Source organism: Sceloporus occidentalis, unplaced genomic scaffold (genome assembly GCF_023333645.1).
Source record: "Sceloporus occidentalis isolate IW3139 unplaced genomic scaffold, rSceOcc1.0.p SCAF_1, whole genome shotgun sequence".
Classification (NCBI taxonomy): Eukaryota; Metazoa; Chordata; class Lepidosauria; order Squamata; family Phrynosomatidae; genus Sceloporus; species Sceloporus occidentalis.
In genome coordinates this window covers 86012003-86156181 of record NW_028316981.1, presented here as the reverse complement: position 1 = coordinate 86156181, position 144179 = coordinate 86012003, and the positions used below count along the sequence as shown (strand labels likewise).

The 144179-nt window shown below is 41.0% G+C and overlaps 2 protein-coding genes and 1 long non-coding RNA gene across 6 annotated transcripts; 2 read left to right on the top strand and 1 right to left on the bottom strand.

The window, feature by feature from the left end:
* Window positions 1–29526: 29526 nt before the first annotated feature.
* Window positions 29527–93632, top strand: LOC149321754 (polypeptide N-acetylgalactosaminyltransferase 10). The gene is made up of 12 exons (XM_089528034.1): window positions 29527–29746; window positions 50377–50479; window positions 52526–52664; window positions 53600–53766; window positions 60421–60606; window positions 63812–63995; window positions 65560–65677; window positions 80829–80936; window positions 82265–82486; window positions 84626–84742; window positions 87821–87970; window positions 90527–93632. Exons 1-12 carry the CDS (start codon window positions 29552–29554, stop codon window positions 90692–90694), a joined length of 1857 nt encoding a protein of 618 aa, XP_089384160.1. The 5' UTR covers window positions 29527–29551; the 3' UTR covers window positions 90695–93632.
* Window positions 68033–93204, bottom strand: LOC149321755 (uncharacterized). 2 transcript variants are annotated; one of them, XR_016281512.1, is made up of 3 exons: window positions 93015–93204; window positions 90476–90567; window positions 68033–68146 (listed from the first exon to the last, which is right to left on the bottom strand). It is a non-coding gene; the product is annotated as an uncharacterized LOC149321755 (long non-coding RNA). The 2 variants fall into 2 exon arrangements; XR_016281510.1 differs by lacking the exon at window positions 93015–93204 and adding an exon at window positions 91827–91916.
* Window positions 93633–105061: 11429 nt separating the features above from the next.
* On the top strand, window positions 105062–133791 carry LOC149321753 (histone deacetylase complex subunit SAP30L-like). Of its 3 annotated transcripts, XM_089528004.1 has the most exons (5): window positions 105080–105451; window positions 110126–110248; window positions 112328–112426; window positions 117824–117991; window positions 130092–130179. In XM_089528004.1, exons 1-4 carry the CDS (start codon window positions 105233–105235, stop codon window positions 117947–117949), a joined length of 567 nt encoding a protein of 188 aa, XP_089384130.1. In that variant the 5' UTR covers window positions 105080–105232; the 3' UTR covers window positions 117950–117991; window positions 130092–130179. The 3 variants fall into 3 exon arrangements, with proteins under 3 accessions (XP_089384149.1, XP_089384130.1, XP_089384140.1); XM_089528023.1 differs by lacking the exon at window positions 117824–117991 and having other exon boundaries at window positions 105062–105451; window positions 130092–133791; XM_089528014.1 differs by lacking the exon at window positions 130092–130179 and having other exon boundaries at window positions 117824–118686.
* The last annotated feature ends 10388 nt before the right edge of the window (window positions 133792–144179 follow it).

The following is a 144179-nucleotide window of genomic DNA, read 5'->3' as shown; positions in this document are numbered from 1 at the left end:
TTATTCTTATTGCATACACAAGTGGACTTAACTGACCGTACCAAGTGGGTTTGGTTTATCTCTCTCACACAGTAATTTAATTAGTTTATTGTCATTTATTGAAATATTTATAACACCCCCCCCCCCGTATCACAAGTTCTCAGAGCAGGGGTTGTTGTTGTTGTTGTTGTTGTTGTTGTTGTTGTTGTTGTGTGCTTTCAAATCATTTCTGATTTATGGCAATCCTAATCTCTGAACAAATCTTGCTGAGAAAAGCCTATGATAGGCCCCCCTTAGAGTCACTATAAGTTGGAAATGTCTTGAAGGCACCTAGCAACAACAATTATATGCACACACTATATCAAAGCTTTACAACATGGCCAGGCCACAATATTCTGGCCATTAATATTCTGATGAAAAGCTAAGTTTTAATAATGCCAAAATGAGGGCAAGGTTGATTACATTTTTTTAAAAAAGCCTCCAATGAGAAGGCCATTCCGGAAGCTGAATGTCATGGCAGAGAAGGCCCTTGGCCAAGTCTACACATAATCTTTACTCTGTGACATTTCATATATTTTAAATTGTTTTCTTATATTATATTGTGATGTTAGAGGTTACACACATTTAGAAGAATATATAAAGACTGAATTACAGGTATAGAACCTTGATTGGAATGTATTTGAAAATGGATGGTGATTGGTAAGAAGAGGAAGAGGAAGATAGCTGGGCCCTTTCACACCACACAGTTAAAGTGCTAGGATGCTATTTAAACAACTATGTCCACTTCCTGTAGAATCCTGGGAATAGCAGTTTTGGTTGGAGTACTTAGAATTCTCTGCTAGAGAGATGTAATGCTTCATAAAATCACAAAGCCTAAGATTCCATAGAATGTTGTCATGGCATTTAAGTGTACTCCTGGACTCATCTCTACAGTTATCATCTCAAGTAGATGCGATGGCCAGGTGTGCTTGGTACCAGCTTCAGCTGATACGCCAACTGCGTCCCTGTCTGGACCGAAAGGACCTTGAAACTGTAGTACATGCACTGGTAACTTCTTGCTTGGATTTCTGTAATGCCCTCTACATGGGGCTACCTTTGTATGAGGTTCGGAAGCTTCAGCTAGTCCAGAACGCTGCAGCCAGATTGGTCACGGGTATTTCAAGATCGGACCATATAACACCTGTATTAAGATCTCTTCACTGGCTGCCTATTAGCTTCTGGGCGCAATACAAATGTTGGTCGTTACCTATAAAGCCTTACATGGCTTGGGCCCGAGTTACTTGAGGGAGCGCCTCTCCCTACATAATCCGCCCCGCACCCTCAGAACAACAGGGAAATACCTACTTGAATACCCCAGGGTAAAATTAGCAGCAACTCATCAGAGAGCCTATACGGCGACAGCCCCTGCTCATTGGAATGCACTTCCAGAAAAGATCCGACTTTGTTCCACATCGGAAGCCTTTAAGAAGGCATTGAAAACCTATCTTTTTCAGATAGCATACCCTCCTGACTCTCTTTAAAGATTGTAACCCTAATTAAGATCAGGATGTCCTACCACATCTGATAGTTTTTAATTGTTCTGTAGATGGTTTTAGACTTTTACTGAATTGTACGAATTGTCGATGTAATTGCTGATATAATTGTTGTATTGCTTTGTATTGTGACATGTGTCACTTAGCTTGCACAGTGTGAACCGCTTTGATCAGGAGGAAAAACAGTATACAAATAAAAGTTTTATTTTATTATTTATTATTTTTATTTAAGGTGGACTCATAGCACTATAATTGTGTAGTATGACAGGGCTTAAGTTTTGAAGTGGTCATAGCTGCCTTGGCTCAGTACTATGGAATTTTGGGATATGTAGTTTTATGAGATATTTTGCCTTCTCTGTCCGAGGGCTACAATGATCTACAAAACCCAGGATTCCACAGTATTGAGCTATGTCAGTTGAAGCGATGTCAAACTGCATTATTTCTGCAGTACAGATGCAGTCAAAGATGATAACATTGACTTGGCCAGTAGTAAAACAAAGGAAAACTACCATTATAATTGTTTATGTCCTGTAGATGAAAGAGTGAAACAATATCCACAAGTGAATCCATACTGCAAAAATAAAGCAGTTTGACACCACTTTAACTACCATGCTACCATCTTATGGAATCCTGGGATTTGTAGTTTGGTGAGGCATCACTGTTTTCTGACAGGCTGAGCTGAGTACCACAACATACCAATCCTGGCTTCAGGGCTCTCTGGCGGCACAGTGTTTCCATGCCACATGTCACAGGAGTAACTAAAGCCACAGCTGGACAGGAAAAGCTGGCTTTTTACTCACTCAAAAAGGAGTGGCATTGTGCCACTTCGTTTTGGGCCAGCAAAAGGCAGATTGGGGCATCAACATGCAGTTGCCACAGCCCCAACCCAGCTCTCTCAGCAGCCACTTCAAGATACCCCTTTGGGGCAGTCTATTTCACCCCTTTATTGAATGAATCTGTCATCCTTTCATCCCTTTAAATAGTTCTTCATTGTATTGTCTCCATCATCTTTTTGTTTCTACTTGGTCATGTAATGTGTTCCTCTGATGGGCATATAGCATCCTCACTCTTGCTTTAAATTTCCTTTTGATTTCTCAGATCTTGTGGAAGAGGTCTCTTGTTCTTCCTTTTTTGTTGTTATTTTCTGTTTCACTACATTGATTATTACAGTAGTTCTTGTCCCTCCACAGAAATTGCCAAACAATTGTATTCGGGGTTCTGACTCTTTTACTTTTGCTTCTTGTGTGTCCTTAACTGCTTGAAGAGGTTTGCCTATCATCCATTGAGGCTTCTCTCATTTTGGCTGCAGGTAGTGTCTCTTTACATTTCTCCATGACAATATCCCTGGCGTCAATACAGAATTCTTCTGGCTTGCAATCAATTAACCTTAACAGTGCAAATCTATTTTTTACATTACATGCTCTCTGACTATTTTCCTCCAAAAGGATGCCAGAAAAGGCAGGAGTCATCACTTTCAGCTTTCTTCCACCAGCTTTTATGGAAGAAAAAACTTTCTGGCTCATAAATACTGGGTTGTGGGCCAGGGTGGTCTAGGAAGTGAACTCTCCAACTATGTGGCATTGGATTAAAATATGCATTGTTGTGCCTCCAAGGAGGACTGGCTGGAGTTCAATGAAAATTAAAGGATTAGAGAAACTGATGCCAGCACTCTACTTTTTGATGGCTGAAGAGCCAAGTTAAAAGTCTATCCTTGCTTCATGTTTTATAAGCACACCCTTCTCCTCCATACCTTTGTTCAGGTTTAAAGGATTGATTCCTTTAATTTTTTTTAATTAGTAATTTTGTAATCCTTACTTTATATCCAATGAACTAAGCAGAAGGAATTGGCAGATTGTTAACTGAATACCCTCCAGCAAGAGGAGACTGAAACTTAAACTGGAGAAAATAAATAACTTTGGAGTTGGCAAAATAATGCTCACAATTTGAACTCCCTGATGCGTATTTGATTTCTGTTCAACCTTCTAGAAAATATCTCAGTTCACAGTATCTTAGTTGCCTTGGTCTAGATTTAGGCAAAAGTGAGACACATAATACCATGAAAAATTGTTACTTTGAAATGATTTGCATTATTTGTTTTAGGACCTTCATCCAATAGGTTTTCCCCTTCTGCTTGTTCAACGGGACATGTATCTTTCACTAACTTGGTGAGGTTTTCTGAGAGGACGCCTGTGAGAATTTAAGACATAATCAAATCTGGTGGCAACAAACAAAAAACAACAGGCATCTCTTGAACAGAAATCCTTTAAAGTCATATTAGAGACAAGAACAAAATTAGCAAGATATAGGCGGGATACAAACGGGCAGGGGAAGACGTCTTGGAGGTGTATTCTGCTGAATACGGAGCCTCCAGACCGCCCGCCCCGGGGGCGTGGCTCAGAAGATGGGGCTTCCACATGGGGGGCAGTGAAGACGCCTCACCTGGAGCCGTTTCAGACCCGGAGTTTCCAAACCACCGCCTCGGAGGACGCTGCAAAGAGAGAGGCAGCTTCCTCACGGGCGGCCAAAAATGGGGCTTTTTTTTTCCTTTGCCGGCTGGCGGATGCGCAGCTGCGCAGCTGCAGCGCTAAGCAGCGGCGGCAGAAAGCCTATGGGCACATTTAAAGTGCCCAAGCCCCTTTAAAACTTTTTCCCCCGCTCTGCCCAAGAACAATGGTGGTCTCCTGCCAGCTGGTGATCAGCTGGTGTTGGCATCCTTGTTCTCTTGCACTTTGCCAGTGTCACCAGCATCATGGATGCCTCCTCTCCTTTGGTCCCCGCGCTCTTGCTGAATCTGCAATGCACAGCCACAGCTGTCGCCGCTGCCACCGCTGTCCCCCTGCCATCCCCCATCACCTCCCTTGTATATATGTAAATATTTACAGTTTTAGCTGTTTTTATTGTTAGGTGAAAATGGCACAGGAATGTGTGTAGGGGCTCACTTTAAAGTCCAAACTTTCCCCAATTCTAGCAGCGCATGCGTACATGTTGCTCTAGGGTTAGGGTTAGGGTTAGGGTTAGGGTTAGGGTTAGGGTTAGGGTTAGGGTTACGAGTCTTAAAATGCGCTGCAGCTGTGCTGCAGCTTCCACACCTGCATGGCAGCTGATGCTGCAATTAAAGCCTGACTGCAAACTGCGCATGTTCCAGGACCCCAACTCATTATGCGACGCAGCTGACTCGGAGCTTTTAAATGGGCAACTTAAATTAGCGGCGTAGCAATTCTGGCGTACCGGTGCAGCAGCTTACAGACAGAGCTGCGCAGCTGCGCATCAAACAGAAAAGAAGCGGAGAAAAGCAGCACCTTTTTAATGCCGCCTCTTCCCGCTTGGGGCGTGCGGGCGGCGTGTTCATGGCGGCATTCAGGTAAGGCCCGTCTGAAGGCTCTACCTTCATGATGTCATGAATACACCCCTTTTTGCCCGTCTGTATCCCGCCATAGGCTGATATCTTGCATTGGGAGATGTACTTTGGATACACAACTACATCTCTGCCACAACATCTTTTGACCAATCCCCTCTTGAGGCTGGCCCTGCATTTCCAAACCCTTGGGCTCCTGTCACTCCCCTCAAGATCCCTCCCTAGATCAGATACTTGAGCCTCAAGATGATCTCTATGTGGACTAGTGGATGTGTTGTTCAATAGGTTCACTGTGGTACAGTAAGTATGACCACACTCTCTATTGAAACCTAATAGGAACAGCCCAATACAGTTATAAAAATAATAAACAAGTATACATTTATTAATACACAATTAAATAATACATTAGCTGCTGAACTATTTAATCATTCACTGCTCCCCAAAATCCTATTCAGTTCTTCTCCATAGCTGATTGTCCTAACTCTATTACAGCTTTTCTCTAGGCCATACTTTCCCTTATCTAACTTCTATAAGAGACAAACCTTAGTTTTGTATCCTTTCTCTCACTGTAAGCCCCGCTTCACAGCAATCCCTGCCTCACCCAGCTCCTTCTTTCACACATCGGCTAGGACCTTGCCAAAATCCCACCTTTTTAGCAACACAGTCCCCTTCCCCTGGAAACAGGGCCATTTCTGTGACCTTTAAGAGTTGGGGGGGGGGGTCAGCAGCAACATATCCAGCTGTTTTCCTGTAGCTCAATGCACTGCAACAGGTATCCATGGGGACCTCCAGGGGTCCTTGGGCAGTCCTTCCAGATGATGTGCTTGTAGCATGTCAAGCCACAGAAAAATAGCTGGATGAATCTCTGCTGATCCTCCTCCAACCATTCTCCAATAACATGGAAATGGCCATGTTGGGGTGGCTGTCAGTTGAAAAACAGATTTAGGGACAGATACTGTAGTTTTCCCATTTTGTGCCTGGTGGAAAGTGGGGAGCAAGGGTTGGAGAAGTGTTTAGTTTTGTCCTCATAGCTGCATATAAAATGGCTACATCATCCAATAAGGCATCCAGAGGACCACAGTGGATCTCAGCTGGATACATAATCATTTTGTTTCAGGTTACTAGTTCATAGCTAGACACTTCTCCAATTCCACTCTGCTCTTAACAGTTTGCATTTGTGGAAGGGGGCTCTCTAGTGCCACACCAAACTACAGACCCCAAGATTCCATAGGATACAATCATGATAGTTAAAAGGGAATCATAGTGCTATAACTGTGTAGTGAAAAAGACAGGGCAATTGCAGAATAAAAACCCAAACAGAAGCACCTTCACTGGTATGTACAATGGGTCCTTATCTTGTGCGGAGAATCTGTTTCGGACCCACCCCCACCCCCCATGTAAGGCAAAAAGTGTGTAGGCTCAAGCCCCAATGAATATAATGGGGCTTGTGCTTATGGCACAAAAGCCATTCATTCTTTCGCCATGCAGCTTCAGCATAATCTGAAAGCCATGTATAGTGCACCCGCGTATGGTGCAGGTGCACTGTATAACTGGGCCAGATTGTCAAGAGCTGTCAGAGATCAATATGAGAGCCTCTGAATTTTTAGGTGAAAGAAAACAAGGAGATCTTCAGAGATACAAGGTTGGGAATGGGGGCATTATTGAGAATAAAATTCAGCTTGATATAAAGTGTGTCCCTGACAAAGGACTCTGTTTGTTATGTATTGGTCTCAAATAAATAAAACAATATTTGGGTTCAAATAAAGTGCTCTCATCTGGAATGGATCCATGGAACCAACATAGCTTGGTGAATCAATATTTACATGTTCCATTCATTAAATGGATTTAGTTGGAACTAACAATGGCATTGGGACCATTGTATATATAAAGGTTTCCTTTGTTTCTTTTTCCTATAGCTGGGCTCTCTCTCAGATTTTGGTTCATTTGTGTCACACTTGGGGGTCTCTGTGTCTGCCCACGGAAGTGAAACAGGTGATGAGGCATACAAACAGGCAGCTGGAATGGATGTAGTTGCAGAAAGGTCCTAAACACAGTGAACTGGCCAATTGTGCCATTTCTCCAGGCTTGAAAGGCACTGTGGGCCATTGGGGGTGACAAAAATATCCCCTACTTTTTTGGGGTGTGTGGAGGCACAGAAGGGTGCAAATAAGAATGGAGCCTCACAGGGTCCTTTAAGGAGAAGATGTGGCTCCAGTCCCTTGCGTCCAGTTTTAATATGTGTTGATGAATGGATCAGATTGTCTTGACATGTCAGACAATGTAAACTGGATATCACCATAGAGGTAATGATTTTTCCAAAAGCTCCACGTTGTCTGACTCTTTGCTCTTGCCAACTAATGTCCAAATGCATGAAAACTGTACAGCAGCTTTGAAAATGTTCTGCCCCCGCCATCCTCTTGCTACTTGCATATGCTGCACATCAGTATTTGCCAAAAATGAATCATTGCCAGAGGAACAGCTGTGCCCAGGGAGCCCTGCTTCCCACAGCTACATTTGTTTGTGTTCTCTGCCAGCAAAGGAGATTCTGCCATCCAGCCTCCCCTCTGAAATGCTCAGAGAAGGTCAGTGCATAGCACATGAAAGAAATAAACAATGCTGAAATGACTGGGCTTAACCATGATTGCTTCTTCTCTCTCTTATTCACAAATGCAAGGGCTTTTATTTGAACTTTCCAAACACCTCAAGTAGATTAAGGAGCCAGACCGTGAGGCTACACCAAACTAAATTGTGTCTTGCTCCAAAGCCACTAAAGCTAATTTGCACTTAATGCATCACAAGCAAGGCTAGCATTTTGTTTCATGTTTTAAAATGTTAAATTATTAGTGATCTAGTGTGTTACTTTTGGAAAGCAAGACAAAATGAACTGTAAGCACCTTTTTGACAGCATTGTTGCTGTGGGCCTCCAAGTTGTTTCTGACTTGCGAAGATCCTAAGATGAATCTATCACTGGACTTTCATGGAAAGAATTGCTCAGTGGGGGGGGTTGCCATTGCCTTCCTCTGGGAGAGTGACTTGTCCATGGCTGACTGGGAATTCAAACTCTGGTCTCCTGGACTCCAGCACTCAAACCACCATAGCAAATAATGAGCTATAGGTACGGTGGTCTTTTTTCATTTCCCCCTGTACCTCCATCCTAAAATATAAAAAAGCCTTATTTGTTGCCATTTATTTCCTGAGATCATCAGAGGAGATCTTACATAATCATCTCCACAAAGATGATTACAGTAGAGGCAAAAAGACAAAAGAGAGAGCTTTTACAGGGGCAGTCTCCAGTTTATCCTGCTGCATATGGCACCCACCAAGCAGATCTGCAATAGCCTAAGGCTCCATCATTTTGAGAAAAGTTGTAAAAACCTTTAGGGAAGGCTTCTGGAAGGCTAGCTCAAGGACTTTGATTCTTGGTTAGCTTATATCAGGCATTATCACCATCAGCATAATTTATACTCTGCCTTTTACCTCAAAACTAGGGCTTAGGGCATAAGCATATTCACACACACATATCCCCATGCAAACAAATACAAGCATAAGCATGAACATGCACACACACACACACACACACACATACACTTATTATATTTATTAAACACCTCATAAAATTCTAATTGTGTTTCCCTGCAATTGTTTTGATCTTAATTTTATCAGAGCTTTGAAAACTGGAAAACAACTTCCAGAGCTATATTAGATGCAATAGTAGTGTTGGCTGGGGAATTCTAGAAGCAGAAGTCCCAAAAAGTAACTTTCCAAAATTCTGAGATGAGACCATTATATAAATTACTAGTAAATGTGTTCACCACATATAGAAAGTTCAAAAACCACTGTGATGTTGTATTGTGCCTCAGCTTTCAGTACTGCCAAATATTAACTTCATGTTGATAGGCACATAGAAACGGTTGAAATCAATAATACTGAAATCAATATCAAAGGTAGATTAAAAAATATTAAATGAATATTACAGCATGTGGAGAGCAACTGGCAAATCCCTGACTGATGGGAATCTTCATAGTTTGGGACTTATCCTACACATAATTCATGCTATGGGATAATTTTTTGTTGGTGGAACAGAGGTTGCACAGAAAACAGCATTTTCTGTGCAGAAAATTCTTACAGAAATATGATTTTCAGTGCAGAAAATGCTTTTGTCACAAAACTGCTGTAATGGTTCATTGCTTTCTGTAAGAATGACATTAGTAAAAAAAATTACATCCCTAGATGTCACCAAGACATTTTTTCATTGAAGCAGCTTTGTCATGTTTAAAGAGTTCTTTTCTGCTGGTGCTCATGCTGCTGTTGTTATTACTAAAGTGATATATGCACGACATTCATGGAGGCTTTATTTGTTTGTTTGTTTTTTAAAAAAACACTGGCATATCAGGAGCAGAGGTGATTCCAGAGAGATGGGTCACTCATGGGGACCCAGCTGAGGACCAATTGGTGGCAGAAAGGTGAAACATACATTTAATAAATAAAATGACTAAACCTCCTTTTTTGTACAAGGTGGTCCCAGTCTAGATTGGCTCTGCACACTTACTTTGTTAATAAGGCAGCTGTGCAACACTGATCAATGTAAAATGCTATGCTTAGCTTTTAAGGAGCTGTCCAGGGTGTTGGATCTATTTGAGATGTGGATTTCAGCACCTTGGATAGCTCTTGAAATGTATGGGATGAAACCTGAGGATTCACTATCCAAAGGCATCAGAATGTCCAGCCACAACTGGTGTAGTTTAACACTTTGTCTCCCCATGGTTGAGGAGTCAGGATATTTACATGGTCATTCTTCTCTTTCTAGAACCAGCTTTCAACGCTGAAAAACTAATATCAGGGTTGAAACCCGAATCCAATAATTATTTCTATGTATCTTAGGTTAATCATTCCCCCTATTTGGTCATATGCATCCACATGTTTAACTGTAAAAGCAAAGAGGCAAAGATCATGAAGTATGCCTTCAGCCAGAAAGTTAAGAGAGAATAAAGAGTCTAAAAGGAGGAAAAATAAAATGGCGATCCTCCCCTCATACTGTTTTCCAGCACTTTTAAACATTACTTGTATTTCCTGATACCTGTATGTACAATCTTGTTTGGGGAATCATAAAATCAGAAATGTCAATAAACCAAGCCATAGCTGGCAAAGTAGGCAACAAAGTATATGTGTAAGCAAAAAAGCTGACTATAAAGAGACAAGACTCATCATCTAGATGTAAAAGGCTGATTTATTCTCTGCGATAACTCCCATGGCTATTTTGCCTTCATGCCTTTCCATACATTACAGCCAACATGAGTTAGGGACTTCTGTCAGCCCCAGGTGTACTTGCCAGCTACCGTCACTAATGTCAGGGGTCAAAAAGGCTCAGAAGAAAAATAAAGAGCCTGTGTGAAATTAGCAGCTGAACATTTACTGCAAAGGTTGACTATATGGGGCAGGTGTGCATGAGAAAGCAAAGGGGAATACTTTCAGATAAGATTTTTGTTGCACAACCTTCTCTCAGACATTAATTCTCAGAATCACCCAGTCAAGCAAAGCTCTGCTTTTCTTGAAGTTGCACTGGCAGAAAGACCAGATGTCATCTTCCTGTTTCTTCCTTATTTCAGTTCTGGAGAGGAAAACAGAATAGCTGCACAATGTCTCCTGACTAGTATCATGAGAAGCTGTCTGTACGAAAGCACCCCGCGGGACTCAGGACAAGGGAAAGAGCATTCACTTGGGGGTGGCCCAGCCTTTCCCATTTATTTTCAAAGCTCAGATTTGGCTCTGTCAGGAAATAACTGTGAGCAAGAAAATGCTTCTAGTCATTGACATGCAAACAAGCTCACCAAGCAACCCTGTGCAGTTTCTTTCAGAATTCTCCTAAAGCAGAATCAGCACAGCTGGTAGCTGCTGAAATGAAGCAAAGATCTATGTATTTTACTTTCTGAATGGATGGATATATTTATTTACTCTATTTATCCTTTGCAAGTTAGAGAGTGTAAAATATTTCTTGCTTTCTATTTCTGTTTCTTTAATTTAAGGTTGAAGCTATAAGCAATGCATTAGTATATAGAAAAGCTGGCTGAAACACATACAGATGAAAATACTGTAGATGGACAGAAATAAAACACCCAGCCTTATTATGTAGTTAAAGGATTTAATTCCATTTAGTTCTGATTAAATGTTTTTAAAAGATTGTTTGCCTGAATAAAATAAATAGCACCACTATACTGAAGATGAAAATTTATCTTGACTAAACAAGAACAAACAAGTTATATCTAAAGAGGGTTGATAACAAGAATTGCTAGCCCTTTTTTGAATTTGTAAGCTTCAGTCTCCTCTCTTTCCCAGTTCTTACTGAGAACCATGTTGTTCTTCTGTTCTTTCAAGGCATTTCTGACTTACGGCAACCCTAAAGTGAACGTATCACAGGATTTTCTTGCCAAGATTTGTTCAGAGAAAGTTTGTCTTTGCCTTCCTCAGAGGCTGAGAGAGTGTGACTCACCTAAGGTCACTTAGTAGGTTTCCATGTTTGAGTGAGGATTCAAACCCTGGTCTCCAGAGTCATAGTCCAATGCTCAAGCCACTCGGTACTTGTCTCTACATCAAACTCATTGCAATAAGATATTAAACTCAGAAACAGCTATGTTTGAAATTGTACTTCTCATACCTTTGGATTTCCAGTTGATTCAACTCATACTTTTCCATAAGAATGACTAACTTGACCCCCAGGTGTTTTTGTCCTACAATTTTCACTCACTTTAGCCACTCCTAGCCAATTATTAAGGATTATGAGAACTGCAATTCAATTATATCTGGATGGCAATAGTGGCTCATTCCTGCTCTACGGGGGGGGTGCTTGAATTTTTGTGTCTTGTATAGTAGTGCCTTCTCCTTTGCAGACACAGATTCCAAACATATTAAAAGTCCACAGTTGAAATTGGCAGGGAATTAATTGTCTGTAACAGAGCAATTAATTAAAACAACTTAGTGCCACAGACAAAATGGTTTGTGAGCACATTTCATTTCTTTCTGAAAGATTAACAATCACATCTATGAGGAAACAGTGATTCCAAATGATCAGTGCAGGGATATTGGAACAGATTTGAAAGTGGTCACCGTGGAAACATGTTGTATTAAAATCATGCTGTGACAGTGTTTTCAAGTATGTGGTAACCCTCTTTCTGGTCAGATGATATGTTTGAGGAAACACAGATGAGAAACTAGAACAGTAGTTAGAAACCTGCTAGTGTTGTTTTTTTTTGGGGGGGGGGATTACAGGGGCTCAACAGACCGCCCCAAAAAGGTGGGCTGGAGCTACCCGTTTTTGCTGCTGAGGGATGCCACAGCAGCCAAACCATGCGATGTCACTTCATAGCAGGTTCTTTTTATGGTGTGGTCCAGATGCCCTGAGTGTGCCATTCACACATTGTTGCGCATCCATGACGTAAGCATGGCACAGCAACAGCTGGATGCTGTGCCATGCTTGCCTCATCATGGCAGCTCCTGTGTGGACAGGAGGCCGCCATGATGGTGCCATCCTTACGGACTAGGGTTTGGGAGCATGCAGTTGCTGCTTGCTCCCGAACCCTAATTTTGGCCCAAGGACGGCACTTCCTGCCCGTTTGTACCAGGCCACAGTTCCCTCCATTACTGCCCCTTAACCTTGTTGGTTTAAATTGGCTTGTTGCAATAACACCTAGAGGGCCATGGGTTACCTTTGGGACAAAAGACGAAACTACAGCAAGGAGGAGGGAAAGGTACCCCATTCCACCTTCCAAAGAAAGAAGACAGACCAGCACACAGTTTCAGAGCTCTCAGCATTAGGGTTCCAAGGACATAATCCAACAGGGTGTTTTTGCTAGTGAAATCCAGGGAGCAGAGTGACTCCAACTTCCATCATGCAGCCACCTGTGTGACTTTAAACTTGCCTCAGAAGGCTAGTAAATCCTCTTGAGCAGTTTTTTCGGCATTTCAGAAAAGGTGCAGCATTGGTTTTAGCTAAATTCCAGCCTACAATTCTATCTAAGTTTTGCTAAGAAAAATATCATATAAGATTCACAGAGCAACAATTTTAAAGGAATTGGACTAGCTGTCAATATGTTTCTGATTGGAATTCAAGCTGCATGTGATGATATTTAAAGCCCTAAACAGCTTGGAACCAAAATGCTTGTAGAAGACCATCATCCTATATACTCCTGCCCAAGGGCTGGTATCTGCTAGAAGTGTCCTTATCTGTAACCCAGCAGTAAGAGGATATGGAAGATAGTCTTCTCTGCTGTGGCACCCCAATTGTGGAATACCTTTCACTTAGATGCCCAACTGTCACAAACAATGGCTTCATTCCAATGCCAAGGGAAATCATTGCTTTTTATTAAAGCCTTTGAAGTTTAATGATTTCATCCAAATGTGCATTTACATAATATTACACTAACATTCTTCATTTTTCTTGTTTACTTGATTAAACTGCCTTTCCTTAATCAATTGGCATTCTTCATTTTACAAGTACTACCATTCTTGATGTTATTTGTAGCTTCTGGAATATGGCATCAAAAACCTGATGAAGAATATTGAAATTGTTCTTAAATGTGATAGGAGTGGTTCCCTACCTCTATGCATTTAAACCAGAATTCCACAGATTGGTTTTTTGTTTGTTTGTTTGTTTTGTGGGTTACAGCCAACAACCTGCTCCTACTTGAAGGATACAGAGAAAAGCCCTTCAGCAGGTTTCAGTCCTTGGTCAGGTATATATAAGGAGAGATGCTCTTACAAGACTGTGCTTGAATGTGTTGTTGTTACAGTTACCTTAACACTGAGTTTAGTTTTTCAGCGCAGATTCTATGTACTGCATTCTTATGACCTGAAATTTACAAATTTGTTATAACAGTAATAATTTGTAAACAATTTGTTTACAAATGGTACAGACTGTTCAATTGTGTTATTGTTACAGTTATCTTGGAGTTTCATGCCCTTTTGTTTAGTTGAAGTATATTTTGATTTACTTTCTTTTGGGTTATTTTCCAGAGGGCTTTGCTCACTAACAGCATCAATTGCTTTGTCTGAAGCTTTATAGGTTTTGTCACTGGTAATTAGTATAACTTTTTCACCAAAGCAACTTTATATATCTACAGAAATGCCAAGAAAATTCTATGATAGGCTCGCCTTAGGCTCACCATCAGTCAAAAATGACTTGGAGGCACACAGCAACAACAAATAAAAATGGTATTGTGTTGAATTCATTGTATTGTCTGTTTGCTTCTATTGGTTGTCAGTTAGCTTGGCACAGTTATGCTTACTGGTCTGAATTTTAAGAATTTTGCTTTTGTCCCCATTTTCCTCTGCCCAATGTATGGTATTCCACTCACCAATTAACAATGTTGCTAATTCAGTTCTCTTTTCTATTTTTAATATATTACTATTACATAAAATTATTATGTAATGTACAACTGTTATATCGGGTACTTTTTGCATATTTCTGCTATTGGGTATTGACATGGTTTAGTAATCATATTTTGATATTTTTGATTATATACATGCTTACTTTCTGAACATGATTCATTTTGTTGAGATATAGTGCCTGGACAGACCGGCACTTTGTGCCTTTCGGGTTGCGTGGGAGCTGAGTGTTTACATGCTCAGAAACCCTACCGCGTGCCCCAGGTGACATCTTGGTGCATGACTGGACAGACAGTGCACACCATCATGATGTCTGTTGTACACAGTGCCTAAACATTGCTGCTCACGAGGCATGTCATAAGGCCACACTGTGGGCTCTTATGGTGCCCCTGTAGCGCCAGAAATAGGAGCCGTGTTTCACTGCACCTTTTTCCAGCGGGTTGTGGGCATGGCATCTGGTTGCCACATCCCCAACCCAGACCTTCCAGGGAAGGCTCAGAGCCGCCCCTGTTGGGCTGTCTGTCAAGCCCATAGTCAATTCAGGGAATTTCTTTTACTTCTGTTATTTTTTGCTGTGGTTTCCAGTGTCTGAGATCCTGAGATCCTTCCCTTCTATTTTTTATGCTGAGGCCTTCCTTTCTACTAGCAGGGTACTATTTCCACCTCATCCAATGATTTCTCTGTTGCCCTGCCAGGGAGAACAGGATAGTTTCCTGAATCTTTTTTAATACAGTATTTAGGAAAGAAAATAATCCTGATAGCCTAAATTCTTTAGGAGGAATGGGAGTAAGAGTCTTGTCTAAATAATAGTTTTTTATACCTGGCACCATTGTGAAAGCCACAGCTATCAAAATCTTTGACACTGAAATTAAATGTTAACATGTATTTTTAGCTTCATTATTATATTTTAAATGTCTTTAAAGCTATTTTAAATTAGTTTTTGATAGCACTGCTTGTTTGTTGTTTTTAACTTCTGTATAATAAAGCCTTTTAGTTTTATATTGTTTCAGTCTATACTATAAGTAGTATTGAGTCCCATAGGGAGAAGAGCATAATAAAAATTAAATAATAAATGAGTAAATTAAATGATGCAACATAGGCTATGCCATGTAGGCTTCCTAAAGAACAATGGGGCCTACTTAAAAAAAAGCTTTATGCAATATCATGAAGACCAGCTCCAGCTCATTCACTTATTTGTTGCATGCCCTTTGGCAGACCATTGTCCTTATCCACTTTTTGCCTGTGCCAGCAAGATACTGGACAACAACCCGTATATCTCTGAAGGGGAGCATACATGTTTCTCCAGACCTCAAGCTAGCACTTGTAACATCTCTCTAGTGAGTGTGGATTGGAAAGACTTCTATTTGGAGGTCACAGACCCACTGATTTCAATTGAAATCAATGTTTTATGACAATAGTGTTAGTATCTCCAATGCATATAACTATCACTGTTAAGCACTGGAAAGCGTTTCTCATTCTGCCCTTTTTTACAGCTATGCATGTACATGTAGAGCAGGTGGAAGGGATGGCACAAATCAAAGGGCCTGTCCAAACTATTGCGCAAAAAAAGTGAGATCTTCATTTATTACCAGTTGGGACTTTTTAGAAAGTATTTTCAATCCACACTGACTGCTCCAGCCAGTAGGGAGGAGAGGGAGGATGAAGGAAGGTGATTAGGTTTCAAAATGTATAGACAATTGGATAGTCACAGATCTCCCCTGCGTCTTTGCTCACTATTGTCTCTGGAGATCTGGATGGCCATGTCTTCTTTGTTAAAGATACAGTGTTCCCCCAAAAAAGCTTTTCTCGCATAAATACCCTGTGCTCCCACTCCCATCCAGAGGAATGCCCTTTAATTAAAACTATCATCACAGGTTTGAAAGTGGGGAGGGCTGCTGCTGGGATAAAAAGATCCCAGCCTCCAGATAGGAATAAAATATTTCTGTTTGTCCTGGGAGTATGTTCCATGGTTGTTTAGTTTGCAAAAACCCCGAGAACATTAGTAACATATACAGCAACCAACAGCAACATTTCTTCCATGCTCCCCCACCCCTCAAGTAATACAAAAGCTATTATTCAAAGGGAGGTTAATGAGAGGTTTGTCAGAGAGAACAAATTATTTCCTTCTTGTATTAGTATCTGTTGTAGCCCACTACAGAATATATCCTGTGTGTCCTGGCTGAACTTTCTAGTGAGTTATCCTTCCTTCACATCCACCTACCTCTTCAACCACTGTTTCTAAGCCTACACAGCTACAACTTCTGTCTGCCACAAGAAACTGCCCAATAAAGCATATAGGCAGTATAAACGACAGAATGGGGTTAAAACATTATGCACCAGGAAAGTTCTTCTATGAGATGTGTTGTTTTTAAGCCTGCTACATCTGTAGAAACAATGTTCCCATTTTGTCTCTCTTCCCAATAGACCACAAAAATTATAACCACATGATGCCTGAATACCTGGGGTTTTGGCAAACAGGGTATTAATTTCCCCGAGTCTAAGCCTAGGTTTGTTAAAAGTAAACCAAGGCAGCTGCTAACATTGACTTTTGGAATATGTCGTACGACTGTAAACAACTTTAATCCAGTAGGATCAGAAAGAAAATCCTGCAATAATATGCATCCTATGTCAGGTCTGGTTTTGTCACGGTCTATGTCTAGAATGTCATATCGAACAATCAATACTGTCCTCATCAATTTTACTTTGACTAAAGTCCTCCCAAGGAGATTTCATTATTGAGGCCTTGAGATTTGAGCATGTGGCTGACAAGGGAGGTGAGCAATTATTTGTTCCACAGGAAGAGTTAACATCCCCTTCTGAATTCTCATTTACAGTAGTGGCCAGAGGTGGCAGTATCCTCTCATTACTGCCAGGTACTAGTAGTGCCAGATAATAATAATAATAATAATAATAATAATAATAATAATAATAATAGTAGGATTTATTTATATGCCGCCCAATCACTGGGAATCCGGGCGGCTTACAACAGAGGGGATTATAGACGGTTCCCTGCCCTCAGGCTTACAATCTAAAAGACACGAGACAAAAGGAGAAGGGAATGGTGGAGGGGAGGGGATCAGGTCCAGCAGTTCTTCTCTCCTTCTGAGGCCTGGACCAAGGCAGATGGACTGGAGGGAGGGCTCTTCTTCTTAATCGAGGCTGGGCCCAATAATAGATACTAGAAAGCAAGAGTGGTATAGTTGTTTGAGTATTGGACTATGACTCTGGAAACCAGGGTTTGATTCCCAGCTTGGCCATGAAACCCACTGGGTGACCTTGAGCAAGTCACATGCTCTAATGCAACAACAAACTAGTACAAGGGCACATAATATGGAACACTTTCACATTACACAATTATAGCTCTACGATTCCACTTTAACTGACAGTCCCATTCTACTCAGTCCTGAGATTTGCAGTTTAAAGAGGAGCCTTTAGAATTACCAGCCAGAGACTTTCTCTGGTAGCTCTGACAAAAGTACAAAACCCAGGATCCCATGGGATGCTAACATGGCACTTAAAATGGAATCGTACTATAAACCATGGGATTTCTGCTGTTATTCTTAATCATAGATCAGAAATATTTAAAGGTATTTCATCTTCTGAACCCTGCATAAAACTAAGCTGGACTTTGCAAGCATGAAAACACTGTGGTTTACTCCAGAGCAGTTGAAGAGAATGCAGCTATGCTTTGCATGATTGGTGGAAAAAAGAAATATCAGGATTGAGAAGAACTGCATCAAGCCAACACACACCGCTTTGGCCTCATCTCCTCCAGTCTTGGTCATGACCTGCCTCCTTAGCCCACCCACAGGAGGAATGCAATCACTGAGCTGAAAATGTTCCCTTTTGGCATGGCACTTACAGTCAAAGGGACTTCCTGGTATTGCCCCATGTTCACCTGATTATCAATGAAATCATATATCCTATTGTTGCTAGCTGAAGTGAAGGCTATCTAATGTTTTGGTTCCACACAGAGAACCTGCATGGTGTGGTAGTTTGGATGCTGGGCTACAATTCTGGTAGACCAGCAGAATGCTTGATGTCACAGTTATTTAAAAAAAAGGCCTTCACCTTCCCTGGGACTAAAATGGCCTGAGGGTCACAGAAAGCCACTTTGGAGAAGGGAGTAAGAATTTATTTTGCAATAGAAAAAAATGGAGCACTAGAGGCCACAGTTTTGCCCACCACTGAGATAGAGATTAGTTTACAAATGACAATGAACCTCAGTCCGAAGAGACAAGGGTAGGGGACCATGCCTGTTACACTAGAACTCAGGGTCATTCAATGAAGATGAACAGTGGGTGATCCTGTATTAAACAAGTGCTTCTTCACTCAGTTAAACTGTAGAATTCACTGCTACAAAATGTGGAGTTGGCTGCAAAATGTAGATGGCTTGACATGGCAATTGAACAACTACATGGAGGACACACTATCAGTGGCTCCTAGTCATTGTTGTTGTGTGCCTTCAGGTTCTTTACAACTTATGGAGACCCTAAGGCAGAGCTATCATGGGTTTTTCTTGGCAAGATTTGTTCAGAGGAGGTTTGCCCTTACCTTCCTCTGGGGATGAGAGAGTGTGACTTGCCCAAGGTCACCCAGTGGGTTTCCATTGCTCAGCTGGGAATTGAACCCGGGTCTCCAGAGGCCTATTCCAACACTCAAACCACAACCTCATGCTAGCGCAACTTCTAGTCATGATGGATAGACCAAAGACCTATCTAGTACAATAGGCAGGCAATCTAAGGGACCTGAGGGTCACTCCAACCGTGCCACAAACCCTGTCGCTGCTCCTGTGCAACGCCAGATCGATCAACAACAAGACCCACATCCTCCACGATCTGTTGGAGGACCGAAGTTGCGATCTGGCTTGCATTACCGAGACCTGGCTTGGGCCTGAAGGGGATGCTGTGTGGGCTCAGGCCCTGCCTGCCGGGTTCTCGGTGAAGGACCAGCCCAGGTTAGGTGGGCGGGGGTGTGTGTGGCCTTGATACACAGGAACACCGTGCCCCTCACCAGGAACCACATCCGACAGACGTCCTATATCGAGTGTATTTACCTGACCCTAAAGGCGAGGGACAGCCTAGGGATTCTGTTGGTGTACCGGCCACCCCGTGCGCTAACGGACTCCCTTAACGAGCTGACACAGCTGGTCGCTGAACTGATGCTGGAGATGCCCAGGCTACTTGTCCTGGGCGACTTCAACATCTCCCTCATGGCCAGCTATGTTCCACCTGGTGCGGCTCGTGAATTCATGGATACCATGGCGGCCATGGGCCTGTCCCAGCTGATATTGGGTCCTACGCATTGTGCGGGTAATACTCTCGATTTGGTCTTTTGTTCTGATGCGGAAAATCCGTGGGCGGAAATAACTAATATTTCCCCCCTGCCATGGATGGATCATTTCCTGGTTGAGGCGGATATCAAGGTCTCTTCCCAGATCCCTCCCGGGGGTGGTGGACCTATTAGGATGGTCCACCCTCGAAGGCTGATGGAACCCAAAAGGTTCCAGGAAGCCCTAGAGGGACACATGGTTGGAAGTGACGGCAACTCTGTTGATGCCCTGACTGGTATCTGGAATACCAGTCTCTCAAGGGCTATACACAGTATCGCTCCCAAGCGCCCTCTCAGACCCGCTTCCAAATGTAAGCCCTGGTACACGGAAGATCTCCGGGCAAGGAAGCGGGAGCTGCGACGGCTAGAGTACCGTTGGCGGAAACACCTTCGCTTAGACGACAAGACTCTCCTAGCCCAACGGTTAGAGGACTACGGAGAGGCGATACGAGCAGCAAAGAACTCGTTCTATGGTGCTCGTATCGCGTCCGCGGAGTCGCGGCCAGCAGAGTTGTTCAGGGTAGTCAGAGAGCTAACTCAGCTCCCTCCTGCCCTGAACCAGATCCTTGAACCTTCTAAGGCCTGCTGCGACCAATTTAATAACTTCTTCGCGGATAAAACTTCTCGGATAAGCGAAGGTCTTAACGCTGACATTCAGGCAGAACCTAGGGTAGAGGCATCCAGAGCCTCCGTGGACTTTGTTAAACTGGATCAGTTTGAGTTGGTAAGTACCGATGATGTGGACAAGATCCTCGGAAGCGTTCGGAAGACGACCTGCTCTCTTGATCCCTGCCCCTCGTGGCTAGCAGCCCAGGGGGGACCGGCAGTAACTCTGTTGCTGCAACGGATTATTAATACATCTTTGAGGGAAGGGCAATTTCCATCTCTCCTTAAATTGGCCATTGTAAAACCTCTATTGAAAAAGCCCTCACTCAACCCCCTGGTGTATAATAATTATCGGCCAGTTTCACTGCTGCCATTCTTGGGGAAGGTGATCGAGAGGGCGGTTGCAATCCAGCTTCAGGCGGTCTTGGATGAAACGGATTATCTGGACCCATTTCAAACTGGCTTTCGGGCGGGTTACGGGGTTGAGACGGCCATGGTCGCCTTGGTCGATGATCTCCGTCTGGGCATCGACAGGGGAAGCGTGTCCCTGCTGGTGCTCTTGGACATCTCAGCGGCTTTCGATACCATAGACCATGGTATCCTTCTGGGGCGCCTGGCAGAGGTGGGAATCGGGGGCACTGCGCTCCAGTGGTTCCGGTCCTACCTCTCTGGGAGGTCCCAGATGGTGCAGCTGGGAGACGTGTGCTCCGACGAGAGGGCCCTTAAAACTGGGGTCCCTCAAGGAGCCATTCTGTCTCCCATGCTATTTAACATTTACATGAAACCGCTGGGAGAGATCATCCGGAGACATGGGGCGCAGGGTTATCAGTACGCTGATGACACCCAAATAATCTTCTCTATGTCTCCGACTGATGCAGTGACTGAGGATGGCGTCTCTCCTCTCGTGGCCTGTCTGGAGTCAGTAATGGGCTGGATGAGGGAAAACCGACTCAAGCTGAATCCAGAGAAAACGGAGGTACTCGTGATAGGTTCCCCTGGTCCAGGAATGGCGGTGGTTCCACCTGTCCTGAACGGGGTCACGCTCCCTGTGAAGGACTCCGTGCGCAGTCTGGGGGTGCTTCTTGACTCGTCCCTTCACCTGACAGCTCAGGTGAATGCGACGGTCAAGAGCACCTGTCATCAGCTTCGGCTTATTCGCCAGCTGCGCCCATACCTGGCCCAGAGGGACCTTGAAACTGTGGTACATGCTCTGGTAACCTCGAGACTGGATTTCTGCAATGTACTCTACATGGGGCAACCCTTATACCAAACCTGGAAGCTACAAATGGTACAAAATATGGCAGCCAGGCTGGTCACTGGCACCTCCAGGGCCAGCCACATTACACCGGTGCTAAAAGATCTGCACTGGCTGCCCATCCGCTTCCGGGCGCAATATAAGGTGTTGGTAATGACCTATAAAGCCCTAAATGGCTTGGGCCCAGGATACCTGAAGGACCGCCTCTCCCCATATATTCCGTCCCGCACCCTCAGAACATCTGGGCAGCAACTACTTAGGGTTCCCGGGGCTAGGCTTGTCTCCACGACTAGGAAGACTTTTTCCATCACCGCCCCGGCCCTTTGGAACATGCTGCCCATAGAGCTCCGCTCGGCCACCTCCCTGGCCCAATTCAAAAAGGATTTGAAGACCTTCCTTTTCGGCAACGCATTCCCCGATTAAGTTATCCTATGGACCTCCTTCCGCTGCACCGGCAAGAGGACTGGCTAACTCGGGGCTTTTGTTTTTATTGTATTGTTTTTAATGTTGTATGTATAATGTTTTTAAATGATGTAAACCGCCCTGATCTGAGGAAGGGCGGTATAGAAATAAAATTTTTATTTTATTATTTATTATGAGTGTAAGTCTGTGCACATATTCAATGAGAAGAATTCTGGATTTCAATGTTATTTTACAATATAAGATCTCTGATTTGTAACAAAACCCACTCCAGGTTGTAGGTGCATTTGATTTCTATCCCCAGATTGTAAATAGGGTTAAAAGGTACATTCAAAATTTTAAAGGCAAAACCAAAACAAAAGTAAATATAATTTTGAAAATTAGGCTGTTAAATGGTCTAAGACGCTAGCAGCACATTTTCATCCAAATTGACTCATGTATTGATTCAAGAAAATATATTCAGGAGTTTACTGCCTTGTGTAAGAAAGCCTTGGAAAGGGAGGGTGAAACTAGCAAAAAAATAAATCACGTAAGAAAGACAAATTACATTGAAAGCTGAAATGAAAACCATTAAATTTACTGTGTAGTATGTGCCCCATCATGTTACTGAAGTATCTGACACTTATTTTACAGTGTCATAAAACTGGCTATAAAACGTGATGTAGAAAAAACATGAGCTCTTTTTGTTTGTGTGTTGTGTAGCTTCAAGTTGTTTCCGACTTATGGCAATCCTAAGGCAACCGTATCACAGGGTTTTCTTGGCATGTTTCTTCAGATAGCATTTGCCACTGCCATCCTCTGATACTGAGTATGTGTGACTGCCCAAGGTCACCCAGTGGGTTTTCGTGGCTGAGCGGGGATTCGAATCCTGTTCCCCAAAGTCAAACTCCAACTCTCAAATCACTACACCATGCTAGCTCTCCAGCACTTTTTACCAAAACAAAAAGATGGCATTGCCCATTAGTACCAACAGTTTCCTAGATCAGAAGGCCAGGAGTCTGTGACCCTCCAGATGTTGTTCAACCCCCGTCAACAGCAACTCCTCTCAAGCCCCAGCCAGCAACTCCTGTGGTCAGAAATGGTGGGAATCACAGCTCAACATCATCTGGAGAAGCAAATGGTCCCACCTCTACATCCCAGTAATACTGGACAAGACCACTGTCCTTGGTGTTGAGTAATACTCCATTTTGTGATGACAAACACTGATTTGTATATTCTTCATGAAGATAGGTTATAAATCCATTCAACTGTCCAAAGAAAAATTTGGTTTTGAATTGGGGACCTATCTTAAGGAAAAGCTCTGGTTGTGGCTTCATAAAGAGTAGCAGATTCACCCCATCCAAAGACAGCAGCTGTGTCAGAACTTGGAAAAGCTGCTTTTTGGACTTTTCCTCTGTGAAATCTTCAGCCAGTACAGCCAGTGAAAGGGGGGAAAAAACCTGATCATATTGGGCAATGTTTTACTTTTATCATGTGTCATCCCGATTGTCACCAAGATGCCTGGAATGTTGAATCAAGCTGAAGATTGTCTGAAGTTTACTGTTTCTTCTAAAACACAACCACTTCATGAATTCCCCACACAGCTCCATAGCATGATTTATTTCTAGTTTTGACTTGACCAAAAAACAAACAAACCCAATTCTTAATATGCCCTGCTTTCTAGGGGGGGCTAAATAGGGTCAGCCCTGGTTAGTACCTGTATGGGAGACTACCAATGAATACCAGGTGCTGTAGGCTACCAATATATTTCAGAGGAAGGAACTGGCAAAATCACCTCTCAGGATTGCATGCCCAAGAAAGCTCTATGAAGTTCATTGGGTTGACTGGTGGCTTGTAAACAGACATTTAGGTCCAAAACACACTGCAGAACTAATGCAGTTTGAGACTGCTTTAAATGCCTGGCTCAGTGCTAGGAAATCCTGGGGATTGTCGTTTATTATGGCACCAGAGATCTCTGACAGAGGCGGCTAAATGTATCACAAAACTACAGTTCCCAGAATTCCCTAGCATTGAGCCAGGGCAGTTAAAGCAGTCTCAAACTAGATTGTTTCTATAGTGTGTTTTGGACCTTACTTTCCAAGAAAGCTACTACGAGAAAGGGGCCACCTGTGTTTTTTGCTCCATGGTTATAAAAAATGTAATGAAACTCTTATTTTGGGACTCAGTCAACATATTCTAAAATTAAGTCCAAATCTAATTGGTCAGGCTCTCTCAATTGCAAATTCATTTAAGGGGTCTTGGTGAAAATGAATAACATTTCTTGACAGTGGAAAAATTTGATTGGATAGAGTACATCTTGAATTTAATTTAATGTCTGTTATAGTCCAAGGTATTTGGTGATTTTTCCCTGTGAATATAAAAATGTAAATGCTAGTGAGCCAGATATATTTGTAGTCAATGTGATCTAAGATTTAGGTAGCCATGAATAAACCCAGGCATTCTGAAGAAATTTAATACATACTCAAATACATATTCAGAGAAAACAATCCATGTCCTTGGAGGTTTTCAATGGAGGAACATACATGATTGACACCAACATTTGTGCTGTTAGGTACCTACAAATCATGTATGAATCACATGGGATAAATTCTGATCTGTATGATGGATAATGTTCACATTTATTTTTATGAAATTCCAGGGAAATCAATTAACTAATTGAAGACATAATATTTCCTAAATCTTAAACATGCATCAAAGTAGCTACCATTTCTGCACTAACTAGCTCTGAAATGCTATCACTTGCAACATCATGAGGATGTTCTACTACAGGGAGAATATGCCCCTTTTTGCATACACTTGAGACTATATGCTTTGTCACATTCTTTTCACTGAAGTGCTCTCCAAATCCAAGGTGTATATAACGTAATGAGGAAGCCTACAGATGTATAAATGAACCATAGTACTGTGTCCTTAAATGAACAATGCCTTTGTTGTGGCAAATCTCTAACCTAGTTTCTCCTATAGCAAGGGTGGACAGATTGTTGTTCTCAGTGGACTATAGGTCCCATCAGCACAGCCAATAGTGAGGAATTATGGGAAAGGCAGTCCAACTCCTGGAGGACTGATGTTTTTATTCCTGTCCTAGAGCACACCCTGGGGTTTTTTAATTATTATTTCTAGGGAATTCCAAATTGTTCACATACACATACAAACACTTTGTAAGACCCTCTCTTTACAATGTGCAAAGGGATCTTCTAGCATCTTTGAGACTAATTGGAAAAAAAGGTAGCATGAGTATGAAGGCGGTTGTAGACAGACATGACTTCAAGGCAACCAACCACAGTTTGGAGAGATTGTGAAGAGGGGATCAGAAAGTATAAAAATCAGGGATGTATGTCTGAGAGGAAAGAAAGAGAAGGGTTGACAGTTGGAAGAGTTATTGGGGAGTGCATGTGCCCTGGTTGTCTGAATTGATTGAGGGACAAGATCTGACATAACACGGGTTGAATATTTGGAACTAAGATGGGAAATTGTTAAAGTATGCTATTCTACAGTATATAATAAATCACTTTAATTCTACAGGAGATAATAAACCACATTGTTATTTTGTTAACTGGGACTCGTTTCATTCACCCTGAATCAAGGGGTGGTCACGCTTACCATAAAGAACACAAATCTAATACACACACACCCTAGTCCACAACAGGATCACCTGAAACCCAGTCACCTGAAATCCAAGGAGGGATTCTGAAGGGGGGCCTTGGTCTAGGGTGGGAATGGAAGGCATCCAAGGGTAGGAACCATGGGGTCAGTCATGGGAAGGCCAACATCACAAGGAAATGAATCTATGAAAGCTCATGCTACCAGTGTCATTCTTTTAGTTAGTTCCTAACTAAAGCTGTTTCGGGTCACTTTGGAGGTATGCTGTTTAAATGATGCATGCGTCCTAAGTGGCTGGAAGCCGCGCCAAAGCCATGCTTCAGTCCTAAGGGTATTTAGACCCTGACAAAGCCACCAGTTGGCAAATATGAAACTGGATATTCCTGTGATCCAAGCTGTATACTTCTCAAAACAACATCTCACTTGCATTATACACCTTTGCTTCCTATTGAAAACTTTAAGTGGCTACATGTTCATCCAATAGGGAAAATACTATTCCCTGCACCACTAAGAGGGCACAATCGAGGACAGCCCCACCACCATCACAGGCTTGCTTGATGAGGACAGGACAAAGAGACTTCTCAGTGGCTGCTGCCACCCTTTGGGTCTCCCTCCCACAGGAGGATAGGCTGGTCCCCTTTCCTGTTCTCCTTTTTCCAGCTGGCAAAAACTTTTCTCTTCAAGCAAGCTTTTAATATGTAACTGCACACAGGAAGGCTTCTTATTGTGGTGTTGGCTTTTCTATGTTTTTTAATGATATTATATTTTAACTTGTTACATTAATATGATGTTTTTCATTGTATCTTTAAAATTTTACTTTTTAAAAAACATCTTTTCTGGACTTGTTTTGAGTGCACTTTAGGAAAAATGCAGCATATAAAATAAATACATTAATAAATAAAATACAACAATGACAAAGTGTGCAGGGAGCCCAGACTGTGAGGAACCATGTGGAATGAATCTGTGGAGATCTGTCTCTCATTTATATACCAGGATAAAATGAAAATACTTGCATTCTAGCAGGGAAATAACGCAACTATGACTAACTCTAAACCTCAGAGACTTTAAAGGTCTACAACATAAACTGAAGTTACAGGTGACATAGGTACACCGCTAACCAGCATTTGTTACTTAAATGTTGTTTTGGGATAATTAGTTGGCTGGCATGTGATGAATTTTAAATTTGCTGGAAGGTTGCCACCTAGTGGATTAGGCCCTGAATTTATATTTTTTAAGTGGGGGCAGATATGGGGCAGGTTAAGAGAAAAACCATACTGCAATCCTGAAATGTCTACTCAGATGTAAGTCCACTGTGTAGCACCATCACATACAGTACTTCCTTACTGTATTGTCAAGTTTTATAGTCCTGGAAAGGCAAACAGATAATACTGTATTGCGTATTACCTGTCTGGCTGGTTTTATGTATTTGCTTTTCTCTTCACAAGACATGTACTCTTTTTGGCCATGTCATGGAACAGTATTTGTCAGTGCGTAGCATTTGTTACTAAATATGCTTACTGGTATTTGTTCTCACACCTCTGTAAAACCAGAGATTTCAAGACTATCCTCTTGTCCAAAGGGGAAATTATTCTTGGCTTTCAACTCACGATATTCCACCTGCTAGATACACACTATTCAAATTTACTATGAATCATTACAAGGCTCATTCCTGAGAAGCTGTTAAGAAAAAAAAGGCACCCTAGCATTTTCATATGTCTTTGGCACTGAAATTTAGATGCAGGTACTCTGCACTATGTACAGACTTGTTCAATGACCTTTAGAAACATTTATCTGAAATCTGACATTACCTGCAGTGCTATATGTTAATACGGCTGCAAACATATGATCACTGGAGTGTCAGGCAATGTGTATGGCATGGCATCGCTGCTCCTGATCCAGTAGTAAGAGCAAAGGAACAACACAGATCTGCAAATACAAGTCTCTATGCATTAGCTAAAATTCTTAGTTATTCTCAGTTACCTGCACAGCAAATTTTAACACTTTACCACGAAGAAATCCTGATGCATTATTGCAGATGAAGTCATACATATTGACAAGTCACTGTCATTTCTGGGGCATTTTAAAAAAACAATATAGCCTGGAAGTCAGACCAACAAAGAGATACTGGTCCAAAACACACTGCAGAAATAATCCAGTTTGAGACTGCTTTAACTGCCCTGGTTTGATGCTAGGGAATCCTGGGAACTGTAGTTCTGTGAGACATTTAGCCTTCTCTGTCAGAGAGTTCTGGTGCTGCAATAAACTACAATTCCCAGGATTCCCTAGCACTGAGCCAGAGTAGTTAAAGCAGTCCCAAAGTGGATTATTTCTGTAGTGTGCTTTGGACCTCAGTTTGTGTCACTGCTTTGTGTAAGATGCAGTAATGAATCTGGGCCACGGACGGGAGAGTGTTTCATCTTTGGTGCTGTGTATTTAGTTCTGTGATCCAGATGCAAGGATGCATGCACTTTTACATGAACCTCTGCAGGTACTAAGCCATGTTCATATTAGGAAGCTATTCTGACTCTCTTTCAATAGGTTTTTAAAAAAACTTCTAAGCCATCAGCTCACTTTAGATTACAATTTTAGGATAATTTGTTATTTACATTTCTGAGCAGTAGTGGCAAAAAGAAGCCTTTTAAATTTCTGTTATGACTGTAATTACTGACAAGTCTATAAAGACAAGACAAAATATTCAGCTACTGAATAGACAGAAGTGCATCATGCGTCAGAAAGAGGGGAAAACAAATGCAGCAATTGGCAAACAAAGGGAATGCTTAGAACAAAATGGCTCATGCAGAGTAGAACTGGGCACTAAGACTGAGAGAGAGGCTGCAGCAAGGCTCTGTGCCTTGGCTGCTCTGCCTACTGGTTTTCCAGACTTTGAATACGTAAATGCAATCTTTCAGCTTTAGATGTTAACATGTACACCTTACAACTACCAAAAGTTAAGTTCAGATGAAGGCGTCACAGGAGCTGATGGTTGATGGTTGTTTTTTGAGGTGCAAGAAGTCTTAATGGGATTCAACTATTACCTTTTGTAACTCTTTTAGCTCACACCTCAAACACTGTCGATTCCTCCATCCATCCCCACCTTTCGTTGTCACCTTTAATCATCTTCTGTAGGGTTCCCCAGAAGTGAGTGCTTTGGGACTTACTTCCAGGAAAGCCTGCGGAGGCTGGAGCTTGACTCAGGTGGTCTTTATGGCACAAAGGGATCTTGAGGCTAAGAGAAAGAAGTTGGTGGCATCAGTTTTCGTAGACCTGAGTCTATTTACTCAGATACATGTGCCATTCCTCATGCATCTGAGGAAGTAGCCTGCAGCCTATGGAAGCTGATGCTGCCAGTGTCTCCCAGTCAGTCTCCCAGAGTGCTGCCATGGCCCTGGCTTCCTGGTGCCAGCAGGGCTGGTCCTTGGCTGCCTCTTAAGGCCACGGGAGCTGCCAGGGCCCCCTTCTTCTTTCCCTCTTGTTCCCCCTCTGACTGGAAGGCCCTTCTTTCCACAGCCTCCCCTTCCTCGAGGCAGCCTGGCCTCGTGGCTCAGAGACTCCGCTCCGGCCTTGGGCGAGTCACACTCTCTCGGCCTCCTCAGAGGCGGCCCTGGCAAGAAGAGAAGCCCTTCCGAAGAAGGGCGCCGGGAGTCTGGCTGGAGAAGGAAGGAGAGGCACGAAGAAGGGAGTCAATTATGGGACCAATCCAGATCTCTAGCTCTGACTCCGGAGGCCAGGGTTCAGTCAGGGAAAGGGCGGGTCACACTCTCTCAGCCTCAGGCGCCGGGCTCTCCCCACCCTGGGATTACTCTGGGGGCCTAGGCTGCAGAGCCTCCTGGCTCTCCTCCTTCCTTCCTTCCTTGCCGAAGGGGGAGGCCGAGAGGGCAGTACCATTCCGTGCCGGAGGGGAGGGGCTGTGGCTGGGGGTGGGCGTGGCAATCCCCTCTCCCTCCCTCCCCTCTGCTGGCGGAGGGGGTGGGCGTGGCCTCCGGGGCGGAAGTGGCTGACGGCGGGGCGCCTGCTCCTGGCCCGGCGCTCTCTGCCTCTGCCTCAGCCGTGCCACTGTCTGCCAGGGAAGACGCCTGTCCCTCTCCGGCGCCTCGGATGCGGCGGAAGCAGAAGCGGCGGCTGCTGCAGGCGGTGGGGCTGGCGCTGGCCGTCCTCGTCTTCCTCCCCAACGTCGGGCTCTGGTCCCTCTACAGGGAGAGGGCGCCCGGGGACCCAGCAGCAGCAGCGGCGGCGGCGGCGGCAAAAGGAGGCAGCAAGGATGGACGAGGAGGAGGAGGAGAAGAGGAGCAGGTCAGGCAGGGCGCCTCCCTCCCTTCCATTGATCTTAATGTGTAATATTGGATATTAAAATAATAAGCCATGCTTGATATTTAACATTGACACTAATATTTAATCTAACATATTGACATTAACATTAATGTAAACATTAAACTTCAAAGATTGCCTATTGGTTTAATACTTAACATTACAGACTGACATTAAACATCGGTGTCAATATCTCATATCAAACATTATTTGCTATCATTTTAATATTTAATATTAGATATTAAATGTAATATTAAAGTAAACGTTAAATGTCAAATATTACTTATTATTTTAGTAATATTTAATTAGACATTTAATTATTCAATTACATGTTTGAGATTTAATATTTACATTAATGTTTAATGCTAATGCGTAACGTCAAATATTACAATAATAATAATAATAAATAATATTTCATATTTGGTGCTTAATTTAAGTATGATTTAGCATCCCCTTCCCAGCCCCTTTCCTTACAGCTTTTCCTGAGCCTGGAAGGCTGCTGAGTGTCCTCCTTTTCCCGGACCTGTCCTCCTTCCTGTCCAGGAGGAATCCCCCTATGTCCTCCATTTTTTAGCTTCTTCTTCTTCTCCTGTTCGCTCCTCCCCATTGTTTCTTGAAGTCTTCCTTTTTTCCAGGACCTGTCCTACATTTCTGTCTTTCTATGCTCTCCCTCTTGAGCATGGCTAAGAAGCATGCATTTATGTTTATACCAAGTGTTTTGCGTCTTTTTATTATTATTGTTATTTTTATTATTTTTTGTAGCTGTTATTTTGGTCACGTCCTCCATTTTTCTTGAGCAGGTCCTCCTTTTCCAAGGCATGTCCTCCATTCAAGTCTCCTGTGCAGGAAGAATCCCCAAAATGTCCTCCTCCCTTTTGAGTATGACTAAGAAGCATGGATGTATACTTGTATTTACGGCGAGTGTTTTTATATTTATACTGAGGGTTTTTATATTTATACTGACTCAGTCTTTTGGTCTGTCGTCCTCCTTCGCGGTGCTTTGCTTGCCTCTGGTAAGGAGCAGCCTTGCCTTCCAGGAAGATAAAGGGAGGGATGCCATTCACAGAGAAGGTGTCTGTCTGACTGGGATGAAAACTGAGGGCTGCCGCCTTCAAATCGCCTGTGGACCACTTTGTCCTCAGAATGCCTTTTATATTGCTTTTTAGTTCATTGCGTGCGTGCCTCCAAGTCACCTCATGCGTCTTACAGGGTTTTCTTAGGCATCGAACACACAGAGGTGGAGTCGAAGGCTTTCATGGCCGGCATCCATAGCTTTCTGTGGGCTTTCTTGGCAATGTAGACATGTTCTAGAAGAGTTTTCTCCTTACATCTCGCCAGCAGCTGTGGCAGGCATTCTCTGAAGATGCCAGCCATAGATGCTGGTGAAACGTCAGGAGTAAACTTCTAAAACATGGCCACATAGCCAGAAAAACCCACAAAAAACTACACAGAGGTGCATTTGCCAGCTCCTTATGGTGTTAATTTAACAGCATCCCTATGAATTCCTATCAATTTCACAAGGTTTTCTTAGAAGTGGAAAGACTCCTCAGACAGATAGTGACCCCTTGTATTTGTTGAGAAGCTGGAGCGTGAAATGCACAGATATAGGATGGGGGACACCTGGCTGAATGAGACTACGTTGAAAGGGATATAGGAGTCTAAGTAGACCACAAGTTGAACATGAGTCAACAGTGCGATGTGGCAGCTAAAAAGGCCAATGCGATTTTAGGCTGCATCAATAAAAGTATAGTGTCTAGATCAAGGGAAGTAATAGTGCCACTGTATTCTGCTTTGGTCAGGCCCCACCTGGAATATTGTGTCCAGTTCTGGGCACCACAATTTCATAGAATCATACGGTTGGAAGAGACCACAAGGGCCATCCAGTCCAATCCCCTGCCATGCAGGAACTCTCAGTCAAAGCATCCCCGACAGATGGCCATCCAGCCTCTGCTTAAAGACCTCCAAAGAAGGAGACTCCACTACACTCCGAGGAAGTTTGTTCCACTGTCAAACAGCTCTTACTGTCAGGAAGTTCCTCCTAATGTTCAGGTGGAATCTCTTTTCCTGTAGCTTGCATCCATTGTTCCGGGTCCTGTTCTCTGGAGCAGCAGAGAACAAGCTTGCTCCCTCCTCACTATGGCATCCCTTTAAGTATTTAAACAGGGCTATCATATCACCTCTTAATCGTCTCTTCTCCAGGCTAAACATACCCAGGTCCCTAAGCCTTTCCTCATGAGGCATGGTTTCCAGACCCTTCACCATTTTGGTCACCCTCCTGTGGACATGCTCCAATTTGTCAACATCCTTTTTGAATTGTGGTGCCCTGACCAAAGCAGAATAGAATGGCACTATTGTTTCCTTTAATCAAGACACTATACTTCTATTCGCGAAGTAAAGCCAGAGAGAGAGAGATACTTCTATTGATGCAGCATAAAATTGCATTGGCCTTGTTAGCTGCCACATCGCACTGTTGACTTATGTTCAACTTGTGGTCTACTTGGACTCCTAGATCCCTTTCACATGTAGTTTCATTCAGCCAGGTGTCCCCCATCCTATATCTGTGCATTTCATTTTTCCACCCTAAGTGCAGTACCTTACATTTCTCCATGTTGAATTCCATTTTGTTAGCTTTTGCCCAGCTTTTTAGTCTATTCAGATCATTTTGATCCTGTCCTCTGGGGTATTAGCTACTCCCCCTAATTTGGTGTCATCTGCAAATTTGATAAATATGCCACCAATTTTGTCCTCCAAGTCATTGATAAAGATGTTGAATAGCACTGGCCCCAGGACAGAGCCCTGTGGGACCCCCCTGGTCACTTCTCCCCAGGATTTAAGAAGGATGTTAAGAAACTGGAGCGTCTCCAAAGGAGAGCGACTAAAATGGTGAAGGGCCTGAAAACCATGCCCTATGAGGAATGATTTAGGGAGCTGGGGATGTTTAGCCTGGAGAATAATAATAGAGAAAGTTAAGAGGTGATATGATAGCCCTCTTAAAATACTTGAATGGATGTCATATTGAGGAGTGAGCAAGCGTGTTTTCTGCTCTAGAGACTAGATAGTGGTCCCCAAACTGTGCTCTTTAAAGGATTTTGGACTTCAGCTACCAGAGTCCCAGACTGTTGGCCAACATAGCTGAGGCATCTGGGAACTGAAGTCCAAAAAATCTTAAAGGGCACAGCTTGGGGACCACTAGACTAAAACATGGAGCAACGAATGTAAGCTACAGGAAAAGAGATTCCATTAAGGAGGAACTTCCTGACAGTAAGATCTGTTTTAATAGTGGAACACACTCCCTTGGAGAGTGGTTGAGTCTCCCTCCTTGGAAGTTTTTAAATAGAGGCTGGATGGCCATCTGTCGGGTATGCTTTGATTGAGAGTTCCTGCATGGCAGGAAGTTGGACTGGATGACCCTTGGGGTCTCATCCAACTCTATGATTCTATGAATTTCATAGGGTTTTCTTAGTCAAGGAATACTCAGAGGTGGTTTTGCCAGTTCCTTCCGCTGAAATACAGCCTACAGCAGCTGGTAATCATTTCTCCCACCCAAGTACTAACCAGAACCAACCCTGCTTACCTTCCAAAATCAGATAGGTACCTTTTGGGTATATAGGCCCATGGTGCTATATCAGCCACGTACCAAACACCCATGGAGTGAGAGGTGGCTTTTGCCACCTGTTGCTTTAAGCGTGTGGGACCTTTGCTTATCCTTCTGATCACCCCCATCCTAATCTCTGGGTTGGCTGACTCTGTGCCAAAGGTATTCCCTCCCAGCCACCCATCTGGGCCGTGCTTTGAGGGGTCAATGTCACGTTCCATTAGGTAGGATTTGTTACCTTAGTGGTCTGCTGATTGTGTGTACTTTATTCCTAGAAGTAAAACGTTCGGAGCTGGAGATAGTAAAGCATAGCTGTATGTGCAATACTTGTTCTTTTTTCTGCAGTTTCATTTTCTAATCAAATGGACTCATAGGATAATCTTGCATATGGACAAGATATCTAGATTACCTCTGGTGTCTCTATTAAGAGTTTCTAGATTTGTCTTTTCCATTAACAAAAAGTTGGCATCTTTGCCATTTTTGTACTCTTATCATTAAGAGTAACTAGAATCAAAAGAGGTAGAATTCAGAGGAAGAGCCGTGTTAGTTTGTAGAACCAGAGATGTAGAGGGATCTTGTAGCACCTTTGAGACTGACTGAAAGAAATTGGCAGCATGATCTTTTGTAGACTAAAGTCTACTTCCTTTTGACCAAACACATCTGAGGAAGTAGACTTTAGTCTACGAAAGCTCATGTTGCCAACTTATTAAGATCTCTGCATCTTGGAATCAGTCACACACTCTCAGCCCCAGAAAATCCCTTGTTAGGTTTGCTTTAGGGTTTCCACAAGTCAGAAATGACTTGAACACACAACAACAACAACAACAACAACAACAACAAAGAATCAGAAGAGCATGATCTGTCACTAGTAGCTAAGCTTCTTAGCTGTTACACTGTTATTGTTCAGGTCACCTGAGAGCTAAAAATATAAGGTTGCAATGCTACACATATCTAACATGGAAGCATTTTAAAAAATTATGTTGTAATTTTTTAGTCAGATGCCACAAAATTTGGTTATAAATTCAGGGAAAATTTCATTAATATGAATGGAGCTTATCTCTGAATAAGGTTATATTACTTTTGGGAGGGGGGAGGGTTGTTTACACTTTTATCTCCTGCGAGTCTTCTGGCTATAGGAGCATGAAAATATTACTGGGGTATACTCATCTCGGAGTTCTTAAACCACATAAGTCTCTTAATTTATGGGAAGTTTTATCCCCCTCCAAAAGGAAATAGCTCGGTAAATACCTTGATTATGCATGATGCAGCTGTGGTAATTGTATCATACTTCTTTCCTAAAGATAATGAGGGGGCCAAGCCTTTTTATTGAAGATAAAATGTCAGGAAACACAAATCTGCAGGGAATACTGAAAATAATTAATGTTAGTAGTATACATGAGTACTGAGCTTCTTGTGCCTTAATTTCAGTGTCTTAACTATCACCTCATGCGTAGGCTTTTCCCCTTTTCTATTTTCATGTTTTGTTTCACTTGCAGCTTCTCACACATCCACAAATAATAATCTGAAAAGTGCATAATTGGGAACTACGTAATCTAAAGCCCACAGACTTAACAGGCTGAGTTCTCATTCTGGGCAAAGGATAACCTGTCAGAGAGTATGCAAAGGGACCTTGTAGCACCTTTGAGAGTACTCTGAATGACTGTCTTCAGGCACTGAATTCTGCCGTGAATATGGAGGGCCGACTGTACATGCAATATATGCAATACTATAGTAATATACATGCAATAGTACCTTCTTTTAGTGGTGACATATAAACAAAGAGTGATGGTATTTAATTACTAAAGAATGACAAAATTTAGTGCTTCTGTGTTGCAGCATTACTTTATTACTAGCACAGCTGAGCGCAGTCAGAACATACTTAGAATGAATAATGTATCTTCAGCTTTTTTTCTCATTAAGAAAGCATTTGTTAAATTACTGTTGCAAAGCTGTGACTAACCTAGTATGTCTCTCTTTTAAAAGAAAAAAAGCCCAATTCCACAGATCTACAGTTTCCAAAAAATAAAGATTTGTGGCTCATTCTAATAAAAGTACATGTGAACTAAACAGTGTGAAGAATTAATATTGGTATCTTTTTCATTGTTATAGTCTAGCCTAAGGAAGTTCATAGAAGGACAGGAAACCATGCCCTATGAGGAACAACAATGACTATTTTGGGATTTTATCTGTTACAAATATTCTTTTAAAAATGAAATAAACTAGGACATGGTTGTTCCTCATGTCCCAACAGTGTCTGTCTGCATGGCAGGATCTCCCTCAGATATAATGGACTATTTTTCTCAGATAGGAAAAAAAAGGTAGTATAGGGATCACAGGCTGTCTCCATCCAACTTCCTTATTTGCTCAGGAAAAAATTGTGATTATTAAAGTCACCTGAGGAAGGAGTTGTGCACCTGGATGTTTAAGTCAATGCTTTTTATCCACTCTACAACTTCACCTCCTTAAACAAGATTTATTTCTTTGAGAAGAAGTAGGTAATACTGGATACAATTGATAAAGGACCTTATTGAAACTGACATCCCAGTTTCTTGAGAGTATGAAATGCTTCTGAAAGTAGCATCCTACTTTGACTCCAAGTTGTTATTAAATGCCTTGTTTAGGCTGCAGAACAATTGTTCACAACTTATATGATGAAGTAGTCTCTTGCCACAATCATCAAGTTAGTTCCTTGGTTTGTTTTTTTACTACTGATATTCTTCTGGAAGATAATTAATACTCATGAACATAATTTTGAAAAATGTAATGAGTCAGTGTGGTGTAGTGGTTTGAGTGCTGGACTCTGGAGAACAGGGTTTGAATCCCTTCTCAGCTATGGAAACCCACTGAGTGATCTTGGACAAGTCACCCTCTTGCAGCCTGAGAGGAACACAAAGGCAAACCCCCACTAAACAAATCTTGCCAAGAAAATCCTTGGCAAGGATCACCATAAGTTGGAAATGACTTGAAGGCACAAAACAATACTGTATATACAATGTGTCACCTGTTTGCCTAAATAGAAAATATTTTTAATTAATGTAGTGACCCATGCTTTTCCATGTGCCAAGTTTTCTCAAGAATTAACAATTTTTAGGATAAAAAATAGCAAGAATCAATCCTAGAGAGAATGGAATACAGTGCTACTAGTAGAATGCATAGGTCCCAAATATACGAGTGAATATGAACGATTATATGGGAAAAGAATGATCAAACCACTTAGCTATTTTATCTGTCAACACAAACTTGCAAGAGAAATCGACTGTGTGTTTTAGACATGTAGAAAATGTAACTTCAACATTAAAATCAAAGCTTACTTTTCATGAACAGTCTAGATGTTCTGCATGAAACTGAATTATGCTTTTTGAGGGAAAGGATAGATGTTTAAACTTGGTTCTTCAAGAGTGTTCTTACTGAACAGCACAATCCAGGAATGCCAAAAAGGGCAGGAAGGATAAGGGAGGTGGAAGGAAAACTCTGGGGTGGAACAGACAGGCAAAATAAAACAATTTCCAACCACTTTGAAAGCAGAGTGTTTAGATGATGCACACCTCCAAAGAGGGCAGATAGTTCACCTTAGTTCGGAAGATGCGCATCTTCACCCCTGTATATAAACGCTGTGTCGTAAGTGCAGGGCTGCAGCAAAGCAAAGAAATGAAAAGGCTCCAACTCCAATGGCAATTACAATATACACAGACCAGACAATCTAACGGGTGCATGGGGTGAAGGGGCCTCCACAGTTGTGTTTTGCCAATATATTACTTGTACACGGATGCACCGATGCCCTGTACAGGTAGAACATCGCACATGTGACACTGTGGCCGATCAGAGGGGCAGCCATGCAATAGGATGGCATCTGGACGGGCATAGGAGGTACTTGGGGGTTGCCAGTGGTGTATTTGTGCAATGATGGGGAGGCAACAAAAAGATTACTCAGCAGCGTGGCTTGACACCACACCGTGTGGTCTGGCCATGCAAACTCAGCCCGCCTTGGGAGTGGGCCGCATGGGCAGCGGGGTTTCAACCTGTTTTGAGAAAAAGCAGGATCAAGCAACTTTTTCTGCCCTGTCTGCTCTGGCCCTCTGTAAGAAGAAAAAGTCTTGTGAAACAGCAAAGGTTACCTTGTGCAACACTATGGCCATATTTGAAGGTAATTGACTGATCATTGCTTATCCATTCAGCAACTAAAGGGAGATGGTACTTCAGATATAGCAGACATTGGGCACAGAAAATGTAGCCTGAGAAAAATAGAGCATTTGTACACCAGAATTTCACTAAATACAGTACTCTGAAATTTCTGAAACTGTCCAGAATAGTAATGTGCATGTAGAAATAATATTGACAATGTGTACTTTACTCTGAAATCCAAGTTTAAGAATTCCTTCATTTAATACAAAGTAAGGTAGCAAGTATTCTTGCTATATAGACAAAGGAGATTATTAAATGTGCTAAAACTGCGTAATGAGCCTCTCAAATTTCTAATGGAATTTATTGAGTAGATTATTTAAATTTAAATCTTAAATAGAGCATAACTAGAATAAAAGCCATCCTACAATAAGCTATTATAAGCTTTGACAGAGTATTTTATCGTGCTCAGAAGTAGTGCAATAAGTATACTTTGAATAAATAGACTCTTGGCTTTTACAGTTGATTGCCATATGGAACAACTCACAGGTACATTTGAACCCCCACTAGATCTCATGGCATGTAGTAATGTGTTTCTAAATGACACACCAGATGATTCTTAGAGTTCAAAGTCTTCTGCTCATTTTTGATTACACATCATGATGGGTGCTGGCAATTTCCTGTTGTCTGTTTAATACTAAAAAAAAATGTTTTCTGCCAGCTTTTCAAAATGTTAATTTCTAAAAAGTTGACAAGAGAATAAAGCTAATGGCTTTTGATAGTTGACTACCATTTAACAGACTAACTTGAAGTATTATTGAGTATACGCAGTGCATGTGTTAACATTAGCTATGATTCAAAACTATGGGATTTACATGAGACTCTTGATTAGATTTTGATTGGACTTTAGAAGGAACCTCTTGATAGTAGGAGTGTTTCAGCAATGGAGGCAATTGCCTAAAGAGGTGATGGGATCTTTATCCCTGGACATCTTCAAAATGAGGCTGGACAACCAACTGATAGGTATGCTTTAGTAGAGATCCCACATTGAGCAAGGTGTTGGACTTGGTGGCCCACGAGGCTCCTTTCAACTCTGTAATGCTATGCTTCTATCCACGTCATACTATTTATCTGATTTTTTTCCTCTGAATAACATTTTACAGTAATAGGCCTTCATCATTATGGCTATGATAATAACATGTACGGCTGGCTGCCATTGTTTGTGTGTGCAGTATTTATTACAAGGTAGGGCTGGAGTTTTACTGCTTGTGAACTATGCATAATCATACTGAAGTCAATTCCTCAGTAAGATTATCTGTGTGGCTGAAATGAGCTTATCCTTCAGTTACTGGAGGCTTTCATTGCAGTGCTTGTATAACGAAAACTGAAGCAGCTAGCACTTAGGTGGTGTCGTCATTCTGCTCAGTGTGTTGACAGTACACTATTAATATATTACTTTTACCATGGTTTGTTTTGTTTACAAAAATACATTTTTAAAAACCCAAGAAAATTGTGTGCTGCCTCTTCTTCTGGAGTGCTGGCTCTGTGCCACAATTGGTCAGGGCTGGCAGAGTTTCCAAGCCAACAGGAGCCCTATCTCTTTCTGGCCTAAGGTGGGTGGCTCTGGGCATCCCTCCATCCCACCCTGGCTGTGTCCCCCTGATGTGACCAAGGCCAGAGTCTGAGATGCAGTGATCCCAGTGCACCATCCACTTGTGCCAGAACTGGAAAGTGAAGCCAGGATGGCCAATTAAATTCTACCAACCCTTGGGAAAGGTAGTGTGTGAAAGATATACATTCCACCTCTTCTCAAGAACATTTTTCTCTTGATATTACCATAGTGCAAGAGGTAGGTGCAGTATGAGCAGCAACATGGGGCTTTATCATTTGGAGTACAATTTTTAATTCATATTTACTCAGAACATTGTTATTAGAGTTCTGTGGCTTAAAACTAGTGGTGTGGCTGATGTTTATCTAGATGGAACAAACGTTTGGTTTTTGAATTTGTTCATAAATACTATGAATATATGCTTTTGGCCATTTCAAATTCATTCCTTTGTTTTCTTCACAGCAGTGTCTGTGTCTGTCTGCCTCTCTGTCTTAATTAGAAGGCAGAATACCAAACAAAATTCTACATTGTACTGGTGGAACAGAAAAATCACAGACCTTTTGGATACTAAAATTTAATTTTTCTAGTTGATGATACTTGCTTTCAAGCCATTTCTAATTTATGCTGACTCTAAGCAGGACCTATCATGAGGTTTTCTCAGCAAGATTTGTTGAAAGAGAGTATGCCATTTCTTCCTCAGAGGCTAAGTGAGTGCATCTTGCCCAAAGAAACACTTTTGGTTTCCATGGTTCAGTGGGGATTTTGAACCTTGGTCTTTCAGAGTCCTGGTTCAGTACTCAAACCACTATATCATACTGTCTCTATAAACTTATTATTTAATCTTTTTTATCCTATTATGCTGATTCTCACATTTTGTCTGAAATTACCGTTGTATGGAAGCTTTCCTATCTTTTTGACTTTTTACTCAAAACAATCGGAATTCTGCAGTGTGTGTACATATGTACACTTTCCTCTTTATCTCTTTTGGTTTATGAAGTAGCAATCCATTATTGAAAGGGGATCTTTTAAACCTGTGTCGGAAAATGCCTAAACTCCTTTTGCTGAAACTGCAACACAGACCTTTACTGAAATGCAGACTATTTCAAACATATGATTTTGATTATTGTTTTATTCTTTTCAAAAACAGATACAACATATTGCTTTACTTTCTTGGTTTATTATAATCAACTGCAGATGTTTTAAACATCAGTATTTAATGGACTTTGACAATATCTAAAAACCAGCTGTTTGGCAGCTTCTGAAAGGGTTATAAATATATTCTCAGATATGAGTTGAAATAAGGTCTTATGAATAAAACTCAGGAATCATACATTCATATACTCCTTTCTTGTTAATTAGGTACTGAAAAACATTTTTATATTATGCAGAACAGTTATCCTGATGATTTTGAATCAAATGCCTGCCCTTTTTTCTGACAGAGAAGATAAGCTGCTGATTTTCTGTGTTTTTAAGATGTGTTCATAATCTACAGTATTTTCAGTCCCTATCATTTCCTAAAACTCTACAGTCCCAGTAAGGACTGGGATTCTTATTACAGTCTGCCCACCCCAATCACAGACTTGCCATCCACGGATTTGAGCTTCCGCAGATGGCAAACCCTGGCTTTTTAAATGGGCACATGTTCATGTTGACGTGCATGCATGTGTGCACGCGCCCATTGAAAACAATGGGATTTGAGCATCCGTGTTTTTTGCTGTCTGCGAAGGGGGGAGGGTGGAACGGATCCTTCACAGATAGCAAGGAACTAATGTATTTTACTTTCAATAAATTATACCTGTGCTGGATGGAAGAAGTGGTTCTTCTTGCATTGCTACAACATTATCAAAGTAAAGGTCATTCTGCATTTTTTGCTTTGATCAAAAATCTTCTATCATCAGATGTTTAATGTTTGCAGCCCTCCAGATATTATTGGACTACATCGGTCCACCAGCCTCAGTCTGCAGAACCTGTAAGAAAGGAATTGTGAGAACTGCAGTCCAACAACATCTAGAGAGCCACAAATTGCCCATCTCTAATCCAAAGAATCCACGTTATTCTATATAACAGATTTTTTGTATAAATATTGTGATTAAATAAAATGAATTAGTAGGTAAGATTTCGAATGTTAGTGTTGGCTTGACTGCTGCTTGTAAATTTAACACAGAGCTTATAAAGTTCTTGTGGGACCAGGTCCCGTGGTATCTAAGCAAGTGCTAATGAAAATGAGAGAATGCTCCTACCCCACATCTATTCTGGGAGCAATATTACAGGGGCCAGTAATATCACCCACAACATCAGAGGTGCATTAACTTGCTCTTCTTCCAGTGTCATTCTATGGCAGCAGTGCTAACATAACTACCCTAAAAGCACTAGATACCATCTGGTCTTGGAAGCTAAGCAGGGTTGTCCCTGCTTAGTACCTAGATAGGAGTCTGCCAGTGAATGCCAGGTTTGTGGTGATTAACTGCCCTCATATCAGCCACAACTCATGGCGACCCTGTGAAGGAGACATCTCCAATACCCCCCCTGTCCTCCACTGCTCTACTGTTCCTGCACATCTATACCTGTGACCTCTCTGATTGAGTCTATCCATCTTGCTTGTGGTCTTCCCCTCTTTCTGCTGCTCTGTACTTCTAGCATTATTGACTTTTCTGATGAGTCATATTTTTACCAGGTGCTGTAGTCTGTATTTCAAAGGTGGGAACTGACAAAACCAGCTCTGAGGAGCCATTGCTTAAGAAAAGTTGAAACTTGAAAGCATATTTACACACACACCAGCAATGCCCCTCTACACTGCATTGGAGAAAAAGGTCAGTCTCTACGCAGGAGGATTAATGGACACAAATGTAACATTTGCAATGGCAGTACCCATAAACCAATTGCAGAACACTTCAACTCTGCTGGACATACAATAAGGGATTTATATGTTGCGGTCCTTGAACAAAAAAACTACAAAGAGGACTAGAAAGAGAAACAGCTGAATACAAGAGTCCTTGCTATTGCATATAGTGTATAACCAAAGGAAACTTTTCTTTTGAACCCTGGGAAACTAACTTTTAGTTAACAGGTATATTCTTTTCACACATCTACTGATCACTGTAAAGATCTGAAAAGACCTGTCTCACTTTGCCCAAGCTTTTGCAAATTTAGGATAAGAGACATGATTTGCATCTTTCTTGATCCTATTACTTTACATTCTGTCTCACTCCCACAACGGTATAAATATGATTTGTATCTGAGACCTTAATATCACTCTGTACTGTATCTGAATAAGTAAGTAATTTTAGTATTAAAGGTGCTGTCACATTACTTTTTTTTTCTCCTCCTCCCTTCCTCCTTTCCTCCTACTTAGTTACTTTTTTGGCAGAGTGCTATGGAAAAACTATTCTGAAAATTAGATTGCTGTGCCTCTCTGTAGTATTATATTTACCTTGGTGCATTTACAAATGGGATCAATATGAAAAATAGATGTCCCTATTCAACTTGTATCTAGCAGCAATTCTCATATTTATAGCTTTTATTATTACTTTATTATGGCTGGAATCCAAGCCAACATGTATCGTTGATCCACATGTGCACATAGATTTTAAAAATTCTTTCCATCAAGCTTAAGCCTTCTCTCAAGGTTAGGACCCTCTAAAATAACCCACAAGGCAGAGGTGGGCAACTTGGGTGGCTCTAGAGGTGGCAAACTGGCAAAAATGCCCAAAAAATTAACATCAGAAGTGGAAGTCTATTTCTGGTTTTGAAAAATTGGCATTTTATAATGTTAAACAGTTTAAGAAATCCCTGTGACATATTGGAAAGATAGCTGCTGCTGCTGCTGCTGCTGCTGCTGCTGCTGCTGCTGCTGCTGCTGCTGCTGGAGGTTTCTGCAAGAGGCCATTCACCTCTTTTTCTTTTTTTTTTGGGGGGGGGGGGCAGAAAAACAGGATGTCAAGCAGAGTTGAGGGGATTGAGTCAATGGCTGTGAAAACAGTTTGGTAGACCCATGCTGCCTCAGCACTGCACTTTGCCCACCCCTGTCATAAAGCTTAAAGGTCCACCATTAGTAGGGTTACCCGCTCCCCCTGTAGAGGGGCAGAGTGGAAACACTTTTCACCCATGTGTAAGATACGGGTTTAATCTCATCCTCTAGGTAGGATATAAACTATCCATGGCATACATTTGGATCCAACTAGATTTTTTCTTAGTTTTCAACACAACATTTACTCACAAAGCATATCACAGAAATTAAATACAATACAAAATAAAATACAGAACACAGAGTTGCCTAAAGGTCAGGGAAAGCTCAGCTAGGGCTGTGTTCAGGAATTGTGGAAAGATGCCTGGAAGTAGCCGCCTTCCTTTGTTGCCATAATCTCAACAATGGTAGTTAAAAGTATTGGCAACTATGCTGAGAAATATCACCAAGACCTCAGGAGACAGTTGTGTGCCTTCTGATGTTTTGTGCTCATTTCAGGGAGACATGACACCTGTTTATGTTTATAGCTCAATTTAGCCCAGTGATGTAACTTTTCCAGAAAAAGTAACACTATGACATGTCTCGGTGGTCTAAGTAATGTAGTTTGATCTAGCTAACACATTTGGTTTAAGTGTTGTATTCAAACATGTCCACAGCATCATGTAGAAATTATTTTATTGGAGTGTTTGCAATTGCATAAAGGGAATTAGCATATACCTGTACTTCCCTTTTATTTAACAAAAAACGACTATACCTGAAAGAACCATTTGAAACACATACAGTACTCAGAGGTCATTTAGCCAGTTCCAAGGGTTGGTAGAACATGATTTATCTTGGCTCAGCTCTTGTTTTTCATATAAGTTCTTTTAGTAGCAGTTATGTTTTGGTGAAGCAGTAGGCAGGGTTTATATTATTTTCTTAATTATTTCTCATTTTATTATGACTGGATCTCCCTCCAAAGATGCAAAGTATATCTATTTTTGTTGAGTAAACACATGTTTACAGTTGTGTAGGGGATATTTTCTGTTTCCTTAGTTGCCTCCATAGCAGCTGCTTTCTGTTGGTGTTGTTTATCAGAAAGTTAGAACTTCAGCAAGACATGAATAAATACTGATTAAGCACAAAATATACTGCTTTAATATATATGTATTTACGTACCAGAATTAACTTTTCATCGGATATAGAGGCATTCAGAAATAAACTATCCATGTTTCAATCATATTGTTGTTTTTTAAATAATATCTATACTGAGGATTTAGAAAGGAGCTTTGGGAAGATGTCATGAGAGGAGTTAAAAAAAATAAAGCCAGTGAATACCAGATACCTTTTCCAAAATTTCTTCATTAAAAATTGTTCATGACAAATAGTGTTGTTATTTAATTAGGAGAGATTAAAGAGCACTTTGAAAGTTCCATTAGGGCAACTTCAGAGAAGAAAACATTTGAACACATGTACATCCTTCAGGACCCTTCTGTTGTTGTTTGCTGCCTTCAAGTCTACTTTGACCCATGTCAACCTCATGAATGAGAGACCTCCAAGTTACCTTATCTTCAGCAGCCCTTCTCAGGTCCTGCAGACCCATGGCCCCTGAATCTATCTATCTAGAGTGCAGTATTCCTAATACCCTCCACCTTATCAAGCATTATGTTTTCTAGCAAGTTGTGTCTGCTTATTATATGACCAAAGTATGACTCACTTTAGTCATATCCTGGCTTGTAGAGAGAGTTCAGGCTTGATTTGCTGGAGGACCCATTTATTTGCCTTTTTTAGTTGCCTACAGTATCCACAGGACTCTTCTCCAAAACCATATCTCAAATGAGGTGATTTTCTTAGACTGTATCACATGTATCAAATAGTGTACAGTGTATCATATAGTGCACTTTTTTCCAAAATGTTGGATGGTTAATTTTTTTTAGCATATTTAGTATGTTCACAGAATATTACATGCACTAATTTTTCTGAAGTCCATAAAACAATCACCTAAAGTAGATCACTGGTAGCCTCTTATTACAGATTGGGCTACTGCATTGATAGAGCCAGGGCTGGAGAGTAGTGGTGATTTTGGGGTACTCCTTGTCCTACTCCACAGTAAGATTTTGTTTCTTAATTTTACTCCTACTCCTGTAAAAACCTCTCACTCATTTACTGCTTACTCCTGCTCCCCAGCCCTGGGGAAAAGCCTCAGTTGCTTTGCAAGGCTGGCGTGTGTAAGTGTCTCTCTTTGCCTCCTTTCCCCAGTACAATATAATAAAAAAATGTGTTTGCAAACACAATATAATAACAGGAATAAAATTGCAAATCCAAGTCAAAACATCAGTGTATAGTCCTTGTTAGCAGGCAGGAAAAAAATTGGCTGAGATAATGTATTATCAGATGTTGCTACAACAGAGCTGTGTCATAGCTACTTCTGCTGATGCCATTCCCCAAAATCTACTTGTTAGGCCAACTGGCATGTGAACTGTCTCTGAGACACTGCAGATCAGAGTGATAGGAGATGATGACTGCAGTACCCCCTCAAGTCATGTGGTGCATTCAGAGGCAGCTGGGGAGATTCTTAGGTTCCTACTGCAGCGGCTCATCTTAGCATGCCCCATGAGTGGGAGGCCACTCCAGTTCTCATTTCCCAATGCCCAGACCTCAGGCACCTTAGAAGCACTTGAGTTGGGGAGCTACCTGTCTTAAGAGGTTGGTTTGGAGGTCATGCTCAGTCATTAATGACCACAAACATGAATCCCAAATGGTACTAGTTTATAAATCCATTTTACAATCTTGCAAATATTGAACAAGATGCCAGCCAGAGTCCTAGTCCAACACGTAAACCACTACTTCAGATTGGTTCTTCTTTTCTTTTCTGCAATATGGGGCCCTTTTGCTCCCTCCAATATTAAAAAAAGCAACAAAACAAAAGGGAGGGAGGACCATGGACAGAAATCATGTTTGATCACTGCATTGCATGTACAGTTATTTTAAAGAATAGTTAAAGGTTGGATCAGCCCTTCCTGGTGAGCTACTTTGTTTATGCAGTAATTGTACAATTTTGATAATATGTTATGCTTTTTAAAACCAAGCTGCTTTTAGTGATGTATGAGGTGTTCAAAGTGGCACTTGCTTGGGAGAAAATGTTCTCTTAATGCTTGCTTAAAACCTGCTAATTATTAATTAACTGTCTTGGTAGCACGTCACCTCCCCCACCTAGTTTTTGTATCTTAAGCAGGGGAGGTGGGAGTATAAGCTACAGTCTCTTTCATCCTCTCCTTGTTTTGGCATTTGCACATACTCACTTTTGTTTTGTTGTTTTTTTCTCAACGTCTGTAGGAAGAAAAGGGGTCCATTATGCTGAAAAGAAAAGGAAAGAAACTGACTCTTTTAGTCAGAGAAGGAATCTCTAGAAACAGTGGCAGTCTTGGGCAATGCACATGTGATTAGCCATGATTAGTACCAATGTTTGCCTGGAATATAGGGGCCTAAATACCATAAAGGCACCAGATCCCATATGGGACTTGGAGTACTTTGTACTTGGAGGGGAGACCACCAGTGAATCCCAGATTTGTTGTTCTTAACTGCCCTCAAGTTGACTTTGACTTCTGGTGACCCTGTGAATGAGACACTCTATCTTCAACAGCCCTGCTAAGTTCCTGCAGACTTAGGGCCTGTACAGACCAGCACTTTGTGCTGGCCAGGGCCCAAACCAGGGTTACATGAGGGCTGAGCATTTACACACTCCAAAAACCTACCATGTGCCCCAGGCACCATCTTGGTGCACGCCTGTACAGATGGCGCACACCATGATGATGTCTGTCGTGCACAGCGCCTAAATGGTACTGCACACAAGGGGCATTATAAGGTGCCCCTGTAGCACCAGAAAGCAATCCATAGCTTTTTGTGATCTATACAGTCACAGGCTTTGATATATCCTATAAAGCCCATGCTGATTTTCTTTATCCAGGTGCTGTAGGCTATATTTCAGAGGAAGGAACTGGAAAAACCACCTCTGAGTATTCCTTGCCAAAGAGAACTCTATGAAATTCATGGGGTCACCATAAGTCAACAGGTGAAATTGAAGGCATACACACACACATGCCTGGAGTTTACCTAGCTGGCTGTTAGTGGAGTGGGAGTGAATTTTGGATATAACTGAAAGAAAAACATTATCATCATCATCAAGTTTATTTCTATACCGCTTTCCCGCGTTGATCAAAGCGGTGTACAGAACAAAAGAATACAACAATACAGCAGTACAGAATAAAAATACAATATATACATAACGATAAAACTGTATAAAAATTACAAATACAATTTAAAAACTATTAAACCAAATCAAAGCCAGCTGAGCTGATGAGCCATGATGCAAAATACATATAGGGGGGGAACCACATGATATCAGAGCACATGGGGGAAAGCTTGATGGAAAAAAAAGTCTTAAGTTTCTTTTTAAAGAAATCCAGGGGGGTGATGGAGCGGAGCTCATCGGGAAGGGTGTTCCAAATTTTTGGGGCCAAGATAGAAAAGGCCCTTTGCATCATCATCAATGTTTTTAAAGAGAGTGCTGCTGAATGATTGTAAAAATCTGTCAACTTTGTTTTCATTGCATTTCTTAAAATCCCATGGGCATTCTTTTCCTGTCCAAATTCTGTACTGGGTTATGAGACTTCTTTTCTTCTTCCTACATAGAAATCCATATTTATTTTGGTACATTCTTTTCCTGATGTATGCATTCTTTAACATGTACATTTTTACACATTTTCCCCATTGCATAATGGATTTGTGTCCATTTTTCAAATATACTCAGTTTTAGTTTCACATATGTATATAATTTGAAAACAATTTTTTTAAAAAATCTGGTGCTTGTGATTTCCCTCAAATTGTTTTAGCATTTGTGGGTTTACTGATGAAACATGGAGGCTTCATTTAATTGAAGCGCAAGAGCTTTCTCCCTCTGTATAGCAATACTTGTTCTATGTCATTCAACTAATGATTAGATGTACAGTCAAGTTTTTTCTTGATAATAAATGTAATCTAGTGTTTGCTATCTGTATACCTGTCCTCTATCTTCCACAGTGTAACTACCTCCTGGCCTTATTGAATGGATTTTTATTTCAATATGTAATAGAAACAAAATATTATGTGGTCAGCCTAAAGATGAAGGTTTATAGAACATTGACTGACTGTTACTGCTACCTGAATGTTTCTCTAAAGCTCTTCCACAATAACTCCAGCTCCAGTAGTTTCAGAATAATTATTTCAAATCTTTTTTGATACAGAAAACAGTTGAATTATGTCAGTATTCACTCTTCTACTCTAGCTGGAACCAGTCATACTAAATAGTGATTAGACAAAAGATTAAAATTCCATTTTGTGTGTGTTTAGGTGTTGAATGCTTCTAGATTCCTTTGGCAATATGTTGAGCAAAACATGGTAGGTAATAGAACAGGGGATTTATAGAAATCTGAATCCTTTTTTGTTACATTAGTATGCCTTGAATCTTTTTAATTAAAACAAGATAAGAAAACCATGGAGGAAAATTAGATCTAAATTAAGCCAGTATTTTAGAGGAAAATGTACTTTAGTTAGATGCATTAATTTGCTACAGTAAACAGGTATATGAAGTCCAATGAATTGTCAGGCACAAAAATAAAAGCACAAAAATAAAAATAAATGTAGTTTATAGCTATCATCTTCTGAATCATACAGTTCCTCTTGGTAGTCCAGAACAAACCAGTGTCAAAAACATTGTGGAAAGTGAATTCTTGCCCTAAATTTTAGTTGCAGTTTAGTTAATAACTTTATTTAGGCATTCTACTGTCCAGTTGAAAGTAACAGAAGAATGTGATTGCACACTGGCCTTTTGCCTTTTCAGTTATCTGGTGACTTCAGGCTTGATGAAGGGTTTTGACAATTTGGTTGGTTTAAAAAGGCATTGGCTAGAATCTATTTGTTGTCTTACACATGTAAAAGTTCCCTTATGGAAGTGATGGGGTGTTTTTGTCCACATTCAGTTCAAGGTGGCAGAAGGAGAATTGTGTATGCACTGCTGTTTTGCATGGAGATGTGCTTGGATGCACAAAGTGTACACATGTACATTGGGTTGTAAATTATATGTGCATTTAGTTGCACAATTCTTCAATTCAGTATAGTTGGCCCTTGATATCTGCTAGGGTATGGTTCCAGGACCATCTGTGGATACCAAAATCTGTGGATACTCAGGTCCCATTGAATACAATGGAACAGTAATATGGTGTCCCTTGTATAAAGAATTCCCATGGCTTGGGGCCAAAACAGCTGTCCAGTATCTGTTATGCAGGATGCCCCAAATAACATATTTGAGCCTTATTTAAACCAAATCATAGTGTGATCAGGAATAATGTAAGCCAACCACAGGTCTTCAGCATGTGGTATGCAGTCTTTTTTAAAAAAAATAATTTTTATTACTCACAAAATTCACATAAAACAAACATCACAAACACCATCAACAGTTTTCTTATATTTGGCCTTTCAAAGTAAATGACTTAGAATTACACTCATCCATCCATATTTGCGGCTTTGATATTTGCGGATTTGATTATTTATGGATTTTATTAATATGTTCTCTCTAGGAATCTCTAGGTCCGCCAGTGCAACTTTATGGTCAACTTTAACTAAAAGTTGCACTGAAAGACCTAGAGATTCCTAGAGAGTATACTAGGCCTTTGTAGCTCCTGCAGCACAGTTCTATGGTCTGTCAGACATTGACCACAGAGTTGCATTGGAGGACCTAGAGATTCCTAGAGAGGTATTCAACTTTCACATTTATGCACAGAAATCAGAAGTGCTGTGGCATAGATGATTCTTACTTTGGTATACAATACAGGGTTTGTTTAGAGAACTTCATATCTAAGTAATCACTACAATAGGCCTATAAAAGTTTGTTCACACTGCAGATGTAGAAGCTAATGTGAATAGATAGCAAAAGCCAGATTTGAACCAGAGGTGCCCTATCTCATTACTTTCAGGGGGAACATTTTCCACCATTGTGCCAGGGACCAGCACTACATTAGTGTCCATTGAATACCATTTTCCCTTCTTTCCTGGAAACTCTCCAGGCCCTGGCAACCAATGGCTCAGCAACCATCACTTCGAGTAGCCCTGTCCTATCTCATAAATTGTATTTCATAACTCAGTCACTTACTCATTGGGAAGCTGAAAGGGAATGGATTGAAACAGGCAAGTAATTTTGAAATAAAATTCCAAGGAAACCAATAAAGTATTTTTGTAAGTATGGCATGCCAGTGATTCCACTTAACCTTTGGGTGCTTTTACAGAAGTATAATGTGTATCATGTTTGTTTAAAGGGTTTCCATACAAGGCAAAAGAAAGAAGCTTACTTTGGCAATGGAGAAAGAAAAAAAGACTGGCATGATAGAGATTCCATAAGGAAAGACTTGCAACGGACAGGTAAAGATATTAACTCATTCAGTCTTTGTCAAATACTGCATTTCCATGGCCCTAAATGCACAAACCAAAAAAAGTGGCTTCCAGCTGCTTTGGGGGCATGGCATTCAAATGATGCATGCCCCAAAGCAGCATGAAGCCACTCCAGCACTGCGATCCGGTCCTTTAGACTGGATCAAAAAAGTGCCAATTAAATCTGGCTCCTGGTGGCTTGGGACCACAGTGGCGGCCCACTTTGGAAGCAGGCCGTGCAGTTGACACGGTCCCAACATGATCACAGCCAGAACAGCCTCCAGCTGCTCCTGGCAAGCCATCTACTTCACCCCCATATTCAGCAACCTGAAGGGAAAATAGTTGCCAGCACAAAATATTACATTTGTTGTTGTAGTTGTTGCATTTATATTGTGTCAGTTCTGTGACTCAAGGCTACTTACAAATATTAAAACCAGTACCAATTAAAATATACACAAAACATCAGCAAAATATATACAGGTTATTTTAAAATACAATTAAACCATTTAAAAATTGATTAAAAGGCAAAAGATTAAAATATGAACAAGACAGCACAGCTTTGAAATCCATTGCAGTCAATTCCTAAAAGTCTGTTGGAATAGAAAAGTTATTGCTAATCAGCAGAAGGAGAGCAAGGAGGCAGTCATCCTAGCCTCCCTGCCGAGGGAGTTTCAAAGTCTGGGAGCAGCCATCAAGAAGTCCCTTGAGCAAGGTTCTCTCCTGCTCCTAATGAGTTTTGTTTTTATGGCCAGAGATAGCCAAAGGCTTGCAGGTGTGTCTTGTTCTGAGGAAAAGCAATCCTATCCTCCAAGACTTAGAAATAGTATGGGACAGCATAAGGAGATTACCTGAGCAGCCATGTTTGTATTCTGTGTTCCCTGAAACCTGATGGGTACCAGTATGTGTCAGGGAGTGGTTTTTGGAAGGCTTAAATGCAGAAGCCCTGGATGAACTAAAAATAAAAGGAGAGAAAGAAAATGGTAATTTATGTTAAGCAGAGTTTTGAGTGCTGTATCCTGCTGTTTTGAAGCAAAATGAAATAAACAGGCATGTGCATATAGAGCTCATACATTGTCTTCTTGCACTAGTTGGCTCAGCATGAACTATAAATATTGTAGCTAGCTGGAAAGTGGCAGGGCTGTGCTGGTGGCAGGCAGTAGTACATTTCTTCTTGGTCTGAGCCTTAGAAAAGGAGAATGAACTATTTGGCAAAACCTCCAAACGCCATGGCAAGAGTGCTCTGGGCCGTAATTTTGGCAGTCTTTTGCTTGACACAGTAACACCAATTAGGAAGACATCTTAGTGGGGGAAAGGTTTTATAAGTAGTGGCAGCAGCAGCATGTTCAGTCCTTCTCTGCGTAGAGCAGCATTATCAAATTGGGTTATATTGACCTTTGTACCAGAAGTGCAAGTGGCAAGAGCTGACAGATAATCAGATGTATGTAGTCAGTGATGAGGATGTTGAATATTTGCCACAGTTCAATTGTGTCCTCCAATGGCAAATAGTGGCGTCATTAGAAGATAAACAGGAAAAAACTTCCACAGGTTTTTAAAGACACCATTTGACCCAGTCCATATGAGGCAAACTTATCCTGAGGGGGGAGTTAATGTTAAGTGAATAACCTGTTTCTGTAGTTGGTGTCACAATTAAAAATGCATGGAATAGGAGATCTCAAAATGGGGGCAGGGGGATGGAATGAACAATGCAATACATATGTCATTTATAAACCAGGATAATTTTAGTGAGTCTACATTAGCATACCTTTTCAAAATATTAAAATTTTATCATTCACAATTCTTAAACCAGCATTCTTAAAACTGTCATTTACCCTTACAGCTGCTTGGCTACTTAACAGTTTTGGACTGTTATGAAATCATACTGTACTAATGATGGAATGTGGCATGATCATTATTGCCTAGAGCTGAAGAAAGAAGGGATCTGGTTTCTTGAGATTTGAATGTGGGTGGGTAGGTGAGTGAGTAATTTTTCTACAGTTAGAATGTGATAATAATGATTTCATTTGTTTGTGTTTGAAGGAAATGGAGAACAGGGAAAACCCTATCCTATGACTGATGCTGAGCGAGTTGATCAGGCATACAGGGAAAATGGTTTTAATATTTTTGTGAGTGACAAAATTTCTTTCAATCGCTCTCTACCAGATATACGACATCCAAAGTAAGTGCAAAAGTCCTTATTTCTAGAATTGACGTTTTTTAAATATTTCTTGCAGTATCATATCAGTTGGCATTGACCTTGATGATCCCACACATTCTCAGTGCATGCAGTTATCTAATACTACTTCTAGAACTCTTCTGAAATTGTAACTAAGGCTGCATTTGCACTGCAGAAATAATGCAGTTTGACACCGCTTTAACTGCCAAGGCTCAATATCATGGAATTCTGGGATTTGTAGTTTGTTGGAGCACCAGGGTTCTCTGACAGGGAAAGCTAAATCTCTAACAAAACTACAAATCCCAGAAATCCACTGCATTGGTCCTTGATAGTTAAAGCAGTGTCAAACTGCATTAATTCTGCAGAGTTGATGCAGCCAAAGAATCAAGAAGTTGTAGCGTGTGTGTGTACAGTGAGCCCTTCCTATATACAGGGGATCCGTTCCAGACCCCCCCTCCTCCGCCCATAAGAAAAAATGCGTAAGGTGAAAGCCCATTTATTCTTATGTTGGCGCCATTTTGTCCTATGGGGCTTGCTATATGCATAAGCTCAAAGCCGCATACAGCAAGCCCATGTATGGTGCGAGCCGTGTGTGTGTGTGTGTGTGTGTGTTCTGTGTGTGTGTTCTGTGTGTATAATTTCCAATAAGTTGTGTTTTTACTGATACTTTTCTTTGTACATATTTTTGGAGCTTTTTAAAGCTGAAAGCTGCTGGTGTTTTTCCATAGGCTCTGAGAGATTTATGTTTCTTGCCAGATATGAGCCATTGGGAACAATCCTGTCCTTCATTAATTGGTCTAATACATGCTGTTTATCAATTTAGTGTCTAACATTTAGCTACCTAAAGAAATCAAATGAATGAATACTTTAACAGTTATAGTAGTAGTACCATTTTATGGTTCATGATCAAGCAGTAACTATGTTCATCCATCTTCTAGCTGCAATAGCAAGCTGTACCTGGAAAAACTCCCCAACACCAGCGTAATAATTCCATTCCACAATGAAGGATGGTCATCACTTCTCAGAACAGTGCACAGTGTTCTTAACCGCTCTCCACCTGAACTGATAGCTGAAATTGTGCTAGTGGATGATTTCAGTGACAGAGGTATGTCTGTTGTAGTATTTGTTCATACAGACATATATGACTGAACAAAACACATGTTATATATCAAATTAGTCTGCACATATGCCGAAGAATTTCTAAAAATAGATTCTTAAATAACTTCAGTGGAGCTTGCTGGTAATTTCCTGGCAACTCAGAAGGGATGGAGCCAGACTGACCTCCCTTTGGAGGGAGCTGCATAATCAAGGTGATGCTACAGAGAAAGCCCTGTCACATGTAACCTAGGTTTTTTTTTCTGCAGAATATGGCATATAGAAAAATAACGTGTGTTCAGATTCATTGGTTGAAATCCTAAAGTCAATTGAATAATCTGTAAACACTGAAATATGATAAATTGTTTTACTTACCTACCTTTCTTTATCTGAACTCCTTTTCTAGTTAAAGGTGAAAATAAATGGCTATCAGCCTGTACAGACCATGATAAATGGCAGCCTCAGGGCAGAGTGGGGGCATGGCGTCCACACAATGCATTCCCCACCGCTACCGTCATGCCACCTGCATGGCAGGTGGCATCACAGTGCTCCAGCACTGCATCCAGATGACGCAGTGCCAAAGAAGAGCCAAAAAGCCATGGGGCTAGCAGCTATGGTGCCCTTTCCACAGTGCAAAAACGAACTGTTTTTTGTGGGTCCTTTTGGTGCCACGGAAAGTCCACATTAGGGCTGTGGTGTAGTTGCCACGGCCCCGATTCAGTGAAGAGGCAGCTGCAGACTGTCTCTTGGGGTGGTCTGTTCAGCCCCTTAGGGGCAGTCTGTTCAGCCCCTAAGTCATCACAATAGTTTCCAATACTTTCAGCCATATGGTTTAATAAACATAAAATGGGATATTATGGAGGATGTTAACTTTTTGATTTCATGTACCTATGGGGGGAGAGACACCTCCTATTTTAACTTTTACATCTGTTAAACCCATCTGATCAAAGGTTTCCTTGGTTGTTTATGCTATCAACTTGGCCCAACTAGCCAAGTATTTTCTACTCTTCCCAAGTTCTCTATCTGGGAACTTTGACATCATCATCTGCTAGTAAATCGTTTTAACTGAAGGTGACAGGGAGTGAACTTGGGGACTTCTTTGTGCAAAACATGAAGCTGTGCAATTGACCTACATTCCCTCCTAATTTTCACTTGTTTGAATCAAACTGTGCAATTAATTTACATGAGCTAATTAGAAGACATTTTCTTCCCACTTTTTGAATCTGTCAGACTCTACCCTTTCCATAACATTGTGGCTAATCTTTTCCCCAGCTATTTTTTTTAACATTAAGCAACAACTCTGAAATATGTGATCAGAAGTAGAGGAAATCTTTCATGCTATGAGTCAGGTCCAGGTTATTTGAAGGACCATATTCTCCCTTATGAACCTGCCCCATATTTTGAGCTCTGCTAGGGAGGTCCTTCTTTCTGTCCCACAACTCTCACAAGTACATCTGGTGGGAACAGCGAGGTGGCCTCTTCAATGGCTGCCCCCAGGCTCTGGAAAGCCTTTCCCAGAAAGGTTAGTCTGGCACCCTCCCTACTCTCTTTTAGTAAACATGTGAAGACTTTTCTGTTTCAACAGAACAAAACTGATTGTTTAGGCAGGTTGGGTTTTGTTCATTATGCTGGATTTTCTATTTGTCGATTTTGTTGTGCTGTTGTGTTATGGTTTATGTTTTGAATGGGTTTTAATTTATTTTGATAGTTTAATCACTTCTTAACTTTTGTATTTTGTGAATTTTTAGCTATGCTGTTTTAATCTGTTGTAAAATGCCTTAAAACCTGGGAAGAAAGCAGGATATTTATTATTATCATTACAATCAATGAGCCTGCTGTGTTCTCATTTTTATTTATTTTTTATTTTCACCATTCTATCCATTGCATGATAGTACAATTTTAAAATATACTTTGTAAATAACATATTTCTATCAAGTTTTTTAAAAATTAAGAATGTATGTGCTGTGGCGAATTATCCTTTTCCAACCTGCTTGCTTTGTCATGTCTGCCTATGTATACCAAAGGCTTGCAGTTGTTAGAAAAATGGTTTTGGTTAATTGTGCTTAAATCAGTTTAGCAGCAGCAGCACCAACAGCAACAAGTGTGTACTCTGCAGGTATTTAGTAAAAACAACTAGATGTGAGCTTCTGCCAAATAAACAGGATACATTGGTAGGTAAAAAGAAACTTACTTTTTGCTACATCTAAGTTCTACAAAAATAACTAATCAGTACAGAAAACTATACTTGGTAGAAGAGTCCCTAGAGCTGACTCTCGTGTGCAAGTAAGAAAAAAATACATCTTTAGCAGCACAGCCTGGTTTCTGCTTCCATGCTTCGTGAGAGCAGAGAGAGAAAAAGGACAGAGAACAAAAGGTAATAAACTTTATTGACCCCTCTCCCCAAAAAGGGAGGGCTATGGGAAGTGACCTCTTCACAAGCAACACTGACCAAATGACCATAGAGATATACAGAGTGTTCCTGCATAGAAGACAACCCCCTTTCTCAAGCAAAAAAACCTAGATCTACAAAACAAGCCTTGATGCTAATACTCCAACAGCAGTCAGAGTATTTTCCAAAAGCAGGAAATAAAGGCACTCGTTCTTACCTGCTGTTATTCCCCCAAAACTGGCATTCAGAGGCTTCCTGCCTCTTGTCCTTGATATAGCATATAGCTGACATGACAAGTAATCATTGGTAGTCTTATACTCAGTGAATTTGTCCATGCCCCTTTTAAAGCTCTGTGTGCTGCTAGAAATCACCATAATCTTTAAGAGAAAATTCCATAGTTTATGTGCTGTATAAAATGCTGTTGCATGGTTCTGGGTTCTAGTAACTCTGTTCTCTACATCATGCATAACTTTATGCACAACTATCCTTTCCCTGTCCTTACCTTTTTCTTTTTTCCGATGTTTAGAAATGTACATTACAAGAATGTGGCTCCAGCCCACTAATAAGTTCAGTTGCTGTTTCTGCAGTTTTTAAACCAAAACTGAGCATAGTCTCCCAAATGTAATCATGCATATGTTCACCACAATGTGCTATACTTTCAACAGCGTGAGGAAAGTCAAAATTATTTTTTAAAGTGGAAGAACAATGTACCAGCCTGGGTGTATTCCTGACTTACTAAAAACAAAGCAGGATCAGAACAAAAACAGCAATCAGAATGCCTTCACTGGAACCTTGATTCAGAATCCCTGTAGTTTGGATATATAGCTTTGTGTTTTAATTTCAACCATTATTCATTAATTTAGCCTAAATTAAACTCTTTTAGGTCTTGACTTAAAGGATGCTAATTATACTCGTGTGAGCTAGTTGGAATGACTCAACCACCCAATACTTTCTCAAGCATGGGAATTTGCAGCTATTAGGAGAACTTAGTTATATCTTTGCTGGATTTTAGAATTGTTAAACAATGAGTGAACTTGTCAGGTGTACTTCTTGATGTTTGGCTAAGACAATGTATTTCGATACTGCTAACTACTTCTGATAGTTCTTTTTAACATCAGAATATAACTATATGAAAGTGGAATAATCTACTGCTTAGTAGTGTAATAACTTGTTGGCAGTTATATAATCATTTGCATGTTTGTTTATTTAAACTGTCATAGCAAATTGTGTCTTTTAATAGTTGTTCTTTTGAAGGAAAGTGTTACCTTTCATCATTTGTTCCTTTGATTGTTTTTAAAATACAAAGTAGTTATCAGTGAAATATAAACAAGCTTTTACTTGTTGTAGTATACTTGGAATTTATTTTTTTAATTTTTTTATTGTGTTAGACTATCTAATAGCTGAAATTACCTTGGTGGTGTAAAGATAAATTACAAACATGAAACACAAAGTTAATAAATCATTGATAATAAAACAGCATATAAACAACTTAGATGAAACAAATAGTAAGAGATGAGAACAGTACACTACATAATAAAATCAAAATATAACAGAAAAAAGAACAATGCAAAGATCTAAAAACAATAAAACAGTTCTTAAAATTCCTAAGAGGATAAGGATCTTCACCAGATACCAAACAGATCATAATGTCAGCACTAGGCAAGTCTCTCTGTGTTAGCTATACCCTGATTGAGTGAAGCTGCTCAAAAGGCAATTTCTTTAGCAGCCAACTGTGTTCTCATTTGACAGAGGCGCATAGAAGAGAGGCTTGGGCTTACTGTAGGGTCTGAATAGTAAATATGGGATGAAATCCTCATTTAGATAACCTGGCCCTTACAGGTAAAGGCAGTACCACAAATTGAACCTAAAAATGGCTGAGTAACCATTGTGGATGGGGCAAAATACTGCCACAATATGACTGTATCAGCCAGTCCAATTAATTTGTAGAGAGATCTTGTAGCACCTTTGAGACTAACTGAAAGAAATTGGCAGCATGAGCTTTCGTATACTTCAGTCCACTTCCTCAGATATATTTGGTGGAGTGAAAACCAGGGACAGACAGATATATGCCATTGGTATGTGAGAATATCCAATTAATTGTCTAACTGCCCTGTTTTGGACTATAACTGATGTTTTCATGTTATTTCCAAAGGCATATCCTTTGAATAATCCTAACAAGAATATCTTAGTATGAATAGCTGTTGCTGAGACTAATTCTGTCCAGGTAGGCTTGCATTTGATAAGCTGATAGAAGGAGCTTTGAGCTACCAAAGCAGCCTATACCTCTACTGCTAAATGATGGATTCAAGAATATCCAGAAACTCTTAACCTGATTTCCTGGGATTCAAGAATACCCAGGGACTGTGACTCTGATTCGTTCCCTCTAGAAAGCAATGAAATGGACAGATGAAGTACCAATAACCAGATCATCAATTTATCTGGATTGGGTCTGGTTTTTTGGTCTTCCACCCTGTCCATTATCCTGTCCAGTCACTTGTTCAGAATATCAGCTTGCCTAGTATTAGATGAAAAAGAGAAGTAGAGATGAGCACCCCACATATTCGCAACACTTTTGCTTACATCTCCAGTTAAACGATCCCAGCAATTTTATATAAGTATTGAAAAACATGGGAAAGACCTTTGGAATTTAGGGCCTGAACAGACAGGCCAAAATAAAGCTACTTTGGGTCACTTTGGAGGTATCCTGTTTACATGATGGACACATCCTAAAAGGCCAGAAGCTGCGCCACACTCCAGTCCTAAGGACTGGAGTGCAGCTTTGGTGCAGCTTCTGGCCTCTTAAGATGCATGTGTCATTTAAACAGCATACCTCCAAAGTGACCCGAAGCAGCTTTACTTTGGACTGTCTGTTCGGGCCCTAAATAACTTGAGTAGCAGCCTGAGCATACCTAGTTCTTGGAACAGACAGATACAGTGATAAAAATGTAGAGGAGTTTTATGACAAACATCATCTTGCTTTAAATAGTGGTTTAAAAGTTGCTTGCATTATTAACATATATTTATGGGTTAACTATGTGCTTGTTAACATGTATATCAGAATTGGATCATTGTATTTAATTACTCACGTGTTTTTTTTAATGGACAAACGTGTGCTCTTTGACTGTGTAGTACAGTAGGACGATTACATCGGCAGGCTAGTGGTCCATGGATTCGACCACCTGCAGATCGCCACCTTTCAGATTATTCAGTGGCAGTGCATGCATGCAGACATGCTGATGGCAACATGCTTATGTCATCACCCATTGAATAATATGGAGTGCCACCATCAGTGTTTTTTCCCATCAAGAGAGGGATCATGAACTGAACCCTGACAGATGGGAAGAATCCACTGTAATTTAATAATTTATTAGTAGATTTGTCTAGCTACAGATATTTTCTTAGTCTAAGGTTTATAGCTAGAAAAAAGGAGCAGTGATCATCTTTTTGAAATGTGACTACCCCGTATATATCCAACTATAAGTCGACCTCATGTATAAGTTGAGGGCAAGTTTGGGGGCCAAAATTATGGATTTTGATATGACCCATGGATAAGTCGAGGGCAAAATTTAGGGGCATATAGCAAACGATCTAAAGGATGAAGCAAAGGAAAACAATGTCAAAGTATGTCAAAAAATTCCAGCAGCTATAACTCTTGCCGCTCACTCTTAAAGTTGGGTAGATAAGAGAGAAAAGGGGGTTGGTGCTTCCAGGACAGATTATACTCTTGTCTTTCACAAGGCTATGGTTCCTTCTTTTAAATAAGAGTTAAGATACAATACTTACATTGACCCGTGGATAAGTCAACTTAGGTTTTGGGGGTCAATTTTTTGACTTAAATTTCTAGACTTATACATGAGTATATACAGTACTTGAAGCTACATACCCTATCTAACATTTTAATGGAAGATCAAAAAAGAAATTATGTATTTTTATTGTTCAGACATGCTGCTGAAGCACAGTTTTCTCAAAGCTTTCAAAAGCATTCATAAGAGGCTTTCTGACATTTCTAAGCCTTTATGGTTTCAAGTATTTTTGTTCTTTCCCACTTGCTTCTCCAGTTGTTTTGCATTTAGTTCTGTTTGCAGTTTAAAGGTATTAATTATGATTGTCTAGATAGATGTTAATATTAAATGTTTAAACCAAAAATTCTGGAAAATATAAAACTATTTGAACTTAACTGAAAAATTATTCCATGTTCTGGAAACACAGTTCTAAGGCTGCAAAAAAAAAAAAAAAAATCAAAGAGATTAATAGATACTTTATCTTTGCATGCAGAACATCTTAAAAAGCACTTGGAAGACTATATGGCCCAGTTTCCTAAAGTGAGGATTCTCCGAACCAAGAAGAGAGAAGGGCTGATAAGGACCCGAATGCTGGGGGCTACAGCAGCAGTTGGAGATGTTATCACTTTCTTAGACTCCCACTGTGAGGCCAATGTGAACTGGTTGCCACCCCTTTTAGGTAAGGAAGCTATTTAACATACATTCAAATCTGATAAATAGAGGTAGCAGTGCTCTTTTTTACTACCTTTCTAGCTATATATACTGTGCATTCAGAAATACAAAAGGCTAAAATCTAACATACAGTTTCATTCAAAATGTTTTGTTTTTAATGACACTTTGGGGCTGTGCAGAATGGTAGGAAAGGCCAGCTTGGGGGCAGAGTCGGGGTGCTATGTCCACATGATGAATGCCCCACTGTGTGCCGCACCACATGGTGCGTGGTGTCACGGCATTCCTCTGACACTGCGTTTAGATGACACAGTGCCAAAGGAGCGCCATAAAGCCGTGATGCCGGCAGCTATGGTGCCCATTCCAGGGCACAAAAGGAGCTGCTTTTTATATGGCTCTTTTTTGCACTGTGTAAAGACCAGATCGGGGCTGCAGCATGCAGTTGCCATGACCCCAATCTGGCGAAAACCAAGCCAGCTGCATGCCGCCCCTTCAGGGGCAGTCTGCACAGCCCCTTTGTTATGGGGCTTTCCCTAATACTTGACAGTGTCTGGTTTGCATTCTTCAGTGACAACAGTATGGCATTTTAAGGGGAAGGGGATTTTGTTGCTATTTTTTTAAATGCCAAGCAGATAGGTGGTTAAAAAAATGGAAAATAATGTTGGATGTGACTTCTTTCAAGACACTTGAATACCAGAAGCCTGAATCTAGACTGATGTAGATTTGAGATGTAGTATGTGAAAGTCAGTCTCCCCTTGCTGCTTACATATTGTCTTCTTACAATTAGCCAGTTACAATGCTGCTTCCTCAAAAGGCAGGATTCTCTTTCTGTTTAATTGTGAAAGCACTGCTGCCATTTCAAGGTTTATTCCTGTTAGGAAGCCTATGCTTACTGTCTCACAAATATTTCAAATCTTCCTGTTCTGTCCACTTCCTTTCTCTCATTCCTGCCTCTAGGACTTATATGAAATTTTGCCCTAGTCCTAATTTTTTTCCTGATCACTTGAGTTCCATGACACCTTTGTTTAATTTTCTTTACAGCCCATTTTCTATTTTTTTCCATTTTGTCTCTCTAGCATTGTCATAACTCGCCCAAGGATTCAGATAGTGAAGAGGAGGCAGATAGCCTGGAATCTGTAGCTCCTGATAGCAACGCTCTATCTGAGCAATTGGGGGTTGAGGCAGAGGGAGGCCCTGCTCCCCAGTAGAGGCTGCAGAGGCTGAGGATCAATTGCCATAATTTATCAAGCAACAACAAGACTGTGCTGCTCCCAGAGATTATTAAGTAGGAGACCCTGACATAGTTAGGCACCTGAGGTCTTGAAACAGCTGCCTGTAAATCTCCCAGCCACTCCTTTGCAACTTGTTTCTTTAAACCCTCCTTTCTTGGTGACTTGCAGTACTTTTACAGTGTTCCAGTTTTTGACCTTGGCCTGGCTACCATTTAAGACCCTGTTTCACTTATTGTTGGCTTTGTTTATCTGGACTGTCAACTTGATGAACAACCTCTCGACCAGCTGAGCAACTCTCTCTTGCTTCTTTCTTAATCTTGCTGGATATCCCATGACTGAAATGGTCTGAATTAATAGCTCTTGTATTCTAACCACGTGATTTCTGGCACATTTGCTGACGGGAGTATAGGACAAGTTGAAATTAATGCAAACACTGGCAGCATGGAGGCACTGCTTCAACAGAACCAGGCTCTATCTGAGCAAGTACATCAGCCAACTATAGCTGTGGCCAGTCTGCAGGCACAGTTTAACCAGCAGGAGCTACTGCCTGTTTTGCAGCCACTTCAGCACAAGTGCCCTGTGTCTACACCAGAGATGTTGAGTGGCTCTTCAGACCAGTTTCTTTTTGGCTCATTGTCAGCTGTACATGCAGCTCCATCCTGAAGACTTCCTCACTGGACAGGTAAAGGTGGCATTCATAATCAGCCTGCTTGCTGGTCCAGTTACAAAATGGCCCATCCCCTTTCTTGTTCAGTCATGCCAACCTGGATGACTTTTTGAAGGGAATGGGAGAGCTATGAGAGACCCTACGCAAGCTGAAACTGCCGACTGTTGCATCTGATGCATGCACCAAGGGAAGGGGCCTGTTGCCATGTGCACTGCTGCCTTCCAGCTCTTGACCCAGGACCTGGACTGGAATGATGCGGTCTTGCAGGACCAATATAAAGATAGTTTGGCTGATGAGCTGGCCCCCTTGCTTCCCTGCAGAATTGGTTGAACAATGCTTGCTTCTCTCTTCATCCTGCTGGATACCCTGTGGCTGACCTGAACTGAATTACACTTGTATTCTAACCTCGATTCCTGGGACACTTGCTGAATGGAGTATAAGACAAGCATTACTGTCTCGCCTCTTCTGTCATCTACAGAATGTTTTATTTTGCCATGATTTCCTGCAAGCTGTCTTTCCAATTAGTCTATCTTATGCCTTTTCTCTGTTTGCTTTGTCCAGCTTCTTGTTTATTTCTTGTTCTACATCCATCCTACAGTCAGCTTGACTTTATAGTTTCCTGACTGCATGGGACCTGTTCCCAGCCCATCCAAGAATGCCTGTTATTTCCTTTAGGGCCTATGTCAGGTTTTAATACCAGCCAAACTGAGGTAGGTACAGGAGGTAGGCTGAAAACACTAAGAGTGCTAATTTTTGAGCTTAAAATAATAGAATATTTATGAGTTTTGGAATATTTATTACCTTGTAAGCAGTTCAACCAGTTGTGACATAGACAAAACGTAAGGTCTGATATTTAGGTGGAATCTCTTGTAATTTAAGCCAGTTGGGTTCATGAGCAGCAGGAAAAAGGCTCCAACTTCTATGTGACATCCCTTCAGATTTAAAGATAGCTATCATATCATCTCTCAGCACTCCTCCATGTAACAGTTGGTTTCCATATGTTATAAACTTAAATTTGATTGAATTGAGTTGTAATAAATTCAACTCAAAGGATAGATAAGGTAACAAGGGTTTTTTTTCATTAGTCAGATGGACACTTGATAGGAACCTGTTTTTTTGTGACAGAAAAATGAAAATAAAGCACCTTGAACCTATTTATATAGCATACTATACTGAATCTTGAATTTAGGGCCCTGCTGTATCTTGAGCTTGGTGTCATGCTCTGAGGTTCTTTATTTCCACGGTAGATGTCTTCTTTTGTTACAGATGAAAGAAGCAGCAAGTACAAACTTAACACTTTTCTCTTTACTCATCAGACCGCATTGCTCGAAACCGCAAGACTATTGTTTGTCCAATGATTGATGTAATAGACCATGACCACTTTGGCTATGAAACACAAGCTGGAGATGCAATGCGAGGAGCATTTGACTGGGAGATGTATTACAAGCGAATTCCAATTCCTCCTGAATTACAGAAACCAGATCCCAGTGACCCTTTTGAGTAAGTTTGTGAAACAAAGTGTGAATAGGTGTTTAACAAGCTGGGCTGTTACTGAGATAGTAGGCTCTTGGCCTAGGTGCTTTCAGACAGATAGAAACTATTTTGGAACATTTTAGGCCAGAATTCATTTCGGAGGGACATTTGTAGTGCTTCTGTCTATAGCATTTTATGAGAGCCAGCATGGTGTGGTGGTTCAAATTCCCACTTGGCCATGGAAACCCACTGGCTGACCATGTACAAGTCACAGTCTCTCAGCCTCAATGGAAGGCAATGGCAAACCCCCTCTGAACAAACCTTGCCAAGAAAATCCCATGATAAAGTTGCATTAGGGTCACCATATATTGGAAATGACTTTAAGATACACAACAACAAGAACAACAACATAGCATTTCTGTCCACAAAAACTAACAAAAAAAAAGAAACTCAGGAGGCCAATTACAAATGTATGAAAGTAATTTATGATTGAAATAAATAGGTTTCAAATGATAAAAATTAATAGCACATACAGTATGTGCTGTTTAAATTGATGCAAACATGAACAACATTTTCATCAAGTTGAATCTAATGTAGTGCTAGCAAATCACTAAGGGTGACATCCCTACCCTCTCTCCCCCAGCAGCCTCCAGAGCCTCCCAAACCCCTTCCTTTGGGAAATCGGGAGAATTCTGCCTGAACAAGGTGTTACTACTTCATTTTCATACAGAGAGGTTTGATGGATAACTAGCAAAAATGTTTCAGTTGGGTCTTCTTCACAGATCATCCAGGTACTGTGAAATCAGAGAACATCCAGATTCATTTGACAAGAAAAATCACTGAGTAACTGTGCTCGTTCACATGTATATCAGTGAAATAATTGATTAAACTTTTAAACATCTTAAGTACATGAAGAAAAATCAAACAGATGAATAATCCCTTCAAAATTGAAAAGTTTGTATAGTGTGAGTCAAGCTTTTAAAAGAATTTTAGTTTAGTTTAAAGAATTTTATTCTGAAATGTAAAAGTATATTTCTGGCATCCAACTAGCTCTGTTACCACATGTGGCTCAAAATGCTGCATCATAAAACTGAAGGCCCAGCTATTAAATTGATATATTTCTAGATGAACTAGGTTATATGAATTTAATAGCTGGGCCTTCAGTTTTATGATGCAGCATTTTGAGCCACATGTGGTAAGGTTAGGTTTCTAGATGGTTAGGTTCCATCCAGGGTCTCTTGCCGGGTAGACAAGCCAGGGAGGGGGGCATATTTAGCTGTAAATCATTGGAGAGTTCTGTACTGATTTTATTGGTTTACCCTGCCTATCCATCTTTTATACTAGAGGACTGGGAGCTCTCTGATTTCTGAAAGAAGCTCTGCCACGTTCTCCTGTTTTGTTTTTTAGGGTATAAAGAAAATTGTTTAAATAGCAACACTGAAGAGCTTGCTAGCAGCTCAAAGATGGAATGGTAGAAAAATATTAAAATTGAAATAAAAAGCTGGTAATGTAATTTATATAGATCTGTAGATGTAACAGTTAAAGAAGCGTATCCATATGTTTGTAACATGGAGTCTGATTTTACCCTAAGGTCTCCTGTAATGGCTGGAGGACTGTTTGCAGTTGATAGAAAGTGGTTCTGGGAGCTGGGAGGATATGATGCAGGCCTGGAGATATGGGGAGGAGAACAGTATGAAATATCATTTAAGGTGAGCTATGTTGTCTGAAATCTTTACTTTGAAAATATATTGGATGATTAGTATTTAGAGCTAAAGCAAAAGTTTCCAGTTTCTTGATTTGTCTTGTGTATATATTTACAGAATAAAATTAATGAATATGTTGCCATAATGAATCAGAAAGCTGGTTAAGAGCCCAGACATCTATCAAGTTACAGGATTACCACTAGTTGTCCTTGAATGCTATCTGTTATGTTTGTATGCAAAGGGATCTTGTATGCAAAGGGATCTTTGAGACTAACTGAAAGAAAGAAGTTGGTAGCATGAGCTTTCGTGGACATGAGCCTACTTTCTCAGATGCAAAGTTGGAAACATAAATTCAATCCAGATGACAAATTGAAATTGTTAATGATTTCTTTTACCTTGGATCAACCATTAACCAGAACGGAGGTTGTAGTGAGGAAATCAGAAGATTAGGATTGGGGAGGTCAGTTATGAATGAATAGACTAGATCCTAAAGTGCAAAGACATAAAACTGAATGCTAAGGTCAGGATCGTCCAAACCATTGTATTCCCCATCACCAAGTATGGATGTGAGAGCTGGACAGTGAAGGAGGCTGATAGAAAATCAACTTATTTGATATGTGTTGCTGGAGAAGAATACTAAAGATACTGTAGGCAGCCAAAACAGTAAACATTTGGGTACTTGAACAGATAATGTCTAAACTCCCCCTGGAAGCCAAGATGACTAAAAGGAGGCTGTTGTACTTCACCCAGATCACGAGAAGACTAGGTCTCACTAGAAAAGACAATAATGCTTGGGAAGGTGGAGAGTGGTAGAGAGGAAAACTTCATATTAGATGGATAGACTTGGTCAAGGAGGCCATAGCCCTGAGCATAAAGGACTTGATCAGAGCAGTTGAGGACTGGGGTTTGGAGATGTCTCATACACAGGGTTCCATAAGTCAAAGTCAACTCAAAGGCAGCTAACAACAGCAAAATATCTAGATAAAAAGGTATATTGCCATATTTTGGAGAATAAGTTGTGACACAGGGCCTGAGGCAACTAAGCCTCAGATGGGTGTTGTGGAGAGGAACCCTTTGGTTTTTCCCTTTTGTTGAAAGACAAAACTGTATGTTGCATGACACTAGCTTTCCTCTTCTTGCCCATAAGTTATCTTGATGTAATGGTGGGTGCTGAAGATTCATTTACCAGTCTGGTTAACTGTTATAGGTGAAAAGGGTGAGGGAGGTTTGTTGTTCTGGCCTTTGCATCAGGCAGTAAAATGTCTTGGTCCAGCTCTGGTGTGACAGTGGTTGAGTATATAATAAAAGTACTCTGAACGCAAAGGTAAATGTTAAGTTGATAAAAACTTTGCTTGCATTCTTTAAAAGTATTTGTAGTGTCCCCTTTTTGCAGTGCCTTGTGCTTTCTTTAGATTTGCCTACTCTAGTAGTCCAATGTCCAGCAAGAATAAACCACACTGTTTCTGTAGGAATCCAGCAGAGGCTAGCAAAGAACAAAGTGGATAGTTTAGCCTTGCCAGCAGCAACTGACCTCTCCCATAATAATTACAATCATTCCTTGTTTTCAATTTCCTCAGTAGTTTTCCAAATCTGAACTACTGAATGATGTTGTAAAGACCCATCAAACTATATTCATTTGGCAATTAACATGCAGCGAATGACACTTTCTTCTCATTGTTTATCTACAAAAAATGGGTAATAAAGACTTATTGGAGGTTTCTTGTTTCCCCTTTGAGATTACAGTTGGTTCCATTTATCCTTTTAACTATTGTGTGCAAAGAAAGGACATAATAATGTAATTCTCTGCAGGAGAGGGTAGAAGCAGCATTCATCTTTTCCAACTTGAATCTTTTTTTAAAAAACATAGTCTCCAAGAGTGATGACAGTGTCTCTACAAGCTCTTTGTCTTTGAAATGCTAGAGTAGACTTTTGCTGCTTGATCTAGAAGAAATAAGACTACTTCATTCATTTGCCCACTTACACACTGTTTCAGAGTTTTATTTCAGGTCAGAGATGATAATTTATGGTGGGTTAAATTGACTCTAATTAATTCCACGAAAAGTACTTTTTTCCTTGTATTGTGTGACAAAAAATGACATTTAACTGAAAGAGTGTATTTTCAGAGGTTAAGATAAATAGATGCATTCATGTGTGGCTGATGGATTTCATTACTCTGATGAAATTATAAGAATAAAAGATTTGTTCATAGCAACAAGAAGAAATCACCAGAATTTTTAAAGCTAGGACATTTCAGTCAGTATTATAGCTCCATCTGTTTATTTAAAAGATTCTGAGAATCCTGTCTCTGAAAAAACACAAAGAATTGACCTAGGGCATCTTCCAAATAAATGTTCTCCATACTTTACACACCAGATTTTCAACCCATTTTTAATCAGATTTTCTCCTTTATTAATTTGTCCCAGATAACATTACTGTTGGGAATTGGTTTGGCAGCAGCATCAGTTTGGTGTAGTTCTAGGAGAGAACAAAAAGCAGTGTTTTAATGGGTGACATTCATTTCCACATTATATATTACATGTGTGCTTGACCATTGCCCTTTCTGGCTGTACATGGTGGGATTGGTGTAAGTGGATGAAGGGAGCAATACATATATATTAGTGACAGGGTAGGGTTTCAGTATGCCTGAAAAGTGCAGTGCTGAAAAAGCCCAAACAAGACGAGTTGATAAAGGTGCTGCTAAGGAAAACTCTGTCTTACATACTCACCAACCTAGTATTTTGGGGTTTGCAACAGGGCCTGCACTAAAGATCTTAAAATTTGGGCAGGCCTGCACACGGAGAGGTGGTCTTTCAGATGTCCTACACCCAAGCCATTTAGGGCTTTTTAAGTCAAAAGGCACCAGATCATATCTGATCTTGAAAGCTAACCCAGGTCAGCCCTTCTTAGTACTTGAATGGGAGACTGCCAATGAATACAAGGTGCTATAGAGAAAGGAACTGGCAAAACAACCTCTGAGTATTCCTTGCCTAAGAAAACCCTATGACATTATTGAGTTTCCCTAAGTTGACAGGCAATTTGAAGGCATACACACAGACACACACAAGCGTCAAAAGCAGAATGTTTAATTGAGTTTGAAAATAAACTGGAGCCAGTGCAGTTGGTTTAGAACAAAAGATATATGGTACTTAAAACACATAGCAGATAAAAAGGCTGGATACTAGAGTTATAGAATGATAGAGCTGGAAGAATCATAGAGCTGGAAGAAACCACAAGGACCATCCAGTCCCCCCTGCCATGCAAGACCTCACAATCAAAGCGTCCCTGACAGATAGCCATGAGCTGTATCTTCAAAACACTTTTCAAGGGCAGCCCATGCAGACCTGTTCTTATTTGTCATGAGCTGGCTTTGACTTATGACAAGTTGAGGTCTATAAGTCTACAAGACAAATCTATAAATTAGAAATGTCCAAGAGCCCTTGTCATAAAGAGCTCTGCTCAGATCTTTCAGATTTGTGGTAGTGGCTTCTATCCATAATGTCAGGGGTCGGCAACCCCCGGCCCGCGGGCCACATCCGGCCCGGCGAGGCGGCAGGACCGGCCCCAGCACGGTCCTGCCGCCGCCGCCGCAGCACCAATTCCCTGGTTGGGGCCCAGATTTGCCTTGGCTGCATGCTGGGCGGCGCTCCTCCTCCGCGCGCTCCCGCAGCAGCCACCCACCTCCTCCTCCCCCACCTCCTTTTTTTGGGGCGCTGCGCAGCTGCGCAGTCCGCCCTCTTCCCCCTCCTCCGCGGCCCACCTACCTCCTCCTCCTCCTCTGCGCTGGGCCACGGGTACTTCCACTGGCCCTGAGCGCGCCCTTACAGGGCCACGCGCAGGGCTAATGAGGAGGACTTCCTCCTCCTGAGTCTGGGGCTGAACAGCCTGCCCCTTCTCCATGCCGGAGCCTGTGAGAGCTGGCAGGGGGCGGGGCTGTTCCAGCCCCAGTCTGCCCCCATTGGCCAGCCAGGCTCCGGAGGAGGAGCTCCTCCTCTGTTGAGCCGGGCTGCAGCCAGAGGGCAAAGGAAAGGGCCATTTCCTTTGCCCTTTTTTGGCGCCAGGGAGGAGGAGGATGAAGAGCAGGAGGAGGAGGAGGATGAAGAGGAGGAGGTGGGTGCCCATTTACAGTATTTATTTTGGTTAAGTGTGCTGATTTTAAAGTCCATTTTTCCAGTATTTATTTTAATTAAGTGTGTTTTTAAACTGCATTTTTTACAGTATTTATTTTAATTAAGTGTGTTTTAAACTGCATTTTTACAGTATTTATTTTAATTAAGTGTGTTTTTAAAGTCTATTTTTTCCAGTATTTATTTTAATTAAGTGTGTTTTTAAGTCCATTTTTTCCAGTATTTATTTTAATTTATTTATTTATTTATTTATTTATTTATTTATTTTAATTAAGTGTGTTTTTAAACTGCATTTTTACAGTATTCTGCTTTAACAATGATAGAGGTGATGATGATGATGATGATGATGATGATGATGATGATGATGATATCAGTCAGTTTCTGAGACATGCACTCTTTCTGAACGTGAGACAGTGTGACTTTCCAAAGTGCATTTCTGTGTATTTTCGGTGCGTTTAATGCTAAAAGGTCTGCTTTAACAATAATAGTGGTGATGATGATGATGATAATGATGATATCAGTCAGTTTCTGAGACATGCACTCTTTTTGAAGGTGAGACAGTGTGACTTTCCATAGTGCATTTCTGTGTATTTTCGGTGCTTTTAATGCTAAAAGGTCTGCTTTAACAATGATAGTGGTTTCGGCTGTCCCCTTTGGCTGAAAGGGCCCCTTGGAGCCCGTTCGGCCGAAGGAAGGGGCCGAGGAGGAGAGGGCAGGCACACGCCTCCTCCTCCCCACGGGGCTTTGGCAGCCCTGAGGTGTCCTTCAGAGGACACCTCAGGCCTGGCAAAGCCCCGAGGAAAGGAGCAGGGGCCGTGCGCCTGTTGCTCCTGCCCCTCATGGGCCCTTAGTGGTTCTCAGCTGTCTGTGAGAGGCAGCTGGGGGCCAAGGAAGGGCAGGAGGAGCAGGTGTGCACCTGTCATCCCCTCTCCCAATTCCCCCCCCCCCCCCCACTTCTAGCTGTCTCTCAGACAGCTGGAGGTCGGGAAAGGGAGCAGAGAAAGCCCCACCCCCGGAGGGTGGCAGCTCCACCTCCAGCACATAGCCCCGCCCCTGGAGGGTGGAAGCTCTCTCCCCCCCCCTGGCTTGGCCCCCCAGTTGTCTGAGGGACAGCAACCCGGCCCCCGGCTCAAAAAGGTTGCCTACCCCTGCATAATGTGGTCTTCCTTTTAAAAAAAAAATGGCTCCAAGAAGACATTTTGTTTTTGTTATGTGCCTTCAAGTCTTTTCCAATTTATAGTGATCCTAAGCTGAATCTATTATGTGGTTTTCCTGGCAAGATTGTTCACAAAGGTTTGCCTTTGGTTTCCTCTGAAGCTGATGCTGCGGCTGCATCCACACTGCAGAAAAATGCAGTTTGGCACCACTTTAACTGTCATGGCTCAGTGCCATGGAATTCTGGGGTTTGTAGTTTGGTGGGGCTCCAGAGCTCTCTGACAGGGAAGGCTAAATATCTCACAGAATTACAAATCCAAGAATTCCATAGAAATGAGCATTGGCAGTTAAAGTGGTGTCAAACTGCATTATTTCTGCAGTGCAGGTGCAGCCTGAGAGAGTATGACTTACTCAAAGTTACCCAGTGGGTTTCCTTGGCCAAGTGAGGATTCAAACTCTGATCTCCAATCATAGTACAGTGCTCAAGCCATTACACCACACTGACTCTCAAAGCCATTACTATAAACTGAGAGGTAATAAAGGCATTGCCTTTTTTCCATGACTGCCTCTTTTGCTCTTGAGTCTTTAATGAGGGACTTCATTTATTTGGGCTTCTAAAAGATATTTGTCAATATCTGTTGGCTCACCCCCTCTGTTCACACAATTAATACACTAAACTACACTACACCAGAATTCCTTTTACATGAGCTTATTTTTTAATAAGGCCTCCCTTCTATATGCTTGATAACTTTGTCTTCCATAATTGTATTACTTTATCCAGAACAGATGGTAAACTTACCAGATGGCACTTTCCAAGATACCACCTTGGATCCTTTTTTAAACCTTGTAATTACATTGGCCATTTTCCAGTATGCTGCACAGAGGCTGGCCCAGGAAACTGTGTTAGTTTGATCTTAACGTTTAGGAAATGTTAGATCAAAATATATAATAGACAAATATCAGAAAGTCTTATTTTAGTAGGTCTTTTTCATCTTAGTCAGACATAGAGTATTTGAGAATTTGATATAGCTCTTTGTAACTGATCCTCTCTGATCTTGGAAGCTAAGCAGGATCAGCCCTGGTTAGTTATGGATAGGAAGCCACCAACAAATACAGGTGCTGTAGGTTATATTTTAGATGAAGGAACTAGCAAAACCAATTCTGAGTATTCCTTCCCTAAGAAAACCTTATGAAGTTCATTGTCGCCATAAGTCAACTGGTGACTTGACAGCATGTACACACAGACATGTGCATTCACTTGAAATGTTTTAGAAGCAATACTGTGTTTGCAGTCCTGTTTGAATCTTTTGGGAATGGGGAGCTTTGTTTCCTGAATGGAGAGAATGTGTAGAAGATCTCATATCTGTTTCTCCATCCCAGTCATTCCTCTAAGCAGTGGTTTCATCAATTTAAAAAACAGGAAATTTGCAGCATCCCAACTTGATTTACTGTAACTCAGGGGTGTCATTAGGAGTGTGCAAAGGATTCAGACTGCATTGGGTGACACCTCAGAGGGTGGTGAACACCTGAGGTGTTTGTCCCAAGACACACACACAAGCTGTCCACCTACCAGGGTGCCTCTGCCTGCTGCCAGGCCAGGAAAGGGACGTGCCAGGAGCAGTGGTGGCCATGGACTCCTCTCTGTCATCATCTCACCTGGCCAACAGCCCTGGAAGGGGCTGCCCAGAAGCAGCAGCAGCAGCTTTCCCAGATATCTGGCACACCACTGCCAGCCCTGCCCTTCCTTCCCTTTTAGTGCCCTGCCTTATGATTTCTTCCAGGGCAGGGAGCGTAGGGCAGGGCAGTGAGTAGGAATAGAGAGCAAGATGTTCCATTGGTGTGGTGGGGGTGGGGTGCAGTGATGGCCACTGACTCCTCCCCTTTCCCTGCCACTGTTGCCTCTCTTTTCTACCAAGCCAACCTTCCTGCCAGATGGGACAGCCAGGAGGGGGAGGGTAAACACCTATCCTTGCCTGCTGCTGCTGCTTCCATCATGCTCTCCATTCCTTTATCCTCCCATGCTCTCCCATTGTTGTCTCCCCTGGTGTGCCTGCCTGCCTGCCTGCCTGCCTGCCTGCCTGCCTGCCTGCCTGCCTGCCTGCCTGCCTGGGGATCATAGAATCACAGAGATGGAAAAGACCACAAAGGATGACAACATGAGTCTCCCCTGGGGTAGTTGCCTGCCTGTATGGAGGTGACAACATGAGTTACAGCACTGGGACATCATTAACCCTAGTGACCAGGTGTCACTAGGGGAGTGTGCAAGGGATGGACCACACCAAGTGACACCCTATGTGGCAGCTGATATTTGTTGGCAGTCTCCCATCCAAGTACTAACCAAGGCTGACCCTGCTAAGGGGGAGTGGCATCACTGCTCCCCAAACAATTGCTTTTAAGCAGAAATGAGCTGTGGCATTCGCAATTTAAAATGCTGAAAAGATACTGTGAGTGGGACGAAGCTCAGTGGAAGGAGAAAGAATAAATGTAAAATAAATAAATAAATTTTTGAAAACTTTAAAAATCTTTTTAAAAACCACATCTTAACAAATTTTCATGTTTACCACATGAAACTATGCACATGTACATGTGCATTCAGGCTGGGCGTATGTTACTGTAATTTAAAGGTATAATTTTAATTTTGCTAGTTGTGTGTCACAACTATTACCATTGCATTCAGTGATATACGCGAATTACAATTTATGAGTACCTTTAGTACAGAAAACATTAGTAAGGATTCTGTATGTTGTGAAACAGGAGGAGGTCAATGTGGGTGCAGGTGACACCATGAGCTGTCACACCAGGTGACACCAATGCCTCATGATGCCACTGCTATAACTCACTGGACTTCATTTCAAATAATACTTTAAAAGATAATCGCAGCTAAAATTGGCAGTGATCAAACCGCTTTTTTAAAAGCCCTCCCTAGATCCCCTGGAGAGAAACAACTATAGACCGGTCTCCCTACTACCATTCTTGGGCAAGGTGATTGAGAGAGCAGTCGCCTTCCAACTCCAGGCTGTCTTGGATGAAACCGATTATCTGGACCCATTTCAAACTGACTTCAGGGCGGGATATGGAGTGGAGACAGCCATGGTTGCCTTAATACAGGCATCGGCAACCTACGGCCCGCGGAGACCGTCAGAGCGGCCCCAGGCCGTCCCTGCCGCCGATTGCCGCCGCCGGCGCCCTCCTTCCCCCGCCCTGTGAGAAGGCTTCGGCTTTCCGAGGGGGCGGGGGAACCTCTGGGGCCGCCGGCAAACCCACCAATCAGCGGCGTTTGCCGCCGGCGCCCTCCTTCCCCCCCCACCCTGTGAGAAGGCTTCGGGCTTCCCAGGGGGCAGGGAGAGGCTGTGGGGCCGCGGGCTTCGCAAGAGGGAGGCGGGGGTCCCCCTCGTCCTTTTCCCCAAGCCTGCGGTTGCTGCAGAGCCGCGGGCCTGGCAAGAAGGAGGCGGGGTTCCCCTTGTCCTTTCCCCCAAGCCCGCAGTTGCTCCACAGCCACGGGCCTGGGGAGAAGGAGGTGGGGGTCCCCCTCGTCCTTTTCCCCAAAGCAAGAGGCAAAGCAAGGTGGGAAATCACCCTCCTCAGGGACTTGGGTGCAAAAGGCACGCTTCTTCTTTTTTGCTGCTGCTGCTGCAGGCACCTTTTTCCCCTCTCAGAAGCTCCCGCGGGGGCGGGAGGAAGAGGAGGAAGGCAGAGAAAAAACGGGGGAGAAAGAAGGAAGGGAAACCCCTGCCTTTCCCTTCCTTCCTTGTCCTCTTTCTCCTCTGTTTTTTTCTGCTTTCCTCTTCCTCCAGCCTCCTTTACCCTTCTCTCCCCAGAGTTTGCTTCCAACTCTCTCCTTCTCTCTCTCTCTGTCTCACACAGACAAAATCTCTGGCCCCACTTTTCTTCCCCCCCCCCCTGCTTCCCCTGTTTTGAGTAAGAGTAGGAGAGAGGAGGCAGCCACGTGGTTGTTGTTGTTGTTGTTGTTGTTGTTGTTGTTGTGCGCCTCCATTTGCAAATTATGGAGACCTTGAGGCAAAACTATCATGGGGCTTTTAGGTCCAAACACGTTTTGCAGAAATAACCCACTTTGAGGCCGCTTTAACTGCCTTAGCTCAGTGCTAAGGAATCCTGGAAATTGTAGTTTATTGTGGCACCAGAGCTCTCTGCCAGAGGCTAAATGTCTCATGAAACTACAGTTCCCAGAATTCCCTAGCATTGATCCAGGGCAGTTAAAGCAAGCTCAAACTGGATTATTTCTGCTTTATGTTTTGGGCCTCAGAGGGGATTTTTTTTGCCTTTGCCACTGTCTTCTCCTGAGGCCGAGAGAGTGTGATTTTCCCAAGAGGGAACCCAGTGGAGATTCAAACTTTCGAGGGCAGAGAGGGTTGTTGTTGTCATGTGCCTTCAAGTCGTTTCAGACAATGGCATCTCTAAGGTGAACCTATCATGGAGGTTCCTTGGCAAAGTTTTTCAGAGTAGGTTTATCATGATCCCTCCTGAGGCTGAGAGAGTGTGGCTAGCCCAAGAGCACCAAGTGGGTTTCCATGGATGAGCAGGGCTTCAAACTCTGGTCTCCAGGCACACAACTCAAACCACTGAACCATGCTGCCTCTCTGTATCTTCTGTGCTTTTAAAATGCTTGTTGTTGTATGCCTGCAAGTCGTTTCCAGTTTATATGTATATATCTGTGTGTGAGTGTGTATTATATATAAATAGATGTGTTGGTGTATATATGTGTATGTGTGGGATATATATATATATGGGTGTGGATGTATGCATGTGTGTTTCTGTGTATATATGTGTGGGTGGGCATGAATGTGTGAGTGTATATATCAGTGAGTAGGTGTGGATGTGTGTATGTATGTATATATGAGACAGACTCTGCATGCTAAGTCTAAGGGGGAGCTGTAAAGGGTTGTTGTTGTTATGTAGTTGTGTGCCTCCACTCTCCTCCCCCTCCAGCTCTCTGTTGGTGGTGAGGGGGTTGTTGTTATTGTTGCTGCTGCTGCTGCTGCTGTACACCTTCAGTCTATTTCCAACCCTGGCACCAAGTTTTTGGTGAGTTTCTCCAAAGGAGGTTTGCCAGTGTCTCTCTGAGGCTGAGAGAGTGTGATTTTCCCAAGGTCTCCCAGTGGGTTTCATGGGGTTTCCTTGGAGAGAGTTATATATAAAGAGATGTGTGGGTGTATAAGTGTGTGTGTGTGGGTGGGTGGGTATAAATGTGTGTGTGTAAATAGTGGCTGGGTATATATATGTCTATGTGTGTGTATGTATGTATTTGTGTGTGTGTGTATATATATATATATTGGGGCAGACTGTGCCCCACTACGTCCAAGGGGGAGTTATAGGGTTGTTGTTGTTATATAGTTGTGTGCCTTCAAGTCCTTTCCGACCTATGTGGCAACCCTATAGTGGGGTTTTCTTGGCCATTAACTTTAGAGGAGGTTTGCCCTTGCCATCCCTTGAGGCTGAGAGAGTGTGAGCCAGTGGGTTTCCATGACCAAGCTGGGATGAGAACCCCAGTCTACAAAGTTGGTTCCTTTTTATCATCCTCTATTCTACATTGTAGAACTAATCCAGTGTGACACCAATTTTTAAGTGCTGTAGTTCCATCCTATGGAGTCCTGGGATTTGTAGTTTTACTTTGGTCTTCTCTGCAAAAGAGTGCTGGTGCCTCATAGAACTACTAATCCCAGGATTCTGTAGGATGGAGCCATGGCAGTTAAGGTGGTCTCAAACAACGTTACTTCTGCAGTGTAGTTGCAGCCTACATTAGAGCCACTGAATTGATGGAATCCTACTTGTTCATTCACTGTTCATTTAGCAATTGATTGAATGTTTTTTTTCCTTAGTTGGGAATAACCAACAGGAATTTATTTATTTGTTTGTATTTTATTTATTTTATTTGGTTTATATGTGGCTTTTCTGTCCAGGAAGCTGTCCAAAAGATGCCCGATTTTGAGCAGGATTGTGGTTGTTTCTGACTTACTGTGACCTAAGGGTTTTCTTGACAAGGCTTTATAAGTATTTTTCCTTTTTGTTATGGCATCCTCTGAGGCTGAGAGAGTGTGACTTGCCTCTATTTTTGTGTGCTTTCAAGTCTTTCCCAACTTAGGGCAACCCTGATTTTCTTCACATGAGGTTTGGGTTTGCTGAAGGCTGAGAGAGTGTGACTTGTGTGTATGGTGCCTACAAGTTGCTTCCAACTTATGGTGACCCTAAGCAGAAAATATTATGTGGTTTTCCTGGCAAATTTCATCAGGGGGATTTATTATTGCTAGTCTGAGGCTGAGAGAGTGTGCCTTGGATTTTTACCTGGAAGTCCCACCCCAGAAGGCAGAGGTCCTGCTCCCCAGAGGGCAGATGCCCCTCCCCAGAAGCCTTGCCCCCAGAGGGAGGAAGTCCCAGAGGGAGGAGGTCCCGCCCCCAGAGGGAGGAAGTCCCACCCCCAGAGGGAGGAAGTCCCGCCCCTGGCACTCAGTGCCACCCAGTGAAGAGATACCTTTGAGTTTGGGCACTCAGCTTCAAAAAGGTTCGCTATCACTGGGCTAGAATAACTCTCTATTTTCTATTTATTTATTTATTTATTTATTTGAAATTATTAAATTATTTATTTTTTTGCTTCGGCCCCCCAGTTGTCCGAGGGACAGGAACCCGGCCCCCGGCTCAAAAAGGTTGCCTACCCCTGCCTTAATAGATGACCTCCGTCTGGGCACGGACAGGGGAAGTGTGACCCTATTAGTGCTCTTGGACATCTCAGCGGCTTTCAATACCATCAACCATGGTTTCCTTCTGGAACGCCCTATGCTGGCGAAACTTCAGGAATAAACTCTTCTAGAACATGACCACATCGCCCAAAAAACACACAAAAAAACTATAATCAGTTGAAAATTTTGGGAGGCGGACGGTTTTAAATACTAGTTAAGTGTAAGGTAAGGATATTTATAGCATAAATTACATAATTTGTCCATTTAGTAGTTGGCACGCAACTGTAGTCAAAGGTTTTTATACTTTATGTTAAAGGAATGAGTTAACCTTAAACCTAGTTCCACTTTTTGTGATGTTTAGGCAGCCTGTATATTAGAAATTAGTCTTGCCATCTTTGTAAGGAAGCTTTCCTGTAGCTGTGAGGCTAATAGGAAAAACACATCCACTCCATAAAATTCAAGAGGAAAATCCTTCATACAATTGTTAGTTTGGAAGGATGAGATCAGCCTTAATTTGCCCCGAAAGCAGAGGTTTAGACTTAATCTTAGTATGTCTGATCCTTACTACGTTTTCTGTGTGTGTATTCAACCAGCACAAAAATGCCATAGTTCAATATGCTGTTTGCCCTCTTGTTGCCAGGGCTATTCCCTTATGACACACAGTCCAAATGTTCAAGCCTTCTTACCTAAAGCCATTTCTTGGAGGTTGGAAACAAAAAGAGGTACCCACAAAAATTCAATATTTCCCTATATTCTTCTGGGACTACCCTCTTTTTCCTCTTGTATTTGTATAATTAGGCATATCTGCATACCTGGCACTTTTTTGTAATGGGGAGGTCATTGCCCTGGCCTCAGAGAGGGAGAAGAGGCAGGCCCAGCTCCACCTTTGCTTTTGGATTCACAGTTGTTCAAGTCAGCCATTCAAATAGCACCATTACAGTAACCTGGATACCAATGTGAAATATCTTTGGTTGCACGTGGCCCTTGTAAAGATGTAGTACAGTTCTTACATAGCTAAGCTTCTTAAAACAACGTGGAAGACCCTCCCTCGATTCCAACTGCGATCACCGCGGCCCTGGAGGGAGGGAAGGCATGCCCAGCTCCACCATGCACCTGAGGCAGAAGAAAGGTCCTCCCTCCATTCCCATTCCATTCCCTCCTAGCCTCAGAGGAAGAGAATAAAAGCCAGTTTCTGCTGGATGTAACCCCCTACTTCACTGCCATCCCCTTTCCTTGTGTGTCATATCTTTAGATTGTAAGCCTGAGGGCAGAGAACTGTTTTTTATTGTTCTTTTTCTTGTAAAATGCCATGTACAGTGATGGTGCTTTATAAAATGAGGATGAGGCAATGGAAAGGGAGGAAGACCACATGCCAGATGGTTAAACTTGATCAGGGAGGACACAGGCTTGAGCCTGCAGGATGTGAGCAGGGAGGTTGGGGACAGGGGGTCTTGGAGATATCCCAGCCACAGGGTACCATGAGTCGAAGTCGACTTGAGAGCAGTTAATAACAACGAAGTAATAGGTGTATGATTGTATTGTGGTACAGTGAAACTGGGATGCTGCCTTCTGTACAGTAAATGAAATGGCCCTTTCCCACTTTTCCCCCCTTTTTGATTAAAGATTGCTGTCTTTCTGAAATCTGAATTCTTATCCCACTTCTTTTCATCCTCTTCATCCCTTAATTAAATCTTTGCATAGTGGTAGTTGTATGGTTTGATACTTATTGCCACAGTAATGCTGTAAGTTATTTACATACAAAGCACCACAACTAGATTACACATACACATTATAAACATATTTTCAGGGTTTGTGTGATTATGAACATATTTATTCATTAGTATTGGACAACTTATTTTGCTCCAATCAAGTATTGGCTAAAATGGTGTATAGTTAGCAGATTTCCAGAAAGAACATGGATAGTGTGTGTGTGTGTGTGTGTGTTGGCAGGGTGGGGGATACAAAATTCTCAGTTTACCCAATTGGAGAGGTGGAAACATTATCCAAAACTGTTCTCCTAGTATTGTATCCATTAATGAAAAACTGCCCACTTTACACTCAAGAGCTGATTAAAATGTTGAAGAAAAATATTGTCACCCATCAATGCCATTACACCACAGGTCATTTTTGGGTCTCTTAACAGTGATTGCAATATTTAATTTTCTGTTTGGATGGCAAGTCAAGTACAACTCAATATTGAGTTGTGTATGCTGAATAAAAACTGGTGGAGCAGAGGACCATTGGGAGTTCTGGTAGGAATCCACCAAGTATAGTCTTAATGAAGCCTTTGTTGAATGATTAGAATATTTGCTGTAAGAAAACATATCCAGACAGTCTTTTGAAGGAATTTTAGAACCAGCCTTTTTATAAATGAGCATGGTACTTTAAAACAGATTAAGTACATTATTATTGGTCAAAGCATTTAAATTCATTTTTAAGCCTACTGGAATGCATGTACTCAACAGTAGCTTTCCTTCATTTACTTAGACTGGCAGAACCTATACCCATATTTAATCTAGGTATGAAAGAAGGTTCTTATAGAATATTGGCACAGCATCAGTGTCGCTCACAGAGAGAATAAATTTCTTGGTCTCACTTGGACATTAATTAGGCTGTAATTCTGGAAAAGGCATTCAGTTAACAGATGCTAATTTTTAACGCAAAATAAATATTTTAACCTGATATGGACTGTTGCGAATAGCAAATCTACAGCACCATAATATACATCTATGCTTACTCAGCACTGGAAAGCTACATTAGTACCAGGTTTGCAAAATATTCAGTAGGGACATGGCAGTCTTAAAGTGTCTGTTTCTCAGATAGATAGCACTTTAAGAATTTATGTAGAAAATGTATTCATTTTCTAGTACACTCAGCACATTTTGTATTCTTAGAGCCACCTAAAGCAGAACTGTACGTTGCTTTTGAATCTCATGTTCCAGACTTTTTGCTGTGTGTATTCTTTCTTAATATTCAGCCTGACAATGTTTTTATGACACATGCTGACTTGGACTCTTTCGGATAGGTGCAGTCCTGAAAGCCAAGTGCAGAGGTACTGATAAAGTAAAAATGCATTTATGGTTAAAATAATCACCAAGTGTTGAAGAGTAGCTGTCTCCTTGCTTGATAAACTCTGGTTTCCATCACATTCAGAAAATTCTTGCTTGTGCTCTTTGCCACCCATAGGTATGGATGTGTGGGGGTCGCATGGAAGACATCCCTTGTTCCCGTGTAGGCCATATTTACAGAAAATATGTTCCATATAAGGTTCCAACAGGAGTCAGCTTGGCAAGGGTAAGAGCTATACTTCCTTTTATGTTCACTGAGTGCAAGGAGTGCAAAAAAGAACCCATCTTCAGCTTGTGTTAACGGCAATTACCTGTTAGCATAGCAGGCTTGATCCTGTGCTGTTCACTTTCATACCCACAATATGGATCAGTTACTGAAGTAAAGGAATCTTCCTTTGACTGCCCAGGCTTTTGAAAATGGAATGAGCCTCATTAGTAAGTCAATAAAACCTGAAAATCCCAATAAACTTATGTATAACTTAGGGCATTCACAGTAAATCTGCATTTGCACAGCCAGAGGAAAAAACTGCCAGTTTTCAGGATGATGGAAGTTCTTCCTCTTTAATAACAGTTAGTTAATATCATACATCACGTGTTTTGTGCTTCATAGTAAATTTTATATTAAGAGTTGAGTGCTTTTATTTGATGTCCAAGGTACATATTTTAAAAATGGATAGATGCTCCCTCTGGTGGAAAGAGGCAGTAACAGAAGAAAAACATATGACTAAACAGTTAATTTTCTTTCCCTCTTACTCACAGCTGAGTACCTGAATATATATCCAGCTTTAAAATTAATTTGCTATAGATGAATGCATTTTTTAATATGTCATCATATATCAACATATGCCAACCCTGAGAATGAAAGACTTCCATTTAAGTGCTAAGCTTGTTTAATCTTCGTAGGATTTGCTTGTTGTTAATTTGTATGTTGTTATTGTATTTGCATATTGTTATTCTTTGTAAAGAACAATATGCTATAAATTGGGATGCACAGACCCATATACTATCGTAGGATGAATACTTTTTCCGTTGTTCAGTTTTTGGCCCTTCATTCTGGCCACCACATCAAGCAGCTAATCATCTTTGCATATGTGGTTGGAGTTGTGTTGGGGGTTGTAGTCCCCAGCGTATGAAGAGTCACATGATTCACAACTCCTTTTGTATACATGTTACTTTTTCAACTGGTACATCTGAACTTTTTGACTGGAAATCTTGTTTTGAACTCAGCAAAATTACTTCTCTCACTCTCGTGCCTCAAGAGTAGAGTACAATAGTCCTCCATCTGCTAGGGATATTTTCCAAGACCCCCAGATAGTACTGAAGCCTGAACCACAGTTGTCCATGGGCAGCTAAAGCTGTGAAGAGCAAAACTGCAGATAAGGGTAAACTACTGTAATTTATAATAATATGGTGATTTACTTGTTACAACAAAGATGGGATTCATTAATAAGAATCTTTTTGAGGTCTCTTCTTGTATACCTAATACAGACTTTTCAGCTGATGAATATGGTTGTTTCTCCTTTGTTTCTTAAAAAAATAATGGAACCCATGTAGAACTTGAAACGTGTAGCTGAAGTATGGATGGACGAATATGCAGAGTATATTTACCAGAGGAGACCTGAATATCGACATCTGTCTGCAGGAGATGTGGCTGCTCAGAAGGAACTTCGCAGTAATCTCAACTGCAAAAGCTTCAAGTGGTTTATGAATGAAGTTGCCTGGGACTTGAGAAAATTCTACCCACCAGTAGAGCCTCCAGCAGCTGCTTGGGGAGAGGTTGGTTTATTCAAGAAATTATGCATATTAAATGAGATCAAGAAATCACATTCATCCATACTATGGCACAAACTGCAGGTTGCAGCTCTAACCACAGGATTTTTAATTGATGTGTCTGTTCCCAGAGGTAGGCAACACATTGCTATACATGTGATCTCATTTACATTGGATTTTTGAGAACTGCATGCAGGAACTGGGTTGATCTCTGTATATATGGCAGGAGATGTCACCTTGCAATATGGCATTGGCATTTTCCTTTTTCAATTTTCAGTTTTTCAGTTCCATTTTCCTTACTAACAGTCATAATGATTATTCAGCTCATAGGAAACAGATTATTTGAGTACAGGATGAAGTCCCTCTGCCTCTATACTAATAGGGGTGTCTTAGTACAAACATACATGTGTAAAAAACCACAGTGGCAAAATGCCAGTGCAGCAGGTCAGCTGAGGGGCCATTCAGACTACCTTTTGTACCAAACTGTAACCCGGATTAAAAGTGGAAAGTTCCCGTTGGCACCGGTTTAAACACATCAGGGTCTTGCACCCTAGACCCAGGGCAAATCCCCCTTAGAGCGGATTTTCTGAAAGTGGATTATTTCCTGTTTCTTTTTGGAAAACCCGTTTCTTCCCTGTTGCCGGCAAATGTCAAATTCAGGGAAGGGATTGAGGTCAGAGAGTGGTCAGTGGGTGGAACATGCCTCCCCTCTTGTTGCAAGCAGCTCTCTCTTTCTCTTTCTCTCTCTCTCTCTCTCTAATTTTTATTTTTGACATATTATGTGAATGTTTGTGCTACAGGTTGATACATATTGATAGAATGTGTATGCTTGTGCTACATTTCCCTTTCATTTGCTTGCTGCTGGCATGGCACGTCACTTTCCAAGTGGCATTTTTTAAAAATTATTTTTTGTATATGTGACAATATGTGAATGCTTGTGCTACATATATGTAGGAAACGAAGGGAAAGCAAGAGGATGCAAAAGAGGAGAGAAGGAGAGATTGCATTCTGGGATGGGAAATGAAGGGAAAGCAAGAGGATGCCAAGGGGAGGGAATCTGAAACGACCTGAAGGCACACAACCCATGCATATACACACATAAGTTGACAGAATATGTGAATGCTGCCGCCAGTTTTTATTTAAAAAGGTGGGGGGAAAGTACCCATTCTGTTGCCCAGTGGTTGTAGGATACGTCACCTTTGACAAAAGCGAAAGTGAATTTGATTGACAACAAAGGAGGCTCCATTTTAAAGCGGTACTGCAAATGTGAACTTCAGAGGGGCAAATTGCATTGATCAAGGTAAAGGGTAGTGGGAACTTCTTTCCGGGGAGATTCGGTACTGGCTCAGTGAGTCTGGACCAGATCTACCCAGAGCAAATGAGCTAGTGGGAATGGGGCCTGAGTTATACCAGGGATGTCATTTGCCACTTTCAAGGTTCTTCCAACCAACCCAAAGGGGGATGATACCCCAGACGTGTGTCTCACTGAAGTGATGACCCAAAGGGGCTGATTCCTTCTGGTGTCGGTCCTGGAATTACCTGCTGCAGGTGACATACTACCATTGGCTATCTCTACTTTATCTGCCCTTGCCACACAAAAAGGTGAAGAGTCTGGCACGGTAGAAACAGCTGCTCTTGACTGGGAATGTTTTGGTCTTGTTACCCTGAAACCTCCAAAGAAATAGAATAGAATAATAGAGTTGGAAGAGACCACAAGGGCCACCCAATCCAACCCCGTGCCATGCAGGAACTCACAGTCAAAGCATCCCTGACAGATAGCCATCCAGCCTCTGTTTAAAAACCTCCAAAGAAGGAGACTCCATCACACTCTGAGGAGTGTGTTCCACTGTCAAACAGCTCTTACTGTCAGGCTAGATGACAAAGTTTCCTCTCTCCTTTCAGTAAATAGCATTAAGCATACTGCTGGGATTTTTGTTTCTTTTCCAAGTTACCAAGAGTAGATTATTCTGGATCCCTTTTCTTGGCATTCATTTCTTCAGTATTCCTTTGTTTTAAAAACTCCACCTTGCCTCGTGTCTATATATTAACTGCCATCTACCTCTGTGGGATAGTGTTTCTGCTTCATTGGCTGTCAATTTGCCCAAAAACATGATTATAGAACTGACTGGTGTCTTAATCTTTCAGATCCATAATGTAGGAACTGGTCTTTGTGCAGATACCAAACATGGAGCTCTAGGATCACCACTTAGGGTTGAAACCTGTGTGAAAAGCAAAGGAGAAGCAGCATGGAATAATGTCCAGGTAAGGGTGTGTGTGTGTTTGGAATGAGCTAATTCTTAGGAGTCCCCAGAGGTTTTACAGAAATAAATGTTTTATCAGTATTAACAATACAAAAATCCTACGGTGGTTTCACTGCTGTAATCCTAATAAAAGGGATTTTATTAGGGTACTAGAACATCGTTTGTGTGCTTGCTTAGATGCCAAACAAATACATACTTCCATTAATGGAGCTAAATGTCTACTGTGAATGTAAGAGAGATGTATTTTATATTCTACATGGCCTTGTCAGAAAGACTGTATGTAAATAAGTATATTCTGGAATCAAATGTTACATTAATACACAGGGGACAAACAGAAATAAAGCTAATAGTAACACAATCATAACATATACGCACATGTTTGTTTCAAAGCATCTTCTGAAACTAGTGATGAAAGATCATAGCAACAGATCTGCCAGCAAATTTGGTAACCATTTGCACAAGATGGACATTTCCAATAGATGTCTGAAAGAGATGGTGTTGGTAATGACCTTTAAAGCCATACATGGCTAGGCTCCAATCTATCCACAGGATCACCTCCTTCCATACAATCCATTCCACACACTCAGGTCCTCTTGGAAGAATCTACTGCAGCCTATAAAGACCAGGTTGGTGGCGGTTACCCAGAGGACCTTTTCTCTATGGCTCCCAAATTATGGAATGGCCTGTCAGAAGAGATCCGTCATATTACCCGCTTGGACAGCTTCAAAAAAGCTGTCAATACAGATCTCTTCCAGCAGGCCTTTCCTGAATAGCAAACTTGGCCACCCATTGTATTAACCATCACACTGAATACCCTGTAACCCCGTTTCCCATCTCTGTTTATTTTAATGTATTATTTTAATGATTAAACATGTTTAATTGATGTTTTAGGGGAGGGAGGAAATAATTGGGATTATTGTTGAATTATATGGATTCTTATTTTAAGCCGCCTCGATCCTGAATGGAGAGGTGGGGTAAAAACTGAGGATGAGGATGGTGATGATGATGAAGAAACTGGCCAAACAGTTATTTCATTCTCTGATGTGTGGGATCCCCAAAATGAGAGCTTTATTTTAGCATATTGGTTGCAAGTGTTACATTTAATATAGCACTCAGAAAAACAAGTAAACATACTGTTTTTCAGAAATTGCTATATAATTATCTTCATGAGTTTAAAAAAAATGAGTTCATATCTGCAGAGTCAGATGAACTGCATTCCAGAGTATTGAAGGAACGTGCTGACATACTCATAGAACCACCTGCCATCATTTTTGAGAAATCTTGGAGAATGGGTGAGGTGTCAGAGGACTGAAGATGAGCCTGATGAGGCCTGAATAGCACATAATATAGTGGGACTATTACTTTCATTAGCCTGATGGTACACAGCTTCCGCATCAACGAAAGTAATAGTCCCACTATATTCTGTGCTGCTCAGGCCTCATCTGCAGTACTGCATTAAATTCTGGGTGCCTCATTTTAAGTAGGATATAGACAAATTGGAGTAAATTCAGAAAGGGGCAATGAGGATGATAAGAGGTATGCAACCTAAACATATGAGGAAAGGTTGAAGGAGCTGGCCATGTCCATCTTGTTGAAGAGAAGACTGAGGAGTAACATGATCACACTCATTAAATACCTCAAAGATTGCCACAAAGGGGGGGGGGTTGCAAGCTTGTTCTCTGATGCTCCAGAGGGGTAGGACCAAGGCTTGATGTTATAAGAGAGTAGAGTTTGATTGACAATTAGAAGGAACTTCTTGATCATAAGAACAGTTCAGAAATGGAACCATCTGCCTAGAGAGGTGGTTGGGTCTCATTTACTGGATGTCTTCAAAAAGAGGCTGAAGAGCTACCTGCTGGGGTTGCTCTAGCTGGAGATCCTGCATTGAATAGGGGATTCAATCTGATGGCCATCGGCCCCCTTCAAACTCTTACGATTCTATGAACAACACCTGGATAACTTTTTGTATGCTTGGATACTGGAAATGAAGGCAGTGCTGTTTTAAATCCAGTCCCTCACCCCACTCTTGCAAAGAGGTTTGTGCAATTATTACATGTTAGCTTATTTAAATTAAACATTTTATTAGTGTTAATAGAGATACCATGTAGCAATTACTTCCATCCTTAACATCCCAGATTGTTATAGCTTCTCATTAGTGAATCAGTGTGATACTAGTTTAATTTAAGAGATCTGCTTTCTGTCCTCCAAGTGAATGCATGTAATTGGTCTTATTACTGTGAAACTCTTGCTTTTTGCTTTATCTAATGCTTTTTCTTCTCTGTGTTAACTCTTTTGTCACATACAGGGATTACACCTTTTTTTCTGATGTAGGTCCTGTCTTTTCTTTCCTTCCTTAAATTATTCAGAGGGTTTATATTCCTCTCTTTTTTCTTTTACTACAGTCTTTAAGCAGCTCATGTTTGTAAACCTAGACCAGTTGAATCAAGAGTCAAATTCTTAAAACATACACCAAACTAAACAGCCAGCTTGACTCAACCAAACCTAGCATCAGAATTCTTTTCTCAGAGGGCTATTGCCATTTCTGCCTTTTTCACTGTTTCTTTGGCCACCACCTAATTAGTCATTTTTCTTCATGTCCATCTACTGCTGAACTCTGTTGGTTTCTTAATTCCATATGTGGATTAAACAGCACCTAGTGGTGTGCTGTTTGTGTATGCTTTCCAAAGACTATATACTTCTCCTGTGATGCTCTAAGGCAGTATATGAATTTGGATTCCACACATAAATCCTATGTTATTCTTTGTGGTTCTGTACATCACAATGTGGCCTGTGAACAGCTTCTTTCTGAACCGTTCTAGGAGTGAGAACTTTTGGCAGAAGGTTTTGGCCTCATCATCAGCCTCACCATGCAACGCAGTCATAGTACTGAGTTTGGGTTGAAGCTGTAATCTGTATATAACTAGTGGCAGCTTTTGAATAATGGCTTGGTTTCTTGTCTGCCTTTAGGAGTCAATAGATGTTCACACTGAGTAACTATTTGATTGGCACAAGTTGCAAACAGAAGATAGAGTTTTTTATCCTCACTACTTTTTTGAGGGTTTGATGTTTGTCCTGGCAGGTATTCACATTCAGCTGGCGAGAAGACATTCGTCCAGGTGACCCCCAGCACACAAAAAAATTCTGCTTTGATGCCATTTCCCACAACAGTCCAGTAACCCTTTATGATTGTCATGGAATGAAGGGAAATCAGTTGTGGAAGTATAGGAAGGTGAGTGTGTATGATTATTGTGGCTTCTAGAATAACATGGTAGTTACTGTAATTTTTGATCATGTGACTGCAGCAGGAAGACACTGCTTTGTTAAAGTTGTTGAGTTTTTGTATTATTTTTAATCATTAATAAACATGAATAAAGCACAAGCACATTTTTGCCAAAGATAGCAAAAGTAACTTGTTTGCCTTAAGGGTGCCATGAGAAGCTGTTCCACAGTGGACAATAAGACCTATCTTGTTAATTTTATACCACTGTTCTCCACCACAAAGGTATGGGATGATGTTTACATGTAAGGCAAAAAACCTAAAATGAGATTATGTTTCCTTGATCCAAAGGTATGAGATTTGTTTAGATGTCAAAAATATTAAAAACTAAGACATTTTAAGGCAGAGATAGGTAGATTATGTTGACAGTTAATGCAAGATACCTTTCTGTGGCATCTCAAGATCTAAGTCTGATCACCAAGTTCTGTTTTACAATGTCAGTGAATTTAAGAAATTCTTACAAACACCAGAAGATGTTGAGATGTGATTAATTTAATTAAAATTATTTACAATTTATTCAGAGCATAGTCAATACTATCAACCAAGGTATTCTTTTGGAAGGCCTAGGGGATTTGGGAATCAGAGGCACCGTTCTTCAGTGGTTACAGTCCCGTCTCTTGGTCAGATTCCAGATGGTGGTGCTTGGAGACAGCTGCTTCCAAAAAAAGGAGCTATTGTATGGCATACCACAAGGTGCCATCCTATCCCCAATGCTATTCAACATTTACATAAAACTTCTGGGAAAGATCATCTGGAGGCATGGGGCAGGGTGCTATGAGTATGCTGATGAGGACCAAATATATTTATCCATGCCTTCAAATATAGCCTCAGCTAAGGATAGTATGTCTCCTCTGAATGTATGCCTGGAGGAAGTAGTGGGCTGGATGAGGGAAAGCAAATTGAAGCTCAATCCAGATAAAACAGAGGTGTCAAGGCCCCTAACCTGGGTTTGGAGGTGTATCAACCAGTTCTAGATGGATTACACTGCCCCTGAAAAACTATGTTTGCAGCTTAAGAGGTGTTTCTGGAGCCTCTGCTCCAAATGACAGCTCAGATAAATATGATGGTCAGGAGTGCTTACTGACAGCTTTGGCTGTTACACCAGCTGCACCCCTTCTAGAGCTGTAGAACTTAAAGATGGTACTGCACACACTGGTAATCTCAAGGCTGGACTTTTGCAAGGCTGGACTTTTGAATTAGTTCAAAATGAGGTAGCCAGATTGGTTACTGGTACATCCTGGAGTGATCATATTACACCAATATTAAAATCACTCCACTGGTTGCCAGTTAGTTTTTGGGCAAGGTACAAAGTATTGGTTATTATCTTTAAAGTCCTGGTTTTAAATTGTAATTTTAAATGAAAGATTTTAAATGTGGATTGTTTTAATACATACATTTCTTCTTCATGGTCTCTGTGACTCACACAACTGGGGTATTCCTGTACCTGTGCAGAGCACCTTCAGAACCTTGTGGAATAGCTAGGCAAGATTTTTGACAGTAGCTCTGCCCATCTCCAACCCAATCCCTCAGAGTTCCCACTCATTGACCTGAGTTTCTTTTTGTCCACTGTTTTAGCAGAATCTAGGAACCTCTCTGTCTTCATTTACCTTCAGTTTTGATTCAGCTTGCTTCTCCTTTCTAAATTCTCTGCCTTGATTTACTTCTATTTTAGCACATGACTTCAGCTTTTCTTTGTGCATCCCTCTGGTTCTGTTTGATCGGTTTCTGGTAAAGACCTTGGGCTGTCTTCCATGCTTCTACTTGGCTGTCTTCCTCGTCCTTTCTAGTCTCCCAGTTGTGTAAGTCACAGAGAGCATAAAAAAGGACAGGTCGCTTACCTTTAACTGTAGTTCTTAAACTGGCCATCTATGAAGTCACACAAACCCACCCATCTTCCCCTCAGTTGTGTCCTGCATTTTGGGATTTGGGGATGCTGCTATGTGGCTTCCTTGGGAACTGAGGTAAAGGACTAGGAACACTGAGGGGTAGGGTTAGGGATGGGCAGTGCTGCCACCAAAAATCTTGCTTAACTATTCCAGAAGGTTCCAAAGGTGCTCTATACAGGCACAGGAATACTCCAGTTGTGTGACTTTACAGATTACCACTCAAAGAAGTACAATTTAAGATATGCAACCTGTCCATCTTGTTTGTTCTTTTAAATTGTTGTGTGTTTTTAACTGATGTTGTGTCCTTTAAAATTAATGTATGTTTTAACTGGTGCTGTATTTATTGATCTGTTGTTGTTCCCCACCTCGATCCATGGGGAGAGGTGGGTAAGAAATATCATCATCATCATCATCATCAAAAGCAATAAACAATGCATGTAGTCAGCATTTATTGTATAAAGAATTTACTGTATAAAATACTTTATATGAGAAATATTGCTTCCTCTATCAAAACTGCTGTTAGGGAGTAAATAATTAAATATCGTTCACCTCTAAGGTATTTTACAATTACCTTGGTGCATTCTCTGATGTTGTAAATTGATTTCTTAATTCTCATTCTCAGGACAAGACCCTTTACCATCCAGTAAGTGGCAGCTGCATGGACTGTAGTGAAAATGATAGAAAAATCTTCATGAACATGTGCAACCCTTCATCTCCTACACAGCAGTGGATATTTGAACACACAAATTCAACTGTCTTAGAAAACTTTAACAAAAACCTTGATCTTTAAAGACTGTCTGTACATATATTTATATATATATGTATTACAGCTATAGTTTTTACAGGAGAGATGACAAATTTTGTAAAAGAATAATTTTTTAAAAAAAAAATAAAGTAAAAGGGAGAATCTCAGGAGAGGGTGTGACTATCAGGCCAGTCTTTACTTTGATGATGCTGCATTGTTATCTTTTGGGTAAACAAATCTCATCTAGAAATTCTATAATCATGCTATAAATTTTGAAGCCTTATTCCACTAAGGGAGGTTAGAATTGTTTCAGAATTTTAAGTTATTTGGCTATTAAGGTTACTTTTCAAGCTAGCACTTTCCTTTCATGAGGGGATGTGTAACTATCATGAATTCTGCAACACATATTATCTAAGCCAAGCCTGTGGATTTACAATGCAGGGAAAAGTGAGAGATGTTGTGACACAACCTCAGTTTAGATGGCTAAGGACAATGCTGTCACTGCCCTTCATTTTGGTAGTACAATGCGCCCTTGGCTTACGCGGGGGATCTGTTCCAGAACCCCACCCCCACCCCGCGTAAGCCAAATATCATGTATGCTCAAGCCCCATTCAAGTGAGTGGGGCTCATGCATGTGGTGGCACGGCGGCACGCCCCACTCTATGCAGCTTTGTGCATAAGCTCAAAGCCGCGTATAATGCGGGTGCACTGTATTAAGTTGTTTGATTTGCCTTTGCAAGGCACAAAGCAGGTGATAAGTATATGTAAGTACGCTGCCTTAAATTTACTATCTGTAACTACCAGAGAAGATCCGAGGTGTGGATCTTTTCTCTCTAGATCTCCCTGTCTCTTGTTGTAGGCAACTTTCCCCATTAACATTTTATTTTTTCTTCCAGCATTACCTAAAAATGTCTGATTACTCCTTTAAAATTCCCTTTTTTCAGTCTGAATATAATTAAAGAGCAACATTTGGAATGGGGGATTTCTCCAGCTGGATCTAGACCTCCTGGGTTCCTCGCCCAACCCTCTTAGGGTCCCCAGAAGGTCACATACCCTTCCCCATTTGATAGTTTCCCATTCATTGTACAGGCTCTTTCCCATTCTAAAAGGCTCAGCTGCTGGCAGTAAGAATTTTAAAAATAAAATGTGCTGGTATTTTCGGTCTCCATCCTATTACCTTTGACCACCAGAATGTGGCGCACGAGCTTCTGTGAAACTGAATTTGAGTTGTTCAAAGGGGGAATCCCTTCCTTGTCCTAAATACTGGTGGGGGGGGGGGGGGAAGAGACTGCAAAGACAAAGAAGAAGTTTCTACTGGCAGCTGCAAGTAATCCAGCATTTCAAATGTATGCAAATTTATATAATTTTAAAATGCCTATTCTGGACTTATACTCTCATATTCTAGTGTTTTTTAGAACAGGCAGTGCCTGCCCAGAAAATTGAAAAGAACATTCTCAATGTGTTCATCAATTTGAATAAATGAAATATAGTTCCTAAATTCTGCAGTAAGTGAGGTTGTTTATTAACTAAATTAAAATATCAACATTTGCAACTTCTGTCACTAGGTATCACCTCTGTATTCATCTGTCAGAACCTCATGTTTGAGCCCCAGCCCCACCCCAAACAATACTGACTATTTAACAAATAATGACTTCTAGGTAAATAAAACATTTGAGGGATTGATAGAGGGTGAAATCATATAGACTAATCCTGTACACAAATATTCCCAATTTAGGTCCCTTTCAAAGTAGATATTTGGAGGACAAACAACACAAATTTCTTCTGTTGTGAGAAACTGGTTTCAGTTTCATACACTATTCTGTCAGCTTACTGTATAAGAAACTAAAGGAGAGGTTTTTTTACTGCTGTGACAGCCTACTGCTAGAATAATTAAACAGCTTTCAGTAAGACTGCAGTATTGAAATACAGGGCCATTTTATAGTATAACATTCCAAGGCATTTCTCAGTACAGTTATTGTTCTGTCAAATCATCAATTTGATAATGGAGATTGATCGGGACCTGATGTTCACCTATTGTAAACAGCAGCAACTTGGGGCCTTTTCACACAACATAGTTTGAGCACTATGATTCCACTTCAGTTGTGACGGCAACATCCTGTGGAATCATGGAAGGGGCATTTAGAATTCTCAGCCAGAGAGCTCCTCTGGTGTCACACCAGACTACAAATCCCAGAATTTCATAGGGATGCAGCCATAGCAGTTAAAGTGCTATAACTGTGTTGGGTGAAAGGGTCTCTATATCTGTAAATGACTGACTGTCTATTGCGTTCAGTTACATCTGAAACAAAATTTGTTCAGTTTATTTGTTCTAATACCAGTTAGGCAAATCAGTCTTCTAAATTACCTGTTTAGTTCACTGGCATCAAACACTTTGGCTCTCATATACCAACAGAACTAAGGCTAAAGTCCTGAGATTGCTCCAAGAAATTCTCAGTGATATTGGGCCAATGTTGATGAGATGCTTATGGGAAGCCTACCAGAGACAATTTCAGTATAGTATTCTTCCACTTGTGTCCCCCAGCAACATGCTGCCTCTGACCTGGAAGAAATACATAGCCTACATGACTAATGATACTTATCCTCCACGATTTTGTCTAACCCCTTTTAAAACCATACAAGCTGATGTTCATTGCCACTTCACATGTTAGCGGATTCTATAGTTTATGTGAAGCACCGCTCCCTTTTGCCTGTCCGGAATCAATGTAATTCTGTTCCATGTAGAACCAATTTGCAATGACACCCAGACATGCTTAGGGCTATGTATATAATGTTGCAGAATTCTGCAGGCTATACTACTTTGACTGAGGTGCTGTACAGATAGTGAAAAAAAATTCAAGAATGAATATAGTTCCACATGTTTCAGAACTTAGGCCTTCTTACGTTTTTTCCCATTTCAGATAACCAATTGGATAATTTAAAAAATAATTAGTGTCAAAACTTTGTAATTTTTTTCCACTTATCTATGTTACCAGTGATTGTGTGAGTTTGCTTTATTTTGCTTTATTTAGCTATTTGGATTAATTGATCAATTGCAAAAAAAAAGAGTTCAATATTTCTTATTTATGGGGATAGCTACTTAATACATTACCATTGATTGTGGTTCTCCCCCCCTCCCCCATAATTTTGGATATCTAATACTAAAAGGTATGCCCAATTAACTGGGTGAAAATCCCATTGGATAGTTGTGAGTCAATGCATATAGGATTGTTCTGTGAGAAATCATCCATCATTCCTGGCAGCTTCAGTAAAGTTGTGTCATTACATTTGCTTGATAACTAACTTTGCATTTTTCTTCAACTCAAGATGAGATTTGTTTTTAAATATATAACTAGTAGTGGACATCTTCCTGTGGCATTTAAAAAGTGGATTATTTTAAGAACTTTCCAAGTGATAAAACAGGCTGGTCAGTTATCCAGTTCTATTTCTTTTCCTTGTAACAGGTGCTCATTTGCTTCTTCCAGTTCTACCTCACTAGTCTTTCAGTGGTTATTAAATATTTTTTCTTGGTGCACTCAGAAGCTCAGTTCATGCTCAGGTTTATTTTTAAGTCCAATAAAGAGAAATGCTCCAGGCTCATGTAGAGATTTTTCACTGAATATAACAAGGAACAAGATGTGAAAGCTTCCATGTGCATGTTAAGATTGCTGACCAGGGTCTCTGCCCTTTACAGGTCCTTTCTTGATATTTATAAGCAGCTTCTTTTTACAAAAATCTTAGGTAGACTTTTTCCCTTTTACATAAATATATTAATAATCTGATAGCCCTACTCTTGATTTTTAAAAAGGGTGAAATAGGTGTGAAGTTGAAGGCTTTCACAGCCAGCATCCATAATTTTTGTGGGTTTTTCAGACTATGAGTTTATTCCTGACGTTTCACCAACAGCTATGGCTGACATCTTCAGAGATGCCAGCCACAGCTGCTGGCGAAATGTCAGGAATAGAACACAGTCTCATAGCCCAAAAAACTATGATGAAATAGGTATTGAAGAATTAGCTATCTACATGTCTTCTATTAATGCATCGAAGAAATACCTCTGCTTGCAGCTAATGGGCTGCTAACCAAATGGAAGTCAATGTATCAAAATGGTGGTTAATTCATATTTTTCTGTTCCTCCATGGCAAAGCAATTACAGATCTCTCTAGTTATTTAACATAATTTCTTATTGTTTTCAAGAGCTCATTCCAATATTTTCTTCCATGGAACATCATGGAGAAGTACCCAGTGAAAAATCATATAACAATATGGAATCTGTGTGCATCTTGCAAGAAATGTCTACAAGTGCCCCTCCTAATTATTTATAGTAGTAGGTCATGTTTGTTACAGCTTCTTTCCTAACCCTTTTAGAGAGCATATTGCATAGTACCCACACCCCACCTTATCCTTGCTATTAGGTCATAAATCTACTGATGTTCACTGCCTAAAATTTATACTGAAGATTAGGGGAAATCTTTAATGAAGCAGCTTGTTTGGTGTTTTTTGGTTTTTGAGAAAGAGAAGTACCAATAGAGAGAGGCTATGACCTTCTTTGTAGAATAGAAATGTCAGCACTTGTATAGCTTAGTATTTCAAATGGGTTTGCCCATTTGGATCCATTAAGTAACTGAAAGGATTTTGTCAAACCATGTTCAAATTTCAATTACTCAGTTTCTCCCACAAGTTCCTACTGTCAAGCATTACTCTTTACTTTTTAACCCTCAGTTAAGGAAGTGAAAATATCTTATGTGGCAGAAAATTCAATATCATTGTGACCTATGTATGGAATCTACACTCTGAGAAATTCATAATGTTACACAGATTAAGGCAAACATGTCAAACTGTTGGGAGTCAAGAATTTCTGTAGTGACATGATTGTTGCCTAAGATCAAATATTACAAAAATAATTTCAGTTAATTGACTAACCCAGTCATTTTGGCTTATATTTTGAAGACACAACTAAGCCATAATATTTGTTATATAATGTTCTAGCATTGTGCATTCATGTCATACATTTTTAGTTTTTACAACTGTTTTGCAAGGGAGGTCAGTATTAGTTCCATGTTGAGACTGTGGTGACAGATAGTGGCTTTTTGAATAACTAGCATGTTCCTGCATGAGATTCTAAGTTGGAACTTCTCAGAGTGCATTGTTAGCTAGTTCACTATATTGGCTTCTGCTAAACCTCTGCAGTCTGGCAATATAGGCTGAAATGTAACTGTTAATCCCAAATAGAGTAAACCCATTGACCTTACTGGAACATGTTAACTACTGGTAAATATTTTTATATAAATTAAATGGGTCTATTGTAGTTGGGAACACCTGAATTTAGAGCATTACCTGCAGTCCACTGGAACTAAACACAATGTTAAAAGCCAAATATTAAAAGGACTATTGAAAAAAAAATCTGATCTTTAAGTGCTTCCTCACTGCAGCAATATATTGTAAAACAATTACCTTTCTTATCAATCTGTCTGAATGGCGTACCTTGAGCTTCCTGCATTAATGATCCATAGTTAGAGAGGGCCACCTGCTGGTTGAAAAGCAAAGAGCCATCTTATCTCATCTGTCCATCACTATATACTGAATTGCTGTTTTATCTGTGATCTTAATAGCCAAAACCTGAATCTCTAAACAAATGATATGCAGACATGTCAGTGTTCCCCCTGAGAAGACCATCAGTTAACCAGCCTGAAAATAAGCATTTGGTCTTCCAAGGTTTTAGGATTTATAACAAAATTTGTGTTAGACTAGGCAGCTTTGTTGTGCTGAACCTGGGTGTTCTGAGAGCAGGCATGTGTACTGTGTTTAATTGTGCATCAATTGTTTTTGTCTTTCCAGTCAGGCCCATTTCATGCATTTGATCTTCAGTATAATTGCTGCCTGCAGAGGGTTCCTTAAAGCAAGATATTTGTGTGAAATGACTGCCCACATCAGCACAACTGTTCAAACATGACATTTCAGTACATAATTTTGAATGTTTGCAGAGGTATGGTTGAAAGTCTGAATTGGAATATTTCTGTTGATAGCAGTTATGTAGTGTAGACCCTTGGAAACTGTCTAAATACCTTAGCTGCAGGAAATTTTTCTTGCATGCCATCATACCACTCTGTTGTATAATGGAAAATAATCTGTTTCTTTAATCTCAAACTTCACAGCATCATTAAAATAAGGAAGTGCCTTTTAAAATGCAAATGTACAGCAGATGCCTAAACTTGAAAAATTCCTAGTGCCTTGCTGGACAAGAATGGAGTGGGGTGTGGGATGTACAAGATGTCATTGCAGTGTATAATTAGTATTACGAGGGAAATTTGTTGTGTTTAAATATCCAATTTCAGCATACATTGTAAAATGGAAAGATGTTGGTATTGATTCAGTTAACAAGAACATTTGGAAGTTACTATCTTTTATTTCATTAATTTAAAAAAATAGTAGGAGAAAGGAGTGGGCCACTGTCCAAATGCACACAGTGAAGATTAATCCTGTCAAAACTTCCTGAGTCACTACTGATCTTAGTTGTTGGCACACAGGCATAAAAGGACCAAAATCCTATAGCTGGTCTTTAGCAGAGTAGACACACTGAATCTGTTAGAGTTACCTATATGCTGACTCACTATTCAGCAGCTGAGTCAATGGGTTTACTCTGTTTCGATTTAACCAGTAGGATGCCAGCTCAGATTCAGCACATAGTGTTCTACACTGATAATTTTTCATAGTATATCAAAGCAGGGTAATTTACACAAAGCATATGGGCCATTAAATATATTTGCTAATATATAATCAGAAATAAGATTAAAGAAGTCTGAAATGTGTTTTCACTATCAAATATGTTTGAGTATCTTTTCACAGGGATATTAGTTCCGTTCAACTGAACAAAAAGTTAGAGGCTTTGGGACCTGAATACCAAAATAGCAGTAGGAGTGACACATGATCTGTTAAGTAACTGCTTACTAGTGGTATCAGGACATCCTTTTATTCTTAAAAGGTATACACCTGCCTTATCTGTGATATGGTGAAAAGATACAGCTATGTCATGTTGAGTTTGGCTGGGGGGGGGGGGGGATTGAAAATTGTAGGTGTGACTAACCAATTCTTTGTCACTTACAATCTTAAAGATTACCAGATTTATATGAAACAAGACAACCGTTATGTAAAACATTGCATAATTTGTGACCCATAACTAGTGGCTGTTCAAACTATATTTTGTTCTAAACTCTCCTAATGCCAGAGATTTTAATAGATGAGTGGGCTATAATTCAGTTCAGCTAGAACTGTGTGAATACATTTGGTTGTCAGTAATAAATAGGAGTTGTTGTTATCCCAAGTTTAAAAAAATTATGTGAATTAATCTCATGACATTGCATTGAATGTAATCAAGCTAAAATGTTAGCTTCTTTGACAGTAGTATCAAGTGGCCAAATATAATTTAAGGGGCAGGGGAGAAAAATATATAAAGAGGCAGTCTTCAGGGACTCTTTTTTTCACACCTTGTAATGCATGCTTAACAATTTCTTTGAAATTGGATGTTGCCGCATAAATTGGTGTATTTATTTTGTGCATCTTGGGACAATGTCCTATTGTGATGGGGGAGGTAAAAGACGTCTAGCACTTTAATGTAGTATCGTTGATGAACTGGAAATCATTTGGATGTAAGGTGTAGTGTTTCTAGGAACTGGATGGACTTTCTTTTATAATATATTTAAAATAAATTTTTATTGTGTCCTTTTCTGACAGTTTATAGAAATGCTGTGTTTTGTAAAAGATGGGACATTTTTTGTGAATGAGAAAATGGAGCATGCTTTCATCATTATGCTTTCCAAACTCCTAGTGCAGTCAAAAACCTCCATCTGCTCCAGACATTGACCTGTTGCTTTCTCAATTTTTTTGTACAAAGTTTTTCAGGAATTTATTGCCCTTATGAAAACTGAAAATGGTAAAACAGTGGAAACTGTCATTTAGACATCACAAATCATTACTTATTATATCCGAAAATCACATGACATATGGGAGCTTTGTGCAAGATATTCAGCCTATCAAAAGCTCTTTTGCTTATCCTAAACCAGGGTGGGAAAAGTATAGCGTATGAACTGCATGTTATGTCCATGAGTGGACTTCACATACACACACATACACGGGGTGCATGTTTGGGGAACAATTTTGCCACTTTCTTGGGCTGTATCCGCACTGCAAAAATAATTTAGTTTGACCCCACTTTAACTGCCATGGTGCAATGCTATGGAATTCTGGAAATTGCAATTTTGTGAGACACTCTGTCAGAGAGCTTTGGTGCCACAACAAATTACAGATCCTGGGATGCCATAGGATGGAGCCATGACAGTTAAAGTGGTTTCACAGTGGACTATTTTTGCAGTGTGGATGCAGCCTTGCAGTAGTAAATTAACTTCTATTTGCCTTTGAGACTAAAAAGTTTGTTTAAATGTTGGAAGGCGGCGCCCAGAGGTGAAGTCTCGTGCGACCTCAAACAAGGTCACGTGAGACTTCAGCCTCCAGGAGGCCCGATGAGGCTGAGGGAGCCCTCGAATAGGGCTCCGACGGCCGCATCGGGCCTCCTGGAGGCCCGATGCCGTCGCTGGCACCCTCGAAGAGGGCTCAGACGGCCGCATCGGGCCTCTGGAAGGCCCGCTGAAGCCGTTGGAGCCCTGTTCGAGGGCCCCGGCGACGGCATCGGGCCTCCTGGAGGCCCGATGCCGTCGCTGGCACCCTCAAAGAGGGCTCCGATGGCCGCATCGGGCCTCTGGAAGGCCCGCTGAAGCCGTCGGAGCCCTGTTCAAAGGCCCCGGTGATGGCATCGGGCCTCCTGGAGGCCCGATGCCGTTGCTGGCCCCCTCCAACAGGGCTCCGGCGGCGGCAGCGGGCCCCTGAAAGGTCTAATGCCGCCGTCGCAGCCCTGTTCGAGGACTGCGGCAGCGGGCCTCCTGGAGGCCCGATGCCGTCGGTGGCGCCCTTCAACAGGGCTCCAGCGGCGGCAGCGGGCCTCCAGGAGGCCCGGTGCCGTCACTGAGGTCCTCCAAGAGGCTTTTTTGCCGGCCTCTGACATGGCCTGGGGCCCCGTCAGGGGCCTGCAAAGATGGGGAGGCCTGGTCCCTGGAGGGTGAAACTCCACCCCCGGCACGTGGCCCCGCCCCGGAGGGTGGAAGCTCCACCACCGGCATGTGGCCCCGCCCCCGGAGGGTGGAAGCTCCACCTCCGGCATGCGGCCCCGCCCCGGAGGGTGGAAGCTCCACCCCCGGCATGCGGCCCCGCCCCCGGATGGTGGAAGCTCCACCCCCGGCTTCGGCCCCCCAGTCGCCTGAGGGAGAGCAACCTGGGCCCCGGCCCAAAAAGGCTGCCTACCCCTGGCGTAATACACTCGTCCCCCGGGATACGAACGCGCCGCGTTACGAATTTTTCGGGTTACGAAAAAAAATCATTAATTAATTATTTCCGGGTTACGAAGGTTTCCCCGGCTTGCGAAAAAAGTTTTGGTGCTTTTCGGCGCTATTTCGCACCAAAACGCGGCTTTTCCCCATTAGCGCCTATGGGGATTCGGCTAACGAAAGACTTCCGGGTTACGAAAATGGCGCCGGAACGAATTAATTTCGTAACCCGGGGGACGAGTGTATAAGCCATATTCCAAAAATAAGACATTGTGATGGACCCAGCGCGGAATGGAAAGGGGCAGGAAGGAAGTGGAAAGATTGGGGCCAATTGTTCTAAAGGAAATGCAGTCACAAGAAATTCAGGATCGAATTCCGGGTTTGGAGAGTTATGACAATGTTCCAGAAGAAGACGACTCATCTATATTTGAATAAATGTAGATAGTTGTACCATACTTAATAAAAATAAGACATCCCTTCAAAATAAGCCATAGTGTGTCATCTTGAGGAAAAATAAATATGGCAATGTCTTATTTTCGGGGAAATACGGTATGCATGCCCTCAATAGGGTGTCAGCCTTTATGTGTTTGCTGTAAAAACTTTATAAATTTCCGTACAAATGAAAGAAGGTAGCTGCAAAAGTAACAAGGGATAAATGCAATAAATCAGATCATACACCCCTGAATTTTGTTTTGATTGGGAGATGGGGGCTAAGACTGTGATGAGAAATTACACTGAAGTCACAGATACACTTTGAATTTAAACCAGGATTAAACTGTTTCTGGCTCGTACTCACCTATGAATACAGGGGGGGATGCTGGTGCATTTGCTGTTCCTTCATCAACCAGCAATGGGATTTCACCAACCCTGAGAAATCACTTGCTGTTCAGGAGACCAGCAGAACAGTAGCAGAGATCTTTAATGGACTCAAAACATCAAGCTCAATCAAAACTCAATAGGGATTTGATATTGAAAAGAACATTATTTTCAAATGGGCCTGTACTTCAGTAGTGAATATAAATCACTTTCATGGGCACATACATAGCTGACATGCTGCAGAGGCAATCAAAATAATAATGTTCAAGCGCTTTTGAGTCTAACAATCCATAGGAAGGACTCTGACAAACAAATGCATGTTACATTGCTAGAGAGAGGGAAAGTGAGCAGTTGAGCAGACACAGACAAGGAGCATTATAGCAGGGGTGTGAGGAGAATGAGATCTATCAACCAGCAAAACAGTGGTTTGAGCAAACATTGGCCTGTTACAGACTGCCAAAATAAAGCTGCTTCGGGTCTCTTTGGAGGTATGCTGTTTAAATGATGCATGAATCCTAAGAATCCGGAAGCTGCACCAAAGCTGCACTCCAGTGCTTAGGAATGGAGTGTGGCTTTGGTGCAACCTCTGGACTCTTAGGACCCATGCATCATTTAAATAGCATACCTCCAAAGAGACCCAAAGCAGCTTTATTTTGGCAGTCTGTAACAGGCCATAAGATATAATGCATGACAATCAGGTACCCACTGAGGATAGTCGAGGAGTGCCAGGTTGTTACCATAGTCAGAATCACATCTAGTTTGTACACTCAACCTTCTCCCTAACAGTCTGGCATCCTGTTAATGGCATTTACCAGTATAAAATTATTTCATATAACTTTACTCTTTATCTCTCGTGACCAGGGTTCTAAGGACATTTAAATAGTACATAAAAATGGAGGTATAGTATGTTGCCTTAATTACAGAGAACTGGGTCCTGACATACATAGCTCTGTGCTGGGGGAAGGAATGTGCCCACCACCTGAATCTCCAACCAGGTATCCTACTTGCTGAACAAGGAATTTCCCCTGTGCAAAATAACCTTGAGAAATGTGCTGGAGAAACCAGAAAAAGAGGAGAAAAAAAATGTATGCAGCAGGACATTTGGTTGCAGGGACGTAGCCGGGGGGGGGGGGATCTTGGGGTCTGGACCCCCCCTTCCATTAGAAAAATGAATTGTGTGTGCTGCTGCGCTGCCGCACCCAAGCCCATTATAATGGTGGCACTTAGTCTGGACCCCCCCCCCTTCCTAAAATCCTGGCTATGTCCCTGTTGGTTGTGTGCAGAGAGAAAAAAAATGTGAGATCTCCATTCCTTCCACCATCACCTTTAGAGCCTTCCCAGTCCTCCGGTTAAGCAGACTGCTCCCTAATCAAGGAGGCTGGTCTCTGTTTTCATCTATAGAAAAAATGTAGGGATGGGGAGAAAGAAAAGTGCACAGATTAAAATCCATTGTCATGCAACGCTGCAATCCTAAACACATTCACATGAGCACTGAACAAAACTGGACTTAATATTTTGAGGTGAAATATACAAGCGGGTGTGGGGGATGCTAGGAGTGAATCCCCAAATCAACCTAACAAATCGGGGTATTCAACAGGTTTGGAATGCTGTGGTGGTTGGTTTTTTGAGACAGGGAAACAGGCTGGAATTGGGACAGGGAAGCAAGGAGGTAAGTGTTATCCTGGACAAGAGCATAGCTGTGCTGCTGAACAGAAGTAATGTATCCAGTATTAAAAATGAGGCTCAAGGTGAAATAAAAGCAACTTGCAAACAAAAAAGTCAAGACTGTGATGCAGGGAGTTTGAATCATGCCTCAAGAGTAAAAGACCTTTGGAGTCACATTTGCCTAGAGACAGCAACATGTCTCTAGAAAAAGACAACAGCAACGCTTCACACAGGGGGAATGAGACCCATTCATTGGAAAATTGTGCCTGCAAACAACTTGAGTTGGCAAGTTCTGAACATTTCAAGTCCAGTTTTTATATAAGAATCATCACCACAGTTATCCCGGTCCATGCCCACTCAGAGTGAGAAAGAGGGCCATATAAAAATCCAGCTATATATTAACATACAAGTGCTAAAGTCTCAGCCAAATGCACAGGCTGTACATTCTGTTGTTCCAGCTAGTTTTACAAACAGAAGCAATTTTTCATCTTACACCCATGCTCAAATCCATCTATCCAAACAGGCGCGTAGATACACACACACACTATACCCAGCCATCCTCAAAAGCAGACATGCCCTTGCCCTCCCATATCTACCCATTTATGCTCACAGGCTCCATATCCAACTAGCCCTTCACACAGACATACACATCACTCTCACAGAAAGGGACACTGGTGGCATGATAATCGACTTTTTCTCTGTCCCAGGGCTATGCTTGTTTTAAGGACAGTCAGCGCCAGTGCTATTTTGCACCCTAGAATCATAGAATCATAGAGTTGGAAGAGACCGCAAGGGCCCTAGGCAAGGCTAACTATTTGCACACACACCTCACACACACACAAAAATTGCTAACTCCAGTTTTCAAAAACAGATGTCTGATGGGGGGGGGGGGGAGGATGAAAAGCATAGAACTTGAAACTGTTAACTTTGTTTTAAATTGTAAGAATAAGGAATATAACGATGTTTTATTATCTTGATACAAAGTATCTTACCGCACAAATTAATCTTGTGATTTTTAAAATTAGTTATTTACTATTTATATCATTAGATAGTTTATGTATACAGTGGGCCCTTGGTATCCACTGGAGTTTGGCTCCAGGACCCCCTATGGATACCAAAATCTGTGGATACTCAAGTCCCATTAAATGCAATGGCACAGTGAGATGGTGTCCCTTGTATAAAACGGCAAAACCAAGGTTTGCTTTTTTGGAATTGTTTTAAAACATTTTCAAACCATGGATGCTTGAAAATCCTTGGATATGGAGGGCTGGCAGTATGTAATATATAGTACATACATTATATATGTCGTTATTTATTTATTTAGGTGTGGATTGTGAATTAAAGTCTGCTAAAAGTTTCACTTTCAGGCACATCACAACCTCTCTAGAGTCATAGTCCAATGCTCAAATCACTACAACAAGCTGGCTCTCGTGCTTCTGCATGAAAATACATACATACATACATACAACAAACAGCTGAGTTAGTCTAGAAAGTCATTGTGCAAAGTGGTCTTGTAACTTTGAGACTAACTGGAAAAGAGAAGCTCGTAGCATGAGTTTTTGTAGACTTGAGTCTACTTGGCATGCATCTGAGTAAGTGGGCTCAGGTCCACGAAAGCTCTTTCGGATCCCTTTGCACACACATATAAGTACACACTGTGGCTTTTGTTGATGTGCCTTCAAATCCGACTTATGGTGACTCTAACGTGAATGTATCCTGGGGTTTTCTTGGCAAGATTTGTTCAGAGGAGGTTTGCCATTGCCTTTCCCTGAGGCTGAGAGAGTGTGACTTGCCAAAGGTCATCTGGTGGGTCTCCATGGCCCAGCAGGGAATCGAACCCTGGCCTCCAGAGTTGTAGTCCGACACTCAGATGGCTGGGCCAGGCTGGCTCCTGTATGTACACACACATATATACACTTATGTGTACACACACAGACACACACACGTATATATGCTTATACGCAGACGCACATAAAACACAGGCCAGCAAATGTTGTGCTGTTGCTGGGTGCCTTCATGTCCTCTGGCGTCGACCCTAAGGCGAACCTTGCCAGGTTCCTTCGGAGGGAGTTTGCTATTGCCTCTGCCTCTGAGGCTGAGAGAGTGTGACTTGGCCAAGGTCACACACCGGGTTTCCTTGCCTGAGGAGGAGGAGGAGGAGGAGGCATTTCAACTCTGGTCTCCGGTTTGAGAAATAAACCGGTTTGGTATCGCGTTAACTCTTTGTCTGGCTCACGGCTGTGGAATTCTGGGAGTTGGAGTTTGTTGTGGGCCCAGAGCGGAGCGGAGCTGAAGGAAGGAAGGCCCCCGAACAAACTCCAACTCCCAGAATTCCAGAGCCTAGAGTCAGAGCAGTCCTTCCTCCTTTCGGGCTTCAACCCTTTTCTCTAAGCCCCTCCCCTTCTGCAGGAAGTGTCCTATCTCCGCAGACGGGCGTCCGGCGCGTCCAATGGGCGCGGGGATCGGCGTGGCGCCTCCCGCCTCCCTGCTGCGTCGCCCAATGGCCTTAGGGGGGCGGGACTTCCTCCGGGAGGATGGAGGAGGCGGGTCCGTGAGGGTGAGGGAGCGCCTGCGGGGCGGAGGGCCCTCTCCTCTCCTCTCCTCTCCTCTCCTCTCCTCTCCTCTCCTCTCCCGGGCCCAGGGAGCAGGGAGCAGCGAGGAAGCGGAGGCCTCGGTGTTCCTCGCGGAGGCGGAGGGAGGGAGGGCGTTTCTGGGGCGGCGGGGGGCTGCGATGAATGGCTTCAGCACCGAGGAAGACAGCCGGGACGGGCCCCCTTCCGCCTCCGCCCCCGCCTCCGCCTCCTCCGCCGGCGCCCCGCTTTGCGGCCAGAGCTGCTGCCTGATCGAGGACGGGGAGCGGTGCGTGCGGCCGGCCGGCAACGCCTCCTTCAGCAAGAGGATCCAGAAGAGCATCTCCCAGAAGAAGCTCCGGCTGGACATCGACAAGAGCGTGAGTCTCTGCACAGAGACACCAGTTTCATTTGCAGGCCGCCTTTCTCCCAGAAGGGACCCCAGGCGCTTCTTAGAAACCATGAGAGACCCTTCAGAACAGCCGAAGCCACAGAGGCCCAGCTTCCCAGGCTCACTCGCCTCAGCCGGAGCTAATAGCAGCCCGGCCTCGCTGCCTTCATCGCCGCTCTCCGCAGCGTTTCCCGGGGATAAATGAATGGATCTGGGTGGCCAGGTGTCCTCCATGGAAAGGAGGACAAATGTAAGACGTCCAGGGGGGAAATACGAAGGGCAGGGCAACATGACAGCTGGAAAGCCCCACAGAGACCCAAATGGAGGCTTCTTGGCCCTGCCCCAAGTGAAGGACGTCCTGGGACTCCTCCTTCCTGGGCAGAGGACTGGAGCGTTGCACAGGTCCTGGAAAAGGAGGACACCTGGGCACCCCTTGGGCAAAGGGATCTTCTAGCACCTCTGAGACTAAGGCAGCATCTGCACTGCGGAAATAATCCAGTTTGACACCACTTTAATGGCCAAGGCTCAGTGCTTCAGAAGTCTAGGAACAGAGGTTTTGTGGGACATTTAGCCATCTTCCTCAGAGAGCTCTGGTGCCAGAGGAAACTACAATTCCCAGGATCCTATACCATTGACCCATGGCAGTCAAAAGTGGTGTCAAACTGGATTATTTCTGCAGTGCAGATGCAGCCTAACTGAAAGAAAGCAGTTGGTAGCATGAGGGTTCCTAGACTTGAGCCTACTTCCTCAGATGCATGTTTGTACGAAAAGGGGTTCTGCAGTTCTTTCTGGGAGGAAGTTGATCCCATTGGAAGAGGCTATCCTTACTGTTGGAGGCAAGCATTACTTAATGGCTGTTCAGCACTGCCTCATTTCCCCTCCAGAGTAGAATCATAGAGTTGGAAGAGACCGCAAGGGCCATCCAGTCCAGCCCCATTCTGCCGTGCAGGAACTCTCAATCAAAGCACCCCCAACAGATGGCCTTCCAGACTCTGCTTAAGACTTCCAGAGAAGGGAACTCTGCCGCTTGATAGAAACAATCTCAGCTACGAGTGGAAGAAGCAGAATGTAGTGTTTTCAATGCAGTGTTTGTGACAACTGACAGTTTATTGACAGAACACTGAATAGAGATGTTGCTCTTTGCAGTTATTTGGGGAAGGAGGGGCCGTGGCTTTTTGAAAAGTACTTTAACTGTAGTGATAATAAATGCCGAGAAAGTTAATTTAAATCAGGGTAGAACTACGGTAGTTTTCAGTTTTTACAAAATGTAGAGTGACACCAGTTGCATAAAACCCGCAATGCATGGTGCTTGGGACAGTCACATGTAGGCATGCGGGGAAACAGCCTGTGTAAAAAGTGCAGGATGATTGTGTGTAGCTGAAATAAAAGAGGTTGCAACCAGTCCTGAGCTCTTCAGGGTGAAGGTAGACGGGCCATAAACTGCCTAAATATAGCACATAACACAGACAAGTTAAAAATATTTGTCACTGACAGTTTGAGAAGGGGAAAAAACCACTTTCTAATAAAAGATGTGTGTCTGCATACTGGTAACTGGTGTATATACGGTTCTGACTGATAAATGCGCGTTGGTAGAGTTCAGACCATTGCCTTGGAACAGTTCATTAAGAAACTATCAGACCTGAAATCTTGAACTATAATTAAACAATCTCTTTTAAAGTGGGAAACTGCAAACGTATTCGTTTCTTGGCTAGCACTGTGCAGATCTTAGTGCTGCCAGCCAATTAGTATTAACATTAAGTGACATCTGTCACATCTGGCGTCTAAACTGGAGCATCATTGCTTGTGGCAGTAGGGAATTAGTAGCATTCAGCATTTTGATAAATTATTACTGCTCTTTGTAGCACTCTTCAGTGTAAGCCTGACTTCAAATCTTAAATGAGGGAATGATAGAAAGAAATGTTTTTCTCTGTCCCTTTGACTGTACCTCATTTATTCTTTTACAGATATGGATCAGCCTTGCAATAAACAATTCTTTCCAGGCAAGCAGCATGCTACCTACAACACATAGGGAAGCACATAAAACACATGTGTGCATATGTGCTTGATTAATTTTGTTGGACATACCTGCCAGGTTAGCCTAGCTGTCTTGCCAATAAAGATAATCCTTTTTTAGAGAACAGAGTTGGTTGCATTAGAGCATATTGTTCTTTAGCCCTTCCACTGTCCATGAAATTAGATATACGGTTCCTCCTCCAAGTCTGCGGACTTGAGATCCTCAGACTTGGAAATGCATGGAAAGGCAACTTCCATTAATGCGGATTGGGCATGTGCCTGCGATGCACGGGGCGTGCGTCCCATACAAGCCTATGGGGCTTGAATATGCGTGCATTTTGGAACTCACTTGGGGGGGGGGGTTCCAGAACTTTTCTATTCTGCTGTATTATATCTCCATTGCTCATGGTGGGTGCCATGTTAAATGATTTAACACCTACTGATGCACTTGGTTCTTTCATTGTTTGAAAGATAGAGACAGTTATACAGGCCCAAATTAGCACTTGATGTTGTTGTTGTTAATTGCCCTTGTGGCGATCTCGACTCCTGGCGACCCTATGGATGAGACATCTGCAAGATTCCCTGTCCTACACTGTTCTGCTTAGGTCCTGCAGACTCATACCTATGATCTCCTAACTAGAGTCCATCCATCTAGCATGTGGCCTTCCTCTCTTTCTACTTAGGTCCTGCAGACTCATACCTATGATCTCCTAACTAGAGTCCATCCATCTAGCATGTGGCCTTCCTCTCTTTCTACTTCCCTCCACCTTTCCTAGCATCATTGTTTTTTCCAGTGAGTCATGCTTTCTCATGATATGGCCAAAGTATGACAGCCTCAGTTTGGTCATCTTGGCTTCCGGGTAGATTTCTGGCTTGATTTGCTCTAGGACCTATTTGTTTATCTTTTTGGCTGTTCATAGTATCCTCAGCACACTTCTCCAGCACTACATCTCAAATGCATTGATTTTCTTCCTATCTTCTTTTTTAACTGTCCAGCTCTCACATCAGTACATGATAATAGGTAATACAGTGGCTTGTATGATTTTAACTTTTATGCTGAGTTGTATATTTTTGCATTTTAGAATCATTTCTGTTTGTTTTATAACCGCTGTCTGCATTCTTAATTTTCTCTGATTTCCTGTCTGCAGTCCCTATTTCTATCAATGTTTGATCGCAGGTTTGAGAGCTCTTTTAATACTTCAGTTTCTTCATTGTCTAGGTTGAATTTGTCCAGATTCTCCATTGTCATTATTTTTGTTTTCTTTATGTTCAACAGTAGGTCTGCTTTTGCACTTTCTTCCTTGATCTTCCTCAGTAGTTGTTCCAGGTCTGGGAGGTTTTCTGCTAGTATTATAGTGCCATCTGCAAATCTTAGATTGTTGATATTCCTTCCTCCTATTTTCACTCCTCCTTCTTCCGTGTCCAGGCCTGCTTTTCTTACAATATGTTCTGCATATAATAAGATGCAGCCTTGTCTGACCTCTTTGCCAATTGGGAACTGTTTCTCCATGTTCTGTTCTGACAGTAGCCTCTTGTCCTGAGTAGAAATTCCACATCAGGACTATCAGATGTGTTGGCACTCCCATGTCTTTCATGATCTATGCAGTCAAAGGCTTTGCTATAGTCTTTGAAATACATGCTGATTTTCTTTTGGAATTCCCTGCTGTGCTCCATTAGCCACTGGATGTTTGCAATGTGGTCCTTACACCGTTTTCCTTCCTGAATCCCACTTGAACGTCTGGGATTTCTCTCACCATGTATGGTTGGAGACTATGTTTCAGAATTTTGAGCATAATTTTGCTTGCATGGGAGATTAGTGATATGGTTCTATAGTTACTACAGTCTTTTGTGTCTCCGTTTTGTAGATGGGACTAATGTTAATGAAAACAAATGTTAGTCCCCTCAACTCTACTTTGGAAGCTCTTGTCCAATTTTGTAACTGTTTAAGGAAGGGCATAGTTTTAGTTTGAATGGGATGGAAGACTATACAGTGGGTCCTTGTTATCTGCAGGGGTTGGTTCCAGGACACCCCGTGGATACCAAAATCCGTGCATGCTCAAGTCCCATTAAATACAATGGTATAACAAAATGATGTCCCTTATACAAAATGGAAAATCAAGGTTTTCAATTTGGAATTTATAGTTTCTTTGGATATTTTCAAGCTGTGGATGCTTGAATCCATGAATAAAAAAATCCGTGGATAAGGAGGGCCAACTGTACGCAGTTGTATGCAGCCTCGTTTTATGAAACAGCTTCAGTTCCCTACTTTATCTTATTGAAGTCTGCTAGTTCATACCTGAAGAACTCACTCTTTCAGATGGGACAAAATTAGGACAGGGGATTGCAGAAGGACTATTCTTTTCCTTGGACTACAGATACTTATTAAAATTGCTCCCTTTGCCCCTTAACACAGACAGAACTGAGTAAGCCCTCTGGTACTAAAGCAAGTTGGTTCTATTCTTTCATTCAGTTGCTTGGTGCTTGACAGTTCAGAATTAAAAGAGTGAAAGCTTCTATCAGCACTGTCCCCCTCCCCTCAGAAAAATACCCAGCCTGTGTTGGTAAAAACTTTGCAACTGTCTGCTTGTTTTATAATTCATTGAGCCCTTCTCTGCTGTACTGTGACCACAGTGCATTTTTTAATCCTTAGGTAAGACACTTATATATCTGTGATTTCCACAAGAACTTCATTCAGAGTGTTCGAAACAAAAGGAAAAGGAAGACGAGTGATGATGGGGGAGATTCTCCAGAGCATGACATAGATGTCCCAGAGGTAAGTAACATAATGAAATTTGAGGAGGAGGAGTTTCTGTTTGGTCACATCTTGATCAACCTTTGTTTTTAATTCTAAATACAATATAGTAAATACACTACCTAATGTTATAATTGCATCTTGTATAATCATTTCACCATCAGTGGCTTTAGAGTGCTTCACTTATGCTGTTCCCTAGCATTTTACAAAACTCCCATTGCTTGCTTCATACAGTTAAATTCTTTTCTATCTCATGTGGACAGATCAATCATAAGTGGGCTTAGGGAGGAGCTCAGCAGCAGATCGCTTGCTATATCCTAAACCCTGCTGGATTGTACTAGCCAGAACAAAAAGTACAAGGATAGTTTTCTCAAACTTTTAAGCCCAGTGGATATTTACAACCATGACTGTGCTCCAGCCCTGCCAAACGGGAATTGAGTGTGAATAGGGTGCCAATATCAGCCCATCTGAGAAGTGAAGTAGCTTGATCAGAATTGCTCTCCAACTTTTTGTTCTCACTCTCTGCCAAAAAAGGAGAGTGGACAATTCGATAAATGAATTATATTTCATCCACATTGACAACTGAATTCACCACCACCACCACCATATTCTTTTATTTTCTTTATTCAGTCTATTTCTGTGTGTCTCCTGTCCTTTAGATTATAAACATGTGACTACCTAATTATTTTTCTGAATCATAAAACAAACTGAAATAGCAAAGAAGATTGCTGGAATCCAAACATGTCCTTTCATTTTGGTGGACATTTGTAGGATGATTCAGATTATAAACTTGAAAATGTAATAGCAATTCTTTAAGAGATAATGGAAGCACACTATGTTCCTGGACACCTGTCTGCCATCTAACACAGTTAGTTAGGAGGGGAGGCATGCGTTACTGCACCATTGCTTTTATTGAGTCTTGAGTTCCATCCTCAGTGGCTCATAACTATGTAATCAGAGCTACTGCACAGAAAAATGTGCTGTTTGTCACATAAGCTTTATTTTTGTTGTTGTTGTTGTTGTTGTGTCCTTTCAAGCTGTTTCTGACTTAAGGGTTTTCTTTCTTCAGAGGGGGGGGGGTTGTCTTTGCCTTCCCCTGAGGGTGAGAGAGTGTGACTTGCCCAAAGTCACTCCATGGGCAAGACACAATTTGAACCCCGATCTCCAGAGTCATAGCGCTCAAATCAGAACACCACACTGGGTCACAAAGCTTTCATTAGATAACTTGATTCTTAATGTATGTAGAGAGATCTTGTAACAGATTTGATACTAACAAAAAGAAAGAAATTGGCAGAATGAGCTTTTGTAGACTTCAGTCTACTTCCTCAGATGCATTTGGTGGAATGCAAACCAGTTACAGACATATATATGTCTGTTGGCATATATATGTCTGTGCCTGGCTTCCACTCCACCAAATGCACCTGAAGAAGTAGACTGAAGTCTACGAAAGCTCATGCTGCCAATTTCTTTCTTTTAGTTAGTCACAAATCTGTTACAAGATCTCTACAAACTGATTCTACAGACTAACACAGCTATATCTTTGATCCTTAATGGGGTTTTTTAAGCCCCTATGCACTAGAATACAGATTGGGAAAGTGGTCCTCTAGATGATGTTGCACTACTCCCATTATCCCTGGCTATTTGACATGGTGTTTAGGCTCCCATAATTTGGAGGACTTCAAGTTCATACTAAAAACAGAAAATGTAATTTCTTAAAGTAACAGGTTTTTATTCTTAAAAAATAGTTAAATCATTGTTTGAACTGAATGTCATCTTTAAGTAGAATAAAGATTTAATCTTTTAGGATAGCAAGAACAATCTTCTGTTAGCTTACAAACAAAATTGCTAGGATAGTATGTTCTTGGTAGTGAACCTACATATTGGCCACAATGTAGAGAGCCACACAAAACCAAGACACTTCTACCATTTGTTGAAATAAAAGTTCTCCTAAAGCTATACTACTGTGCTACTGTTTGTGCTCTAGTTATCTTTTTAGTGGATCTTGAGCTGGAACAGCGTACGTTTCTTGTATGCTGCTTCTTAGTGTGCATATGTGTTTTAAATATGACTGTATGCCTTTTCCTTGTCATTCTTTTGCAGGTTGACTTGTTTCAACTTCAGGTAAACACTCTACGGCGTTACAAAAGGCATTACAAGTTGCAAACTAGGCCTGGGCTCAATAAAGCTCAACTAGCTGAAGTAAGTTGTATATGAGAGTATACCGAGTGTGCTGTCTACTTCAGCAGTCAAGCATGTTTATATTTTGTACTAATTTTCACTTGTAATTCTAATTAGCTGTGTTTAATAATGCCTACATATTTTCAGTATGTTATTAGAGCCTTGAGCTTTGTAATTTTTCTCATATGGAGAAATCTGGACAGGTGTGGGATGCAATTTTGTCTCAGTTAATCTGATTTTTCTCTTTTCTTTCTTCCCCAGTCATTCCTTTAATAAACCCTACAAACCAGTAAATTATCTTACATGTCATTAGTTAATATGAACAAAACAAAACATAGCAAGCTCCAGGAAAAGAGATTCCACTTTAACATTAGGAGGAACTTCGTGACAGTAAGGGCTGTTTGACAGCGGAACACACTCCTTCCTAAGAATGTAGTGGAGTCTCCTTCTTTGGAGATCTTTAAGTAAAGGCTGGATGGCCATCTGTCAGAGATGCTTGGATGGAGGGGTTCCTGCATGGCAGAATGGGGTTGGACTGGATGGCCCTTGGGATCTCTTCCAACTCTAGGATTCTATGAGTCTATGAAAAGTTCTGATGTCACACCGAGTAAATATTCATATTCTTTCTTTCTTTTTCACTAGATAGTTATATATAGGTTTGTTCCGATTGAAAAGTGGTATCTGTTCAGTAATTTATATTTTTCTTAGTTGAACAACTAGGCTGAACTTAACACTTTTCAATTCTGTATTGTTCTGTTGCACATATGACTAGGACTTCAGGGAAATCTTGACTAGCCTGTTGCCTTCCAAGTGTTTTAGACAACTCACAACATACCTCACTCTTGATCATATCACTTGAACCAAAATGAGAGTTGGATTCCTAAACATTCAGAGGACACTCAGTTGAGGGAAACTGCTTTAAACTATTAAAAGTGTCCCATGCTCATTTTATCTCTATAATGCCTATAAAAAGCCTGTAAGATAGGTCAATATTGCAAGTGAAGGAGATCTTACTGTAAAAAGTATTGGCTTACCTAATGCCAATAGGTTAAAGATAGCAAATACAAGATATGATCTTGAATTCTGTTGGTAGTTCTGATTAGAGAATACCCATTGAATCCATTCTTGAATGATATGCCTACACTTGTGTAAGTACCATTGACCCAATGGGCCTGACATAGGTCCAAAAACCACTGCAGAAATAACCCAGTTTGAGACTGCTTTAACTGTCCTGGCTCAGTGCTAGAGAATCCTGGGAATTGTAGTTTATTGTGGTATCAGAGTTCTCTGACAGAGAAGGCTAAGTGTCTCACAAAACTACAGTTCCCAAAGTTCCCTAGTAGTTAAAGCGGCCCCAAACTTGATTATTTCTGCAGTGTGTTTTGGACCATTGTTAGGAATAATGATAGGATTTAGGCCCCATAGTGTGGGATTTGCAGCATTGTCCACTTGACTATATTATTTTTGCATATATGGTATCCACTGTGCATATTGTACATAATGGCTTGGGTCCTGTTTTCTTATTAGGAGAACTCTGCTCATGAGAGTCTCCTGGTGGTGAAAAGGGTAGACCCAGTTCTTTGAATATGCCAGCCACAGTTGCTGGCGATACATCAGGAAGAAACTCTTCTAAAACATGGCCACATAGCCGAAAAACCCACAAAAAACTACAGTAGACCCAATCTTTGCCAATTTCCTTAAAGTTTCTTGCACCATCAACATTTGCTTGGGAATATTAGGGGATTGTCCAGGAAAGATTCTAGAGCAGATAATTAAGCTGAGAGTCTGTGAACACTTAAAAAGCAATGCCATTATCACAAAAAGTCAACATGCGTTTCTGGGAAACAAGTCATGCCAGACTAATCTGATCTCCTTTTTTGATAAAATTACCAGCTTGGTAGACAAAGGGAATGCTATAGATATAGCATATCTCAGTTAGGCCTTTAACAAAGTCATCCATGATATTCTTGCAAAAAAACTGGATTTGTAATTGGTTGATTGGCTGAATCCAATTGCTCTTCTTCCTCCTGGAGAGAAGTGACTAGTGGGGTGCCACAGGCTTCTGTCCTGGGCCCAGTGCTAATCAACATCTTTATCAATCACTTGGATGAAGGAATGGAAGGCATGCTTATGAAATTTACAGGTGACACCAAATTAGAAAGAGTAGCTAATACTCCAGAGGACAGGATCAAAATTCAATATGACCTTAATAAATAAGAAAGCTGGGCCAAAGCTAACAAAATGAATTTCAACATGGGGAAATGTAAGGTACTGCACTTAGGGCCGAAAAATGAAATGCATAGATATAGGATGGGGGACACCTGGCTTAAGGAGACTACGTGTGAACGGGATCAAGGAGTCCTAGTAAACCCCAAGTTGAACATGAGTCAACATTGTGAAGGGTCAGCTAAAAAGGCCAATGCGATTTTGGGCTGCATCAATAGAAGTATAGTGTCTAGATCAAGGGAAGTAATAGTGCCACTCTATTCTGCTTTGGTCAGGCCTCACCTGGAATACTGTGTCCAGTTCTGGGCACCACAATTCAAAAAGGATGTTGACAAATTGGAGCATGTCCAGAGGAGGGTGACCAAAATGATGAAGGGTCTGGAAACCATGCCTCATGAGGAAAGGCTTAGGGAGCTGGGTATGTTTAGCCTGGAGAAGAGACAGTTAAGGGGTGATATGATAGCCCCGTTTAAGTATTTGAAGAGGTGTCACATTGAGGATGAAGGAAGCTTGTTTTCTACTGCTCCAGAACAATGGATGGAAGCTCCAGGAAAAGAGATTCCAGCTCAACATTAGGAGGAACATCTTGACAGTAACAGCAGTTCAACAGTGGAACACACTCTCTCTGAGTATGGTGGAGTCTCCTTCGTTGGAGGTCTTTAAACAGAGGCTGGATGGTCATCTGTTGGGGATGCTTTGATAGTGATTTCCTGCATGACAGGGGGTCAGACTGGATGGCCCTTGTGGTCTCTTCCAATTCTATGATTCTGTGATTCCAGAACAGCATAGTAGATTGTGCTGCTGGTAAGAAGGAAAAGTTGCCGTCTCTTGTTGATGGGAACCTCCATTGAATTAGGTTCCTCACATAAATTGAAAGGTAATGTGGGATCTTGGCCAATATCAGGAAACACAAATTTCTTTCAGATCTTTAATAGCTGTACCAAACATCAGCCTATTGTGTAACAACCTATTGAATGATACACTTAGTCCACATTTGCATTCCACTGGCTAAGCTGAGACTTCATCTTTCTCTCTTTGACAAATGGTAAAAAGTACTACTGAAACTACTGCACTCTGAAAGTGGGACAAGGACTCTGAGTGTTTTCATTCTAGTAGCAGAAAGAATATTCACAGTTAATTATTTGTTGGCTGAAAATTTTTCTTCCCAATAGTTGAGAAACCCAACTATTTCAGGGACAGCTATAAAACAGTGAGAATTTTGCCTAGTTTTCTCACAGTATTCACACATCCCAAAGTTTTTGGGGAAATATCCTGCACAGAAATACACTTAGGCCTGTTACAGACAGCCAAAATAAAGCTGCTTCAAGTCACAGTGGAGGTATGGTGTTTCAATGATGCATGCGTCCTAAGAGTCCAGAAGTCACACCAAAGCCACGCTCCAGCCCTAAGAACTGGAGCGTGGCTTTGGTGTGGCTTCTGGACTCTTAGGATGCATGCATCATTGAAACACCATACCTCCACTGTGACTCGAAGCAGCTTTATTTTGGCTGTCTGTAACAGGCCATAGTTTCTTTCCATGATAGTCATGGGGATTTTCTGTTAAACACATTCTTAAATGCAAACACTGTTTCCAGACAGCCACATGTTGTTGTTGTTTTTTGTAAAAGGTTGCCAGTTTTTACCTAGGTCTGACAAGAGCCAGTTATAGGAAGCATATAGCTCCCTTGCTCAAACTTCACTAGCTACCAGTTCATTTCCAGCCACAATTCAAAGTGCTGGTCATGAGCTATAAAGCCCTATGTGGCTTAGGTCCAGACTGTTTGAAAGACCATATCTCCCATCCCAATCTGCAAGTGTTCTAAGATCTTTAGGGAAAGGCTTTCTCTCAGTAGCACCACCATCACAGTCTTGCTTGGTGAGGACACAAGAGAAAAAGCTTTTCCAGTGGCTGCTCCCACCTTTTGAAATGCCCTTTCCTGGAAGGCTAGGGTGGATCTTTCTCTACTTCCCTTTTGCCAACAGGCAAAGACATTTTTATTCAAGCAGTCTTTTAATATATAATCTTTGTCAGGGAGGCTTTGATACAGAGTGTGTGCTCTGTTTATGTTTTTAACCTTTATTTGTTTTAGCAAGATGATTTCAATTGTTTTTAAAAAAAATGTATTGTAAACTTTTAAAACTTATTTGTGAGCTGTCTTAGGTCAGCATATAAATTAGGCAGCATATAAATTAATTAAATAATCATTTTTCATTTCTGTGCAATATATATATTTGGCTCAGGATTGCTGTTTTCTGTGCAAAGAAAACAACAGCAGTTTTGTACAAAAAATATCCATAGCTTCCTAGAAACCTAGATTTTTGTCAGGAAAGATAGGATGCTCAAGCAAAAAGGCCCATTTGTTTTTCTGTGCAGTATAATTCCCCCAAACAGTTTGAAATGTTCAAGTACCTGGTGAGAAATGTGCAGAAATATTTGTTTTCTCTTCATTGGGGAGAAAATTCTGAAAATTACTCATCCTCACTTGCAAGGATGATATACATATTTACATCTCTCTTCCAAACTGATAGCTCCTAGCACTACTAGTCAAAAGATATTGTACAGCAACTCCATCCTTCTCTTCATTGATACTTAGTGATAAGAAAGGAGATGTAAGACATGTGAGGAAAACACAGGAATGCTGGAAAGCAACATTATCTGGACCCCTCAACAATTCTGTGAATGAACCTGAGTGATAACAGTAAGCAAGTAAATGATTCAGTTTGATTCTTGAAAGTCCCTGGCTAGCATTAAAACTTTTGATTCATTCGATGTCCTTGAGGGATATTTTTTTAAATAAAAAATTCTGAAGTTCCTTCAGCAAAAATTATCCTTTTTCCTTCTGGCAGGTCATGGTTTTTATTTTGGTTTTTTTAAACACCATGGAATATCTGTCTGTCTAGCAACTTTATATGATGCACCACTCTTTTGTGGTGTTAAGAGAACCTAACTTCAGTTATCATACACTTTCCACACTGTGAAATCTGGGGAGCTTGATTCTGTGCTGGGAGTCTACATTATATTTTCAGGCTGTGGCTGACCATGGGTAATTGAAATCATAGAAACTGAAACCACAGATAAGGGTGGCCTACTGTATGCTCTAAAGCTTGGTGAGCCAGCTATGCAAAAGTCATAGACTGTGGATCAGCTGCATAATTCAAGGATTCTTAATGTATTTTTCCCCCTCCTTTCAGACGGTAAGCCGCCATTTCAGGAACATCCCAGTGAATGAGAAAGAGACCCTTGCTTATTTCATCTACATGGTAAAAAGTAACAAGAGCAGATTGGATCATAAATCAGAAAGCAGCAAATTAGAATGAAAATTAAATAAACTCTGGACATAAGCAGTTGTGGTATTAAAGGTGCATTATAAATATTTTTAAACTGTTTATAGACTTTTTTTGTAAATTATATTGTGCAATAGAAAGTATATAGAAAAGTTTGGTCCATGGTGTTAAGAGTATACAATTCGGGGTGTGTGTGATGACTTCTGTGGTGTCAAATCCCAACATTTAACTAAGGGATAAAGATCACAGGAAAAACCAAGATGTCAAAGACAAGAACTGTACAGAGGATAGAAATAAATCATTTATGATGTATGTCACATATGAAATGAATTCAGCATTTTGAAATTGGATCATATTGTGTCCAGAGAGTATTTATAGCACAGATCAGGCATAGCACTGGACTTCTGGTTCAAAAAAAATCTTAAATTGTATGTCACTGCTTGTGCACAATATGAGATTACTTGTCTCACATTTTCATGGGTGCTATAGTCTCTAAGCCTTTGTGTCTGTCGGGCAAGAGAGAGTTTTCATAGATGAATAAGCCTAGCTTATCTGCTAATTTCTTTAAGAATACAGTATCTGTTTCATAAATTCACAAGTTAAATTGTTAAAGGATAATTTTTAATGGTGAGTTACTATAATTTTGACATGCTATCTGCTGTTTTTCTAGAGACTGGCATATATATTTTGGTTTGTATTCACCATGATGCTAAAAATGGCTTCATTTAAGTTGCTGTGTGCCTTGATCCATAAATGAAATGCCACATTAAGTCTGGTACTGTTTGGAAGCCATTTGGATGTAGGTTCAATCTAAGTTTACAAAGGTATATATCCATTCGACAAACAGTATTAATGGCCTATTTGATCCTCTGAGATTTGAGTGCATGATATACATTGCAGTGCATATGCATACAGCATCACCATACTTTTCAGTGCAGAGGTAGCATTGTGACTTAAAGATAGCCTCAAATTTGTGGCCTACCAGGTTTAACTTTTCAGGTGCTGCTGCCCATTTTTTGTAATCCCAGCTGGACATGGTTGACAAGTTTTTGACCCCTTTTTGAGCTGTTAAAACAGTCCCAAGTTACTCAGGCCTGGTCTAAAATAAAACTTTACTGAAACAACAGAATTGTGATACTATTTGTTGATGCTGTTGTATTTTATTCACAGTGAATATTGAAACTAATACAACATCACAGTCCTTAACTTTGCTTTTAAAAACTGCAGTCTAAGTACCACTGAAATAAATTAAACTTGCCTCCAAATAAAAGGTGTCTGGTGTTGTGTAAGATACCAAGATGCCTGCTCCAAAGATGATTTCTCAAATACTATGATGATATTATGCTTTGGTGAATTACTCTATGGGAAGATTCTGCTTAAGTGATACTGTGTGTATTTATTATGCAGGAGTGTAGGGAGGAAGTTTTAACATCTTCACTTGTTTCTAATTCTAACAGAGTATGTGGAAGCCTACAATTTGTCTCAAAGATTATGAATTCATATACAACAGTGTATTTGTTTATTTCTCTGGCAAACAGATGTTCAAGAAACATCAGCTTGTGTCATGTGTGGATATTTTTCCAGTTAATTGGATACAACTGTACTTTTAAGGATGGATATTTCCTGGCAAGATATGTCCTGTTAGTAGATCATAGGATATGTATATTTAATGCATCTTGTTTAAACACATGTATGACTGTGTAATTGGAAACAATGCTAAAATACTTCAGTTTGCTACTTTACATTTTAAAATTTGCTAAATGGTTTCAGATTGAACTACGTAGACATAAATTCAGTTCAATAATCTTTACAGGTGAAATGGTCTTTGGCTAATTTTGGCTTCATAAGATTCATCTTGTGCAGCTTGGTGGTCATGGCACAATTTCTCTAAGATAAGCATCCTCTGCCCCATTTCTAGACCAAAAATATAAACTTTTGTGCACTGGGGCTTATTTTTGCAAATAACTGCAAAGTTTCAGAATGAATCTAGAGAAGATACACATGGCTTGTGTACAGAAAAATAACTGGAGAGTTTCAAAAATACAAATGGATTGTCTACAGAAAACTACAGAGCAAATGCTTTCTTTTAAGGAGCTGCTTTCTAGGTCAAATCAAGGAACCTTTTCCCCCAAATGAATGAACTAGTGAAAAATTCTTACACAAGCAAATCAATGCTTTCAAAGTGAAGAGGATTACAGATCTCAGCATCAGATTTGAGAAATTGTAGGTGTCATAATTTGTGAGTCTTATTGCCTTTTATAAACATCTGTATATGCCTTATACTCAGCTAGACCAACAAATGTTGAGCAAATGTCTTCGTATCCAGGGTGGACCATTCTTGTGGCTTATTATGTTAGAAACAGATCCTATTAACAGCAATATCTATATTCAGGGAGAAGTCTGTGATTCTTGAACATCTTGTTTTGAATCACCCAAAACACCATAATGCAGTTGTTTAATATAATGGCAAATTATGCTGCATGCCATTTAAGGAAACTTTCTATTTCTTGTGGTTTTAATAAAACCTTCATCGGCACTTTTGAGCTTCAAAGATATGAATCCTTAGGCAATGACTAAAATTAGTAGAATATATAAGAACAGCGTCACATTGACAGAGTTCATTAAGACGTGGGTTGTATTCTTGTCAGATGTAAACTTTACATGCAGTTTAAGCTGTTCAGCAATGAACCTCAGCCTGGGAGTGACTCTTTTAACACTTAGGGCTTACCACATCTATACTGAATGAAACCATTCCAAACCAAAATATTTGTTTGAAGCCATCATACTCATCTAAGAACCCAATTAACCCTACTAGAAGGGCCATAAATTGTTTTACTGGGCTTTGCATCAGAGCCGAAGATCTTACTGTGGCACATCTTCTATGAGGTTGACTTCATCAAAGATGGTGATCCTCAGTGTGTTAATTATTGTACTTGTAGAAATAGTAGTAGTAACAGTAATAGCACAAGAATTTTTGTTCATCCCTTGAACTGAATGAAGAAAAGAGCAAAGGGAAGGGGAATGTGCAATGACATTTACAATAATGGAATGACATGTTTATGAAGATACAGTACAGTTGATAGAACCATCAGGCCCTGTTCACCTTCCAAGTGTGTCTTTGCATTGTAAATATTGCATATTGAATGTCTACATTATATTTCAGATATTGTCTTGCAAGGAATGTTATAATTCAGAAGGGACAGTCTTGATATTCTTGCAGAACCCTTGAGTTGAGTCACAAAGCTAAACCAAACAGTTTGTTTTTTGCCACCTGAAAGATTTGTCAGTAAAAACTTCCTGGGTAGGCAAGCAAAAAATCTTAAAGCCAAAATAACACATGGCAAGAGTTTAGTTCCCCCCCCCCCCATGCTTTGAAAGCAGAATAAAAAGATCCATGAGCAAAGTAGAACCCAGAAATGTAGCTGTTGGTGATTTGTCTAAGAGAGGACTTAATGAACAGTATTCTAAATTTTGTAATAAGTAGATTAGCCAAATACAAATATTGGGAGAGGGACAGGAAAACCTTGCACTTTACCTTATATTGATAAAACATAATGTAAATAATATTGAAACTCTTTGATGTGATTGGGGTGTTTGCTTTAGGGGCAAAACATACAGCCTGCTGGGAGCGGCCAGAGGCTCTTCCAGTCACGATTGCGCCACAATGACCACATGGCCTTCTTCCAAAGTGGGCTACTGCCACAGTCCCAAGTCAGCCACCGCCAGGGGCCTGATTTAATCAGCTCCTTTTTCCGGCAGCTTAAAACCATCTTTGGTAGCCTCATAGTGGCTTCTGGCCACTTTTGGGGCATTCATAAACGCCATGCCCTAAAGGCAGCCAGAAGCTGCTTCTTTTGGCCTGTGCATTTCTGGCCTTGGAAGGCAAATCTCTGGTGCATTTGTTGTCACTTCACCCTGTACAATGAAATGAGAGATTGACAAATCTTTTAAGAAAAACATTTCACCACTCCCAAAACTTAATAAAGGACCTTTACAGTGATAAAGCAGAATATCACCACTCACGCTTGTGATAACCCACATGCTTTTTTGTGATTCTGTGTATCTGTTGTTGTTTTTTTAAATATCATCAATAATGCTACAGGGTAACCTCTGCTCTCCTATAAAATTCTCATTTATCAATTGTTTTATTAGATGTTAAATTTTAAATGTTTGTGGAGGGGAAGGGGATTATGCCTTAAACTCAGAGTTTCAATTAAATATGTTGTATGAAATAATTTAGCAATAGTTTTATGCCCCCCCCCCCCCCCCATCTTTCGATCATAGGCTTATGGAGCTTGTCTCTTACTATGTTGCCTTCATCCGCTCTATCTTGTCTTCCTGCACACTACAAAAATACATTTTTATGCCCCTTTGATTTATAACAGGCTTACTAGAAAAAAACAACTTTCTTTTGCCTTCAGTCTGGTGGGTCTTTATGTGTTGTACTGATCTTTATGACAAATGTTTTCGGTAAACTTGTATCTTTAATTATGGATTATAACTGTATAAACTTAAAGCAATCTAGTAATTTATAGTGGAACTATAGAGTTCTTTTCTCTAATGTATAGTGTATCCTTCCTTCCACTCTGTTACACTTAAAACTCTGTACTGTTGGATAAAGATGTAAATGCTTGAGATTCCTTTCTAATAAATGATCACCTGAGCAGCCATATACAGTTGCTTCTTTCTCATAATACGTTTTATAGTACAGGGGCATCCAAATTGAATAAGAGTAATAGAGCAGGAAATATCAGAGGCATAATATGAATTATGTCAATTTCAGATGCTGTAATTTACTACGCATTGCCTTTTTATTTCTAATAAATTATTAAATCAATATAGATTTATTGGACCAAAAACCCGCCCATACTCAAGTTGCTTCCCAATATTCCAAACTACAAAATGAATTGAGCAAATTATTGTGCCTTGTCACTTGAGTGTCAGACATCCAGGTCAAAGAGTGAGCAGATAAACTGGATAACCATAAATCCAATAATCTGATGATATAGAGGCTAGGAGTGGATAGCCTCCTTTAGTGGCAAATTGCACAGAATAGGCAGATCATCTAGGAGATCTTTTCGCATGAAATTACTTTGGCTCTCTGTCACCTAGGTGTCATCTCTTAGCATGACTTGCACTTCCCTTTTCTGAATTGGCAGTGAATGATCTGCAAGATCTAAAGTCTTGGTTGAATCCCTTTGTGGTGCCTGACAACAGAATACCAGTGTGGTGGTGTGACAAGTATAAGAGGAGATCTGTGCAGCTCACTCGGAAGAAAGTTTTTTGTGGCTTTTTCGGGTTATGTGGCCATGTTCTAGAAGAGTTTGTTTCATCAACATCTGTGGCTGGCATCTTCAGAGAATGCTGGCATGGAAGTGAGTGGGGTATATACATATTGTGAGACCCTGGGTTGGGAGGAGTGATTTCCATGTTAATCTGTGTATTGTTCTGTTGTTGAATGGCAAGACCTCAGGGTGGGAGGATATGCAAAGAGGATTTGTGTCTGTTGAATTAGAGATCTATGGTCTGCTAGGAAACCCTGATCCTGGGTGGTTTTCATTTCCATTTGCTGGGTTTTGATTTTAGTGTTTTTCAGGACTGGTAGCTAAACTTTGCCAACCAACCTGTTGAAGTTGTTCAGATGCTTGTGGAATTAAATGGCTTCCCTGTGTATTCCAACCTGATAGTTGTTGGCATGGTCCAGAATTTTCAGGGTTCTCAAACAGCATCTTATACCCAAGTTGGTTTATAATATGTTCTGCTACTGCTGATTTTTCTGGTTGACCCAGTCTGCAGTGTCTCTTATGTTCCCTGACTCATGTTTGAACATTGTGTTTGGTAGTCCCTATGTAGACCTGCTTGCAGCTGCACGGCATGCAGTAAATTCCTTCAACCGTGAGAGGATCTCTCCTCTCCTTCGCTGAGCACAGCATCCGCTGGATCTTCCTGGTTGGTCTGTAAACCATTTGGAGGTTGTGCTTCCTCACCACTTTCCTTATTCTGTCTGTGACTCCCCCAGCATATGGTAAAAATACCTTCCTCCTGGGTGGTTCTTTGTCTTCCCTCCTCTGGGTTTTTCTGGGTTTGGCAGCCCATCCGATGGAATAGCTGGAATAACCATTAGCCTGTAGAGCCCATTCTAGGTGCTTCAGTTCATCTTCCAGGAACTGGGGTTCACAGATCCTTTTTGCCTGGTCTACCAATGTTTTTATTGTGCTTCTTTTTTGATGGTTGAAGTTCTTGTGCAGGTATCTGTCTCTGTGTGTACGTTTTCTGTATACTGTGTGGCGTAAACATTGCTTCGGTTTGCAGATAGCCAGCATATCCAAGAATGGAAATGTTTCCTCCTTTTCTTTTTTTCTTGTGAATTGGATGTTAGGGTGGATGTTGTTCAGATGGTTCAGAATCTTCTTCTCAGTCAGATCTTCTTCGCCATGGCTCCAAATGGTGAAAGTGTCATCCACATATTGGAACCATTTTGTGGGCTTTTTTGATGCTGTTTCCAGGGCTTGCTGTTCAAAGTGTTCCATGTAAAAGTTTGCTATCAGAGGGCTTCCCATTGCTACCCCATCTCTCTGCTCATAGAATTCATTGTCCCACTGGAAGTAGCTTGTGGTCAGACAATGTTTGAACAGGACTGTGATGTCCTCTGGAAAATACGTCCTCCGGACGAGTGCCATGGTGACCATTATGGGGACTTTAGTGAACAAGAAGACCACATCAAAGCTGATTAGTATGTCTCCGGGTTTAAATTGTTGATTTTTCCTATGAAGTGAGCTGAGTCCTTGATGTAGTAGGGAGTTTGCCTTATATGGGTTTGCAATTGTGTGGCCAGAAACTTGGCCAAGCCGTATGTGGGGGATCCAGTGGCACTCACTATGGGTCAGAATGGCAGACTTGAGATTATCACTTTCAGCTCAGTCATAATTGCAGGACTGTGAAGTTAAAATTAAAGAAGGGAGCAAGAGCATTTTTTGTTGCCTTGAGAGTCTTGGAGTAAATGCAGAATACAAACATGCAAACATAAATTATATAACAATCTAATAACATTTTGGCATAGAATGTGGCTATATTCCTGAATAAATCCTTTCTCCATTTGTTCTAGCAATATACTTTTTAATGTGTCATCACAAGCTACCATTGAAACTTTATTTTAGTCTTGGGACAGGTGATTAGCAATATTTTGATACCAAGGCAGAAGGTATGGGCAGAAAGCGTCTTCATAGCTATCTTTTCATAATAGTTAACATCTCAGTTGCAAGAAACCATTATAAATATAGGGAACTCGAATCTTGTCTCCCTAAGCTGAAAACAATACAAAGACTGAATTGTAGTATAAAATAAATACTTGTAATACCCTTCATTCAGATTATGACCTTGATCCTTTCAGTCTTCGTGGTCTCTTCATTGTTAATGATCAAATGCTACAGTCTTTCATCAAAAACTGTTAATGTTAAGTCAATCCCCCTGACAGTTTTTTATAATGAAGCTTGATGCACCCATATAATGCTAGCTACTGTTTTCATGTTAGCTACCATAGCTTTATTACCTGATTGTAGTGGTCCACTTGGTTGCTTATCCTTCAATTGTTCTTCAATGACATGCATGCCCTGTACAGCTTACAGAAAGAACAGGAAATAAAATAGAAAATGCATTCAGAAAGCGTTCCTTAAATAAAAGCATCAAACAGTGGGTTGGATTCAGCTTCTCCTTTACTGGCAGGAAAATTCCTTGATTTGCTCTCCGATGAGCACCTTCCCTTCTTGTTCCCCAACCCTCTGGATCAGATTTGGGGTGTAGAATACACAGGAAATTCACAAAGATTGTCCTCATTCCATAAGTAGTATTTCTGTTGGATCAGTGGTTCCTTGTGGATGGGAGGAACCTTTCTGTCTTCAGGAGGCAGATTCTGAATTTGATCCAAACCCCTTCCTGCCAGTTCAGGCTTTTGTCTACCAAAAATTGAATAGGGAGTAGGTCAAGGGCTCTCCATACAGAAGGAATGCAGTAAAATGAGGCCATGTCTGGAAAGACCTTGGGTCTCATATCTGGCGATCTTGAAGGCAAAGATAGAATGGAGCATAACTTCAGATGATAACTGAAGCACATACATTCTGCATGTAACTGACTGGCAATCCTGGCCCTAAAGGAAGAACAAATGCTTCAACCTAGCTAAAAACAATAGCCAATGCTGCTGGTACAATATTAGTTATGTACTATGTGCAGTGTTTTATAGGTCTGAAACACACTGCAGAAATCATCTAGTTTGAGACCGCTTTAACTGCCCTGGCTCAATGCTAGGTTTTCTGGGTAGTTTACTACAAGGGTTTTCTGGGTAGTTTACTACACATTTAACCTTCACTGTCAGAGAGCTCTAGTGCCACAATAAACTACAATTCCCAGGATTCCCTAGCACTGAGCCAGGACTGTTAAAGTGGTCTCAAACTGGATTATTTCTGCAGTTTGTTTTGGACCACGATTAAACATAAATGTGTTTGTATTCTCCAAATTAGACTGAATTCTCAGTGAAATAATCTTAGGCATTGTGCTCACAGCTGAGACTTCACATTGCAAAGGTGGGCATTGGGCAACCACAGAGGGCCTGAGTCCATTTCTTATCACTGCAGACCTAAAAGGGGCTGTACCTTCCACTTTTGGTTTCTGAAAAACTGCTTTGGGGACAAAGTATATATGTGGGGCATGCCTTATTTTGGCTGAAAATCACACCCTCTGGAAGTTTCTGGAGAAGCAATTCTCATTTTTTTTAATAGATTAAACATCTATAAAATGGGAGGTTCTTGGAGCCACAAAAAACACTTTGGCAAACAACTCAATCCCCATTTCTGCCACAGTGTAATTAATATATGTTAGAATCCAAAGTCATCCTGGGAAGCATCTGATTACCTAACCATCTAACCAAGAAGCACATCTTGATTTGTACACTGTTGATCTTGCCTTGCAGCAGTTCTCTATACCTTTCAGGCATGTTTATATTAAGCACTTTCACACTGTACAATTGTACTGTTATGATTCCACTTTAACTGTCATGGCAACAACCTATGGTATTCTAGGATTAGGAATTTAAAGGGTGGGCAGGATTTAGAATCCTCTGCCAGGGAGCTCTTCTGGTGCCATTGACCAAACTACAGACCCTAGACTTCCATAGGATGTTGCTATGGCAGTTAAAGTGGAATCATAAGTAGACTTTTATTTGGTGTTGTTTTATATGGTTTGTGTTTAACTGGTTGTAATTTTTTTGACAGTTTAATTGCTTTTTAACTTCTGTATGATGTAAAATTTTAACGACATTGTTTTAAGTGCTGTAAACTGCCTTGAGTCTTAGTGGAAAAAAAGCAGGATATAAATAAATATAATAATAGTAATAATCAGAGGTAGTAACCCTTAGTGCAGTTATTTAGGGTGAGTGGGTTGTTGTCTGCTCCTTAATCACTCTAAGGGGTGATGGAGATGGAGAGATCCAGATTTAAATCCATCTTCAACCATAAATCTTAGTGTGTCAACTTGGTCACTGTCACCTTAGCCTACTCTATAGACTTTTGAAACAGCTTTTAAAGCATAGTAGAGGGCTTCTTGGTGAAGGACAGGAATAAAATATAATAAAGTTTATTTGCTTTCCTTCAGTATGTATTGCAAGATTGGTATTTCCACACAGAAATCTAAAAATGAAAGCCAGCTAAAAAAATCTTGCCAGTGTATGTACCATATATCTTTTACAAAGAACCATGAGCAAAGGATGAGAGACAAGGACTAGGAAAAAAAAGAGAGACTAACATTAACTGGTTTTATTTTCTACCTGTGGTGACAAGACTATGAGGTTAGTATGAGATACCAATTCCCAGACATGAAATTATTTAAGTCATGGTGCTGCCACATACCTTTATTTCTCTCCCTCCCTTCCTCATTTGTATGCTTCAAGAGACGAACAAGGCTACTTCTTTTAAAACTACCACGGTCAATTGGATATGACCATTTTGCATTGCCACTAAAAATCATTCTACATGGGTAGTGCAATTTATACCCACATATGTCCTAACAAGACACTAGCATATAGCTCCTTCAGCTTTCTCAGTATATGTCCCCGAAAACCTTGGAATTCTGTTCTGCATTTAGATGAGGCAAAAATGCTCTGCAAGTGTACTATTTTGCCATTACTGTATCAGTGGAGCTACTTTCTTAAAAGCAACATGGAAACTTAAAAACAAGTCTAAGATACAATGATAAAATGGGTTAGACATATAGAGGAAGAGATTGATCTGGACAGTTGGACTTATTCTAGGAACAAGACCTATAAATTTACATGCCCACAAAATTTAAGAGAAAATTATTTGAAAATGGCACAGATATGGTATATGAAATCTCAAAGTATAGCTAAGTTTGGTAAATAAAAAAAAATTGTTGAAAATGTATGAAAGCCAAAGGAACTTGGTTTCATGTGTGGTGGATTTGTCCTAAGTTAGGAAATACTGGGGGGAAAGCCATAGTCAAATACACAGGATGTTAAAAATTACAGTAGTTATCAAATGAAACCAGAGATCTGCTCATTAAACATGATAAATAAGATCTCAAAAAATGAAGAGCAAAAGCACAGGAAAGCGCTTTTGTATATCATTACCAATGCCAGAATTTTGTTGGCACAAAAATAGAAAACATCACAATTATAGAAGAATGGTCTCTAAAGCTAATGGAAATTAGGTAAGCTGTGTTTGTAAATCATAAATCAAATGAAATTATAGAAAAAGATTGGGCTTTGTTAATAGAGTAGTATGAAAAGGTGTGGAAAAGGTTTATAAAATAAAACAGAATGAAATAATATCTTTAGAGCATTGCTAGTAACTATATATATATATATATATATATATATATATATATATTCTCTCCAGTTCTTGAAATGGCTGGGTGACAGCTGCAGTTGTCAACCCACACTAATATCCAGAGAACTATTCTGGAGCACTCATCTGAATCTGTGTCTGTTTTCTTCAGGTCCTTCCTGTATGCTTTTTGACCGTAGGGGGGCAGTATCATCTAAGCAATACAACTGGTCTGCCTATGCAATCTTTCTCTCTCTCTCTGTCTCTCTCTCTCTCTCTCTCTCTCACACACACACACACTCTTGCTGATTGGGTGAAAAACATGCTCCACAGATGTTAGAAGGATCACAGCCATTTTCCTGTCACAAATGGAACTCTTTTCTCTCAGAGTGGTTGTACTTGTCAGATACCGGAAGTAGGATTATGCAGTATTAAAGGATATGGATGTAAAAGATTGACTATGTTTTAATGGTCTGGCTGAGAATGAAATGGAACATTTACAGTGGATTGGATCCCCAAAGAAGTCATTTTTCCACTGTTTCCATGATGTGTGATAAAAACCAGGCTTTGGGTTTTTCTCAGCATCCTTATTGCAAAGGACAGATTGGAGGATAGCGGAGAGTGTAAACTGGAATTTAATGAGGAGGGAGGTTTCTGCAAGCAATCTTTTACCTGCTTGAGTCTATAATATAATAGCTGAGATTTAAATTTTTAATTCAGTGGTTATAATAGCCCTTTCCCACGATGCAATTATAGTGCTGTAATTCCACTTTAACTGCCAAATCTTGGGGTTTGTTGTTTGGGGAGAAGCTAGAGGAGTGCCTTCCCAAACTGCCCTGCCCTACACTACAAATCCCAGGATTGCAAGGAATGCAACAATAGCAGTTAAAATAGTATCATAGTACTACAGTTGTGTTGTATGAAAGGGTGCAAGGAATGACTACTGAGTTTTTCTAGCATATTAATTCAAGAGCTAAGCTGAGTTCACATCTACAGTATTTGAAAAGAAGATTGGTTTTGCCCAGGCTATTCTAAACCCCCTGTTTTTTTCCAAGGTGGGGAGATTCTCTCCAGATATGTTATCTAGTTTCCCCTGACCCATGCTGGGTCTCCCGTCCTGGGGAAGCTTGGCTGACTCCTCCTTGCTCTCCTTCTGTCAGCAACAGGCTGTTTCAACAGGTTTTTAGGAACTCACTGCAAGAGCTTTTAAGAATGTGCTGTTTATTAATTTTTGTCTTTCCTCTTTCTAATGGATTCGTTTTAAATGGTTTTAATTTTATAGTTTAATCACATTTTAACAATGAGTTTCTATATGTTTTTACTTTTGTATGTGTTTTTCCCACCAGTGGTGTTACCTGTTCTTGGTGGTGGGATTGTGTGCTCCTGTGAGACAAGAGGCTCTGATGACAACAGTGCTGTAGGGTCTTCCAGGTCAGACGGTATTTAGCTGAGGAGCCAGACTAAATATACCAAACAGCTACTGGACAGCAGCAATAGTGGCGGGTGACACTGATAGAAGATCTCTCAGAGACAATGACTGTGCACCATAGCTGACACCTGTTACTACTGGGCAGAAGGAGGAAAGGAATGTCTTTTGAATGTCTTTTACCACAAAAATCCTATGATGAGACAATCCAAAATATGCCAGAAGATGAGATTCTCATGTTGGATGGCACAACAAATATATACTAATACTAATAAATAAATGAATAAATAAATACATAAATCTTTTATTTATATCCCACCTCTCTGTCGATGACAATCGAGGCGGTTTACAAGTTAAAACTTACATACAATCTCATATCCCCAATCCCACCCTCCCCTTAAAAGATCAATTAAACCTTAACAATTTAAAATCATACATTAAAAACAACATCAGTATCAACATCAACAATCAGGCAATAAACTGTAGCGAATTCAAAGATGTAAGATGGTTCAAGTTGGTGGCTGGGTTTTCTATTTCTATCTGTCTTGACGGCTTTTTTAAAGCTGTCTAGACTGGTAATGTGATGGATCTCTTCCGGCAGGCCGTTCCATAATCTGGAAGCAGTTGACGAAAAGGTCCTCTGGGTGGTTGCGATTACTTAGTTTTTATAGGTTGTACTGTAATAGATTCCTCTCAGAGGACCTGAGTGTGCAGGGTGGATTGTACGGAAGGAGGTGGTCTCAAAGATAGGTTGGACCCAAGCCATTTAGGGCTTTAAAGGTAATAACCAACACCTTGTACTGCACCCGGAAACTAATAGACAACCAGTGAAGCGATTTTAGAATAGGTGTTATCCGATCGCTTCTGGTTTTACCAGTAATCAACCTGGCTGTCATGTTCTGAAGTAATTGAAGTTTCCAAACTAAGCACAAGGGTAGTCCCATGTAGAGCTCATTACAGAAATTGAGTTGTGAGGTTACCAGCGCATGCACTACAGTTTCTAGGTCCACCACGTCCAGGAAAGGATGCAGCTGGCGTATCAGCCGAAGCTGATAACAGGCGCTCCTGGCCATTGCATTTACTTGATTTGTCAACTGGAGCGACGAATCTAGGAGCACCCCCACACTGCGAACACAGTCCTTTGAGGAGAGTGTGACTGCATCTAGGACTGGAGGTTGTATCACAATACCTGGATTAGGGGCTCCTATTGTAAGTACAGTCAGCCCTCCCCATAGGTGGGCTTGCCTTCCGCGGCTTTGAGCTGTTAATCATCCTGTTAATAATTGAAATGCAAAAATAGGAAATGGAGTACAACCAAAGACCAGGAAAATTTGGCCAAGGGTCAAGAAATAAAGTAAATGAATGAACTGGAGTGGTAAGGCTCTTCTAGACCATTTCCCAGACCATTTGCAAGTGCCCAATCTATCTTGACATTGAGAATGGTGACATGCCTTTGCTGAGCCTGAAGAACAATTCTTGAGGCAAAAGTGTCTCTATGGCTTGTTGTTTTCCATAGTGAGGATTTCCCCTATTGGGTGTTTGGTTTTCCCAACAGCTTATCACTGTACAACATTTTGCAATTGTGGGAGGATCTGAAATTACAGAATGGAAGTGTCAGTCTAGCCAGGTGTCTAGGATGGAGATCCCAATAGCCCTATGTGTGGGAAAGGGTAGAAGCAGGAAAAGCAAGCAACACATTGCAGTGATTTTATTTGAAAGACCTGAGTGCCTGTAAGGCTGGCCTAGGATCAAAGGCCCTCCTGGCTGTAAATCTTTCACCTGTGACTGTTACTTACTGGAGCTTGTGGCCATTATGTTGAGGTCGGGTCCAGGTCAGGATTTCTCCTGTCTCTTCAGTCCCCAAACTCAGAAACATCCTCCATATCTTTGACGCCATCTTGACATAAAAAACAAATTATGGCCCAATTACTCTCCCTGAAGGAGCCATCCAAAGGGCTGAGGGGGGCACCTTAAATGACAAGAATTGTCAGGCGCTTCTTGAAGAAAATGTAAGCAAGAAAATGGAGAGGAAAACTGCAGCAGTGCCAATGCCTCTTAGTACAAGTTCTGATCCATAAACATTCCCACTAAAAGGCCTACTGCCTTATTGTCTTAATGTCTAATCACAAAAAAACAGAAGTGAGCCATTGGTTTTCTTCAAAGCTCAAGAGTGATTATTTGCTGAAGACTTTTTGTTTTTTGACAGAGAAATATGGGCCTCACTTCTGCTGTTGCCCACCAGAGCATCACAAAGCAAAGAGAACAAACCCAAGCACCCTCCCCAAACTGGTCACTGTAAAGTTTTGTTTTCTTGTGCTTGTACTTAATTTGAGGGAAGCACAAGTTTTGCATACAGAATGTCTCAAACGCAGTCCCTAGCATCCTCAGTTAAAAGGAATCAGGCAGCAGGTGATGAAACAGGCCTCAACCTATGAACCTGGACTACAACTACGACTTAAAATGCTGAGCTAGACTGCATCTGCACCTTGGAAATAATGCAGTTTGATACCACTTTAACTGCCATGGCACAATGCTGTGGAATCCTGGGATTTGTAGTTTGTTGTGGTACCAGAGCTCTCTGACAAGGCTAAATAGCTCACAAAACTACAAATCCCAGAACTCTATAGTATTTTTTTTAATGGTGTATGAGGGGAAAAAAGTCTTGGTGGTACCTGATTCAGTGGCTAATTTACATATGTCAATAACCAGAGTTCCCACAAAGTTTTGGCCTGATGTGACATACTGTATTCTTGTTCCCAATGTTACGATGCAGTATTCCAAGAACTCCTAGACATCAGGACACTTCAGTCCCCAAGGGATGCAGCAGATCCATATGGCCCCTTCAGCTGCTTCAGTGTTCCCCAAACTCTGATATTGCAGCTGGAGGTCAGAGGAATTATTTCAGAAAAGATACTCACACTGGCCCATCAATAGTTCCATTGCATGCCTATGAGGACACAAAGCATACTCCAGCCCAGCTATCGTTAAGTTCACCATAACACACTTCACCTTATCTGTCACTTCCATGCTATGACATTCTGTCAGGGTCTTAGTTTCCCTGTCCCTAAACTCTATGCAGACAACCTTTTCTTGTATGTAACAGAAAGTCTTCAGGCACAGGTCTGGCTATGTTTGGTAAGCCATATTTGGAAAATAAGAATAAATTATAAATGTGAACCCAGTTGGTTTAGTGGTTAGAATATCACAATAGCAGCTGGAAGACCTGGTTCCAAATTCTTGCTCACACATGAAGCTTGGTGGCCATTCTTGCCTCAGTCTGCATGATGGAACAAGAAAGAAAGAAAGAAAGAATCATTTAATTGCATTTTATTAAATTATTTTGATACAACGATTACTTTAATTCCATTTTAATGTTCACCTTTTGTGTGTGTTTTAGTTGTATTGCTCTCCTGAAATTGTATGCTGCTATGAGTCCCCAATTTTGGGACTTAAATAAATAAATAAATAAATAATATTGGTTTCACCTTTGCCTAACTAAGAACAGTGGGCCTTAGTTAGGAATGAATGTGCTGAAATCTGTGCTGTGTTGTTCTTTCATGGCAAGCCCTCATATTGACCCTTGTCACTGTTCGCAAGCCAGCAAAATCAGAAATAAATGAAATACCAAATTTTATTATTTCCTTTACTGAAGTCTTCTTTCTTTGAAGATGCTGGATTTTGTTTGTGAGGTGATGTTTTTGGTTTGATTGTGTTTTTTAAACCTTACTTTTCTTTTACTATCTGAATATGTCATTACTTCATTGTATAGTTTGTCTTTATGTTGCCTCGTAAATTGTACACACACACACATATGCATGCATGTATTCTGAATTGTTCATTGGTTTTGGGAAACTTCATGGGATGCAACCATACAAGAAAGTAATATTTTTAAATGGCATACCACAGGATAGACACACATGCGCGCACCACAGCCACAACCACCAGGAAGAGGAGTAGGAGGGGAAAGAGGAGGAGGTGGTGAAGAAAAGCACAACTACTCCATTACATCAGAATGCAGTCCTACTGATTCCATGCAATAGACACGGCAAGGGAGGAGGATAGCAAGTTTCAGTTTCTGCTAGGAAAAATTGGCCATGAGGACATTAGCCAGACACTCCCTTGAATATGAAATAGCAGGAATCTAGTATTTTGCCCTTGCCACATCTGTTTGGAAAGTAAAGGGGGGAAGTCATTTCCATAATGCTGTAAGTAAGCCTCCCTGGCAATCTTTTTGAAATCACTTTTCTGGATTATATGTTGAAATGGAAATCATCCCTGGCTCATTTCATTCTCTGCTTGGCTGGCACTACAACCCACAAGAATCTCTCTGGAGGCCATTCTATAAAGGAGGAGACACTCTAGAAGTAGAGGGACAACAGCTGCACCGTATTAAACCTTATGCTGGTGACTGGCTGAGCTAACATGACACTACGGAATGCGCAGAAACATCAAGGAATAAAGGTGTCAGAATATCCATATAACTGCTGTGTATCATGGAAGAGTTGCTATTTTGGTTGATTAAAACCTCTAATAGGCCTCAAGGATTTTTTTAAAATGGCTTTATGAGTCTGAATGAGGACCGGAAGAAGCCCTGAGGTAAAAGGATATGCAATTATTTTACAGCAATTTTTTTAAAAAAATGAATAGCATTTATTTGATTAATTTTTCAGAAAATATGCTGCAAGTATCTGTGAACCTATACAATGATGAGAAGGAATCGGCATGGTGTAATGGCTTGAGCGCTGGACTACAACTCTGAAGAAAAGGGTTTAAATCCCTGCTCAGCCATGGAACTGACTGGGTGCCCTTGGGAATGTCACACACTCTCAGCCTCAGAGGACAGCAAAGATAAACTCCCTCTGAACAAATCTTGCAAAGAAAACCCTGTGATAGGTTCCCCTTAGGGTCGCTGTAAGTCAGAAAGACTTGAAGGCACACAACAACAACAACGAGAGGAACTCCTGGGTCTAGCTTTGTCGCTGGAGGCTCAGATGACAAAGGCTCAGAAGTGCCTTTTATCAGCTTTGACTTGTATGCCATTTGTGACCATCCTTGGCACTGAGAAGCTTATGGAATTTGTCCCCTCTTTCCTCCTTCCACTGGCAGGCAAAGACCTTGAACTTATTCATGTAGCAGCAGGGACTTTTAATGGGACTTGAGTTTCTATTTTATTGTTATTGTTATGTTTTAAAGTGTTTTACGTTGTTTAAATTTTGTGTTTTTAATCATTTTTAAATTTTAACCTTTCAACTTTAAACAAATATTTTTAATTAGTTGTAAGTCAACTAGGATCCTGTACAAGGAGAAATGTGGGATGTATTGAAAGAAAGAAGAGAGAAAGAGAGAAGCTGCCCTTAAGAGTAGTCTGGAAGCTCCAGGTGGTACAAAATTCTTCAACTAGGCTTGTCAGGGGCCTAAATATCCTAAAGGCACCAGATCCTGTGTGGTTTTGGGAGCTAAGCAAGGCCAGCCCTGGTAAATTCTTGGATGGGAGACCACCAATGAACACCAGGTGCAATAGGCAATGTTTTAGGGGAAGAAACTGGCAAAACCATCAGAGTACAGTGACATGCAACACTCTCCAAAGATTTCAGCTTGAAGCCTTACCTATTTATGCAAGCCTTCCATATCTACCATCTTTTTTGTCAGCCACAGAAATTTAGAGTGTGACCTCCTTCCCCTTACAAACTGACAGTGAATTCGGAATTTTAAATGGTGCAAGTAAGGACTCGCAACAAAATATTGCAGCATATTTCTCTTCTGCTAACAGAAAGCGTTCCTGTTTAGGACTTCAGTCCACCTGGTGTAGAGTTTGTAGTGTGTAAAGTTGGGGGGGGGGGTTTCTCTTTCACAATCGCTTTGAAATCTTCCTTGTTGGGATACATATAGTGGTAATGAGTTCAGGACAGATGATGAATTGTACCACCATTGACTTGAGTACAATATAACTATTTAGCTGGAAGGAAGACATACCATGGAGAGTTATTTTTAATCTCAGGAATGCATTCCCTGAGCTCTACTGCTCAATTCAGACTATTGAATCTCATGCAAATCCCTGAATTCTCTCCATCCAACTTGTCTCCAGCCTTTCACAGTCTCCAAAGACACCTTCAGTACTGCATGGCTCAACTCACCTTCATCCAGAGGTCACTGTTAAGATTCCCTCAATCTGCCTAACTCATAGTCTCTTTGGGACCCCCTTCCCCTTTTAGCAGATATACACACAAGTATAGATGTTGAAAGCTGCCAAAGAAAACAACTGAGAGATCCAGGATTACAGTGTAACTGCTGTTCAGCACCAGCATGTCCTCAGTTCCCCAATGTTTTCTACAAAAGGTGTCAGCATAGACAGGAATTCCTTTCTCTGAATGTGGAATGTGAGCCTAGGGACCATTACACTCTGCACAGTTATACTACTATGATTTCATTTTAATTTTCATGGCAAAGTCCTCTGGAATTCTGGGGTTTGTAGTCTGCTAAGGCACTAGAGAAACTCTCTAGCTGAGAAATCTAGATGCCTCTCTGTGAATTATAAGTCCTAGGGTTCCATAGGATGTTGCCATGGCAGTTAATGTGGAATCATAACACCATAACATCTAAAATCCACAAAAGAGTCATACTTTTATTGGACCAAGTAAAATGTATAAAATATATGATGGAGGCTTTCAAAGCTCCACTGGCATCTTCTAAAAGGAGTTGAAAATTAAACAGGATAAAGCAAAGAAAAATAATGATGTTGGAGTTAAAAGCCTACAGTTTGTCAAAAGCTTGTATAATGTATTGTGTGCAGTTTGGTTGTTCCGATAAAGTTATTGCTGTTTTGTGGATTTTGGATGTTTTGTATTTTGGCGTATGGCAGGCTCCCACAGCTACCACTGGATATATTCACTATACTGTAATTATATAATATGAAAGGATCCCAAGAAATTCCCTCTGCAGACAATGAGTTTCTCTGCTATTTTCTTACCTTCAATACTGCACAGTTTCTGTTATCTCACAGGGCCTTTGTCTGTTGTGTTTTTCTGCTTGTTTGTGTTTCCCCCTTAATTTAAAAGCTTAAATATTTATGTTTATCTTGAGAGTCCTCAGAGTTTGTAGAAGTGAGTGCATTATTTTGAGGTGACCCCCAATTGAATCCTAATGGACAGGCAATTGGCCTCCTGAATTTGTTATCAGAAGGGATAGCGGTCATGATACTTCAGATAGTACCCCCACACACACACTTTCACACTACACAATTAAAGCGCATTGATGCCATTTTAACAATTCCTTCCTGTGGAGTTTTTGGATTTGTATTTTTGAGGTATTTAGAATTTTATCAGATTGCTCTAATGCCTCACCAAAGTACACATTTTAGGATTCTGCAGGATTCAGCCACAGCTGTTAAAGCCCCCACTTTAACTATCAAAGTGCTATAATTATGTATAACTGCATTATTAAAGCACAAAGTATGCCCATTCCAGCTTTAAAACCCTGGTCTGTCAGCAAGCCAGCCCTACATCCTTCATTGGTGGAAATGTTTGTATGTATCTCCCATTAAGAGAGCCAGTATATTGTAGTGGTTCAATTCCACACTTGGGCATAAAAACCACTGGGAGACCTTCAATAAGTCACACTCTTGCAGTCTCAAGAGGATGGAAATGACAAACCCCCTCTGAGGAAACTTGCTTAGAAAACTCTATGGTAGTTTTCCCTTGGGGTCATCATAAATCTAAAAAATGACATGGAGAGACACAGCAACAATAACAACAACAGCCTCTCAATAATGTCCCTAGGCTTGTAATCTACCTAGATCCATGCAACTGGTGTGAACTCTTTAGCATTTCTTATGAATGTAAGTGACCGCTCATAGCAGCAGTTTTACATTTGTGTCCCTCTGATTTGTGCAAAACAATGGCCCATTTCTGTCCTTTTTGGGCAAGTGGAGAAAAGAAGGTTGAGAGGTGATATGATAGTCCTGTTTAAATATTTGAAGGGATGTCATATTGAGGAGGGAGCAAGCTTGTTTTCTGCAGCTCCAAAGAACAGGACCCGGAGCAATGGATGCAAGCGCCAGGAAAAGAGATTCCACCTCAACATTAGGAGGAACTTCCTGACAGTAAGGGCTGTTCGACAGTGGAACACACTCCCTCGGAGTGTAGTGGAGTCTCCCTCCTTGGAGGTCTTTAAACAGAGGCTGGATGGCCATCTGTCGGGGATGCTTTGATCTGGATTTCCTGCATGGCAGGGGGTTGGACTGGATGGCCCTTGCGGTCTCTTCCAGTTCTATGATTCTATGATTCTAAGTCAGTCAATCTAAGAGGGGGGAAAAGTAGGGAGTAGTGAAGTGTGCTTCCTAAAACCAGCCTGAGCCTGGTCCAGAGACATCCATTTTTTCATGGGGCTAAGATACCCCCACCCTACTTTATAAAAAAAATCAGTTTTGTTTCCGTGCATCTTTCCATTCCTGTTTTTTCTTTCTGTTCTTCCCCCCTTCTTTGTCAGATTGGTATTTTATTTGGCTCCGTGCTGTCTATGGAACTGTCCTGCTTAACCCTTCCCTTACCATTTCGGAGATAAGAATTGGCTCCTTTGAAATCAGATAAATAGTCTCATAAATACCGAGGAGAGCAACAAGTGAGATCTCTGGAAGAGGAAGGGAAGAGAGAAGATAATTTGCCAAAAGGCCAAACACGTAAGCGCAGGCATGAGTCACTGAGTGGGTGATGCCCTGCAGGGCTCGCCACTTTCCTTGTCACTGTCCCAGCCTTATGGGCTGTCAAGGCAGCAAAAATGAGCAATGAGCAATACAGGGGGCACTCTACAGTGAACAGTTCCAGCTTCTTCGTTTAAAAAAACAAATCCTAGGTTTCCAGCCCTCAGGGTTGCACAGAAAAGCTTGACACTAGGCTGCTGTAATGTCATAAGACTTACGTTCTTTTATCACAGGGCCAATGAAATCAAAGTTGGCAATTTTTAGCTCAACTACCTGGCTTAAAATAAGATGCTATTTTCCAGCAAATCTATCTGTGTTACAGGAATGATATCCTGGCTTTCTTTCCAAAGTTGTCAGAATGGCTGGAAAATCGTTTTGACAATTAGAGGATTACAACAGAAACGTAACATTGAAACGTTGGGTGTTCTAAAACCTCAGAAAGTCAGAAGCCATGTAAAACAAAATATGAAGCGATGATGGATCATGGCTGGCCACAAAAAACAAACACAGCAGCTGAATATGAAAGGGTATTCTTATGTGGTGATCTTAAGGAGAACCAATGATGTATCATAATTAGAGTGTTGGACAAGAGGCTCTTTCACACAGCATAATTATAGTGGTATGATTCCACTATAACTACTATGGTTCCATCCTGTGGAAAGCTGGGGTTTGCAATTTATGGAAGGCCATTTACAATTCTTGGCTAGGGAACTCCTCTGGTGCCTGTGATCAAGCTACAAACCCCTGGATTTCATAGGATGCAGCCATGGCAGTTCAAGTGTACTCAAAGTACTATAGTTATGTAGTGTGAATAGACCTTAGGACTGGGCATTCAGTGGAACTTACCCCATAGGCTTATTGTGATAATTGTGATAGGCCAGCTTGGCATAGTAGTTCGAATGTAGGTCTAGGAAACTGGGAGACCAGGATACAAGTCCATTCAATGCCTCGCTCTAGAATATAAACCCACTGAGTTACCTTAGGCGAATCACAGTCTCTCAGCCTCAGAGGATGGAAATGGAAAACCCCCTCTGAAGAAACTTCACAAGAAAACCCCATGATAGGTTCACCTTAGGGCAACAATTTGAAGGCACACAACAACAACAACAACCATGATAAATATGGAGAGGAGGACCATGTCTGCCTGTTTCTGCTCTTTGGAGGAAAGGTAGAACACAAATGCTAACAAACAAATAATTATGTAGTATATTTGCTCCAAATCAAAATAGTATTCCTCCTCCATATTATCAAGTTTAAGAGCACCTGTTCTAGAGTACAGAGCTCAGCCGTAACTGGGGAACAGTTATCCAAAGCCATGTCCATGTGGCAACCCAGTTCCAGTGTAGTACAACAGGAAAATGAGAGCCATATTCCCAATTGTAGAGGTACAAGAAGCCAGTGCATGTGCATGAGTGTTTCTTTGTCATTATTAGTTGCTTTTAAACCAGAACAGTTTTTTAAAAATGACTCCCCTCCCCCGCAAAGGAACAAAAGTCTACTGGAAAATATATCAATTTAAAATACATTGTTTTAAATTGTTTAAATGGGCTTGAAATTGGTTTAATACTCATTCAGTCTTTTAAAAGTATTATTGATTTAAAGGGTTCTAATCTGATTTTATTATACACCACTCTGAGATCCTCAGATATAAGGTGGGATACAGGTTTCCCTTGCTTTCCTGCTTTTTGATGATCCACTCTTTCAACTCTTTCAAATTATATCCATTCATTCAATGCGTGTGTAGCAATTAACCTTTCTATTGTGGCAGGCACTTGGGGACTTTTGTTATCCCACCGCTGCCACCAAATTATCTTACGACACACACTCCTTCTCTTTTTGGCAGTCCTGTGGGGGTTGTCTAATCCCACCCCGCTGCCAACTAATTCATGTAACAAACCCCCTTTCTTATGTGGCAGGTTCACAGTACTATATAATATAGTAGCGTGGGTAAAATATATATGGCAGACCAGCCTTTGGATAAAACCAAAAGATGAACTTTATTTAACAAAAGGTTTGAACAGATATTTCTTGAACTAAATGATATTAAACAACGGTTAGTTCAGGCCTGCGTTACTTCTTACTGGTTACTATATTACCACAGTTCAACTTGCTACAGAGTATTTCTATGACCAGCTGTTAAGGACACTAACACCGTCCTTATTGCCTACTTTCCTAAGCTTAGACACCACAGTATTGCCTCTCAGGCTTACTATAATCCTTCTTTCAATTAGAGTCCCTAACTGGTTACAGGTCCCTCTCTCTAGACTATAACCAAGTTCCCCTCTGGAACAGAGTCTTCCCCTCACTGTCTCCTCAACTCAACTCCCGCTTCAACCCTCAGGAGTCTAAAAACCCAACTTCATCTCTCAACATTCTCAGCCCAACTGTCAAACAGAATCTTCAAATTCCTAAGCCAGCACCTGATTGGCTTAGGGCCTCTGGCTTCTGATTGGCTGGTTTGTAGTCAGCTCCTTACAGCGTGGTCCACTCTTTCAATCTTTATCACTTAGGCGCCATTATTAATATTACAGTATAAGCACAAACTCGTTGCAGACTGGGGAATAGCTTCAGGTTTTGTACGGGGGAAGAGAGATGGGAAATGTCCCATTGCAACGGTGAAAGTCTGCTCAGTAGAAGTGGGGTGTTGCCTTCTTCAACACATTTCAGACAAAAGTGTTAATAACTTTAAACTTTATGAGGCAAACATACAGTATCTTTCATATGCCACTGTCTGGTCAGATGTTCCTTTTGAAGAACAGAAGAGCAAAAAGCAGCAAAGTATCTGCATACAATCACACCATAAACAGTTTTTATGCAGTACAGTGGGCCCTTGGTATCTCTTGGAGTTCGGTTCCAGGATCCCCCATGAGTATCAAAACCTGTGGATGCTCAATTTCCATAAAGTGGTGTCCCTCAAATGAAATGATAAAATCGAAAGTTTTGCTTTTTGGATTGTATATATTTTAATGCTGTTTATGGTTGAATACATGGATAAGAAATTCATGGATACAGAGGGCTGACCTGTACTCTTACTAAACAAAAAGAGGACACTTTGCACTATGCTTTTGCAATGGCACTCTACTTTTTCTTTTTCTTTTTTGACTAGGCATCATCTTTTCATTCAGTTTGAGTATAGTATAGAATTCATTTGTGTTGCCATGTGCTTACAGTACAGTACAAATATTCACACTTATATTTGTGCTTTTACTGTAATATTCATAATAGCACCTAAGTGTACTGATAAAGGTAAAAGAACACATAAGATTCTCAACTTGCAATAAAAGTTAGAACTAATCAAACTTAGTGAGAAAGGCCTGTCCATAAGCAATATAGGCCACAAGTGAGGTGTAGCTCGCTCAACAGTTACGCATAAAGCCAAAGTAGAAAAAAATTGTTATGCATAAAGCCAAAGTCTTAGAAAAACATTAAAATGCTACATTAGTAGCATGGCAGCCTAACTGCTGATATGAAAAGAGTTTTAAATGTGAGGATTCAAGACAAAATCATCCACGATATTCCTCTAAGCACAGGCATTAACCAGGCAAAAACCCTAACTCTATTTAATATAATGAAGGCTGAAAGAGGAGTAACATCCATGGAAGAAACGTTTGAGGCTAGCAAAGTCTGATTTAATAGATGTAAGACAAGGTCCAATTTGCAAAATATAAAAGAGCAGGGAGAAACAGCTGGCGCAAATACTGCAGCTGTAGAGATGTATCCTACAGCACTTGAAAAATTTATAGAAGATGGTGGCTATACAAAGCAACAGATTTTCAGTGTAGATGAAAGTATATTGGAAGAAAATACCAGATAGAACTTTAATTGGAAAAGAAGAGAAATCTATGCTTGAATTCAAAGCTGCAAAAGATGGGCTAATGCGGTTGCTAGGGAGTTTATCAGACAAGGGAAATTGGAAGTATAATCCAATGGCAATCTGAACACAATCATGGGATTTAACATTATTGTGTGATAGACTGCCACACACAAATTCAGGCAATGAAAAGTCAATCTGAACACAATCATGTGGTTTCATGTTATTGCGTGATAGACTGCCACACGCAAATTCGGGCAATGGTATGCTATTTTCGGGCAATGGGAAGCCAGTTCGAACGAAATACGCATTCACGTAATTGCGCTAAACTAGCAACTTTAAGTGAATGCGTTCTGGCCCCACTTTCTTTTCATTCGAATTTAAGAGAAATTCCTCCCGTTTGATAAACTCCTAGGATCTAATGTGACTGGCCTGCAAAAACAACTTCATTGCTGCAGCCAATGGATCAAGGTGTGTTTTCAGCATCAAAACTTATTATCAGAGGAGGATTATTACAAAGGCTATAGCTGCATTAGATGATGATCTTTTTGAGAGATCAAAGTAAAATAAATTTTAAAAACTCATTGGAAATGCTTCACTATTTTGGACACCTTTAAAACAATTAGTGATTGCATGGGAGGAAGTTAAAGAAACAATTTTGAAAGCTGTTGCAGAATTGCTTGGGTTGCATGATGAGACTCTAACTGATGAGGATTTGTTATTTGATACAGAGAATGCTATTCAGAGAACAGGAAGCGATGCCTGGTTATATGGGTCAACCTAGGGTACTGACAACTAAAGAATTAGGAGAAGGATTCACCAAAATAGAGGACACAACTGCATTTTGGGAAAGGGTCAATCCAATTTTGAATGAAATTCAAAAACAGAGACCGATGAATAGCCTGTTACAGGAACATCCTTAGAGAACAATGTGGCAAACTTCATTGCTGGTCCATTTCATTAGAGACCAAAGTGGCAAACCTCATTGCTGTCCCCCCTCCACAACCATTGCCTGCCAACCCTAACCCTTCTGATTCAGAGCCATCAACATCAGTAACAACATTATCCCCTGTAAGATCTCCATCAAAGTCCCTCTCTGGAAAAAATGAATGAGATTGTTTGATGTTTCCAAGCCTTCCAACTTTCTTCAATAAATCACCGTCATTTGTCCACATGTGCAAGAATCGGAATATTTAAAGGTAAGCTTTTGTTCATTTTACTGTACAGTACTTTTGTATATTTAAAGGTAAGCCTTTGTTTATTTTACTATACTTTGGAAGTGATAAACAATGTGTTGTTTACACTTTTCAGCAGCCAAAATACATTTGCAAGCTAAAAAAAAAAACCCTAGGTTCCACATTTCAATGATTTCTGCTTTTTGATAGTGCTCTGGTCCCTAATCTGTCATATAAGTATGGGACATCTGTATAACTATTTTAATTAATAAATACGCTTTCTTATTTTCAGTACCATTAATTATCCACCCTCAGAAACTTGGAGAA

What these genes read in the sequence shown, in the direction of transcription:
- LOC149321753 (XM_089528004.1), top strand. Translation starts at nt 105,233, where the DNA reads ATGAATGGCTTCAGCACCGAGGAAGACAGCCGGGACGGGCCCCCTTCC. An exon ending in GGCTGGACATCGACAAGAGC is followed by an intron (nt 105,452 to 110,125) that starts GTGAGTCTCTGC and finishes TTTAATCCTTAG; the next exon opens with GTAAGACACTTATATATCTG. An exon ending in ATAAAGCTCAACTAGCTGAA is followed by an intron (nt 112,427 to 117,823) that starts GTAAGTTGTATA and finishes CCCTCCTTTCAG; the next exon opens with ACGGTAAGCCGCCATTTCAG.
- LOC149321754 (XM_089528034.1), top strand. Translation starts at nt 29,552, where the DNA reads ATGCGGCGGAAGCAGAAGCGGCGGCTGCTGCAGGCGGTGGGGCTGGCG. An exon ending in CAGCAGCTGCTTGGGGAGAG is followed by an intron (nt 82,487 to 84,625) that starts GTTGGTTTATTC and finishes TTAATCTTTCAG; the next exon opens with ATCCATAATGTAGGAACTGG. An exon ending in AGTTGTGGAAGTATAGGAAG is followed by an intron (nt 87,971 to 90,526) that starts GTGAGTGTGTAT and finishes TCTCATTCTCAG; the next exon opens with GACAAGACCCTTTACCATCC.